A 144,179-nucleotide genomic window follows, 5' to 3' on the forward strand; every position below is an offset into this window, starting at 1 on the left:
TATTTATTTTTAAAATATTATTTTAGTCACTGTAATTTACAATATTTTTAATGGTAAGACCATTTCAGTACCATGCTTTTCTCCAGTTTCTATTTCTCTCCATCACTGTCCCAGTGTTCTCCTCTGTTTCCGCTCCTTTACCCCAGCTTTCTACTAATCACTGATTTCTTCTTTTTATTAGCTTTAGACTTGTGTTATTTTCTTACTATTTTACATCATATCTCACACATGAAAAAAGTCATTCTCCATCTGTGACTTTCTTCTGTTTTCCTCAGTATGAAGATCTTTAATCTACTTTGAATTTACTTTTGTGTATGGCATGAGATTAGTTTTTTTTAATGTGCCTGAACTGTTTTCACAGCGTCATTTGTTGAAGAGGGAAAGTATCTTCTTGACTAAATTCACATACTTTTTGGCTCTTAGAAAACACAAAATCATGTCATTTGCTGCAGTGTGGATTTACATGATTTTGTGTTTTCTAAGAGCCAAAAAGTATTACATGGCGCGTAAATATCCTAGCTTCCTTATCCAGTGACCTATTTTTGGACATTTGTGTTATGATCAGATTTTGGGGACTATGAATAGTGCTATGAACATAGGAGCACTATTGTGCTTTCTGAATGAAATTTTGGGAGCCCTGGAGGTAGGTGGCAAGAATTCGAATTTCTGTGTTATCTAGTTATCAATTCCCAGTTTTTTAAGACTCCCAAGATTCTTTCCTTTTCTTTTTTAAATATAATTTTTATTTTAATTATAGTGGCTTACATATCGTTCACAGTAATATTGCAGGTACATATTTACATTGAATCAGGGGAATTCCCACCACCGAATTGTCCTCCCACAACCGTTCCCATCCTGCCTTCCATATCATCTACTCTCTCCCCAGGGGCTGCTAGAATGCATGGTTCCTTCTGTGTCTAGTTTATTACTTAGTGGTCTTATAAGTGTTTGGCCTTGGTGCCTCCATTACTGCCCCCTCTAATTGGGAGGCGGGACTAGAAAGTTCAAGTTATGTGGTTTTTTTGAGGAAGAGAAAGGTAATATAATGGGGTAAAAATCGACTATGCCAACTATGAGCAGAGTCATTCTAGAGGCTCTCATCCTTGGTTTGGAGGACGAAGGGGAAAAGAAGAAGGTGAAACACCACAACAGTTCAAAAAGAGAAGTCAAATAAGATATCCAGTGAGCACTGCAGCAATAAAAGTATGCACTACATAGTTGCCATGGTCAAATAGGAAATATGACAAGGCGCAAAGAGGAAGAAGAGAAAAGAAGAAAAAAAACAAAAAAGTAAATATATGATCAACTTCTTCAACATTTTTTACTATACATATGTGAGCAAATATATATTTTTATTTCTATTTTTATGTTTTTTGGATGTGTGACTTGTTTCTCTGTTCTTTTTATCCCCAAATGCACATGCAATATAATAAAGCACCATTTCTTCCTGCAAAGGCACACTAAAAAAGGGGAAATCCCATGTATATAAACAAGCTCTTATCTACTAGGGATGAGAACTCATACTTATTTATAATACAGGGGAATCTCCCACCTTGAAAATATGTCATGTAGATCCATCTTAGACGCCAGAAGATTATACACTGACTGTCCAGACTTGAATCCTGAACCCCAGACATAGAATCGACACAGTTCTTCACAATAGCTACAGGGACCAAAGCCCATCTGGAACATACTGAATACTACTCAATCTCCAACATGAGCCAGTTCTAATATGATATCCTGACAAAGAGGAAATTGGGAAAAATGGACATAAAAACAGGTTATCCTACACTACCAACTAATGATAAAACAAAATCAGAAGACTTACCACACTATGGGCTGTGCAAAAGCAAAGAACGTGATCTACAGATGACCGGCTGATAGAACCATGACCAGGCAGTATGTATTTTGGTGCCAACAAGAAAGCCCTAGTCTAGGATTTGGTCTACGTCCTGCATAACAATCATGACCTCCAATTCCAGAGTCCTGATTGAGGCAATTGCAACTGAACGGGTCTTCTGGAAACATAACGAAAGACGATATCCCAGGCTCCATCTGAGTTTCAGCGCAAGGGCCAAGACCACTAACCACAGAAGACAGATTAAAATGACATCGAGGAAACAGAACTTCTAAAATCACAAAGAAAGTCTTCATCATAAGTTCCACTCCTTGACTTGTGCAGACTGAGACCTCTAGATTTAGAGGTCTGTTTTTATCATCAATTCCCAGGTTTTTTTTTGAAAAAGTATTCATATAGTTTTACAAAACTGTTGGTCTAGTCAACATTCTTTTTTGGGCCACACCCAGTGACTCTAAGGATTTTCTCCTGGCTTTGTGCTTAGAAATCACTCCCGGCTCTGAGGACCATATGGGATGTGGAGGATCAAACTCAGGTCTATCCTGGGTCAGCTATGTGCAAAACAAATGCCCTATCACTGTGCTATCACTCCTGCCCCTTTAGTCAAATTCTAACTAGCACTTCCTTTTTTCCTCTTAACCACTTTAACACTGGTAATATTGGTGATTGTTGTTTTTCTTGAATATGTATACCAATCTCAATAGTTTCGGATGATATCTCATTTTTCTGATTTGCAATTTCTCTAATAATAGTGATGCAGAGCACTTTTTCTATATCTGTTAGCCATCTATATGCCTTATTTTGGGAAGTTTACTGTTAATCTCTTTCCCTCAATTTTTAATGAAGTTGTTAAACATATTTAGATATCTCAGATATTAATCTTTTTTTTCAGATGAGTATGGGTAAAACAGCTCCCTCCCTATGGTACATTATTTTATTCTAGTCATCATTTTTTGTAGAGGAGAAGGTTCTTGATTTGATGCAGTCCTATTTATTTTTCTTTTCTTACCTTTGCTTGGCCATTGGAATTGAAACATGAAAGATATCTTTAAAGTTAATATCTTGAGTTTCTCTGTCTTCTATTGTACTCAATATAATTTTTGGAATAAGTATGATATGAAGATATTTAATCTAAATTTAATGTACTTTGTGTATAGCATGAGAGTTTTTTTTAATGTGCCCGAACTGTTTTCACAGCATCTTTGGTTGAAGAGGCAACAACTTACTACACTCTCAATAACTTGCTCCCTTATCAAATATTATCTGTGTGTATATATATATCTATGTATATATATATAGGCTCTCAATTATATATATAGGCTTTCAATTTTATTCCTATACTTCAGAGATGATACCTCTTACTGTTCTCTATTATCTTCCATTTTATACTTCTCTTTTATTTTGTTGCTTTATTATTATTGATGACTTCTCTTTTGTCATCAATTTCATTGATATGGCTCTCAGAATTCAGAATTCTGTTGCTTGGCTCACGACTGTATTCTTAAGAACCATCAATTTCACTTAATTAGATTCTTTCATACTGTGAATTAATTATTCTCTAACTTAGTTGAATTTTTTCCAGTGATTGTTTAATTTTTATACAATTGCATAAGGTGTTTATTTGTGGCCCTCCTCAAACTTGCTGAGAATTTTTATGCATTAGAGGTCTTGCCTTGATTATATGCTATTTTGCTGAAGTAATTAAATTCTTTGTTTTTCCATTGTTTTTAGAGTATTGTGGGTTCCAAGAGTGGAACTTTAGATTTCTAAATATCTATATCTGAGTACTGGCCTGTTATTGTTGCTTTACACTAATTGACTGCAGCTTATGCTTCTTGTTGTTCTTTCTCTATTTTCATGTCAAGATCCTTCAGCAGAAAAGATAGGGTGAATCTAGTTTGCACCATTTTAGTTGCAGGGGATTTATCGGGGTATTTTGGCACTGTAAGTTCTTACCCTGTAGTTTCTAAACAGTCACTAGAGTAGGTAAAATTGATGAAATATAGTTGTCTCACAGGCTTAGTAGGGGAAAGTTACCATAATTTCCAGGCACAATTGAATTCTGGTAAATTTCAAATTGGCAGCATATGGCAAATATTCTAAAGGCAGGGAAGCATGTGCAAGTGTTTAAGTTGTTAACAAAGCCACTGATGTAGGTGCTTGGAAATGAAAAATTTAATATAATGCACATAACTTATAAATACCACAAAAATGAGTAAGATTAGTAAAAGCTAAAATATATACAATCTGGGGAGAAATTAGTGTATAATTCAAAAAACTTCATGGTAGCAGCACTATTCATAATAGTCCAAATCTGGAAACAACTCCAATGTCTAGGAACAGATGACTGGATAAAGAAATGATGGTAGCTATATAAAATTGGACACTATTTTGACATAAGAAATGATAAAGTCATGCAACTTGCTGCTATGTGAATTGATATGGAAAGTATTATGTTGAATAAAATTAGTCAGAGGGAGAAAAACAAACTCAAAATGATCTATCTCATTTATGACATATAAAGAAACTTCCTAATATCAAAGGTCCAAAGGCAATAGAAATGAGGAGAACTAGTTTCAGTAAGAAGCCTGTCAATGGGGAGGTTTGGGAGGATAAATTAGGCAAGGTAACACTAGGAAAATGGTGGAGAGGAAAATGCTTGATCTACAGGTAGGCAGGAGGCAGGTGGGCAGAAAACTATGGTTATTGGTGGAGGGTAGTGGACTGTTACTGTTAGGTCAGGGCAAGTAGGAATAGGTGGCAGGAGCCACTAGTCTGGTAGTTTCTCCAGCAATTTGGCAGCAACCATCCACCAGGAATAATCAGGCAGTGATGACAGTGGCATAGTCTCCTTGCCTCTTCCAGAACTTTAACACAGGGCTTTATGTACCCTTGGGAACAACAGTCATCCTGTGGCAGTTACAAGATGCAGGCTCTGACAACTGATGATTTCACCCTTAGAGGGACAATCACATTCTCATAAATGACCAGGAGACATAAGTGTCTCAGTTTCCTTATAGTGGATACTGTTGAAGGGCTTTACAGTGGAACCACGTAGGGTTGTAACTCAATATCTTTGAAACTTTTTAATGCATTGCAATTCAATAAAAATAATTTTAAAAAGAATGAAAACAATTGTTAGAGGGCATAATAAAAAACAAAATAAGAAAAGTAAAATAAAAATTTATACACTAAATATAGAAGTGTGGAAAGCATAGTTCTATGAGGATGAAAAAGAGAATAAAATTAATATATTGTCTTTACAGTTTTATGTTAATCTTCAAAGATATGAGTATGTCAATCACTCATTTTAAATTATAAGTTTTAAGATGTTAGAGGCAATCTTTAGGTTATGAATCTAATAAATGCTTTTGAAAATGGTAGTGAGTGCTTTTCAAAAATTAAATATAATATTTATATTAAAGTATGAAACCTAATGTTAAGTCATATTTTGTGTATTCCTTCCCTGATAGCAGTATCTACTCATGAAACAATATGCAGATTGTTTTTGAGTAAAAGTACATATAAAGAGCCAAAGTGGTAACACAGTAGTAGGGTATATGACTTACATGCAGCAGACCCAGGATGGATGCCAGTTCGATCTCTGACCTTCCATATATTCCCCCAAGCCTGCCAGGGGTGATTTCTGAGCACAGAGCCAGGAGTAACACCTGAGCACCACCTGTATCCCCTGTAGCCCAAAACACCAAAAAATTATATACAAAAACATTGTCATTAAAATGAATAGAACTGAGTTCCACAAAATAGTAAAATAAAAATATTATGGTGAAATGTTTGTGATAAGATTAAGGGATATATGAAATAATGCATTCTTTCCATTGAACCTTCTTGTCAGGCAATACAATAGCTCACAATTTTAACATGTAATTTCTTTTAACAAGCAACAACTATGTTGATTCTTTGTCTTGATGCTGATTATGTAAGAATAGCAGTTAGCTCCATGACAGACTAGCATTAGGAACTAGAAGCATAAAATGCTTCCCATCACCTACCAAATATATTTCGTGAACCGTATAAGGTTTATGGTTTCTGTTATTTTTTTCTACTTTAAAAGGAAAATAGTAATACTCTTTTTCTCATTTACTAATGTCTATTTTCAGAGGTAGATCTCAGATTACTCTATCTTTAGGTGAAGATTTATAACCAACTGGTTAAAACTATCTTGATTTTTAAAATACTGACACTTTTTACCAGTTTATAAATCCTAGCTAATGATGGCTTTGTAGCATGCTTGATTACATGTATATTTGCATTTTTATATTTATAAGCTACAATAAATAAAGCATACATTCTAGCTTCTGAGCTGATAGAACAACTGTGGTAAAAATGAGAAACAATTTGGGCCGGAGAACTTTATAGTACTTACAACAATATGGGTCACTCTGATTTGATCATATAATATATTTTTACTTCTGTACATAATCATAGATAAACTTTAGAGGGTTTGGAAGTGAAAGGAGAGGTAAAAAGGAAGATCAACAAATGAAACTAAAATTTTCTGGACGGGCAACCATTAGAAGTAATAAGTAAAGTAGTGAAACATGTTAGAAAACTTCCCCATCTCGCCTCACCTCATACCTATACCTTGATTCTTTTAGATGTGTAGCAGTCAGGATACACTAGTTCATAGTGTGATTGCAATGCCATAATATCAGTTCCTTAACGCTAAACAAGTTTATGTATTGTGTATGCAAATTATGTTGCAAGTCCTAATGACTTCAGAACTTATATTCTCTATGTAGTGATTAAGTATTCAAGGCTACTTATTATGGTACATTCATTTCAGCATGTGTCAGGATCCATTTTATCAGGTAAAGAGAGCATGACATGAGCTCTTAAGTGAGCTATCTCTGAAGTGATGCATATTATCACCAGTCACAATCCATTAACCAGAATTAGTTGTGTGGCTGGGAAATGTAGTCTTTTATACTTCAAGAAAGCCAAACAGAAAAGGAAATAATCGCAAGCATTAGTAATACTAATCTAGAAGGGAAGATATGTAGTCAGGGATAGCATAGGAATAAGGTGTTTTCTGGGCTCTAGGCTAATCTCAATTCAATCCCAACACTCCATATGACCTACCAAATACTACCAGTAGTGATCCCTGAGCACAGGGCTTGTAGTATTGCCCAGGCACTGAAAAATGGGTTTCTAAAACAAAGAAAATGTTAAAAAAAAGAATGGAAGGAATTTAAGAACTTGAGAGAAATAAGAAAATCACTTTACATTTCCACTCCACCAAAACAATAAATGAAAATACAAAACTTTGCAAGAAGACTAAACTGTGGAGTGAAACTTTAATATTTTAATCAATACATTCATAACCTAAACTTTTCTGAGAACAACTATGACTTTGTATTTTCAGTCACCAATAATGTCACATTTGTTTAAATTGAACATGCTTAATAGTTTAAATGAGCATAGTTCAGTTAGTTAACTAAATACTTTTTTTGTTCTATATCTATTTTTTCGGTGAAGACTCATACTGGTGGTGCTCACAGTTTATTCCTTGCTCTGTGTTCAGTAACCATTTCTGGCAGTGTTTCAGGAAACTTATCTGTTGTCAGGACTGAATCTTGGTGTGATAGCAATATCCTTACTTGCTATGCTAAATCACTGACCACAAAGTGATTTTAATTTGGTATTGGGGCTGAAACTAGTAGTGATCAAAGGCCACTACTAGCTCTGTCCACAGTGGCCATATCAAAGGTACTTAGGAGACTAAAGTGTTTGACAAATCCAACCAGGGCAACAGCTTTAACTTTTAAACTACATTTCCTGTCTTAAGTTTTTAAATGACAAGAGATATTTTACAGTTTTAATGTATTATAGGTTATATTTCTAGTACAATTACACTAAAATTTTTTTATCATTGCATGATCGTTATAGCTTATTAAACTGGAGTAAAGAATCTCAGATAAATTCTGTAACAATCAACAAATATCAACAAAGTGAACTTAAACATGCTGCTCCTTTGTGTCTTAATATTTGTCTGCATTTTAAAAATCAAATAATTATGTCAATATCTTTAAATATACTTTCAAATGCCAAGTAAATATACATGGAAGAGTATATTTGCAGAGTATTTTAGCCAGCAAAATAAATGTCATTAAACTACATATGTTTAATTAAAAAGCAAAGGATCTATAGACCAAAAGAAAAATATTTACTTTATTAAATATATTTTAGTTGAAAAAATATATATATATATTAAATTTGGAGCTTTCTGATTGTCCACCCAACAATTTCAATGGAAACAAATTTTCTCAATAAGTCAAGTAACTGAACTGTAAAAGACAAGAAAATTGGTGCTAAGATTTTTGAAAATGTGCTTTCTTCATACAATTTAATAAACATATTTTTGGGGAGATAAGGCAGTACTCCAAGACTTTGTGGCTCACTCTTGGAACTGTTGAAGGCTCTTATAGTACTGGGGTTAAGAAATCAGGAGTTTCATATATTTAGGAAATTAGCCCCTTATCTGATGGCTACTGAGTAAATAGTTTCTCCCACTAAGTGGGTGGCGCTTGTATCCTGGGCACTATTTCTTTGAAGTGCAGAAGCTTCTCAGCTTAATATAGTTCCATCTGTTTATCTCTGCTTCCACTTGTTTGGAGAGTGCTGTTTCCTTCTTAAAGATACCTTTAGTCTCAATGCCATGTACTCAAGGCACTGACAGAACTTTACAGAAAAAAAGCATCTGATCCCATAATGAAATGGGGAGAAGAAATGAACATTTTTGTCAAAGAAGAAATACAAATGGCCAAAAGGCACAAAAAATGCTCCACATCACTAATCATCACAGAGATGCAAATCAAAACAAGTATAAGTACCATCTCACGCCACAGAGATTGGTGCACATTACAAAGAACAAGAACAAGCAGTGCTGGTGGGGATGTGGAGAGAAAGGAATTCTTATTCACTGCTGGTGGGAATGCTGTCTAGTCCAATCTTTATGGAAAGTGATATGGATATTACTCCAAAAACTGGAAATTGAGCTCCCATACGAACCAGCTATACCATTTCTAGGGATATATCTTAGGAACAGAAAACTACAATACAAAAATCCCATCCTCACATAGCCAGAGTTTGGAAACCACCAAGATGCCCTTCAAAGATGAATGGTTAAAGAAACTGTGGTACATATACACAATGGAATATTATGCAGCTGTCAGGAGAGATGGAGTCATGAAATTTTCCTATACATGGATGTACATGGAATCTATTAATTTGAGTGAAATAAGTAAGAGGGAGAGAAATAGACACAGAATAGTCTCACTCATCTATGGGTTTTAAGAAAAATAAAAGACATGTTTGCAATAATTCTCAGAGACAAAAGAGAGGAGGGCTGGAAAGTTCAGTTCGTGACATGAAGCTCACTACAGAGTGATGAGTTCAGTTAGAGAAATAACTACATTGAGAACTATCATAATAATGTGAATGAATGATGGAAGTAGAAAGCCTGTCTGGAGTACAGGTCGGGGTGGGCTGAGGAGCAGAAATATTTGGGATATTGGTGATGAGAATGTTGTACTCGTGAAGGGGGATGTTTTTACATGACTGAAACCCAACTACAATCCTATTTGTAATCAAGGTGTTTAAATATAGATATTAATAATAATAATAATAATAAATTAGGAGTTTCATAAGAAAAGAATTCACTCAAACCCTTCCATCAATCTCACCAGTTCCATCATAGTGTAGTATTTAATGTTGTATCCACAAAGGTACAGGTTTTTTCCAATCAGGACCTTATAAATCTCGAAAAACAAGATTTATTGGTAAGAAAAGAGCTGGTAGGAAGATGACATACTTTGCTCCTCAAATTAATCTGCTTGTTTGCATGGTCACAAGATTAGTCCTATAGAAAAGAAAAGGTAAATCAGTTTTGGATAGATAGACTGCAGATTGATGGTCATCAGTATGATATATAAAGGTCTTGCTATTTAGTTTCTTGAGCACACTACAGTTTATTTGCAAATATAATCCACAGGCTTCAAGCTTTCTACCAGTGTTCTTCTTAGATTTTAGGGAGGACAAAATAAGACTAAATTCTCATGCCCAATATGCCTGCTTATTATCTAAAACTTTGGAATTTTCTCTTAATTTGGAAGATATTTATTTCAGTTATATCTAAATGTGACAGAGCAGTGAACATTACAATAAATTCAAATTATTTTAACCTTTTCTTTTTTTTATTTAAACACCTTGATTACATACATGATTGTGTTTGGGTTTCAGTCATAAAAGGAACACCACCCATCACCAGTGCAACATTCCCATCACCCAAGTCCCAAATCTCCCTCCTCCCCACCCAACCCCCGCCTGTACTCTAAACAGGCTCTACATTTCCCTCATACATTCTCAATATTAGGACAGTTCAAAATGTAGTTATTTCTCTAACTAAACTCATCACTCTTTGTGGTGAGCTTCCTGAGGTGAGCTGGAACTTCCAGCTATTTTCTCTTTTGTGTCTGAAAATTATTATTGCAAGAATGTCTTTCATTTTTCTTAAAACTCATAGATGAGTGAGACCATTCTGCGTTTTTCTCTCTCTCTCTCTGACTTATTTCACTCAGCATAATAGATTCTGTGTACATCAATGTATAGGAAAATTTCATGACTTTATCCCTCCTGACAGCTGCATAATATTCCATTGTGTATATGTACCATAGTTTCTTTAGCCATTCGTCTGTTGAAGGGCATCTTGGTTGTTTCCAGAGTCTTGCTATGGTAAATAGTGCTGCAATGAATATAGGTGTAAGCAAGGGATTTTTGTATTGTATTTTTTTTATTATAATATAATTTTATTTTGATCATAGTGGCTTACATATTGGTGTCAATAATATTTTAGGTACATATTCACATAAAATCAGGAGGGATTCCCATCCATCACCAAATTGTTCTCCCTACCCGTCCGTTTTTGTCTTCCCTCCCATTTCTTCTTCCCTCACCCCCAGGGTGGCTAGAATATGTGGTCCCCTCTGTATCTAACCTATTACTTAGTAGTCTTGCACCTGTTTGGTTTTGAGGCCTCCCTTATTTCCCCCTCTAACTGGAGGCAAGACCAGCTATTTCAAGTTACGTGGTTTTGCCTGAAAAAGAAAAAAGTAATAAATTGGGGTAAGAGTCTAATACCCCGAAAATGGGCGGAATCCTTCTAGTGGCTCTCATCATCGATTTGGGAGGTGAAAAGAAAGAGAAGGTGAAACACTCCACCAGTATCAAAAGAAGTGTTAAATATCCATTGAGGACTCCAGCTTTATCGATAAGCACCACAAAAAACAAACAAAAAAACAAAACAACACAAACAAAAAAACAACAAAAACAAGCACACAAACAAAAAAACACACCATGGTCTTGAAATAAGAAACATGGCATAGCACATAACGAAAGAAAAGAGAGGAAGAGAAAAAATAAGTATAACTGGGGACAACAATTTCAATAATCACACCCAAAGAGAGAAATCGACCAAAATAGATAGGTAAATGAAAATAATAATAATAATAAATGAAGGTAAAAAAAAATATATATATAAATAACCAAGGTTTTGTGCTTTTTGTATTTTTGTTTTTTTCCCTCCTGCCCTGGCACAGTAAATATTGGGGTCATTTGAAAAGAAATTCACATGGCCTAAGAAAATATGGGGTTTCTCCGTCCTTGGAGTATACTGTCATGGGGATCAACTCTAGATTTTGCTCAGGATCATTTACTCTCCCGGTGGCGTTTTTGTGGTTGGTAGACTTCTGCTCTGTCCAGGGTGATACAATCAGAGCTCTGTGTTTAGATCTGCACAGATCCTGAGATGGGATTTGTGATGAAGTCAGTCTTCGTGATTCTAGAGGTTCTGTTACCTCAGTGTCATTTTAATCCATCTTCTGTGGTTGGTGGTCTTGGGCTTTGCACTGAGCCTAGGATGGCACCTAGGTTAGCGTCTTTCTTTGTGCTTCCAGAAGCTCCATTCCGTTACAATTGTCTCTGCAGGACCTTTGGGACTGGGGATCATGCTTATTGTGTAGGTCATAGTTCAAACCCTAAACTAGGGCTTTTTTATTGGTCCCAAGATGTGTACAGTCTGGCCGTGGTTCTATCAGCCAGTCATCTGTAAATCGCGATCTTGGCTTTTGGACCTACCAAAGGGTGCCAAGTCTTCTGGTTTTGTCTTGTCGTTAGCTGGTAAGGTAGGCTAATCAGCTCTAAGGTCAAGTTGTTCACATTTTCCTCGTTGTCAGGATATCATGTTAGAGCTGGCCCTTGTTGTTGACCCCGCAGTATTAAGGCTGTCCTGGATGGGATTTGTTTCCTGCAGCTGTGTGAAGAGCTGTGCCGTTTCTATGTCTGGGATCCAGGGTTCAAGGCTGGATGAATGGTATCTAATCACCTGAGGTCTAAGTTAATTCCACATGACATATTTTCCAGGTAGGAGATATCCCTGTATTATTAACAACTGTGAGTTCCTATCTCTATTAGATAAGAGCTCTTTTCTCTATGTAAGATTTCCCCTTTATTTAGTGTGCCTTTGCAGGGAGAAATGGTGCTACATTATATTGTCGGTGTATTTGGGGGTGGACAGAGGGGATAACAGAAACAGGTCACATCCCCAAAAACGATAAAAAATAAAAAAAAGAATAAAAAATGAAATAAAATAAAATAAAATAAAATAAATTAAAAAAAGGGAATGACAATGTATATGCTCACAAATGTATATGTAGGACAGGCATTTGAAAAAATAAATTAAAAAAATAAATAAATAAAAGAAAAAGAAATAAAATGAATTAGCGAAGCTTTTAAAGGACCAAAGTGGTGCAAAAAACTACCTTACATTTGGGGGAAAGCCGGTAAAGATGTGGTGTATTACAGGTCTTATGCCTATGTTGGAAGTACAGTTTTTCCCATTGCCTTTTGGGTTTTTCTTGTGGTGTGTGGGTTCCCAGGCATCTTTCTATCCCACCCCCTGGCCTTCTTCAGTTTGGTAAAAATTTGTGGTAGGGAGGTCTTGGAAGAATTCTTGTATTGGGGATACTTTTGGACCTAGGCCCGGTTTCAAGAAACAGTCCACGTTAGTGGGAGTTGGTAGGGAGGGCCGCGCAGCATGAGTCCACAGGGGAGTTGGCTGTCTTTTCTTGCAGGAGACTAGGTGTGGGTTTGACTGGGTGTCCCCTCGCCTGGGTGCTGGGTACTGGTTCGTTGGGTAGGAGGTCGATCTTGATGCCTAATAGATTAAGGACTGAGGGTGAAGAGTTTTAATATGGTGGGAGATCTGGATGGGATTGAGGGGTGAAGGGATAGTTAGATTTCCGGAGGGGAGAAAGGGGAAGGTATATGAGAGGGGTATGAAGGGAGAGAAAAGAAGAAATACCTTATAAAGAAAGGGAGAAGAGAATGGGAAAAAAGTAAAGAGAAGAATAGAAAAGAGAAAAATTAAGAAAGAAAAAAAAGAAAAGAAAAAAGAAAAAAAAAAGAAGAAAGTAGTGAGAAGAGAAGAGAAAATAGCAAGGGAATGCTGGATTGGTTGATTGTGTTCGATGAATAGAGCCTGTAGTTTAAGTCCGTACGTCGCAGTTACTGCCTCGGTGATCTGGCTGGTCACGTGCTTCAATTCCTAAAAGAAGGTATAACCTAGAGATAAAGTGTATGTTAAAGATTTTTCTCGCAGCTATCTCGTAGTGCAAACAAGGTATGGTATCTCATGAAGTATCCTGAGTTGCCACCTTAGTTTGTCCGCCCTTTGTATCCAAGGGTGCCTGTGGACAGAAAAGCTGAGAGGTTATTTAAAATATAGTAAGATAAAGGCATTAAAACATAGTGTTAAGGTATGTTTCCATTGCAGTCAGTGATTTCCCGTGGTGTTCTATACTTGTGTTCTTGTATGCGATCTCTAAGGGATTATTGTGGGCCTTTGTTGTAGAAGTCTGATTACATACCTGTTCTCTCTATGCTGCTGTCTCTGTTGTTGCTGTTTTCTTTGTGGTATACTGTGTAGTCAAGAGTTTGCGTTGTTCCTTTTTCATGTATTTTGGACACTGCTCCCAAGTATATGTTGACTATTACAGTGCTCAGAGTTTCTACCCTGTTAAACCCTGTTGTTTGATTGTTAGGTATTAGTTGTGTATAAAATATACGTTCTAGGTGCTTCAGAATAGTGCTACCATTCTGTGTTTATCTTTTGTCTTCTGACTTACTTCGTTTAACATAACATGATCTAGGTCCATCCACGTTGCTGCAAAGTCTGTGATTGTATCATTTCTGACTGCCATGTAATATTCCATTGTGTATATGTACCACATCTTAATGATCCATTCATCTGTTGTTGGACATCGAGGTTGGTTCCAAGATTTGGCTATTATACTGATTGCTGCGATAAATAGTGGGGTGCATATGTATTTTGGGATGAATATCCTTCCAACTTGGGGGTATATGCCTAGGAGGGCAATTGCTGGGTCAAATGGCAGCTCAATTCTGAGTTCTTTGAGCACTCTCCAGACTTTTCTCCATAGATGTTGGACTAGGGGGCATTCCCACCAGCAGTGGATGAGAGTTCCTTTCATACCGCATCCCCGCCAACAAAGGTTGTTTCCATTATTTTTGATGTGAGCCATCCTCACTGGTGTAAGGTGGTATCTCATTGTTGTCTTGATTTGGATCTCCCTGATGATGAGTGAAGGTGAGCATGTTTTCATGTGTTTGTTGGCCATCCTTCTGTCTTCCTCAGAGAAGTGTCTATTCATTTCATCTTCCCATTTTTTTATGGCTTTATTTGGTTTTGGGGGGCTCAGCTTTCTGAGTGCTTTGTATGTTCTAGATATCAGCCCTTTATCTGATATGTCGAGTGAAAAGATTTTTTCCCATTCTGTTAACTGTCTTCTTGCATTAAGTAGGGTTTCTTTCGCCATGCAGAAGCTTTTTAGCTTGATGTAGTCCCATTTGTTTATATTTGCTGTTAACGTTCTTGCCATTGGTGCTCCCTTCTCAAAGACCTTTTTGATATATAGGTCTTCGAGTGTTCTGCCTAATTTATTCTCGATAAACTTTATAGATTCGGGTCTGATTTCAAGGTCTTTGATCCATTTTGAGTTGACTTTTGTATAAGGGGTGAGGTATGGGTCAATCTTCATTTTCGTACATGTGGTTTTCCAATTGTACCAACACCATTTGTTGAATAGACTTCCTTTGTTCCATTTCAGGTTCTTGCCTCTTTTATCAAATATTAGTTGGCTGTATATCTTGGGGTTTATGTCTGGGAATTCTGTTCTGACCCACTGGTCTGAAGTCCTGTCTCTGTTCCAGTACCATGCTGTTTTGATTACTATGGCTCTATAGTATAGTTTCAAGTTAGGTAAGGAGATGCCTCCCAGCTTTTTGTTTTTCAGTATATGTTTGGCTATCCTGGGTCTTTTGTGGTTCCAGATAAATTTCGTGATTGATTTTTCTATTTCATTAAAGAATGGTGTCTGGATTTGGATAGGGATTGCATTAAATCTATATAGTAGTTTGGGTAGGATAGTCATTTTGACTATGTTAATTCTACCTATCCATGAGCATGGGATGTTCTTCCATTTCTTTAGGTCATCTTCAATTTCTTTCTGAAGCGTTTTGAAGTTTCCCTGGTATAGGTCTTTCACTTCCCTCGTAAGGTTGATTCCTAGGTACCTGATATTTTTTGATACTATTTTAAATGGTATTGTATTTTTAATCTCTCTCTCCTCAACTTCGTTGTTTGTATATAGAAACGCTACTGTCTTTTGTGTATTGACTTTGTATCCAGCCACTTTGCTGTAGTGGTTAATTGTTTCTAGGAGTTTTACTGTGGACTCTTTAGGATTTTCGATGTATATCATCATATCATCTGCAAATAGAGATAGTTTGTGTTCCTCTTTCCCAATTTGGATTCCTTTGATTCCCTTCTCTTGTCGGATTGCTCTTGCTAGGACTTCTAAGGTTATATTGAATAAGAGTGGAGAGAGTGGACAGCCTTGCCTAGTTCCTGACCTTAGTGGGAATGCTTCTAGTTTCTCGCCATTAAGTATAATGTTGGCTGTAGGCTTTTCATAGATAGCTGTAAATATCTTGAGGAAGGTTCCTTCTAACCCTATTTTGCTGAGTGTCTTTAACATGAAAGGATGTTGGATTTTGTCAAACGCCTTCTCTGCATCGATTGATATGATCATGTGGTTTTTGTTTTTCTTGTTGTTGATGTGATGTATAATGTTGATTGATTTGCGTATGTTGAACCAACCTTGCATTCCTGGTATAAAACCCACTTGGTCATGATGTATGATCTTTTTGATGAAGTGCTGGATTCGGTTTGCTAAGATTTTGTTGAGTATCTTTGCATCTATGTTCATTAGTGAGATTGGTCTGTAGTTTTCTTTCTTGGTGGTGTCTTTGCCTTCTTTGGGAATGAGTGTGATATTTGCCTCATAGAAGGAGTTAGGGAGGATTCCTGTTTTTTCTATGGTTTGGAAGAGCCTATGGAAAAGTGGCAGTAAGTCTTCTCGGAATGTTTGGTAGAATTCACCTGTAAATCCATCTGGTCCTGGGCTTTTGTTCTAGGGAGTTTTTTAATTACGTCTTCAATTTCTTCTGAGGTGATTGGTCTGTTTAGGCTTTCTAGGTCTTCCTTGTCCAGTCTCGGAAGAGGGTTTTTCTCCAAGAATCTGTCGATTTCTCCTGGGTTCTCTATCCTAGCTGACTATAGTTGTTCATAATATGATCTTATGATATGTTGTATTTCTTGGGGTTCTGTTGTAATATCTCCCCTTTCATTTGTGATCCTATTGATTTGGGTGTTTTCCCTCTTTTTTTTGGTGAGTTTTGCTAGGGGTTTGTCTATCTTGTTTATTTTTTCAAAAAACCAACTCCTGGTCTCATTGATTTTTTGTATTGTTTTCTTGGTTTCTATGTTGTTTATTTCTGCTCTGGTTTTTATTATTTCTTGCCTACTGGTTGTGGTTGGGTTTCTCTGTTGCTGCTCTTCCAATTCTTTGAGGTGATCTTTTAAACTGTTGGTTTTGTTATTTTCCTGTTTCTTGATATAGGCCTGTATTGCTATGAGTTTCCCCCTAATTACTGCTTTTGCTGTGTCCCACAAATTTTGACATGTTGTCTCTTCATTATCATTTGTCTCAAGGAATCTTTTTATTTCTTCCTTGAGTTGTTCTTTGATCCAGCTGTTGTTGAGCAGCATGTTGTTTAATCTCCAGGTATTAGTTTTTCTCCATTGCTTCTTCTTGATGTCAATTTTGATCTCTGTTGCATAGTGATCTGAAAGGGTACTTCTAATGATCCTTACCTTTGTGGTCTTATATAGGTTGGCTTTGTATCCTAGGACATGGTCTATTCTGGAGAAGGTTCCATGTGGGCTTGAGAAGAATGTGTATTCTGCTTTTTGGGGATAGAGGGCTCTATATAAGTCTATTAGCCCCAAATCTTCTAATTTTTCATTTAGAGCTCTTATTTCTTTGCTATTTTTCTGTTTGGTGGACCTGTCCAATGGTGAAAGTGGAGTATTGAGGTCCCCTACTATTATCACATTTCTCTTCATGTGTTTCTCCAGGTTTACGAGCAGTTGCCTCACATATTTTGCTGACTCTAGATTAGGTGCATAGATATTGACCAGGGTTAGTGTTTCTTGGTCCAATGTTCCCCTGATCAGTAAGTAGTGTCCCTCTTTGTCTCTGATCACTTTCTTGAGGTTGAATGCAATTTGTTCTGATATAAGAATGGCTGTCCCTGCTCTTTTTTGTTTTCCATTGGCCTGAATAATTACTTTCCATCCTTTTATTCTAAGCCTATGCTTATCCTGTAGCTGTAGGTGTGTTTCTTGCAGACAGCAGAAGTCCGGTTTATTTTTCCTAATCCAGTTCTCTACTATGCGTCATTTAATTGGAGAGTTTAGGCCATTAACATTTAGGGAGATTATTGAGAGAGAGGACTGTTGTGCAGTTGTGTTGTGTAGGGTGGCTTTTGTTACAATCGGGGGTTTGGATTGTGTAATTCATCTCTGAGTAGGTCGTTTAGGATCGGTTTTGTTTGCACAAATAGCTCTAGTTCGGTCTTGTTTGAAAATGTTTTTAGTCTGTTCTCCCATATGAATGATAGTTTTGCTGGATATTGGACTCTAGTTTGGAAGTTTCTTTCATTCAGTCGTTTAAATATGTCATTCCACTGTCTTCTAGCTTGAATTATTTCGACTGGCAGATCTGGTTTGATTCTTATGTCCCTACCTTTGTACTTGAGGTGTTTTTTCTCTCTTATTGCCTTAAGAAGTTCCTCTTTCTCTTTATTTTTAGCCATTTGGATTACTATATGTCTTGGTGTTGGTTTATTGGGGTCTATTTTATTAGGGATCCTCTTGATTTCCTGGATTTGCCCTGAAGTTTCATTCCAGAGGGTGGGAAAGTTCTCTGCTATTATCTCTCTGACTACTTGTTCTTCCCCTTTCCCTATTTCCTCCCCTTCTGGTATACCCACGATTCTTAGATTGTTTCTTTTGTCCTTGTTCATTAGGTACTGGACTTTTCCTTCCAGTGCTTTGCCTTTTATTTCTTTGTTGGTTTCTTGGTCATTTTTTGTTTGCAGTTTTCCTTCGAGTTCTTCAATGTGTTTCTCCAACTCTGTGTTTCTGCTAGTAAGGATTGTTATTTTGTCTGTTAATTCCTTCACTTCTTTTTGTATGGACTCTCTCATACTCTATAATATTTCTTCTTTAATTTGGCTAATTTGTTCCTCGATAGATATCTTATACTCGGTAGCTAAGGTTTCTCTCATTGCTTTTATTGATTCTTGCATTTCCTTCCACATTGCTGCTTTTAGATCATCTTCCCACGAATCTGTACATTTTGGCGGGCTTGGAAACTTTTTAGGGTTTGTCTCCGTATCTTCAGAACTTAGGGTTCTCTTTGATTTACCCATATTTCTTTGTGTTTAATGGTGTGCTTTGTAGTACTGTTCCTTCCAATTTCAGCCTGTTTTGATCCCCTGTGGTGTGGGAATGGGTCCCCTCCCTGAGGGTGGATCTAGGGGTACTGTTGGGTGGGTTTGCTGCGGTTTGGCTACTCCTGTGCTCTTTCTGTGGCCTAACCCGACGGGGGATGGGGCGTGGAGGGTGTTTGAGCCCTTCCCGGAGCAAGAGAGACCCAGCTGGAGCCGGCGGCCGTTCGCACGCTCAGCGTGGGTGGGCGGGGCTTCCCTACCTTTCCTGGGGGCAAGTGAAACCCAGCCGGACTGGCTGCAGTTCGCGCAGCCCTTCCCGGAGCAAGAGAGCTGTATTGTATTTTTGTGTTCTTAGGGTATATTCCTAGGAGTGGTATAGCTGGATCGTATGGGAGCTCGATTTCCAGTTTTTGGAGGAATCTCCATATTGCTTTCCATAAAGGTTGAACTAGACGGCATTCCCACCAGCAGTGGATAAGGGTTCCTTTCTCTCCACATCCCCGCCAGCACTGTTTGTTCTCATTCTTTGTGATGTGTGCCATTCTCTGTGGTGTGAGGTGGTATCTCATTGTTGTTTTGATTTGCATCTCCCTGATGATTAGTGATGTGGAGCATTTCTTCATGTGTCTTTTGGCCATTTGTATTTCTTCTTTGTCAAAGTGTCGTTCATTTCTTCTCCCCATTTTTTGATGGGATTAGATGTTTTTTTCTTGTAAATTTCTGTCAGTGCCTTGTATATTTTGGAGATTAGCCCCTTGTCTGATGGGTATTGGGTGAATAGATTCTCCCACTCAGTGGGTGGCTCTTGTATCCTGGGCATTATGTACTTTGAGGTGCAGAAGCTTCTCAACTTAATATATTCCCATCTGTTAATCTCTGTTTTCACTTGCTTGGAGAGTGCAGTTTCCTCCTTGAAGATGCCTGAAGTCTCAATGTCCTGGAGAGTTTTTCCTATGTGTTTTTGTATATATCTTATGGTTTGGGGTCGGATATCGAGGTCTTTAATCCATTTGGATTTTACCTTTGTACATGATGTTAGCTGGGGGTCTAAGTTCAATTTTTTGCAAGTGGCTAGCCAGTTGTGCCAACACCACTTGTTGAAGAGGCTTTCCTTGCTCCATTTAGGATTTCCTGCTCCTTTATCAAAAATTAGGTGATTGTATGTCTGGGGAACATTTTCTGAGTATTCAAGCCTATTCCACTGATTTGAGGGTCTGTCCTTATTCCAATACCATGCTGTTTTGATAACTATTGCTTTGTAGTAAAGTTTAAAGTTGGGGAAAGTAATTCCTCCCATATTCTTTTTCCCAATGATTGCTTTAGCTATTCTAGGGTGTTTATTGTTCCAAACAAATTTCAAAAGTGCCTGATCTACCTCTTTGAAGAATGTCATAGGTATCTTTAGAGGGATAGCGTTGAATCTGTATAACGCCTTGGGGAGTATTGCCATTTTGATGATGTTAATCCTGCCAATCCATGAGCAGGGTATGTGTTTCCATTTCTGCGTGTCCTCTCTTATTTCTTGGAGCAGACTTTTATAGTTTTCTTTGTATAGGTCTTTCACATTTTTAGTCAAGTTGATTCCAAGATATTTGAGTTTGTGTGGCACTATTGTGAATGGGGTTGTTTTCTTAATGTCCATTTCTTCCTTATTACTATTGGTGTATAGAAAGGCCATTGATTTTTGTGTGTTAATTTTGTAGCCTGCCACCTTGCTATATGAGTCTATTGTTTCTAGAAGCTTTTTGGTAGAGTCTTTAGGGTTTTCTAATTAGAGCATCATGTCATCTGCAAACAGTGAGAGCTTGACTTCTTCCTTTCCTATCTGGATTCCCTTGATATCTTTTTCTTGCCTAATCGCTATAGCAAGTACTTCCAGTACTATGTTGAATAGGAGTGGTGAGAGAGGACAGCCTTGTCTTGTGCCAGAATTTAGAGGGAAGGCTTTAAGTTTTTCTCCATTGAGGATAATATTTGCCACTGGCTTGTGGTAGATGGCCTTAACTATATTGAGAAAGGTTCCTTCCATTCCCATCTTGCTGAGAGTTTTGATCAAGAATGGGTGTTGGACCTTGTCAAATGCTTTCTCTGCATCTATTGATATAATCATGTGGTTTTTATTTTTCTTGTTGTTGATGTTGTGTATTATGTTGATAGACTTACGGATGTTAAACCATCCTGGCATTCCTGGGATGAAACCTACTTGATCGTAGTGGATGATCTTCTTAATGAGGTATTGAATCCTATTTGCCAGGATTTTGTGGAGGATCTTTGCATCTGCATTCATCAGCGATATTGGTCTGTAATTTTCTTTTTTCGTAACATCTCTGTCTGATTTAGGTATCAAGGTGATGTTGGCTTCATAAAAGGTATTTGGGAGTGTTTCCACTTGTTCAATTTCATGAAAGAGTCTTGCCAGGATTGGTAATAGTTCCTCTTGGAAAGTTTGATAGAATTCATTAGTGAATCCATCTGGGCCTGGGCTTTTGTTTTTGGGCAGACTTTTGATTACCATTTTTATTTCATCAATGGTGATGGGGGTGTTTAGATATGCTACATCCTCTTCTTTCAACCGTGGAAGATTATAAGAGTCCAAGAATTTATCCATTTCTTCCAGGTTCTCATTTTTAGTGGAATAGAGTTTTTCAAAGTAGTTTCTGATTACCCTTTGAATCTCTGTCATATCAGTAGTGATCTCTCCTTTTTCATTCCTAATACGAGTTATCAAGTTTCTCTCTCTCTCTTTCTTTGTTAGGTTTGCCAGTGGTCTATCAATCTTGTTTATTTTTTTGAAGAACCAACTTCTGCTTTCGTTGATCTTTCGGATTGTTTTTTGGGTTTCCACTTCGTTGATTTCTGCTCTCAGCTTTGTTATTTCCTTCTGTCTTCCGATTTTTGGGTCCTTTTGTTGAGTACTTTCTAGTTCTATTAGCTGTGTCATTAAGCTACTCAGGTAAGCTCCTTCTTCCTTCCTGATGTGTGCTTGTAAAGCTATAAATTTTCCTCTCAGTACTGCTTTTGCTGTGTCCCATAAGTTCTGATAGTTTGTGTCTTTATTGTCATTTGTTTTCAGGAACCTTTTGATTTCCTTCTTGATTTCATCTCGAACCCACTGGTTATTGAGTATGAGGCTGTTTAACTTCCAGGTGTTAAAGTTTTTCTTCTGAGTCCCTTTTGAATTCACAAATAATTTCAGAGCCTTGTGGTCAGCGAAGGTAGTGTGCAAAATTTCTATCCTCTTGATATTATGGAGATATGTTTTATGTGCCAGCATGTAGTCTATCCTGGAGAATGTCCCATGTACATTGGAGAAGAATGTGTAACCAGGTTTCTGGGGATGGAGTGTCTTATATATATCCACTAGGCCTCTTTCTTCCATTTCTCTCCTCAGGTCTAGTATATTCTTGTTGGGTTTCAGTCTGGTTGACCTATCCAGTGTTGACAAAGCAGTGTTGAGGTCCCCCACAATTATTGTGTTGTTATTGATATTGTTTTTCAGATTTGTCAACAGTTGTATTAAATATTTTGCTGGCCCCTTATTTGGTGCATATATGTTTAGGAGAGTTATTTCTTCCTGCTCTACATACCATTTGATTAATAGAAAATGTCCATCTTTGTCCCTTACAACCTTCCTGAGTATAAAGTTTGCATTATCTGATATTAGTATGGCCACTCCAGCTTTTTCATGGGTGTTGTTTGCTTGGATAACTTTTCTCCAGCCTTTTATTTTGAGTCTATGTTTGTTCTTACTATTCAGGTGCGTTTCTTCTAGGCAGCAGAAGGTTGGATTGAGTTTTTTGATCCATTTAGCCACTCTGTGTCTCTTAACTGGTGCATTTAGTCCATTGACGTTGAGAGAAAGAATTGTCCAGGGATTTAATGCCATCTTTATATCGGAATTTGGTGTGTCTTTTGGTCAGTCTTGTCTTAGATTAGGTCTTTCAGTTTTTCTCTTAAGACTGGTTTTGAGTCTGTAAAGCTTCTGAGCTGTTTTTTGTCTGTGAAACTATGTATTCTTCCGTCAAACCGGAAATTGAGTTTTGCTGGGTACAGTATTCTAGGTGAAGCATTCATTTCATTCAGTCTTGTCACAATATCCCACCACTGCTTTCTGGCATTTAGTGTTTCTGGTGAAAGGTCTGCTGTAAATCTCAAGGATGCTTGCTTGAATGTAATTTCCCCTTTTGATCTTGCTGTTTTCAGAATTCTGTCTCTATCTGTGGGATTTGTCATTGTGACTAGGTTGTGTCTTGGGGTGGTTTTTCTTGGGTCTCTTTTGTTTGGTACTCTTCGAGCATGCAGGATTTGATCACATATATTCTTTAGCTCTGGGAGTTTCTCTTAATGATGTTCTTGACCGTTTATTCTTCCTGGAAATTTTCTTCCTGGGTCTCTGGGACTCCAATGATTCTTAAGTTGTTTCTGTTGATCTTATCATAGACCTCTATTTTCATCTGTTCCCATTCTTTGACTAATTTTTCCATTGTCTGTTCATTTGTTTTAAGTTTTTTTTTCCAATCTCTCCTGTTGTATGGAATTGTTATGTATCTCATCTTCCACAGCACCAAGTCTATTCTCAGCTTCTGATACGCTGTCCCAGAGCTTATTCATTTTGTCATTCACTTCATTTACTGATTTTTTCAGGCCTGTTAGTTGACATGTTATTTCAGTTTGGATTTTTGTGATTTCTGTCTTCATATTTTCTTGATTCTTATTAGTGTTCTGTTCTATTCTATTCATGGTTTATTTGAGTTCTTTGAGTATATTCCATATTGCTACTCTAAAGTCCTTATCTGAGAGATTGATTAGTTGGTTGGTCGTTAACTGGTCATCAGAATTGTCATCTTCATTCTTTATGTCTGATGCTGGCCTGCATTGTTTCCCCATTGTCACACTTGTATTGTGGGTTTTTCTACGTGTTGTGTTGGTATTCATTGGTTATATGATGCAGGCAACACACTTCTCTGGCTCCGCCCTTTCTGGATGGGCCGACTTGCCTCCAAGGTAGGGGAGTCCTCCATGGATGAAGCCTCACACAGGATCAAATCTTAGGCCCAATCACGCAGCAGAGAAGACAGTCTGGAGAGAAATTCTTGCTTCTGTGATCCAGCACAGTTCTTAGTGTGGTTTTTTTTCTTCTTGTGATGGTGTTATTTTTTTTAGAAACAGCGCACCGCTGCGTAGTGAAGTGGAGCTAAGTGCCTTCTGGAGCCTCTTTTCAGCCCACTCTCAGGAGGTTCACGCAACAGGATAGCAGAGAGACACACATAGGCAGCACTCACAGTTTTTCACAGTCGGGCCCCACTGGTCAGGCGTAGTTTTCACTCACTCGCTGGGCAGCTTCAGAATGCTGTATTTTTGGGGTTCACTTCCCAGGACTCTGAGGAGAGTCACTGGCTCGCTGGGTAGCTTCCGAATGTAGTTTCTTTGGGGTTTGCTTCCCAGGGCTCTGAGGAGAGCTTCCAGAGTTCAGGAAAGACAGAGAAGAGTAGGCCAGGGCTTCCTTCATGTGCTCAGTTTCTGGCTCGCTGGGTAGCTTCCAAATGTAGTTTCTTTGGGGTTCGCTTCCCAGGGCTCTGAGGAGAGCTTCCAGAGTTCAGGAAAGACAGAGAAGGGTAGGACAGGGCTCCCTTCCAGTGCTCAGTTTCCTCAGAAGAAGCACAGCCGGGTGGAGACTCTGCAGGTAGAGCAATCAGCACTCTGCCTGGAAACCCCCACATCCAGCCATTTCTTACTCACTCACTGTCTCGCTGGGTAGCTCCCGAATGTAGTTTCTTTGGGGTTCGCTTCCCAGGGCTCTGAGGAGAGCTTCCAGAGTTCAGGAAAAACAGAGAAGAGTAGGACAGGGCTCCCTTCCGGTGTTCAGTTTCCTCAGAAGAAGCACAGCCGGGTGGAGACTCTGCAGGTAGAGCAATCAGCACTCTGCCTGGAAAGCCCCACATCCAGCCATTTCTTACTCACTCCCTGGCTCCTATTTTAACCTTTTCTATATAATTTCATATGTGTTTAATATTCTCAATCTTTCTCACTTTTCTTTGTACAAAACAGCACATTGCATCATCAAGCCACATGGATGATTTTTAAATTTTTGTTGCAAAAATGGTTTAGTGGGTAGTTCAATTGAAATCATAGTGAATGTTAACTACGTCAAGACAATAATACAAAATATGAATCTAAATAGAGAAAAGGTGTTTAAATAAAAACAATAAATACAATTAGTATCAGAAAAATGTTAATTGATCTGATAATATTTATGTCAAGTGATGTAATTTGCTTGCATCTTGGGCCATACAACATTGGTATAAAATGTTTACTTACAGTTCTGTGCTCAGTGGTCATACCTTCTGGTCTCATGGAACAATGTGATGCCAGAATCAAATAAGGTTACCATCTGAAAGACAAGCAATTTATCCTCTGTAGTACATCAGTGACATCAAAATTAACAATGATTAAACCATAATAAAGAGTATCCATAAACATAGAGAGGCATGGACACAACCACAAAACAGGAATAATCAAGAATCGAAACATCAAGAATCCATCTCCTTGGGGTCTGGAGGGATAGCTTAAAGAGATGGAGTGCATATTTCAAATATAGAAGGCCTTTAATCTTTGTCCATCTAGCACCATCAGGAGTGACACTCAAGCACTGTATCAGAAGTAGCCACTTACTATCATCAGATGTGAATCCCTCTAAACCAAAACAAAATATCAAAGTAAACAAGGAATGAATTCTAAAATTATAAAGAGGGTGAAGAAGCCAACTATATATACTATATAATTTGAACCAATTTATTGCCAAAGGACTTCTGATCATTCTAAGCATATATTGATTTAAAGTTCGGTGGCTGAAAGTTCATGGTGTTTGTGAAATATAAAAATGGAATGTGGAACTCCAGCTATTTTCTAGACATAGGAAAAAAAGAATCATCATTTCAGAAATTGTAAACAACGTATAAAAATGTTGGACTCTGGGCACACTCAGTTATAGTAAATCCAGTAAAACTCTGAGATATGACTGAAGGACATTTATATATTTTAATCTGAGTACATTGACTACTCCCATAAAGAACAATTATGGGAGACAATGTATGTCATTAATGCTAAGCCTCCAAAGCAATCAAGATTTAACTTACAAATCACACCATGTGATTTATTATTTAATTATCATGAAGGGATTGAGTAGCAGTTGCATATATGTATAATAGTTTTTCCAATGTGGGTGATAATAACCTTGATTGGCACTGAGATAATATATAACATAAATTAGAATATTATTATATATTATGGGTCTGGGAAGGTGGCGCTAGAGGTAAGGTGTCTGCCTTGCAAGAGCTAGCGTAGGACGGACCATGGTTCGATCCCCCGGCATCCCATATGGTCCCCCAAGCCAGGAGAGATTTCTGAGCTCATAGCCAGGAGTAACCCCTGAGCGTCAAATGGGTATGGCCCAAAAACAAACAAAAAAAATCATTATATTTTTCAATATATAGTATATACCAAATATCTATGAACTTATTTCTCCTTCCTTAAAAATAGCATGCCTCTAGTTATTGATTTTCTTAAATTAACAGAAGTTGAACTTTAAATGATCAAAAAGTAAACTCCAACCTAAACCAGAGGCTACTACAACACTCTGGAACATTCTAATGTCACCAAGGGGATCAGTATGCACCACTGTAAAAAAAAACACTGGATTATACACTAGTGTAAAATGCAATGACATATTCATAACTCCTAAAGAGAAATACCATCTGCAAACTTATCTTAAATATTATGTATACTTAATATCAAATGTGAGGCGTAGAGAAATATTACAGTAGGAAGGAGGTTTGTCTTGTTCAATAAAGCTTGTCTATTTAATGCATAGCATCCCATATTTTCCAGGCTTGATCCTTAAGCTCAGAGTCAGGAGTAATCCGGAGCACTGCTTGGTGTGGTACAAAACAAATACAATGATCAAATTTGGTAAATGTAAATAGAACTTAACTGGAGTACACTAAAAGACATATTGCAAGATTTTTTAATATCAAAAGAAAATGAAGCTTTAAATTTAGTAAAAAATAAAGAATCAAGATTAAAAATACAATAGGAGAACATCAAAATACATTAAATAGGACATAAGATGTTTTGTCTGCATACTACTTCATTGAAATCTGCACAAGTCTATCTTAAATACAGATAAAGTCATATCCACAAAACAATAATTTGGAGCAGAAATATAAAGTAAAGGAATTGAGAAAATCACCAGGGAAAATGATCCAAAGGGAAAGGCAGGCAAAAACTCATTTAAAAAGATATACTCAACCTATAATGTGACAAAGCAAAAGATAGACATGTTTGTAATCATGGTGCTTAAATAAAGATATTAAAAATAAGAATAGCGATAAGGAAGTTTTATACATCTGTTATCTCCCTTCACGTAAAGTGTTTGAATCACCAATCTAATGATACAGAGTGAAAACCTAGATTTTGGAGAGAAGATTGCAGCTATATTGTGCATATAAAAACTCTTATCATATATTCAAACAAACAGGTTTATGGCAAAATATTGGAGCATGGCATAAAAAGCCAATAACACATTAATAAGCATAAAATTCTGTACTGGATAAAGAATTTTGGGTATACTTAAGCTCAATAGAATACTAATGACCAACAATTAAAATAATTATGCCTTGACTATTGAGATAATATAAATAGAGCTTGAAGGAAATATTAACTGAGCTAACTCCTAAAGTGGAACACAATTAATATATAATTTATTAATAATGAAACATAAAAATAAATCAAGCACATGGTGGTTACCAGAACAAAAAAGGAGAATGAGGCAGATGAAATGAGAATTTATATATATTTTTGATTGTGTATTGTTACCATAAAATTGTTCTCAAGTTTGTTGATAATTATACACATGTAGAGGCATAAAGCTTTACTCTGCAAATCTTGTAGTTTCAAAAGCCAATAATAAAACAATAAACTTAGATATTGCAAAAACTTAAATAAAATTAAGTAAAATATAAATAAAATAAAATTTATTTATTGAATAAATATCAAATCAATGAAAACAATTTAAATTAAAATAATAAAATAAAAATGAAATAAAATTTTAATTTATATAATTACATAAAAATTAAAGATAAAAGGAGCATAGAAAATGCCTTCAGTGACTTTCAGGATTATGTTAAAACATATGTAATTGAAGTTTTAGGAGTGTATACACAACAGGAAAAACAAACAGAACAAGTAATTTTCAAATTTCTTTTTTCTAAATCTGATTAAAATGTCAAATCACAAATATCCTCATTTCTTGACAGTCTCCCAGTAATACTTAGATCAAAAGTGCTGCACCTGTTTGTTAAGTTTCTGATATAATTTATTGTTGTGCTACTTAGTTCTAGTAGTCAAGTGAGTCATCAACACCAGCCTACACTAGGCCCATGCCTATCAATATTGAAGGATCACCTGGGCCACCTCCAGTGTTGTTGAATACCAAGAATCAAAATTAGGTCCTTATGTATGGAATATATGTGTGTTCCACTATTTTATTCTTCTTTCCAACATTCTCTAAAAAACTTTTTTGACATGATCCAGCAGTGTTCAGGGCTTACTCTTGAATTTGAACTCAGAGATTATTCCTGGCAGACTAAACAGACAATATGGGATTCCTGGGATGGTGCACAGGTTGGCCTCATGAAAGGAAAAATGCCTTACCTGCTGCAATATCACTCAGCCATTCCTCTAAAATTCTTTTTTTATGGTAACTAAAGATTTTTTTATTTAAACACCTTGATTACATACATGATTGTGTTTGGGTTTCAGTCATGTAAAGAACACCACCCATCACCAGTGCAACATTCCCATCACCCAATGTCCCAAGTCTCCCTCCTCCCCACCCGACCCCCGCATGTACTCTAAACAGGCTCTCCATTTCCCTCATACATTATCATTTTTAGGAAAGTTCACAATGTAGTTATTTCTCTAACTAAACTCATCACTCTTTGTGGTGAGCTTCCTGAGGTGAGCTGGAACTTCCAGCTCTTTTCTCTTTTGTGTCTGAAAATTATTATTGCAAGAATGTCTTTCATTCTTCTTAAAACCCATAGATGAGAGAGACAATTCTGTGTTTTTCTCTCTCTCTCTGACATTTCACTCAGCATAATAGATTCCGTGTACATCCATGTATAGGAAAATTTTATGACTTCATCTCTCCTGACAGCTGCATAATATTCCATTGTGTATATGTAACAGTTTCTTTAGCCATTCGTCTGTTGAAGGGCATCTTGGTTGTTTCAAGAGTCTTGCTATGGTAAATAGTGCTGCAATGAATATAGTTGTAAAGAAGGGGTTTTTGTAATGTATTTTTGTGTCCCAACGGTATATTCCTAGGAGTGGTATAGCTGGATCATATGGGAGCTCGATATCCAGTTTTTCGAGGAATCTCCATATCGCTTTCCATAAAGGTTGAACTAGACGGCATTCCCACCAGCAATGGATAAGAGTTCCTTTCTCTCCACATCCCAGCCAACACTGTTTGTTCTCATTCGTTGTGATGTGTGCCATTCTGTGGTGTGAGGTAGTATCTCATCGTTGTTTTGATTTGCATCTCCCTGATGATTAGTGATGTGGAGCATTTTTTCATGTGTCTTTTGGCCATTTGTATTTCTTCTTTGTTCATTTCTTCTCCCCATTTTTTGATGGGGTTAGATGTTTTTTTCTTGTAAAGTTCTGTCAGTGCCTTGTATATTTTGGAGATTAGCCCCTTATCTGATGGGTATTCGGTGAATAGTTTCTCCCACTCAGTGGGTAGCTCTTGTATCCTGGGCACTATTTCCTTAGAAGCTTCTCAGCTTAATATATTCCCATCTGTTAATATCTGCTTTCACTTGCTTGGAGAGTGCAGTTTCCTCCTTGAAGATGCCTGTAATGTCCTGGAGTGTTTTGCCTATGTGTTGTTCTATATATCTTATGGTTTTGGGTCTGATATTGAGGTCTTTAATCCATTTGGATTTTACCTTTGTACATGATGTTAGCTGAGGGTCTAAGTTCAATTTTTTGCAAGTGGCTATCCAGTAGTGCCAACACCACTTGTTGAAGAGGATTTCTTTGCTCTTCTTAGGATTTCCTGCTCCTTTATCAAAAATTAGGTGATTGTATGTCAGGGCAACATTTTCTGAGTATTCAAGCCTATTCCACTGATCTGAGGGACTGTCCTTATTCCAATACCATGCTGTTTTGATAACTATTGCTTTGTAGTACAGTTTAAAGTTGGGGCAAGTAATTCCTCCCATATTCTTTTTCCCAATGATTGCTTTAGCTATTCGATGGTGTTTATTGTTCCAAACGAATTTCAAATGTGCCTGATCCACTTCTTTGAAGAATGACATAGGTATCTTTAGAGGGATCGCATTAAATCTGTATAATGCCTGGGGAGTATTGCCATTTTGATGATGTTAATCCTGCCAATCCATGAGCAGGGTATGCATTTCCATTTTCATGTGTCCTCTCTTATTTCTTGGAGCAGAGTTTTATAGTTTTCTTTGTAAAGATCCTTCACATTTTTAGTCAAGTTGATTCCAAGATATTTGAGTTTGTGTGGCACTATTGTGAATGGGGTTGTTTTCTTAATGTCCATTTCATCCTTATTACTATTGGTGTATAGAAAGGCCATTGATTTTTGTATGTTAATTTTGTAGCCTGCCACCTTGCTATATGAGTCTATTCTTTCTAGGAGCTTTTTGGTAGAGTCTTTAGGGTTTTCGAAGTAGAGTGTCATGTCATCTGCAAACAGTGAGAGCTTGACTTCTTCCTTTCCTATCTGGATTCCCTTGATATCTTTCTCTTGCCTAATCGAGATAGCTAGTACTTCCAGTGCTATGTTGAATAGGAAGGTGAGAGAGGACAGCCTTGTCCTGTGCCAGAATTTAGAGGGAAGGCTTTAAGTTTTTCTCCATTGAGGATGATATTTGCCACTGGCTTATTGTAGATGGCCTTAACTATATTGAGAAAGGTTCCTTCCATTCCCATCTTTCTGAGAGTTTTGAACAAGAATGGGTGTTGGACCTTATCAAATACTTTCTCTGCATCTATTTATATGATCATGTGGTTTTTATTTTTCTTGTTATTGATGTTGTGTATTATGTTGATAGGTTTATGGATGTTAAACCATTCTTGCATTCCTGGGATGATACCTACTTGATCGTAGTGGATGATCTTCTTAATGAGGCATTGAATCCTATTTGCCAGGATTTTGTTGAGGAACTTTGCATCTGCATTCATCAGCGATATTGGTCTGTAATTTTCTTTTTTGTAGCATCTTTGTCTGGTTTAGGTGTCAAGGTGATATTGGCTTCATAAAAGGTATTTGGGAGTGTTTCCACTTGTTCAATTTCATGAAAGAGTCTTGCCAAGATTGGTAGTAGTTCCTCTTGGAAAGTTTGAAAGAATTCATTAGTGAATCCATCTGGCCTGGCTTTTTTATTGGCAGATATTTGATTACCGGTTTAATTTCATCAATGGTGATGGGGGTGTTTAGATATGCTACATCCACTTCCTTCAACCGTGGAAGATTATAAGAGTCCAAGAATTCATCCATTTCTTCCAGGTTCTCATTTTAGTGGCGTAGAGTTTCTCAAAGTAGTTTCTGATTACCCTTAGAATCTCTGTCATATCAGTAGTGATCTCTCCTTTTTCATTCCTAATATGAGTTATCAAGTTTCTCTCTCTCTCTTTGTTAGGTTTGCCAGTGGTCTATCAATCTTGTTTATTTTTCCAAGAACCAACTTCTGTTTTGTTGATCTTTTGGATTGTTTTTTGGGTTTCCACTTCGTTGATTTCTACTCTCGGCTTTGTTATTTCCTTCTGTCTTCCTATTTTTGGGTCCTCTTGTTGAGCACTTTCTAGTTCTATTAGCTGTGTCATTAAGCTACTCAGTAAGCTCCTTCTTCCTTCCTGATGTGTGCTTGTAAAGCTATAAATTTTCCTCTCAGTACTGCTTTTGCTGTGTCCCATAAGTTCTGATAGTTTGTGTCTTTATTGTCATTTGTTTCCAGGAACCTTTTGATTTCCTCCTTGATTTCATCTCGGACCCACTGGTTATTCAGTATGAGGCTGTTTAACTTCCAGGTGTTAAAGTTTTTCTTATTTTCAGAGCCTTGTGGTCAGCGAAGGTAGTGTGCAAAATTTCTATCCTCTTGATATTATGGAGGTATGTTTTATGTGCCAGCATGTAGTCTATCCTGGAGAATGTCCCATGTACATTGGAGAAGAATGTGTCTCAAGGTTTCTGGGGATGGAATGTCCTATATATATCCACTAGGCCACTTTCTTCCATTTCTCTCCTCAGGTCTAGTATATTCTTGTTGGGTTTCAGTCTCGTTGACCTATCCAGTGTTGACAAAGCAGTGTTGAGGTCCCCCACAATTATTGTGTTGTTATTGATATTATTTTTCATATTTGTCAACAGTTGTATTAAATATTTTGCTGGCCCATCATTCGGTGCATATATGTTTAGGAGAGTTATTTCTTCCTGCTCTACATACCATTTGATTAATAGAAAATGTCCATCTTTGTCCCTTACAACCTTCCTGAGTATAAAGTTTGCATTATCTGATATTAGTATGGCCACTCCAGCTTTTTCATGGGTGTTGTTTGCTTGCATAATTTTCCTCCAGCCTTTTATTTTGACTCTATATTTGTTTTGACTATTCAGGTGCATTTCTTGTAGGCAGCAGAAGGTTGGATTGAGTTTTTTTGATCCATTTAGCCACTCTGTGTCTCTTAACTGGTGTATTTAGTCCACTGACGTTGAGAGAAAGAATTTTCCTGGGATTTAATGCCATCTTTATATCAAAATTTGGTGTGTCTTTTGGTTAGTCTTGTCTTAAATTAGGTCTTTCAGTTTTTCTCTTAAGACTGGTTTTGAGTCTGTAAAGTTTCTGAGCTGCTTTTTGTCTGTGAAACCATGTATTCTTCCGTCAAACCAGAAACTGAGTTTTGCTGGGTATAGTATTCTAGGTGAATCATTCATTTCATTCAGTCTTGTCACAATATCCCACCACTGCTTTCTGGCATTGAGTGTTTCTGGTGACAGGTCTGCTGTAAATCTCAAGGATGCTTGTTTGAACGTAATTTCCCCTTTTGATCTTGCTGTTTTCAGAATTCTGTCTCTATCTGTGGGATTTGTCATTGTGACTATGATGTGTCTTGGGGTAGTTTTTCTGGGGTCTCTTTTGGTTGGTACTCTTCGAGCATGCAGGATTTGATCACATATATTCTTTAGCTCTGGAAGTTTCTCTTTAATGATGTTCTTGACCGTTGATTCTTCCTGGAAATTTTCTTCCTGGGTCTCTGGGACTCCAATGATTCTTAAGTTGTTTCTGTTGATCTTATCATAGACTTCTATTTTCATCTGTTCCCATTATTTGACTAATTTTTCCATTGTCTGTTCATTTGCTTTAATTTTTTTTCCAATCTCTCCTGCTGTATGGAATTGTTATGTATCTCATCTTCCATAGCTCCAAGTCTATTCTCAGCTTCTGATACCCTGTCTCAGAGCCTATCCATTTTGTCGTTCACTTCGTTTACTGACTTTTTCAGTCCTGTTAGTTGACATGTTATTTCATTTTGGAATTTTGTGATTTCTGTCTTCATATTTTCTTAGTTCTTATTAGTGTTCTGTTCAACTCGATCCATGGTTTCTTTGAGTTTGTTGAGCATCTTCCATATTGCTAGTCTAAAGTCCTTATCTGAAAGGTTGATTAGTTGGTTGGTCATTATCTGGTCATCAGAATTGTCATCTTCATTCTCTGTGTCTGATGTTGGCCTGCGTTTTTTTCCCCATTGTCACACTTATATTGTGGGATTTTCTACGTGTTGTGGTGGTATTCATTGGCTATATGATGCCGGCAGCACACTCTTCTGGCTCTGCCCTTTCTGGATGGGTTGACTTGCCTCTAAGGGAGGGAGTCCTCCATGGATGAAGCTGCACACTGGGTCAAATCTTAGGCCCAAGCATGCAACAGAGAAGACAGTCCGGAGATAAATGCTTGCTTCTGAGATCCAGCACAGTTCTTAATGTGATTTTTCTTCTTGTTGCAATGGTGTTCTTTTCTTAGAAAGAGTGCATGGCCACGAAGCGAAGTGAAGCGGCCGTGCTCTGCTGGACCCTCTTTTCGGCCCACTCCCGAGAGGTTCACACAAGAGGACAGTAGACAGACATACAGAGGTAGAACTCACAGTTTTTCACAGTCGGGCCCCACTGGGCAGGCGTAGTTTCTTGGATTTTCCCTGCCTGATGTCACAAACCTCCTCTAAAATTCTTAATGAGAAAATTCACAAACTAAATATTGGAGTATAATAATACCAGTATATATTATGATTATTTCATTAAACACATGTTGAAGTTGAAATATTAAAGACATATAATAAAGATGACATTACAGGAAGAAATCATTAGCAGAATATTAACAAAATTCTCACCAAAAATAGAACCTAAGATCTGGAAAGAGATTAAATTTCTGCACAGCTCAAACAATTCCAATACAGGTGCCAAATATAGGCTGCCTATTACTTCCAGGAGTGGTTCTGAGTATAGAAGCAGCACTAAGCTATGAGCACAGCTAATGAGGCTCCATGTTACACCTCAAAAAGGTTTTGTAAATAAAGAAATAATAATTCTTTTTGAACTCAGGTTAGTGTACTCAGAAAAATAAGTATGGTTGTGAGACAAAATGACTGGCCATGGTGTTGTCAGTGGTGGCTGGCAGCTTTTGGAATTTAAAGAGCCATTTAGAACTCAGATAAGTGTATCCAGAGAAGAGTGAATCCATTCAACTCATTCCACAGCAATACATTTCTTCAAATCAAGGAACACCAAAGCAACACATAAAAAAACACAAACATACTGCAAATGGGTAAGCAGCACAAAAACACATCACATTTAGGGATTAAAAATGGTAGTTCTAAAAATTCAAAGTTCTAAAGACTTCAGCCTCTCTGAAAAGGACATTAGAGTGTAAGTATTGAGGATGTTTACTGAACTCAATGAAACCATGGGATAAACAGACAATATGATTCAAGAGAATAAGAAAGTAGAAATGACAATACTTCAGACAGAAATAACAAGACTAAAAACCTAGTTGGCAAAATGAAAAACTAATGGGAAGCCCTAACCGGAAGAATGACAACAGCATCCGGGGATGAAATCAGTGAGCTAGAAACTGAGCTGTGTAACATCTCTCGACAAAAGAAGTTGAAAAAATATTAAAATAAGTTACCTAAGTCAATGTAAGTTAAAAGACTAAAAATAAAATAAAATAATTGGAATAAAGCTCAAAATAAATGAAGAAACATTAATAGACCTCAGGATTATATTCAAGAGAAAAAAACTTAAGAATCATTGGAGTCCCACAGAGCTAGGAAGTATCTATGTAAGTTCAAAATTAAACATCATTTGAAGAAGTTCTCAGAGTTAGAGTGCTTGAATCTACATTGTAGATGCCTGAAGATTGCCAGCTAAAAGAGCCCCAATGAAAGCATCCTAAGGCACATTCTAGTTATAATGATGAAAACCATTGATTGAGATAGAATATTGAAATAAGCAAGATCATAAAGAAAAAATTATATACAACAAAAGCAAACAAAGTATTTAGAGCACACTTATCATAACCAACCCTCCAGCCCAAAAAGCAGAGGTGGGATATATTGATAAAATGCAATGAAATGTACTCTTCACCAAGAATACTTCACCCAGCCAAAAATTCCTTTAGGTTGAAAGAATGGTACACAGCTTTACACATAATTAGAAACTTTACAGACTAAAAACCAACCATAAAATAACTGAAGTGTCTAATTTAAGACCATACAGATATACCAAACTTCTACAAAAAGATGAAATAAAATTCCATGACAATAATCCTTTCATTGTCAATGGATGAAATGCACCAATTAAGAGACAAAGTGGCAAAATGGATCAAATAATTGATTTTTAACACATTTCTGCCTGCAAGAAACCAATTTGAATAGTCAGAACAAACACAAGCTTAAAGACAAAAGTTAGAAAAAAAATCTTCAGGCAAACAATTTATTTAAAGGGCTTGGATGGTGAAACTAATATGAGACGACAGGTTTAAAATGATTATATCAGACAAGGTGGGTCATTTCTTAATAACCAAGGGGTATGGAAATGAGGAAGTAATCACACTCCAATGCACCAAATGAGGGCCCAACAAAATACTTAAAACAACTCCTAAAAGATTTTAAGACATCAATAGAAAAGCAAGAGTAGTGGAAGATTTCAAGATTGCTCTGTTATCTCATAATAAATCAACCAGGTTAAAATTCAACAAAACATTGAAGAAAAGTAGAACATGTATATTTTACATTCAAATATATAGGGCTTTTCATACCCCAAAAGAAAAATACACATTGTGCTTTAATGCACATGGGACATTCTCCAAGATAAATCACATGCTGGGCTATAAAACACAACTTTATAAAATTCAAAGGATAGGGGGCCAGAGAGATAACAAGGAGGTAAGGCGTTTGTCTTGCATGCAGAAGGATAGTGGTTCAAATCCTGGCATCCCATATGGTCACCTTAGCCTGCCAAGAGTGACTTCTGAGCATAGAGCCAGGAGTAACCCATGAGCGCTGCTGGGTGTGACCCAAAAACAAACAAACAAAAAAATTAAAAGGATAGGAATTTTTTCAACTGTCTTCTTAGACCAAGATGTACTGAAAATAGAATTACAGACACAGAGAAATAATTTTAACACCTGGAAACTAAACAGCCAATTACTGAATAACTGGAGGTCAAAGAGGAAATTAAAGAGAAAATCAAGTTTTCAGGAAACAAAAGAGAATTAAGACACAGACCATTCTAATTTTCAGAACACACAAAAGTTTTATTAAGAGGAAAATTTATAGTTTTTCAAGCATCAATCAGGAAGAAAGAAAGGGCCTACATAAATAATTTAATGGCACAGGTTAGGAAATTTGTAAATGACCATGAAAATTAAGTGAAAGCAGGCAGGAGGAATAGAAAGGATAAAATTTAGTGCAGAAATCAATGAACTAGACACCTAAAAATATATATAAAAGATCAATGAAATCAAAGAAAGAGAAACTTAATCAACTAAATCAAACATGTGAGGGCGTATATCACTACAGATACTAAAGTAATTCTAAGGGAAATCAGAGATTACTTTGAAAATGTTAATACCATAAGAAGAGAGACTCCAAGAAATTGATACATTTTAGATAGCTTTCACTTCCCATGTTTGATCCAAGATGATTTTACTACATGAACATACCTATCATTAATAAAAAAATTAAAATGTTGATAAAAAGGCTTCCTCAAATCAAAATACCAGGCCCATTCTCCAGTGATTTCTCTCATACCTTTAAAGAGAACCCACTGTCAATCTTTTTCAGGCTCTTTCAGGAAGCTGAAGTGTCAGAAATATTCCCAAACAGTTTCTAGAAAGCTAATATCACTCTCAAACCAAAAACAGAGACATCACAAAAAGAATCACAAAAAGGATGATACCATTGAAGTCCACAGATGCAACTATCTTCAACTAAATACTAGCAAATATAATTGAACAATTTTTCAAGAAGGTCATACACCATGACCAAGTACTATTTATAACAGAGATGCAAATATGGTTTAACATACATTAGTCAATCAATACAATACACCACATCAATGAAAGAAATTATGTAATTCATAGTATCATAGAATTAGATGCAAAGAAAGCATTACAAGGCCATGATAAAAACTCAACAAAATTGGAAATGATGGAAATTTCCTCAATATAAACATTTACCACAAAGCCATTTACCACATGACAAACATTATACTCAATAGGGAAATTGCAAAAGCCTTTCATCTGAAATCGTACAATATAATGTTACCTCCTCTTACTATTTATATTCAGTATAGATTTGGAAATACTTGCCATTGCAATTAGGCAAGAAAAAGCTATCAAGGAAATCCAGATAGAAAAGAAAATAATCAAGTTCTCCATGTTTCATAATGACATACTATATCTAGAAAATTCTAAAGACTCTAAAATAAGGTCCTAGAAACAATATACTTGTATATTAAATTGGCAGGTTAAAATTATATGCAAAATTCACAGCTTTTCTATATATAAATAATGAAAGAAAAGAAATACATAAAAATCCCATTCACAATTGTGACTCTGAAAATCAAGTATATTGAAATCAATTTAACTAAAAATGTGAAATACCTATACAAAAAAAAACTAAAAAAAACTCACCATTTTAGTAAATAGAAGAGGACACAAGATAATGGAAGCACATCCTCTCCTTGGATTGGGAGGACTAACAATTTAAATAACAACAATTCTCAATGCACTGTGAAGATTTATTGAAATGCATAGAAATGTAATGATACCCATGACATTTTTTAAGAAATAGATCAAACACACCTGAATTATTGTTTTATATGGAACAATAAATATCCACAAATAGCTAAAGCAATCCTTGGGAAACAGAAGACAAGTGTTATAACTTTCTCCATCTTCTATCTATACAAGAAAGCAATAGGCATTAAAACAGCATGATTACTGAATATATACAAACAACTAAAACATTTATATAGATTTGAGTAATTTTGAGACTGGCCTTCTGGTATATGATCAATAAATATTTGATAAAGGGCCATGAAATACAAAGTGGAACAAGAAAACTCACTTAAAGAAGTGCTATTCAGAAAACTGGTCAACTACATGCAAAATAAGTCTTCTATTTTATACCATGCACCAAATTCAAATAAAAATGAAATAAAAGGGCCGGAGAGATAGCATGGAAGTAAGGTGTTTGCCTTTCATGCAGAAGGATGGTGGTTTGAATCCTGGCATCCCATATGGTCCTCCCAACCTGTCAAGAGCGATTTCTGAGCGTGGAGCCAGGAGGAACCCCTGAGCACTGCCAGGTGTGACCGAAAAACAAAACACCTAAAAAAAATGAAATAAAGACCTTAATTTCAGACCTAAAAACAAAAGGCACATAAAGGAATATGTAGGTAGAATACACCATGACATTGAAGCTAAAGGTATCTTCAAGGATGAAATACCATTGAACAAATAAGTAAAAGCAAATACAAACAAATGGGACTATATACAACTAAATGTGTCTGCACGACAAAAGAAATGGTGACTATGATACATATACTCCTAATGGAATGGGAGAAAATATTTGCTCAGTACCCATTTGATAAGGGGTTAATATCCAAGATATTCAAGGCAATAGTTGAGAATAAAAAGTAAAAGCATCTAGGACCATCCAAAAATGGGGAGTAGAAATAAATAGACAAATCCTCAAATAAATACATACGGCCAAAAGACACATGAGAAAAAGCTCCAAATCATTAATCATCAGGAATATGCAAATGAGAACAATGAGAAAAATATCTCATATTCTGAGATGGGCTCACATCACAATGCTCATAAAGAACCAGTGCTTGTGTGAATGAGGGAAGAAAGGAACTCCCATTCACTTCTGATGGGAATGCCATCTGGTCCAGTCTTTTTGGAAAACAATATGGATATTATCAGATAAAAATAGAAATAGAAATTTTATATGACCCAGGGATACCACTCCAAGGAATATATGTAAGAAAGACAAAAACAAAATTTAGAAAAGGCCACTGCATTCTTATGTTCATTGCAGAACTATTTACAATATGCAATCTCAAAACCATGTTCCCAAATAGAAAAGAAATTTTGGAAGACAGTGGAATACTCTGAAACTTTTAGGAAATTAAGTCATGAAATTTGCTTATACACAAATGGACATGGGAACTTTTATGCTGAGCAAAATTATCAGAGAGAGAGATAGACCTAGAATTATCACAATTACTTGTGGTATAAAATAAATATAGTATGGTAAAAATAACCATATTTAATAGAAATGAGGGCCTGGAATATCAGTCCATATTAGGAATCTTGCCACAAATAGAAGGAGAATGCAATGATGGCAGAGAAGATACTACTATGACTATATTGGTTGGAATTGATTATTCTGGACAAAAATTGAATGCTGAAAGGAGACAAAATCATAAGCATGATACCCTTCAGTAATACTATTGAATATCAAATTGACTAAATGAAACAGAGAGAGAAGAAAAAGAGACAGAGGTTAATATGTCTGCCTCAGAGGCAGATAGGGAGAAGGCCAAGAGAGACACTGGGGACACTGGTGATGGGAGTTGCTCAATTGTGAAGGTGTTGTACATTTTATGACTGCAACTCAATTATAAAAAATTTTGTGTCTGAAAATATAACCAACAGTATTATGGACAACCTTGTAACTATGATGTTTGAAAAAATAATTTTATTTTTATTTATTTTATTTATTGATTGATTAGCTAGTTTTGGGGCCATACCTAGCAGTATTCAGGGGTTATTCCTGGCTCTGCACTCAGAAATTGCCCCTGGCAGGCGATTGCCGGGAATCAAACCAGGTTCCTCCCAGGTCAGCTACATGCGAGGCAAATGCCCTACCGCTGTGATATCTCTCTGGCCCCTAAATAAAATAATTTTAAAATAAATTAAAGAAAATAGGAAATAAAAATGCTTAAAATACTGAAGAAAAATTTAACCCCAGTCTACACATCTATCTGAAATATATGTATACCTATGTATATATGCATATATAAATATTGGTTTTGGGGCCACACCACGGTGATGCTCAGTAACCCAGTGACAGGTTACACCTGGCTATGTGCTCAGAAATCACTGCTGGCTCGGGGGACAAAATGGGAAACTAGGGGATCGAACCATGGTCCATCCTAGGTTAGTGCATGTAGGCAAATGCCCTACCACTTACGCCACCGCTCCAGCCCCTATCTGAAATTTATATTAACAGTATAAAGTAGAAATACTGACTTTGAGAATGAAAACTAGCATTATTAGATTGCCACTAAAATAATTATTTTTCGAGATGCAGGACCAAGATTGCTAAATTGAGAGAACTGATTTTTATCTTCTCCTAAATTCACAACACATTTATTCTAAAACCTAGATAAATCTACTCAATGACCAGCCTGAAATAATTAAACTATTTCATAATAAAAGTAAAGAAAATGATACCCAAGACAGGAGAGAGTGAGTAAGAGACAGAGATAAAAGGAGATAGAGGCGTGTGTGCGTGAGTGTGTGTGTGTGAGTGTGAGTGTAGAGAAATAATGAAAGACAGAGAGACTTAGATAAATACACAGATCAAAAAGTCAATCCTACCATATTGCAATAAACTGACATTAGATTTCTGAAAGCTTACCCCATAAAACAGGAATTACCAATGACCTAATGACCAATATTCTGAACTCAAGATAGCATACTTATAGAAATAAAACAGGAGCCAAGAAACTATAGGATATCAACAATGATGGAAACCTGAGCCAGTGCTATTCTGTCAACCCAAAACAACCAAACTAATATTAGTATAGGTAGATTCTATATTAGCTCTTATCACCATAGCAACACATTATAAGGACAAATCTCTGAGGATATTCCAATATATCCCTAGAAAATACCTGAGGTAACAAAAGTCAGAGAAACATTTATCAAACCTATTTGCTTGTGACAAACAAATCTAGCCTATGCCAACCTACATATGACACAAGCAAGCAGACTGCTTACCTAAACTAATAAATTCCTGTGAACCTGTAAAAGCATACTGTTTAAAACGGTTTTTTTGTTCATTTTATATAAAGTCTTTAGCATTTTTAATTAGAGCCTGGGATTTATAATATTCTTAAATATGCTTTTCTGGTTTATTTTTTCCCATCCACCATACTCATCTCCAGAGTACTCACTTTCCTTGTCTGTGTTCCAAGAACTCCACACAGTCAAAGCTCACTACTATGGATAAAATATCCAATTTATTCCCTTAATGTGATTATTTTTATCCCACATTTGAAAACTTCTTTTAATGTAATGTGTAAGTGGTAACATCTATGCATATATAAATGAATAAAGTTAAATTTCCAAAATCCCAAAAAATTGTAAATAAATTATATGCTGAGCTGTAATCACTCCCACACAAACAGTTGTCATGTTCAGGTCCATAGATTTACTCTTTTCTAAATGAGATGTAAACTAAGCCATGCAAGATTATGGTTACACAGGCCCACATAGCACAAAGCTGGCCATCTTGGGAGGAAAGGGTGATCAAGACCCTGACCTGACAAAATCATGCCAGGTGCCTCCATAACCCACAATAACTGTTTCCAGGATGGCCCTGCCTCATTCCTGACCCTCTACTATTCCTTTTGGGTACACTAATTTGACAACACGAGTTTTGGGGCTGTTATCACTAGGGTTATTTTGAGTGAATGCGAGTGCAGGTACCTTCTTTTCATATTTTCCTTCTTCCAGGAGGCCTGGAAGCTGAGTATATGCCCCTAAAATTTGTAGTATCAGTAATAGTGCTTTGAATCTGGACAAACTTATATGTTTGATGCTGTCATCCTTAAAGAGGAGGGAGATTTGGGACATTGGTGATGGATATGCTGCACTGGTGAAGGGGGGTGTTCTTTACATGACTTAAACCCAACTACCATCATATTTGTTATCAAGGTATTTAAATAAAGTTATATATATAAATAAAAGAAAAAAGAAACACCCAATTTAACAGAAGAGACAGCTAACAAAAGCTTGTTAAACCTTCTGCTACTGTATTAAAGGTCTCATTTGATATACATAATTTTAAAAACTGTGCTTGCTACTGTACATTTTCTTTCTTTTTCTTATCTATTTCATTTTTATTTATATTTTTCATAACTTTGTTTTTATTTATCTGGAAACAAATGTATTATGATCAACTATATCAACTATGTGATGAATTTTCTTGAAATAAATTAAAAAAGAAAATTATATGTTGATAAATAAAACTTAATATTTCAAAATATATATATCTTTCCATTTTAATAGATTTAGAATACTGTTACTCGGAGGCATTCAATGCTTATCATTTAAATGTTTTCTTTCTTGCTTTGTCTCTGCCTCCACCAACTCTCACCTCTAGGACCAATCTTCTAACTGAAGTCCAATTCTCATGTTCTTTATTTCTCCTACATTTGGGAATTTGTTATTTCTTTACTATATTTCTTTATATCCTGCAAATGAGAAAGCTCAATTTTTGTTAGTTCTTCTACCTTTGACTAATTTTATTCAGCATGGCACTTTTCAGGTCATTCACGCTATTATAAAAATTATATATTATTATATATTATTTATTTTAGGAAGAGTCACATCTATCAATAGTCAGTGCTTCTTTCCTGTGCTCAGGCATCACTACTAATAGGTTTAGTGGGCAATTAGGATTGTCAAGGATTGAGCCGGGGTCAACAAAGCCAGAACCCTACCAGATATTCAATGACTCTTGCCTAATACATTTTAATTAGCATACATTAGGTAAATCATACATGTGTACAATTTAGAGTGCTACAAATATGAATGAGGAGAGAATTAAGAAACACTTAAGTGGTATATGAATTGGCCTGTAAAGGATTGTGTTTGTATTCTCCTAAAAGGGGACTTTTGGCTTTCTGTTAAAAATATAGATAGTACTTAAGTTTCTCCATTAATAAGTAATATTTTGTAATATAATATATAGGTGTAACAAAGTGCTCTGGATAAACATAGAACATTCAATATAAAAGAAACGTCAAATTATTATGGAAAATCATGTAAAATTCTCTAGCAAGCTAGGACTAAACTAAAGAGACTCTTCTTAATCTACTCCAGGGCAACTATGAATGCTATACTCCATGGCAAAGTGCTTAGAAGTTTGTCTTGTCTTTTAAAGAAGCTCCCTTAATGCTTTTTACAAAACTGGTTCCAAAGCTATAAAATCCCTAAGCTGTTGCCTGTGCCTGTACATGAAGCTCTGTATTGTTCCTTCAAATCTGAATAATAATCTAGCTGAATAGAATAAATATTCGTGGTCAGGTCGCATTATTTTTTGAGCTTTTTTTTTCTGCAGTAAGTCATTATTTTCTTTTGGTTCATAGAGTCTTATTGAATAGATAGATCATCTTGTAAACATATTTTTATGTACAAAAGTTCCTTTTTTTGCTCTTCCTGCTTTTAATATTATGGCTCTATCATAAGCTTTTGTAATTGTAATGATAATGTGTCTTGGAAATTTTTCTATTTGTTTCTATTTTTGCTGGAACACTGTGCTTCTTGAATCTCAATGCCTGCACTTCTCAGCTCTGGAAAAATCATGATCTACAATTTTTCAACAAAGTGTTTTTCATAAAATTTGCCTATCTGTTCTTCAGAGACCCCAATGATTCTTATATTGGTCTTCACTCATCTCTTAGATCTATGGTGTACTATTCATTTTCATGCAAACCTTTTTCCAACTCCGCTGTATTCTGGAAGATTCTGCTTCTCCTTTGGAGTGCCTCTATATTTCCTTCAGGTACTTTTATTCTTCTGCTAAGATGTATTACTATGTTTTTATATCACCTACCATATTCTTCATTTCATTCCTGATGGAAGTTTTCCTATTTCTGATCACATTGTTCACATTGTTTCTTGTGGGATTTTTTTTGCTGATTATATATATCATTGTTTCTTTGTTGGTACAAATATGAAGTAATATTATGAGATATGTGAATTGTGATGAGTAGAGCTGTCAGAGGATGAAAATGGACCTGCTAAAATGGTAGTGGACTGGTGTGAAGACTGCTACAGTCCAGTGTGACGTGAAGCAGAATTGCTTATGGTTGAAATAACAACCTGGAACCTGGAATGTCTACCAGGAAGTTAAACTCATCTGGGTTTGTGGAAAAAACAGTAGAACAGGATGTCTGCAGTTTGGCCTCGCTGAAATGGTGGGAACCAGGCATGGAGGTTAACAAGATCCAGGAAAAGTAAGTAGAAAAAAAAATGTTTTATTGTTGATGCAACTCTCAGCTAGCTCACAACATTCAATCACTAAACTCAGCCATCTTTAGGTATAAATGCTTACTAAGACTACAAATTTCTATTTAACAAGCTCATGCTGTGAAGTCTTCTGCTATTAACCAGATATTTTTAAGCACACTAGACTAATAATTATTGAATACTCTCTATATATAAAATCCAAATTACTGATTCAACACATAGCTGGTACTGTATATCTGTGAGTACATTTCTAGACTGTTTGGTGACATGGTCTTTTTGAGAAAAAAGTGGATATTTAATGCTGATGAATACTTATATCCAAGTAACTCTGTGATGATGAAATCATGCACACTTGATTCTTATTACTGCACCTCAGTAAAGTTCTTGTGTATTAGTAGTCATTTCTGATCTAGAAAATTCCAATTTATGAACCTGGAAGATAGTCACTGTAAGACACCCAAGAGATAAACACTTAGATCTGCACTGACATGCTTTAGATTAACAAAGTTGCCACAGGTTCTTCCCAAGTTATTATTGACAGTGAACACATGGATATTTCTAGAACAGATTTGTTCTCTGGTTGCCATACAGTCGCATAGACTCTGTCTCCAGAAAATTGTTGAGTGTGTGTTCCACTGCAAATAGGAATCTTAGCCTCTGCTCAAAAGCAATCTGAGCATAAGCTCCCCAATAGCCATCCAAGTCTTTGAAATTAGGACATATTTGCAACAGCCAGATGTTCATGACTACAAGCATTTTTATAACTCTTGGAGGCCTGCTTGATTTTAGAAACTCATTAGGTATTAGCTATTCACAAAATGACAAAGTCTCACTTATTATCCACACCCAACACATTTTGGCATGACAAGATGTGACCAGTACACACAATCAAATCTACTTGTCACTATCATTCTCCTCAAATATGGTTCTATTATTGGTGTCAATAATTTTTTTGGGTTTTGTTTTTGGGCCACACCTGGTGATGCTCAGTGGTTACTTATGGCTATGCGCTCAGAAATTGCTCCTGTCTTGGGGGACCACATAGGACGCTGGGCATCGAAGCATGGTCCATCCTAGGTTAACATGTGCAAGGCAGATGCCCTACAGCCTGTGCCACTGCTGTGGCCTCATGGTGTCAATAATTTTGAAGTTACTGGTAACACAACAAAAATTGATTTTATGCAATTTTAAGGCCATTGTGAAGTACTTATAAATTTAGTGCCAAAGGTAGGTTCAGGCATTCATGACAGTAGTCATGGTTTATAATCAGTTATTAAACCCCACGCATGCTCAATCACATCAACAGAAGTACTCAACGTGTGAGAATTTAACCATGGAAAATTCTACCCTAAGACAAGTTCCTAAAATAAGCAAATCTATATGGATCTCCAGATGATGGATGTAAAGAGGAAACCACACACATCAAAGAATCAAGAAAACAGCCTTTAAAATAATTCCCAACATAACTGAGGTATGCAAGCTACTTGATGATGCTCACTGAACAGAGTACATTTTGGGATGGAACGTCAACAAAAATAACATATAAGGAAACTTAAGAGATAACTTGAGGCATACATAGAGAAAAAGTATTCAAATACTAAACAAAAAATAAAACAGAGTGGCTCAACAGCAGAAAAAAATCAAAACGGGTATGCCAACTATAGGAACACAGTGAACTCAAAGGTAAGATAAGAGAACTATATCCAAAAGGAGAACAATAAGAAGAAAAAATAGAACCTCCTTGCTCTCCTTGGACTCATTTCATATTCTCATAACATCCCATACTGCTCACAATTGTACTTTTTGTCACTGGGTGCATATTGCAAGGGAAGGAGAAGTTACAACTTCCATTTTAATCCCTCAGACATAAGTAGGGTTAGCCACAAATATGAATATTGAACAGCAGTAGTAAAAACAATGAGTAAAAACATATAAGCCCAGCATTTGTGAGTATAGTAGCAATGTGTGAAAAGAGTAACACAGATGTCTCAACCAGTTCCATATATTTTTATAAAATTGCTTTAGTGAAACCACATTGAGAATGTTTAATGTGCTTAAAAAACTTGATAATCAAAAAAGTACAAAAATTATAAAAGCCAAAATGAGAAAACCATAAGTCAGAAATGATAATGATAGGCTATATAGATATAAAATACTCAGTAGAAAGTCTGAGTAGCAGAATAACAGCAACTAATAAGCAACTAATTAAGGAGCTCTAAGAAAAGATGCAGTATGTGTTTAGAAAAAAAACAGAAAATAGAAAAATTTGTAAAAACAGACTTGTGTCTTTGTACATGCAAAGTATGTGTCCCGGACAAGTATTATCTCCATTTCCCTCTAGTTACTACTTTAAGAAAGTAAAAGTACATTTTATTGTACATTTTTATATTTACATGCTATTTTTATTTTAAATTAGTTATTAAGAGAAACTGTGAGTGCTCCCTGTGTGTGTTTGTCTCCTCTCCTGTCTCCTAAACCTCTTGGGAGTGGGCCAAAAAGGCCCAGAAAATTTACTCTCCCAGAGGTTCCAGAAGAGCACATAACTCGGCTTCGCTATGTGGCTGTGTGTTCTTTCTAAGGAAAGAACGCCACTGCAACAAGAAGAAAAAAATCACACTAAGACCTGAGCTGAACCACTGAAGTCCAGCATCTCTGCCTGGACTGTCTTTTCTTCTGCATGTTCAGGCCTAAGAGTAGATCCTGTGTGAGGCCTCATGCATGCAGGGCTCCCCTTCCTTGGAGGCAAGTCGGCCCACCCAGAAAGGGTGAAGCCAGAGAAGCGTGGCCTTGAACATCATTTAGCCAATGAAAACCACCACAACATGTAGAAAACCCACAATACAAGTGTGACAATGGGAAAACAACGCAGGCCAGCATCAGACATAGAGAATGAAGATGACAATTCTGATGACCAGAAAATGGCCAACCAACTAATCAATCTCTCAGATAAGGAGTTTAGACAAGAAATATGAAAGATGCTGAAAGAACTCAAAGAAACCATAGATCGAGTTGAATAGAACACTAATAAGAACCAAAAATATGAAGACAGAAATCACAAAACTCAAAAATGAAATAACAGCTTAAATAACAGGCCTGAAAAACTCAGTAAATGAATTGAATGGCAAAATGGATATGGTCTCCAACAGGCTAATAAAAGCTGAGAATAGAATTGGTGCTGTGGAAGATGAGATAAATAACAACTCCATACAGCAGGAGAGATTGAAAAAAAACTTAAAGAAAATTAACAGACAATGGAAAAATTAGTCAAAGAATGGGAACAGATGAAAATAGAAGTCAATGATAAGCTCAACAGAAACAACTTAAGAATAATTGGAATCCAGAGATTGAGGAAGAAAATTTCCAGGAAGAACATCATTAAAGAGAAACTTCCAGAGCTAAAGAATATATGCGATCAAATCCTGCATGCCCAAAGAGTACCAAACAAAAGAGACCCCAGAAAAAATACCACAAGACACATCCTAGTCACAACGATGAATCCCACAGATAGAGACAGAATTCTGAAAGCAGCAAGATCAAAAATGGAAATTATATTAAAGGGAACATCCTTGAGATTTACAGCAGACCTGTCACCAGAAACACTCAAGGCCAGAAAGCAGTGGTAGGACATAGTAACAAAAATCAATAAAATAAATGCTTTGCCTAGAATACTCTACCCAGCAAAACTCACATTCAGGTTTGACGGAAAAATACATGGTTTCACAGACAAACAACAGCTCAGAAACTTTACAAACTCAAAACCATTCTTAAGAGAAAAACTGAAAGACCTAACTTAAAATAAGACTGACCAAAAGACACACCAAATTTTGATATAAAGATGGCATTAAGTCCCAGGAAAATTCTTTCTCTCAATGTCAATGGACTAAATTCACCAGTTAAGAGACACAGAGTGGTTAAATGGATCAAAAAAAAACCTCAATCCAACCTTCTGCTCCCTACAAGAAACGCACCTGAATAGTCAGAACAAACATAGACTCAAAATAAAGGCTGGAGAAAAATTATGCAAGCAAACAACACCCATAAAAAAGCTGGAGTGGCCATACTAATATCAGATAATGCAAACTTTATACTCAGGAAGGTGGTAAGGGACAAAGATGGACATTTTATATTAATCAAGGGGTATGTAGAGCAGGAAGAAATAACTCTCCTATACATATATGCAAAGAATAAGGGGCCAGCAAAAATATTTAATAAAATTGTTGACAAATATGAAAAATAATATCAATAACAACACAACAATTGTGCGAGACCTCAACACGGCTTTGTCAACACTGGATAGGTCAACCAGACTGAAACCCAACAAGAATATACTAGACCTGAGAAGAGAAATGGAAGAAAGAGGCCTACTATAGATAGATAGATAGATAGATAGATAGATAGATAGATAGATAGATAGATAATTCACTACGATCAAGTAGGTTTCATCCCAGGAATGCAAGGATGGTTTAACATCTGTAAATCTATCAACATCATACACAACATCAACAACAAGATAAATAAATATCAATGATCATATCAATAGATGCAGAAATATCATTTGGTATGGTTCAACACCCATTCTTGATCAAAACTCTCAGCAAGATAGGAATGAAAGGAACCTTTCTCAATACAGTTAAGGCCATCTACCACAAGCCGGTGGCAAATATTATTCTCAATGGAGAAAAAATAAGAGCCTTCCCTCTAAATTCTGGCACAGGACAAGGCTGTCCTCTCTACCACTCCTATTCAACATAGCACTGGAAGTACTAGCTATAGCAATTAGACAAGAAAAAGATATCAAGGGAATCCAGATAGGAAACAAAGAAGTCAAGCTCTTGCTGTTTGCAGATGATATGATACTACACTTAGAAAACCCTAAAGACTCTACAAAAAAGCTTCTAGAAACAATAGACTCATATAGCAAGGTGGCAGGCTATAAAATTAACACACAAGTATCAATGGCCTTTCAATACACCAATAGTAATAAGGAAGAAATGGACATTAAGAAAACAACCCCATTCACAATAGTGCCACACAAACTCAAATAACTTGGAATCAACTTGACTAATATGTGAAGAACCTATTTAAAGAAAACTATAAAGCTCTGCTCCAAGAAATAAGAGAGGACACGCGAAATGAAAATAGATACCTGCTCATGGATTGACAGGATTAATACCATCAAAATGGCAATACTCCCCAAAGCATTGTACAAATTTAATGCGATCCCTCTAAAGATACACATGACATTCTTCAAAGAAGTGGATCAGGCACTTTAGAAATTTGTTTGGAACAATAAACACCCTAGAATAGCTAAAGCAATCATTGGGAAAAATAATATGGGAGGAATTACTTTCTCCAACTTTAAACTGTGCTACAAAGCAATATTTATCAAAACAGACTGGCCCTCAGATCAGTGGGATAGACTTGAATACTCAGAGAATGTTCCCTAGACATGCGGTCACCTAATTTTTGATAAAGGAGCAAGAAATCCTAAGTAGAGCAAAGAAATCCTCTTCAACAAGTGGTGTTGGCACAACTGGCTAGCCACTTGAAAAAAATTGAACTTAGAACCCCAGTTAACATAATGTACTAAGGTAAAATCCAAATGTATTAAAGACCTAGATATCAGACTGAAACCATAAGATATATAGAACAACATGTAGGCAAAACACTCCAGGACATTGAGACTAAAGGCATATTCAAGGAGGAAACTGCACTCTCCAAGCAAGTGAAAGCAGAGATTAACAGATGGGAATATATTAAGCTGAGAAGCTTCTGCACCTCAAAGAAAATAATGCCTAGGTTACAGGAGCCACCCACTGAGTGGGAGAAACTATTCACCTAATACCCATCAGATAAGGGGCTAATCTCCAAAATATACAAGGCACTGACAGAACTTTATAAGAAAAACATCTATTCCGATCAAAAATGGGGAGAAAAAATGGACAGACACTTTGACAAAGAAGAAATACAAAGGGCCAAAAGACACATGAAAAAATGCTCCACATCACTAATCATCAGGGAGATGCAAATCAAAACAACTATGAGGTACCCCTTCACACCCCAGAGATTGACACACATCACAAAGAATGAGAACAAGCAGTGTTGGCGGGGATGTGGAGGGAAAGAAACTCTTATCCACTGCTGGTGGGAATGCCGCCTAGTTCAACTTTATGGAAAGTGATATGGAGATTCCTCCAAAAACTGGAAATCAGGCTCTCATATGATCCAGCTATACCACTCCTAGGAATATACCCTAGGAACACAAAAATGCAATACAAAAACCCCTTCCTTACACCTATGTTCAATGCAGCACTATTTACCATAGCAAAACTCTGGAAACAGCCAAGATACCCTTCAACAGATGAATGGCTAAAGAAACTGTGGTACATGTGCACAATGGATTATTATGCAGCTGTCAGGAGAGATGAAGTCATGAAATTTTCCTATACATGGATGCACACGGATTCTATTATGCTGAGTGAAGTAAGTCAGAGAGAGAGAGAAAAATGCAGAGTCGTCTCACTCATCTATGGGTGTTAAGAAAAATGAAAGACATTCTTGAAATAATAACTTTCAGACACAAAAGAGAAAAGAGCTGGAAGTTACAGCTCACCTCAGGAAGCTCACCGCAAACAGGGATGAGTTTAGTTAGAGAAATAACTACATTTTGAACTGTCCTAATAATGAGAATGCATGAGTACACGCGGGGGTCGGGTGGGGAGGAGGGAGATTTGGCACATTGGTGATGAGAACGTTGCACTGGTGATGGGTTATGGGTGGTCTTCTTTACATGACTGAAAATCAAGCACAATCATGTATGTAATCAAGGTGTTTAAATAAAATGTATAAAAATAATAAAAGAAACATAAAAATTACTTTTTAAAAAATTAAAATAATGAATTTTCCATTAGATCTATATGGAAGAATTCCAATAGAAGCAAGTTTACTATCAGAAAACTCTCTGAAGATGAAAGAAGGGTGAAAAATTTCACAACAAAAAGTAGCTTTGTACCTTGCAAAACTCAGACAAATTAACCAGATATAGGATGCTAACAAAATAAAGCAAAACAGATTTATATTAGACACATTAAATTGTAAATAATAACTTTTATTAATAAAGGCAACAACAAAGAAAATAGCAAAAAATGTGGCCACAAAATTCTTATAATATCAAAAGTTTTCTTGCAATTATAGAGGACAGATGGGAGTGACATGCCATATACTGTTTAGAATTGAAAAGATCTCCAACCTAGTCTATCAACCTTAGTGTTCATTCAGATTTGAAGAAAGAATAAGGGAATTATAAAATAAGTAATAGTTAAAGGTAAACTTGTCATTCAAAAGCCACTTAGAGTTTTTCTATAAAATAAAAAGTACAACTTGAAACTTAAAAATATGATAGAGAATAAAAATTGAGAATTTTTTAGTTCCCTCATTATTTTAATAATTCCTATTTAATATAGAAAATATAATTTGAATATTAGCTGCAAGTATCATTGTAACATAAAAATAAAAAATTATAATAAATTAATAAGACTAGAAAAATATAGTCAAATATATACAAATATGACAGAAACACACATTAGGAAAGACAACTGCAAAAAAACCAAAACTACAATAAAATGTAAATTTAAATAATATTAGTAATAAATTCATTCATGTAATGTTCATTAAATGTTAATGACCATATATCATCAATGAATAAGTGCAGAAGGATAGAATAAGTCAAAAAAAAACCCTATCTTCTACCGTCTAAATGAGACACAGTTAAATTTCAAATATCAATATTTGCCCAAAGTAAAAGGTTAAAAAACAATAACAGAAAAATAGTGGACAATAATAAAGAGTAAATGTGTTTTCATGAGATAAACTACAGTTCAAAATATAAAATTTAACTAGACATAGAACAAAAGTTACAAAATAACCAAGGGTTTGATTAATCCAGGAAAAAATTAAAATATCATATATTTTTTTCCAATCTTTTTTCAGAAAAACTAAAACAACAACAACAAAATAGCTCAGCAACTGAAATGTACCTCTTTGAAGCAAATAAACCAAAAGTCATCTTCAATTTTACGTAAAGAAACTTGAAATTACCACCATTCTGGATCCCTCTAGCACCAGAAAGAGTATAATATTAGCAGTTTGGGATACACTGATTTGCAGGACCTAATCTCATTAATATATAGACACCAAAAAAAAAAGGCTCATAATGTAGATAAAGAAATTACCAATGAACATGTTGAAGACATAGTCAGCAACACAACTGGAGTTGAGTAATTTAACGTGTCAATGTCATCAAATGATCACAGAGAAAATCTATAAGGAATCAATAGACTTAAAATGAGGAGTTGCACAAAATGATCTTAGTAGAGATTTACAGTGCCACCCACTTCACAAAGTTAGATACACATTATTTACTAGTGAAAATGTAATATTTTGAAGGATAGGCCACAATTCCAGATACAATACCAATGTCAATAATCTGTGAAAATTGAAATTCACATATGAACTCCTTTTTAATAGTGCTATAAAAATTGCTATAAATCTAGTTCTAAAATCAAACACATCACAGAAAATGGGAAATAAGAAATCATACCACTGATGTACACTGAGGCAAAGATCCTCAAGGAATGCTTAGTGAAATAAATTTAATAATATAATAGGATTAAATTTCAAGACAAATATGATTTATTACAGGAATGCAAATTTGGCTTACTAATTCAGATAAATTAATGTAGCATACCAAATTTATAAAGGACAGACATTGATCATATATATTCATATTAGTATATGTAAAACATTTTCAAAAATGTAATAGCTGTTTGATTCACTTTGAAGAATGTCATAGGTATCCTTAGACAAATTGCACTAAACCTCTACAATGCTTTAGGGAGATATTGCCATTTTAATGATGTTATAGTTCCCAGTCCATGAAAAAGGTATAAATCTCCACTTATTTGTGTCCTCTTTTATGTCTTGAAGCAGGATTTTGTAGTTTACTTTGTATAGGTCCCTCACCTCATTAATTATGTTGACTCCAAGCTATTTGAGTTTCTGTGGCACTATTGTAAATGGTATTGTCCATTTAATGCCCATTTCTTCTCTATCATTATTTGTGTAAAGGAAGGCCATCGATTTTTGTGTGTTAATTTTCTAGCTTGCCACTTTGTTATATAAATCTATTGTTTCTATAAGTTTTTTGATAGAATCTTTAGGATTTTCTAAATAAAGTAACGTGTCATATTCAGACAGTGAGTGCTTGACTTCTTCCTTTCCTATCTGGATGTTCTTGGTATGTTTTTCTTGTCTAATTGCTATGGCAAGTATTTCCAGTACTATGTTAAATAGGATTGGTGAGAGAGGGCAGCCTTGTCTTGTACCAGATTTAAGAGGAAAGGTTTTTAGTTCTTAGCTTTTAGTTTTTAGTTCTTTACATCAAATAAAATAGTGACCAGGGTATAAAGGCTAATCACAGAACGGGAGAAACTAATCATCCAGTATTCTAAATAAGGGGCTATATTTAATATAGGACAGAACTTAACAAGAATGCATCTAATCCTATCAAGAAATGGGGAAAAGAAATGAACAGACACTTATTTAAGGAAGAAATACATATGGCCAAAAGGCACATGAAAAAATGTTCCATGTCACTAATCATTAGGGAAATGCAAATCAAAACAAGAATGAGATACCATCTCATGCCACAGAGACTTGCACACATCACAAAGAACAAGAACAATCCGTGCTAGTGGGATGTGGAGAGAAAGGAACTTTCATTCACTGCTGGTGAGAATGCAGTTTAGTTTAGCCTCACTGGAAAACAATATAGATATTCCTCAAAAACTGGAAATTGATTTCCCTTATGATTCAGAAATACCACTCCTAAGGATACACCTAGGAACACAAAAATATAATAAAAAATGCCCTTTGCATGCCTGTGTTCATTGCAGCTCTATTTGTAATAGCCCAAATCCGGAAACAACCCAGATGCCTGACAACAGATGAGTGGCTAAAGCAACTGGTACATATACACAATGAAATACCATGCAGCAACCAGGAAAAATAAAGTCATGAAATTTTCTATACATGGGTGTATATTGAGACAATTATGCTGAGTGAAATGAGTCAGAGGACGAGAGATAGACACAAAACACACTTACTAATCTGTGGGATTTAAGGAAAATAAAAGACAGTATGGTAATAATACCTAGGGACGAGGCCGGTGAGATGGCGCTAGAAGTAAGGTATCTGCCTTGCAAGCACTAGCCAAGGAAGGACTGTGGTTCGATCCCCCGGCGTCCCATATGGTCCCCCCAAGCCACGGGCAATTTCTGAGCGCTTAGCCAGGAGTAACCCCTGAGCATCAAACGGGTGTGGCCCGAAAAACCAAAAAAATTATACCAAGGACAATAGAGGTGAAGGCTGGAAGAACCAGCCCATGATATGAAGCTTATCACAAAGAGTGGTGAGTGCAGTTAGAGAAATAACTACACTAACAACTATCATGACAATGGTCGTGAGTGAGAGAAATAGAGTGCCTGTCTCGAATACAGGCAGGGCATTGGGGAGGAGGGAGATGAGGGGCAATCACTGGAAAGAATATTCCACTGGTGTAGGCAGCAAACTTTTTATGACTGAAACCCAACTACAGACATGTTTCTAATCATGGTGCTTAAATAAAGATATTATAAAAATAATAATGAAACGTTACCTCACACTAATGAAAATACCCTATAAAAAGAATCCATTATCAACAAAATAATACACAAAAACTGAATGTAATGAAGCAACTCATGATGGGTGTGTCATGAAAAATATTCACTAGAGAGATGAGCCATTAACTTAGTGAGACACGGCTCTGTGGAGGATGGATGAACTCTGGACCTTCAGAGATAAGGATTATCATTGAGTGAGTGCTTATACTCCAAAGAGAGCAGCAGAGAGGAAAAGAAAATAGGATGTCAAATTTAACAAGACAAGGTAGTATTTTACAGAAAATGTCAACTTGGGGCCAAACTGGTGTAAAGACTTTACAGAATATAGGTTCATACTAGACCTCTTTAAATTGTAAATAGACGGGGTTAGATGTTTTTTTCTTGTAAAGTTCTGTCAGTGCCTTGTATATTTTGGAGATTAGCCCCTTATCTGATGGGTATTGGGTGAATAGTTTCTCCCACTCAGTGGGTGCTCTTGTATCCTGGGCACTATTTCCTTTGAGGTCCAGAAGCTTCTCAGCTTAATATATTCCCATCTGTTAATCTCTGCTTTCACTTGCTTGGAGAGTGCAGTTTCCTCCTTGAAGATGCCTGTAATGTCCTGGAGTGTTTTGCCTATGTGCTGTTCTATATATCTTATGGTTTTGGGTCTGATATCGAGGTCTTTAATCCATTTGGATTTTACCTTTGTACATGATGTTAGCTGGGGGTCTAAGTTCAATTTTTTGCAAGTGGCTATCCAATTGTGCCAACACCACTTGTTGAAGAGGCTTTCCCTGCTCCACTTGGGATTTCCTGCTCCTTTATCAAAAATTAGGTGGTTGTATTTCTGGGGAACATTTTCTGAGTATTCAAGCCTATTCCACTGATCTGAGGACCTGTCCTTATTCCAATACCATGCTGTTTTGATAACTGTTGCTTTGTAGTACAGTTTAAAGTTGGGGAAAGTAATTCCTCCCATATTCTTTTTCCCAATGACTGCTTTAGCTATTCGAGGGTGTTTATTGTTCCAAATGAATTTCAAGTGTCTGAGAAGAAATGAACAGACACTTTGACAAAGAAGAAATACACATGGCCAAAAGACACATGAAAAAATGTTCCACATCACTAATCATCAGGGAGATGCAAATCAAAACAATGATGAGATACCACCTCACACCCCAGAGAATGGCACACATCACAAAGAATGAGAATAAACAATGTTGGCGGGGATGTGGAGAGAAAGGAACTCTTATCCACTGTTGGTGGGAATGCCGTCTAGTTCAACCTTTATGGAAAGCGATATGGAGATTCCTCCAAAAACTGGAAATCGAGCTCCCATACGATCCAGCTATACCACTCCTAGGAATATACCCTAGGAACACAAAAATACAATACAAAAACCCCTTCCTTACACCTATATTCATTGCAGCACTATTTACCATAGCAAGACTCTGGAAACAACCAAGATGCCCTTCAACAGACGAATGGCTAAAGAAACTGTGGTACATATACACAATGGAATATTATGCAGCTGTCAGGAGAGATGAAGTCATGAAATTTTCCTATACATGGATGTACACGGAATCTATTATGCTGAGTGAAATAAGTCAGAGAGAGAGAAAAACGCAGAATGGTCTCACTCATCTATGGGTTTTAAGAAAAATGAAAGACACCCTTGTAATAATAATTTTCAGACACAAAAGAGAAAAGAGCTGGAAGTTCCAGCTCACCTCAGGAAGCTCACCACAAAGAGTGATGAGTTTAGTTAGGGAAATAACTACATTTTGAACTGTCCTAATAACGAGACTGTATGAGGAAAATGGAGAGCCTGTCTAGAGTACAGGCGGGGGTCGGGTGGGGCGAAGGGAGACTTGGGACATTGGTGATGGGAATGTTGCACTGGTGATGGGTGGTGTTCTTTACATGGCTGAAACCCAAACACAATCATGTATGTAATTAAGGTGTTTAAATAAATTTTAAAAAAATTGTAAATAGACTCAGTTCTCTGAAACAGGACACAGTAGGTGTCTGCTTCTGGTATGAATATGGAGCAAAAACCTCCTAGGTGAGTCATAGTCAATAGGAGTGTGGTCTTGGTTCTACCCCAACAGCTCTTTCTTGATCTTAAACACCTTATCCCAAGCCCTTCTAGACATATGACGGCTTAGCACTAGATTTTTCATAGAATTTATTTATTTTTTGTCTTTCACTTAATTCTCCAGACTTCTTAAATCCATTAAAAGACACACTAGACCCAGGCTGGCTATAGCCATTTTGAAGATGAGCACCATGTAACAAGTTGCATGATTGAGGACCAAAAAACATGGTGCTCCAGCCACAAGTCCATCATAACAGGTTCATAATATCAGACCCAATGTGATAAGCTCCGATCTCCTCTTTCCTCATAAGCCTTCCTGTATAGGTTCCAGTGTTTCACACTGTAATAAACATGTAGTGGCACTCACCTTAAAAGAAAACTACTCTGAATTGAACATACCAGATTAATATCTAACCTGTCAAAAAATCTTTAGCACAAAGAATCTCAAAAGGTTCACTCACTGTGCAGGCAAGAGACAAGTGACTCAATCCATATAAAAGACAGTTTTCCCCATCTATAGATGGGAGCAGTTATTACTGAGAAAGCAACTAGAAACTGCCATCCCAGAGACATGAAAGTATCCAGGAGGTGAGCCCCAACTGAGAGTCTTGGTCTAGAAAGTCATTAAATATGTTACTAACAGATGCACACACACAGACTTACTGAACTTGTTTCAGAGCTGTACTTATGTTCACATGTCCACAGATGCACACACACAGACTTACTGAACTTGTTTCACAGCTGTACTTATGTTCACATGTCCACAATCCTCAGTCACTGGCCAAGTCAATCAGACTGTGATGCTTCCACAGTCAAATCAGCCCTCTTCTGGTCCAAGAGGAAACAACACCACTGGGTATGAGAAATATAGTGAAAGATTTGTTTTCCAGGTGCAATGACCAAACACACAAGTGAAAATAAATATCTTGAGCTAACTCAGAGAAGATAATATTTATTCAGAATTTTCTATATAGTATAGGAAATTAGTCACACTTACATGTGTTTATTGGAGACTGAAATGTGGACAAATCCTTAGAATTCTATGGCTACATAAAGTGAATAATGAGTGAACTATACAATTATAAAGAAATAGAAACAAAAATCAAAACCCTACCCCAAAACAAAATCATAAGCAGGGTCAAATTGTTGTATTAGTGAGTTTAAGCAAGTATCCAAAGTTTCAATAGATATGCTTTTCAGCCCTTTCCAAAATATTGAACAGAAGTGAATTATTAAAATTTTTATGATTTTAACATTGATATAATTTCAAAAATAAGTAAGTATTTGACAAAAATGTGCCATAGATTTTTCCATTATTAACATTAATTCATTCAGAGTATTTTATTTACTTAGTATTGGTGTTGAAATTTTCAATTATTTGATTATATGCTTTGATAATTGTATGATTTATATTCTCAATTATTTTAATTTGGAAAATTAAATTTTGATTTAAATCATATAAAATTTTAAACTTCAACCTGGAATACCTTGATTAAATTCCAAAGAGTGAAGAAGTATTAATCATTATCTATAGTGGGGATTCAATTTGTTAAATTTTGAGTAATTTCAAATTTGCTTAATAGGGATACTGTTTGTAGCTTTTTTTTTTGCAATTCATTTAGTAAATTTCATATTAGATTGTTAGTAATTTAGCTAAATGAGTTGTTACGTTTTTCCTCTGTGTTCTCTTTAAGATTTTGTACTACTTCCTTAAAAGTTTGATAAATCGGGGGCCGGGCGGTGGCGCTGGAGATAAGGTGCCTGCCTTGCCTGCGCTAGCCTAGGACGGACCGCGGTTCGATCCCCCGGCGTCCCATATGGTCCCCCAAGAAGCCAGGAGTAACTTCTGAGCGCATAGCCAGGAGTAACCCCTGAGCGTCACAGGGTGTGGCCCAAAAACAAAACAAAACAAAAGTTTGATAAATCATAGTATAGTTTAATGTACCTAAGATATAACTTGTGGAAACTATTTTTATGTTAAAAACTGTTTATTATGAATGTAAACATATTCATATTATCAGATTGTCAAAATTTTTCTGAAGAAATTTGTCTGTTTCATATAAATTGTTGAATATATTGCTATAAATGTTTCTTTATATTTTCTAGTTTTCCTTCCAATTTTCATTCTATGAATTTGATATATGCTCTTTCAAACAGAATTGATTTGTATTTTTTTCTTCTTCATTATTCTGAATAGACGTATGCCATATCTATTTGTAAATATATCTTTTAAATAAATGAGCATTTTTCTTTTTTCCCAATAATTTTTATTGTGAACAAAGTGAATTACAGATCTTTCACATTATATTTTAGGTACATAGTGACATTGAATCAGGGGAATTCCCACCATCAGTATTGTTCTTCTTTCACCCCTGTTCCCAGAATGCATCCCATATCCTCCTCCTGTGTCCCCCGGGCTGCTAATATAAGTGGTCCCCTCTGTGTAGTTTGTTGTTGATTGGGTATCAATTCTGTTGTCGTTGGCTTTAGTTTTGGTGTTTAAATATAATCATTTTTTTATTTTGACTCAATGTTGATAGGACTGTTTGGTCTTGGTACCATCCATTTTTTCCCCTCAATTTATGAGGCAGAACAAGAGGATTCAGGTTATATGGTTCTGTTTGAAAAGAAAAAAGAAAAAGAAAAAGAAGGAAAAAGAAAGGAAAGATTTACTTAATCATATATACATCTTTTATTTTTCTTATTTCCATTTATTATATTCTCTTTAATTTGCATCATATATATTGATTTGCCTTTATTTTATTAAATCTTGAGGATAAAATCATTGGTAATATCTTCACTCTTATCTAATGTATTTGGGTAATGCTATAACTTTATCTCTGATTATAACATCACCTTATTTTTTATAAGCTATTCTTTCAATTTCATCCTATATGGACCAGAGAGATAATACAGCTGATAAGGTGCTTGCTCTGCACATGGTTGACTTGTTTTTGATCTCCAGACATCTGATATGGTCCCTTAAGTTCCACCAGGATTGTGTTCTTAGCACAGAAGCAGGAATTATTGATCCCTAGACACCTCTAGGTTTGGCCTAAAAACAGAAGAAGATAATATTGTCCAGTTCAAATTATTTACTAATGTTCAGGATTATTCCACGTTGTCTTACATGTTGCATAAACAAATAATTCCATTTTAAATGTTTATAAACTTTATATTCATGTTTTCTTTAATAGATTGTGGTTAGATAATATTCTATATAATTTTATTTTTATTGTAATTTAACAATACTTTTAAACGGTTTTTGTTTGTGGCCACTCTTATGTATTCAGGAATCACTCCTGATAATTGACAGATAATATAAAATGAACAGGATTTAGTCTGGACAACCCTAATGCAATGTAAGAGTTTTACTCATTATATTATCCTTCTATCCCCTCTTTTATATGTATTGAACTTTTTTAGTGTTATAAAACATTGTCTATGCTACAAGCAAACCTATTTGCATTCAAAAATATTGTGAATTTTGCTCTAACTGAATGAAATAGTCTATAGCAATTATATTCATTTTGTGACCATTAATTATAGTTTTTATTTTCTAATTATCTATTTTTCTATAAAATATTTAAAAGGACATAAAATATATTCCAAAATTGAAAGCATTTTATATATGCTAGTATTGTTTTCATATATTTTGAGGCCATATAGGAACATGTGCATATTATTTATATTGATAGGTACTTACAGTTTTTATTACATTATAACTATTATTTTTTCCTGCTTGGAAAAAACTTCTAATTCACTTATTTACATATTTGTTTATATTATTTTTATTGACATTTTAACTTACATTATTGTGCTTTTAAGGGTACACTTTCATGGTTCTTTGTAGTAAGTTTCTACACCATAACCAAAACAAAAGTGCTAAAATACATCCATGATATTTTTTATGGATTCCTTTGCCTCTTTTGATCCCTTCGCCACCTATGGTTTGAGTCTATTGGTTTGATTACTTTATATTTCTATTCCGTAGTCTGCTTCTCTATATGTGACATCTGACATAATCCAATATTTGTCTTATTCCTTATAATTTCTTTGATTTAGTTCATTACCATCCATTTCTCTCAATGTTTTCAGAAAAAGAAAGATTTCATTTTTGATCACTATAGATTTATGGAATGCTTTATAGTCAGGAAATGAGACACCACCCAAGTTCATTTTTTCTCATAATGGATTTGGCTATTTGTAGAGGTTTATGATTCCACATAAATTTTAATAGAGTTTGTTCAAAGTCCTTAAAGAATGTAAATTGAGTTTTGATGAGAATTGCATTAAATCTGTGTAATACTTTAGGTGGAATGATCATTTGACCATGTTAATTTTTGCAAGTCATGTACATGAATATTTTCTCATTTCCTAGTGTCCTCTTATATTGCTTTCAATAGTCACTTTAAATTTTGATATATGATTTTTACATCCTCTGTTAAGCAGACTTGTAGGTGTTCCATGTTTTGGGACACTATTTTAAATAGGGTTCTCTATTATATTTCTTCAGTTTATTATTTGCATATAAGAGTGCAACATATTATTTTGGGAGATTTAGGGTACTTTTGATATGTTTAGAGGTCATTCTTTGTGGTGCTCAGTGGATCATATATCTGCCAGACATACAACCTGGGTCAATTGCATGCAAAGATAATGTTTTACCTACTGTACTATTACTCACACCCTGCAACAATTTTTATGTATTAATATTATAACCATATAATATATGAGTGAGATTTAAAGTTTCAACTTTTCCAATTGATAAATTCGACTTAATTTTGATGCCTTGTTGCTGTCATAAAGAATTCAAAAGCTGCAATGAATATTAATAGAAAAATATTAATAGAAAAAGTGGAATATTTGTCTTGTACTTGATCTTAGAGGGAATATTTAGTTTTTCTTCATTCATATTATGTTAATTATGAGTTTGTTTTAAATGTCCATGACTAAATTAATATAAGTTTCTAATATCCATACTTTATTGAATTTTTTTAATCATGAATGGATGTTGATCTTCTCAAAAGCCTTCTAGGATCACTTCATATGATCAAATGATTTTAACCTCTCATTTGTTGATATAGTTTATATTATATTAATTGTTCTTTATATATTGAACCATCACTTCATCTCAGGAATGGGTAACACTTGATCATAGCGTCTAATCCTATAAATATATTGTAGAATTGACATTGCTTAGATTTTATTGATAGTGCTTATATTGATAGTTATCAGGGGTAGCTGTCTGTAATATTTTTCTTTAATAATGTCTCTGCATACTTTGAGAAGGATTCCTTTTTTGTACTTTAGATAAGCTTGATGAGTATAAGTAGTAATCTTTTAAAAATATTTGGTGGAACTTACTAGTAAATATGTCTGGAGCAGGACTTTTGTTCTCAGATAAATATAACTATTAATTTTCTTATTCATGCTTTGTATGTTCAGGTTTTGTACATCCTCCTGATTAAATCTTGGAAGAATTTATGATCCTAAGAATACTTCCATTTTCTCCAAGTTATCTAACTTAGTGGCATAGTTATTCTAAAAACCTCTTATGATTTTTTATATTTGAGTTTTCTAATTTATATCTCCTCTTTATCTCTAATTTTATTTACTTATGTTTTCTCTTTTTTCTTTAATGAGCTGAATTAAGTAATTTTTCTGCAAAATAAGCTCCTAGTTTTATTGAGCCTTCTGATATTTTTATTTTCAATTATTGATTTCTGATCCAATTTTTATTAGCTATTTTTCTTTTTTCCTTCTTTCTTTGGAATACATTTGTTATTATATTTCCAATTTCATAAACTGTGTGGTTAGGTTATTATTTTGTATTATTTCCTGTTTCCAGGTATAAATCCCAACTATGAACTTCCAACTTAAAACTTGTTTTTCTATGCCTATATGTTTGCATAATCTGTGTCCTCTTTCTCAATTGCTATAACGTATTTGTAATTTTCTTCAACTTTATTTTTTATCCAACAGTAAAATAATTGCATTTTATTAAGTTTCTAAATGTTGGTGCTCTCCTTACTTTATTTTAATGAATTATGTCAATAGTGGTGGCATTTTATTTAAACTTCTATTTTCTGTAATTTCATTTTCCAAAATAATATATGCTCAACTTTTGCCCCAATATGTTTTCTATTCTGGATAATTTCTAACATGTACTGGAAATAATGCACATTAGATTCTGGGGTTGGAAAGCCTTAAATTTATCTTTTATTCCCATTCCTTCAAATTTGTCAGTTAGGGCTATCGTTTCTGTATTAATGCTCTGTCCAATTGACCTTTCCAATGAAGAAAGTGGGGTCTTAAATTGTTCACTACTGTTGTGTCACTGTTAATGTAGCTTTATAAGTCTAATGCCAACTTACTGCTCCTTCATTAGATATGTTTAAAATAATTAAGCCATCTTGATCTCTTAATAAGTTTTTGATATATATTCATATCTCTTATTGCTTGCATTAACTTGAACATTATTTGGCATAATACAAGAATGACTCTCTTGGCTTTATCTATCCTTAGCCTTAATGATTGATTTCCTTCATTTTTCTTTGAACTTGTAATTATTATCAAAATTCAAGCATATATCTTGCAGGCAGCAGAAATTTGGGTTATTTTTCCTAATCTATCTATTCACTCTGTGTCCATTGGTATTTAGAGACATTTCAGGGGTCTCAAACTCAATTTACCAGGGGGCCGCAGGAGGCAAAGTCGGATTGATCCTTGAGTGCAAAGTCAGTAGTAAGCCTTGAACATTGGGGGGTTTGACCCAAACAACTAAAACAAAACAAAACAAAAAATGATTCCTCTAGGGCAGGGCCATAAAATGTTGTTCAGAGGTCCACAAACGGCCCGCGGGCCATGAGTTTGAGACCCCTGATCTAATATGAAGGAATTCATACTTATTTATCTTGAAGATATTATTCATTTTTATATTTGACTTTTGCTTCTTTGAACATATAAAAGTCTATTTTGGATTCCTTGAAAAGATTAGTGAGATTAAACTAATATCTTCAACTATTTGAGAACATTGTTATCATTCCCTAAAATGAGTGAAGATCTCTTTTTCTGATTTAAGGAATATATCCATTTCTTTTACTCTGGTCATATTTGTCTTCCTTTTATTTTCAGTCATAAAATACCCAACACCAATCCTTTCAGATTCTGGTAATTTTCATAAAAATTTATCTCTGTTTATTTTAGTTTATTTAGCTTGGAGCTCTTTAGACCTCTTTGATCTATGCACACAACTCGTTCAACCAACTGAGGGATTCATAACTATTACATCTTTCACCATTCATTTTAATCATTTTTCCTTTCTTTTGATTGTTTCATGATTGTAAGTTGTATCTCTAATATAGCATATTTAATAATTTTAATTTTATTAATTTAAAAATATCATATTTGAGCCAGAGAGATAGCACAGTGGTAGGGCTTTTGCCTTGCATGCTGCCAACCTGAGACAGAACCAGGTTTGATCCCTGGCATCCCATCTGGTCACCCAAACCTGTCAGAAGCTATTTCTGAGTGAAAAGCCAGGAGAAACTCCTAACACCACCAGGCATGGCCAGAAAAAAAAAATCATATCATTCACTTTCTTATTTATGTTGCTGTTTGTCTTGGTTTCTGGTTATTGAATTAAATTTCGGCATTTTCCATTCTGCTGAGAAGTCATATAATTGCATTCTTTAACTCCTTTTATAATATTTTAGTGAGTTATTCTCACCAGAATTTAATTAGGATAAGTCTTTTCAAAATTTTTTCTATAACTTTTGTTTGTTTTGTTGGTTGCTTTTTGTCATATGTGCCAATCTCATTTATGTGAGATAACATTATATTATCGATTTCATTCGCATTTTCCTGATGATCGGTGATGTAGAGTATTTTTCATATGTCTTATGGACATCTGTGTGTATTATTGAGGAAGCTTCTGCTTTTCTCTTTCCCCATTTTCTGATTTTTTTTTGTACTTAACAGAGCTCCTTAAAGAGAACCAAAAGTTACGATGGCCTTTGACATTCTGGGCTTTGTCATACATAAATGCTGGGAAATTCTTTCATTTTTTCCCCTGGTGATGCAATTGTGCTGCACATTGGTTGAGTGCTACATTTTTAATATTAAACTAGTTCCTGTAATGCAACTGATATTTGGCAGCCATTAATGCCTGTGAGGGTTTCTTAAACATTTGCATGATTACCTTGAGTCTCTGGTTTGATATATGGCAATATGAAAAGGGAAATATTTTAAAATACACTTCTTCAATTAGATAATGTAATTTCTAATAATTTTCTATTATTAATATTGTTGTTTCTGTTGTCCTCATTGTTTAAAGAAGGGTTTATGGTCGAACAACTAAAACATAATATTATGGGAACACTAAAAACATCAAAATATCATCTAAAGATATATTTTATTTACAACTGAGTTCACAAAATATAGAACATGTTTCTTTTTTTTTTTTTTTTTTTTTTTTTTTGGTTTTTGGGCCACACCCTGTGACGCTCAGGGGTTACTCCTGGCTATGCACTCAGAAGTTGCTCCTGGCTTCTTGGGGGACTATATGGGACGCCGGGGGATCGAACCACGGTCCGTCCTAGGCTAGCGCAGGCAAGGCAGGCACCTTACCTCCAGCGCCACCGCCCGGCCCCTAGAACATGTTTCTTATAGGAATAACAGCAAGCTTCCTTTCCTTCCCTATATAAACTTATAGAGATGACTTGTATACATTTCCAGAGACTTATAAGAGTCCAAGCCATGAAATTACTATCAAAGGACCAAAGGAAGAAATTACTTGACAATTTTGAAAATTAGGACAATAGCATGAAGGGGAAATGCCTGAGAAAGGTACTCTGGTGATTGTTTCAACTAGTTCTGTAGTAGCTATTCTGTCTTTATTTGAATATTTCAGACTCATCATTGAAACTATGTGTCCTAAAAACATCCATTGAGATTGGCCAAAGTTTATTACACCAACAAATCTGATAAATCGTGCCATGAATCTTAAGATCCAGCTACCAATATCAAAAACTTCTAGGATAGTACTTCTCCTTGTTTAAAAAACTTGAGGATGGCAGCCACCTTCATTTACTCTAAAATTATCTTTTGAGCCCACCCAAGCAGACACTGCCTTCAAAACCAAGGCAGTTCCAAATAGCTTTCAGTACTGAACAGATAGCCAGTATGTTGGGACATGCTAGTGTCCATGCAGAACTAATATTCTTTCAATTCCTCTAACTTTAGGGGTAGTAGATAAATGGAATCTATTTTTTCCAGCAAATTCAGAGAGAAAATGACTATCATTCATTGCTGGTGGGAATGTCGAATGGCCCAGAATTTTTGGAAAACAATACAGATATTTCTCAAAAATCCTTAGAAATGGAGCTAGTCATCATCCAGCAATATCACTACTAAGGATATGCCTAAACACACACACACACAAACATGCAGAAAAGCCCTCTACATTCCTATATTTGTTGCAACATTATATAAAATAGTCAGAATCTGGAAACAACTCAAGTGCCGCAGAACAGATGAGTGAATAAAGAACCTGTGATACATCCACACAATGGATTACCATGCAATACTTAGGAAAAATGAAGTCATAAATTTGTTTATACAGATACAGAGATTATTATGCTGAGTTAAAGGGGTCAGAGGGAGAGGGTTAGACATAGAATAAAATCACTTATTTATGCTATATAAGATATATAAAGGATAGTATGGTAATAATATCCAGAGACAATATCCCTGAGAGTCAGTAGGAACAGTCCATATTAGGAAGCTTTTCACAAATAGAAAAGGAGTGTAGTTATGACAGAGAATGATCCACTATGTCAATATTATTTGGAAATCATCATTCTGGATAATAATTGGGTGCATAAATGAGATAAAGTGACATGTATATGATATATATGATATGACACATAATATATATGATATATATGATACACTTTGAGAAATATTGTAAAAAGGGAAAAAGAAAAAAAGAAAAAAGGAGGAGAGAGAAGTAGAGAGATGTCTGTCCTAGAGACAGGCAGGGTGAGTTGAAGAGGGTAATTGGGGACTACTGTGAATGGATGAAGGGTGTTGTGTATTGAATGATTGAAACTCAACCATGAACAACTTTCTAATGGTTAAAAAAACTCAACTGTATTATGAACAACCTTGTAACCATGTTTTTTTGTTTTTGTTTTTATTTTGTTTTGTTTTTTTGTTTGTCTTTTGGGCCACACCCGGTGACGCTCAGGGGTTACTCCTGGCTATGTTCTCAGAAATCGCCCCTGGCTTGGCGGACCATATGGGATGCTGGGAGATCAAACCACTGGCCCATCCTAGGTTAGCACATGCAAGGCAAATGCCCTACCGCCTGTGCCACGCTCTGGCCCCATAACCTTGGTTTTTAAATAAAGCAATTAAATAAAAATCAGTACTCATACCAAAAACCTCGAAAATACTTAGTAATCAAAACTGTTAAAAACAAAATGTAGAAAGAATATTTAAAGCATAAAGAGAGAAGAATCACCTCAGATACAAAAGAGTTGCATAAAAATCACAGTAAATCTTCCATATAAAATGAGATAAATAAGACCAGATGACATATTCACAATAATGATAACAATAATAATAACCTAGATTAATAATTAATAATTAATAATTAATAAATAAATTAATAATTAATAATAATAACCTAGATTCAATTAATGTCCCTACAAATCTGCGATTTAGATTTGAAAGAGGTTTAAATATTTTTCCAGACAAGTAGGCACTAGCAACATTTGCAAAAACTAAACTAATCCTCCAAGAATTACAGTCTTCAATTTTTCAAATGGCAACTTACAAAATAACTAAAGCTCTCATGTAATACAATAAACCCAATATAAATCTTTATTATCAGTACTCCTGAATGACAATGGATTAAGCTCTTCTATCAAAAAGCATAGAGTAGCTGGATTGAACAAGAAAGAAAATGTGACTATTTTCTCTTTACAAGGAACAAATCTAAATTCAGGATAAATACAGGATTAGAGTTAAATGATGTAAAACAATCATACCAGTCATGGAAGACAGAAAACAGTTGGGAAAACTATCCTTAGAACAGATACCATTCAACCTAAATTAATCAAAGACAAAGGAGTGAAATCATATTAGAACCTTCTGTAATTTATGATACTATGAGAGGTTACTAGAAACAATATTATGACGTTAAACTGGGGAACCTAGAAGCAATAGAGGTATTATCAGAATTATATACTCATTAACGAGGAACAAGGAAAGAGCTAAAGTGCTGTGCATGTTAAACACAAGCAAGGAAACTCTAAGAATGATTAAGTATCACCCCAATAGCAAAATTGGTGCAGATAAGTTTATTGGTAAGTTCTAAGAAATAGAGAAGACTTGCTACCAGTACTCTGTTAATGCTACCAAAAAATTGAAGGAACAGTTGGGGCCAGAGTGGTGGTGCAGAGCGGTAAGGTGTCTGCCTTGCCTGCGCTAGCCTAGGACGGACCTGAGTTAGATCCCTCTGGTCCTATATGGTCCCCCTAGCCAGGAGTGATTTCTGAGCGCATAGCCAGCAGTAACCCTTAAGCAGCACTGGGTGTTGCCCCCCCAAAAAAAACAACAAAAAAATTGAAGGAACAGGAATTGTTCTGAATATCTTCTATAAAGCAAATATTATACAAATTCTTAAAGCAGGTATAGATATTTAGTGAAAATAAAATTTCAGACTAATTTCCCTAAAGAAGATTGTTGCAAAAATCCTCAACAAAGTTTACCAAATCAAATGCAATAGCATGTAAACTAAACCAAATGTGGCAGTCAAGTGAAATGCACCCCAAAGATACAAGTATTGTTTCACATATAAATAAATGAACATTATATACCATATCAGTAAAATGAAATATAAAACCATAATATATTGACTATTTCAGAGAAAGCTTTCAACAAGATGCATTATCTATTAGAATGCTATCAAAAAGTCTATATTTTTAAAATAGTGTCCAAATTCATAATTACTAAAACTCTCAATGGAATAGGGGTGGGGAAATTTCCTCAAAATGCTAACCTACATTTATAAAAATTTCACAAACAATACTTTAAATGGTGAATAAAATAAAAGCATTCTCTTTGAGATTAGTTGCAAGGCAAGTATGACCACTGTCTCTACTTTTATAGATATTATATATTATATTTATATAATATTATATATTATATTAAATAAGAAAAGAATCAGGTAAGAAAAATAAACCAAAGTAATTCATAATGAAAAAAGTAAAAATTAACACTATTTCCATATGCCATAACTTACATACAAGACTTGACTAAGTCCTCAAAGGGCCTATGAAAAATATGGAAATACAACAAAGTTTTCAGCTACAATGCCCAATACAAAAATTAGTTACATTTTTATATAAATTAAATAAGAATGCTATAAAAATCTATACTATTCAAAATAATTCCCTTTTAACCAAATAGAGCTAGTTTATGTTCTCATTTCAATTAGTGAGGTTTTCCTAGTAAATCTTGGTTGTATGTTAGTATTCTTCAGTGCTATGCTATATATAGATTCAACATCTTTTTATCTACATTCTCTGTCATAAGTTTTGTTTAAAATTAAACTATGTTTTCCCTTTACTACTACATAACTGAAGGGTATAGCCAATAAAGAAAACACTTAATTTGAAAATAATCATTCACTGTATTACTTTGCTTTCCTAAAAATGCCAATCTGGCTGGTTGCACACATACTCACATAGATAACAAAGTAATTTATCCAAATAAGAAAATTTTATCACTAATGATCTGTTTGGTGGATGAAATAAATGCCTTAAATTTTTTTTCAAAAACAACTTTTCCATAGAAAATATTACTTTCTGTGGGAGAAGAAATAATATTAACAAGTCACAAGTTTTGACTGACAACTGTTGTCTTTTTGATATTCTCATATAGATAAAAAAAAGTATCTGAACAAAGAAAGTCACTTTCTTTCCATGTTATAAAATTAGACTTAATCAGAAACCTCAGCAAACCACAATCTAATTTAAAGCCTATATCATGTGGAGGGTTCTGTGAATTAAGAAGTATAGTACATGAATAACATGCAAAGTTGTGAGTTTAATTCTCAGCACCTCACGTTGCAGCCTTAGCATTTTCCGTTGTAGTACTGATACTTGGAAGTATGGTATGGCCCTAATAAAGTAACTCTCTTTTATTTTATTATATTATTATATTGAAGGTGAACTATAGTACTTAAGGTAAAATTAGTAACATTTTATATTACAAATTAGACAGGTTCAATCCCCGGCATCCCATATGGTCCCCTGAACCCACCAGGAGCAATTTCTGAGTGTAGAGCCAGGAGTAATACCTGTGTGCTGCCAGTGTGGCCCCAACTCCCCCCAAAATAATTTCATTGACCCTTGCTCCAATTTAAAGTAAATTAAAGCATAAGTATAAAAAATTAGAACAAAATATATCATATATAAGTAGGAAGAAACAATAGGACCAACAGAGGCTCTTAGTATTCTTATATCCTCACATAAAAATATGAAGAAGATAAAGTAGGTTACAAAACAAAATACCTTTCGAGAACATCTACTAAAAATATACGTCATACAAACTATTTTATAAAGACTTATATGGTATTTCTGGAGAACATTTACTAAAAACTATAAGTAAGTTATACAAATAATTTCATAAAGACTCATGTGGTATCTGTCTATATCAGTTTTGGTGCTACAGCAGCAATATATAGTGCACAGTTACCACAAATCCTGTTTTTATACAGGTGACATATATAAAAGCCACAGCTATGTGATTGATCTTGCAAACATTTAACAAATTCTCATAAAGTAACAAAGGATAGCAGAAAGCAGTATGGTCTAAGAAAGTATCAAATGGAAGCACCAGATTCTATGTGATAATCTCTTCAGGTAGAGTGTTCACATGAATTCTCATTTCATTGAGATTTTATACTATCTTCCTTCAATTTCTTCTGGCTTGGAGAGTCATTTGGTGGATCTGCTTTTGAATCTAATGGGATTTCCTTTGTATGCGATTTCATATTTTTTTCTTTAGGATTAGCATTAGGGTTAGCACTAGGGTTAGAGTTAAAATTAAGGATAGGGTTAGGGTAAAGTTTAGATTAGGGTTAGGGTTAGGACCTGGTTCAATGCCTGGGTCAGGGTCAATGTTTGGGTCAGAGTTTGGGTCATGATCAGGGTCAGCGATAGGTTTAGTGTTAGGGTACTGTACGGTTAGGCTATTGTTAGGACTAAGGTCAGGGTCAATGTTATGGTTAAGTTTAGGGTTAGGTTTATTTTATTATTTTTTAAATTTTCAAACTATTCATACTTTTTTATTTAATCACTGTATTTACAAAATTTTTCATACTAGGATTTCAGTCATAGACTGTATACCGCCTTTCACCACCATTGTTCCCCTATTTCCCTTCCTCACCCCAAAGTTCTGTGTTACTCAGACTGCCTGGCATTCAGCAACTCTCCCTCACTATCATCATGATTGTAGATTCCATTGTGGTTAGTACTCCAGCTGCAATCACCATTCTTTGTGGCAAGCTTCATGTCATGTGCTGGTCCTTCTGGTGTTCAGCTATATTGTCTCTGGATATTGATATCCTATTGTCTTTTATTTTTCATATATCATGAAGATGAGTAACACTATTTTATGTCTGTTTCTCTTCCTCTGACGCATTTCACTCAGCATAATAGTCTCCATGTCCATCCATGTATAGGAAAATTTTATGATTTCATTTTTTGAACAGATGCATAGTATTTCATTGTGAAGAGGCCTTATTGCTTCTTAAGCCAATCATCTATTATTGGGTATCAGGATTGTTTCCATACACTGGATATTGTAAATATTACTGCAATATATATAGGGTGCAGGGGGAATTTTTGTATTGTGCTTTTATGTTCCTAGGCTATATCACTAGAATTGATAATTGCTAGATCATATGGCAGCTCAATTTCTGGCTTTTTGAAGAATATCCATATTGTTTTCCAGAAAGGCTGGACTAACCTGCATTCCCACCAGAGGTGAATGAGAGTTCCTTTTTCACCGCATCCACACCAGCACTGCCAGGAGCAATTCCCGAGTGTAGAGCCAGGAATAAACCCTGATCAGTGCTGGGTTTGGCTCAAAAACAAAGAAACAATTAAATAAAATTAAAAAATTAGAATACAATTTGATGAGGATGGGAGAAAATGAAGGTAAACTAGTGGTGACATAAGTATTGCATCGGAGGATCTTGTGTACTTTGATGGTGATGGAGTGCAATAACTTTGAACATCACCTCTACAAACATTAATACTATTGGAACCATTACCTCTAAAATATAGTAAAATAATTATAAAAAATAAAATCATTAACTCAGAAAAAATGAGATTTAACTTATAATTTAAAGTAAAATTAAAAAAAAAATTTTAAATTAAAACATGGGCCCAGAGAGATAGCATGGAGGTAGGACATTTGCCTTGCATGCAGAAGGACACGGGTTCGAATCCCAGCCTCTCATATGGTCCCCCGAGCCTGCCAGGAGCAATTTCTGAGCATAGAGCGAGGAGTAACCCCTTAGTGCTGCTAGATGTGATTCCCCCCAAAAACACACAAATAATTAAATCATAATCAAAAGAAACACAAGAGTTTAATGAACAAAACAGTTAATTCTAAAAATCTGCTCAATCTTGTCTATTGCAGCTTCAATCACAGTAGCCAAATTATAGAAGTAATCTAGGTATATATCAATAGATGAATACATCTGTAAATATATATAGATGTCTACATATATAAATAGTTTTTAATATATTATATATTTACAAAAATATGTTATTTACTCTAAACACACATTATATACCATGAGAAATAATTAAATTCTCACACTCCCGAAAGCATCAGTGAATTTAAATGACATTATGCTAGTGACATGAGAAAAATAAGTAAAAGTTCCATTTGTTCTCACATGTAGACTAGAAAACACGTGTGTGTTTTATAATAGAGGATCAATAGTAGTTATTAGGTTTAGAATGAGACAGAATTGGGGATATTTATATATATGGGTCCAGGTACACAGTATATACACTGGATATATATTCTCTGGATCACTAAACCAAATCAATGATTAGAAGCAATGCTTACTGTGAATTTCAATGTCGCTAAGAGACATTACAGACTAATGTCAACACACAAAAAGATGATAAATATGCAACTTGTACGAATGTTAGCTGAAGCAATACAGCAATTATACTGAAATGTTTAAATGCAGTAAACAAGCATATTATTCTCTCTATACACATTTAAAAAGTGATAGTTTAATAAAACTTCTTAAACAATTTTCATTTTACTGTTTTTAATAAATTGACTTTATTATATAGCTAAGTATATATTACTGTATATTTTATAATAGCATGTATATGAGTATATAGTATATGCATTTAGTTTCTGGTGTACAATATTATTCTTTTATATTTGTAAGCAGTACATTTTGATTCTCACCAAAGCTAATTTCTTTTATTTTTGTTTGTTTGTTTTATTTAGGGGGCACACTCATTTGATTCTCAAGGGTTACTCATGACTAAGTGCTCAGAAGTCACCCCTGGCTTGGGGGGACCATGTGGGATGCCAGGGATCGAAACGCGGTCCATCGTAGACTAGCTCTTGCAAGGCAGACACCTTACCTCTAGCGCCAGCTCCCCATCCCCTCACCAAAGCTAATTTCCATTAATATAAAATTCACATCATTTTTGGGGAGTGGAGCATACCTACTCTACTAAGGACTTACATGCTGCATTCAGGGTTTACACATGGTAGGATTCAAGGACCAAATGGAATGTTTATGTTGGGGATATAACAGGTTTGCTTACATGCAAAGTAAGCATTCTAGCCACCTTATTATGACGCAGCTCCTAAAATTGATATTTTTTATTTGTTTTATCTATCCATGTCCAAACCCATTTGTTTCTTCATTACCTATTTTTTCACACTACAAATTTGTTTTGGTATTGGTTTTAATTGAAACATAGAAGGAAAATATTGGAAAAAAATTTAACTAAAGTTAAAAATAATCAAACATGAGTTGGAGCAATACTATAGTAAAGTTACTTTCCTTGCACATGGCCAAACTAAATTTGCTCCTTGGTATCAAGACCTCCATATCCCTTTAGAAGTTATCCTTAGGTGAAGAGCCAAGAATGATTATCCTGAGGATAGTCATCCCTCATATTTAAATAAATTATATATACATACTAGATGTATTTGATAAACAAATCAAATTAGTGAAGAACCGAATCTCAGCAACCAAGTTCAAGAAAATATTCATGAAAATATTTGAAACTGTAAAATGAAACAGCTCATCAAGCTCATCATTTATTTTAGCAAGAAATTTACAAACCGCATGAATTCTGTAATAATTATAGATTTAAAAGATAGTGTTTCATATATTCATTGATCTCCTCAGGTTGATACTCCTCATTTTGTTATTATGTTATTATGTTATCTAAGCATTCTTTGATCCTTCTTCTTTGCTTTTCTGATTTTCTATTCCTTAATTTATTTTTTGATGGGTTGGGAGCAACTTATGTCAGTGCTCAGTGCTTATGCCTGGCTTGTGTTCAGGAAAAAATACAGGTGGGTTCAGGAGACTTCATGAAAGCTAGGGGACTGAACTCAGACAAGACAATCACCTTATTATTTCTCTTAACAGATCTTTCAAAGTTGATTAGTTGTTGAAATGCCATTTGCCACTACGATGAACCAGGGATTCTTCAATAAATCACTGATTTGAGGTTTGAAACAGACATACATATATTTTATATACATGAAATAAAGAATATAGATGGTATTTGTATACTCTTTCCTATATTTTCACACATATATGTGCATATAGGTATATTGCACAAACATATACACAAAATAAACTGAGATTATTGCAACAACTAAGTTGTATAAATAAAGAAAATTAAAATGGATTTGGGAGGTAGATACCAAGAGGTAAATATTTGGCAGGTAAAGATACCAAGAAGTGTTATCATTATATTGAATGAAAGATTCATTTCTACTTTCTAAAGGAGCTCTTTGTGGCTTTCAAAGAGGTTGTACCAAATAACATCCCCACAAATAGTGAATGAAGGTTCTTTCTCACCACAGCCCTGGCCACACTAGTTATTTCCAGAAAATTTTAGATAGGTCATTCTCACTGGTATGAGTCATATTATTATGTTTTGATTTGTATTTACCCAATCAAAAGTACATTTTAATATTACTGATAACCTGTATGTTATGTTTGGGGAAGTGTCTACTCATCTATTCTCCTTATTTTAGCTGGGGTTAGTACATAGTTTTTTTTATGTTGATTTTTGTGAGATATTGGATATGAGCCCTTAATCAGGTGCAATGTTTGTAAATACATTCTCTCATTCCAGAGGATATATATTTTTTTGGTTCTTGGGTCACACCCAGTGCCTCTCAGGAGTTACTCCAGAGAATGTATTTTTATCTTAAAATTTTTTATTCAGATTATGGACTGTAAATGATGGCTTTTCATACACATAATTACAACATCACACTGTAGTGTGTCTAGTTTAAGAGTTTGTGCCTTGCAGAATTTTATATAGATTTTTTTTGTTTCTTTTTGCTGTTTTTACCTTTGTGATAATCTCATTGAAGGTATCGCTGAAATACATTTAAGCACATTTTTAAAAAGTGGGAGGTATTGCATTTCCCAAATTTGAATGAAAATATTGAATAATAAAGATGATCATATTTAGAAAAATTTTAGTGGGAAGTAGAAGAGAAAGAAGCTCACCAGTTGTTGAAGAACTTAGTATAGGGCAAAGATAAGTATGACTCATTTTGTGTGTATGTTTGTGTGTTTGAAAATTGGGTCTTTAAATTATGTAGTATTCATACAGAGGATTCCCACTTATTCGCTAAAGATGTCTTCTAAATTTAAGTTTATACAGTAATAACATTTGTGTTTTTACAGAAAGTTAAAATCTTGCATTCCCAATTAGGTTGGTGTACACTATATATTTATTGAAGACATTTTAGGTTATATATTTAATCATAAACCCAGATATTGTTTCATACCTCTTCATCTGTAGTGATCACAAGATTTGGGATAAAATTGATGGTTTTGTGCAAGTTACAATGTAAGTCACAGAAAGAGCCAATGAATTTGAATAAATATTTAAATACATAGAGAGGACAGTTAATATGAATCTGCTTGCAACAGATGACAATAGAAAAGTTTCTCATTTAATATTATGCCACAAAAATATCAATAAGTTTATGAATAGAAATTAATAAAGTGCATATTTGATGTCCACAAAGCTATAAAACTAGCAATAAATAATAGAAGGGGGTATAACATTGACAAATACTTAAAATTTGTAATTAATCTTTAGTAACTAATGAATCAACAAATAAGTCAAAAGTAAAATTTCAAGTCTTATTCTTATTATTATTAGTTTTGGGGTCACACCCGGCAGTGCTTAGGGGTTACTCCTGGCTCTGCACTCAGAAATCATCCGTGGAAGACTCAGGAATCATATGGGATGCTGGAATTTGCACCACCGTTGGTCTTGGCATGGCTGCATGCAAGGCAAATGCCCTACCACTGTGTATCTCGCTGGCCCCTTCAAATATTTTTAAATAAAAGTAATTAAAGGAAATCAAGGCAAAATTAAAGAATTCAGCAGAAGCAGTATTAAGATGGTGGCCCAAAGAATTTAGGAAAAGAAAACTCTGGCAGACAAATGTATTTCTCTTTGACTTACTATTATCTACAAATAACTAAAGAATGTCTTCTTATTTTTGCTTATCCCATAAACCTAAACCTTACATTCTTTTGTCACCCACATGTCTACAACCACTATTTGTGAAACTATATCTGTTCTATTTTTTCTGTATAAAAATAGCTCTTGCAAACAGGTATATGTGCTTGCTTCAAGAAGAACGACATGCATCAGTCATCTTCCACCCTGCCAACTTGATGCCAATACAGCAATTTCTTTAACTTTCAGTGTCTTTCATTTGATTGGCTCTCAAGTGGCAGTGAAACTCAGTACTCTTGGATTCTGTAGAAGTTTCTGAAAGAATTGCATGCAATCTCAGATGTCTAACAATTTAAAATTTAATTTACAGTTCTCAAGGAGTTTCAGTTCCTCCTCAATGTTCAAATCTCTCCCTCTATCCACATATAATATCACTTGCCCTGTACTTAATGTCCAGTTTAGTGTACAGTATTTAATCCTTCATTATACTATGATTTTATTTTGTCCCTATACTGTTCTATATCCAGTATACACTTTCCTGATCTAAAATCTGAAACTGGAGTTGACCACTTGCATTCCCTTCCTTGGCTTACTGGACTTCATTAGGACTGTTCCCAAGCAGTCAAGTTTCAAGTCTCTAATCTTTCTTTAGTCTCTGGCCATGAATCTGAACTCATGGGTGAGATCTCTGCTGTCCCACTATCTGTCTACGTGTAAGTAAGGGGCCAAAGAGAGCATTGTCTGGTTGGGGTTTACTTTCATCTTCTGTTTCTCACATTTCTAACCATCCCATAATCTATTTTGATTGGATATTTTTTCTTTGGGTGAGATTGAAAAATACCTACTGGATTAATTAGTTCATCTCTTGCCACATCCTTTTACTTCTACTGTAGTAGAACCACATCATTACAACTAGCAGGCATTTATTATCATATATATATATATATAAAGAAAAAGCTAACAAGAGTATTACTATTAAAAAGAAGGCTAGCTGCTAAAATAGTTATCTTACTCTTAATGTAACTAGAAAAAATCCAAATTAAGCCCAATGTTTGCAAACGAAGGAAAGTAATAAATATTAGTATGTAAACAAATAAGCGATCAGAATATCAACTTAAAATAGGCAAAATTTAAGTAGTTTACTTAAAATGTAAACAATATGAAACATCTTTGAATTGTTTAAACCAAGATATAGAATAATACCCAGGCACATAAAAATAAGAGATGAGTTCTTCCTCTTTCTCTCTTCCCTCTCTCTTCTCTTTCTCTCTCTCCTTTCTCTTTCCCCTCTTTCCTCTTTCTACTCTCTCCTTTCGCTCCCCTCTCTCTTCTCTTTCTCTCTCCTCACTTTCTCTCTCCTATTTTCCTTTCTCTCTCCTCTCTCTCATCTCCTAAAAAAAGAGAGAGAAAAAGAGATGTGAATAAGACCTTAACATTGATGTATATGTTGCAGAAAGATAGCTATGTAATGAGGAGCTTAGTAGTTAATATTTTAGGAAACAATGAAATAAATATAATTGCCTAGCCCTGAGGTATCTTAAGAACACCCCTTTGAAACTCAAATAGATAACTGAGATTTTTGGAGTTGAACAAAGTGAGGCTCTACCTAGAAGAATCTGTGACACTTCACAGAGAAGGGCGGATTCGCTGAAAAAAGCAGCTTCAAGATAATATAATGTTATAAATAAGAAAGGGGAGGAGTGAAATGGGGGACATTGGTGTCAGGAAATTTACACTGGTTTACGGGGGGTTATTTTATGTATGAAACCCAACTACAAACATGTTTGTAACCATGGTGCTTAAAGAAATTATTTTATTTTATTTTTTGGTTTTTGGGTCACACCCGGTAGCACTCAGGGGTCACTCCTGGCTATATTCTCAGAAATCGCCACTGGCAGGCTCAGGGGACCATATGGGATGCTGGGATTTGAACCACTGACCTTCTGCATGCAAGGTAAACACCTTACCTCCATGCTATCTCTCCGGCCCCTATTTTATTAAACAATTTAATTATTATTTAAAATAAAATAAAGAACTGACAAAAAGGAAAGATAAGGGCTTGTATAAAATTAATAGATTTATTAATTCAAAGCATGAATACACAGATATCAAATGGAACTACCATGTTTATTCCACATTTGGAGAGAATCACTGATCAAAAAAGATTGTAAGAGCATAAAGACTCTAAATTTCTAATGTAGCATATTTCTTTTGCTACATTACATTTACTACTCCATTTATTTTGTATGCCACAGATGTAAAATACTCCTGTGTTGTCTTTCTTCTTCTGGATTACCCTTCCCTTCAGAGTTTAGGGAGGGAGAAGGACAGAGATGGAAGAAGTCAAAGTTGAAAGAAAGAAAATGGTTAACATGAGTCAGGGTTTATATTATATTGGTGATATAGATGAGTGGTATAGATATAAATCCATAACCCAGATTCAACACTGAAAACATGAGATTTAAGTTGCATTTACAGAACATTATAATGTGTATATCAAAGTGGCATGCAGAGGTGGGGGTTTGAAGGTAGAGGTATGGTATGATGGAGTATGGGAACACTTGTGACGGGAGTTGACATTGGTGGCGTGATTGGTGTTGCTATATTACATGCCAAAAACTCAACTATCAATAACTTTGCAAATCAGTTCTTTAAATTAAACAATGTTTTATAAAACAGTCCAAGGATCATCCCCTTGACAATACTTTAGCAGTGCACTCTCACCGTAGTATAGGAAGTTTGGGAGAAGCCCTACATAAAATCTACCTTACAAATGCATGTGGGCTCATTCTCCAAATTGAAGCTTGGCCTACCTGTTGATAAGCAATGTATCCCTTGAGACTTTTCCTCTAAATGATGATCACATGTAATAACTCTTTAATTCTTTCTCTCTTTTCATAACAAACAAATTTAATACTTTTAAATAAACTTATTTTATTTTACTTGACTCTTTTATATCCTCCTGAAAGTCTCTTCTGAAAGGGAAGGTGAAGTTCCTGGGAAATCTGGGCAGTGGTGAGGACTGACATTATTTTTTCCTTCAAAATCAATTCCTTACTCCAGCCTGAGTCCTTGGTTGCATGAGAACTCACACACTATGGATAACTACACACAGCAGTCAGATCAAGTGGATTTTAGACAGCTTGACAGCTTGTTGATTACCTTATGGGGCTGATGGGACACTGGCATCCATTATGTTCAGGTGCTCAGAGCAGACATAGTACTGGATATAATGCACCTAATGGATTTATCCAGATGATGTAGGTGGGTGGAGCAGAGAGGTGGCACAACTTATTTCTCATCTCCTTCACTGCTTACTTTCACCCAAGTCATCTGCAGGTTCTTGGTGAGATAAGGGACCTGAAACACAAATAGAAAGGAAAAGAAAATATTACTATGAATAATTAATGTCACAAATTGAACATATTAGAAAAATAATATATTCTAAAATAATCATTTTACTGTAGGTGCACACAAATGCATTAACCTCAAATATTTATTTGCTATTTACACATATGCATAAATATATTACAATATAAATATTTTACATTATAAAGAAGACTAGGTTTTGCCATATATTAAAGAATAGTTGCATGTGGGTCTGTAGAGACAGCATGGAGGTAGTGTGTTTTCTTTTCATGCAAAAGGTCATTGGTTCAAATCCCGGCATCCCATATGATCCCCTGAGCCTACCAGGAGCGATTTCTGAGCTAGAGTCAGGAGGAACCCCTGAGCGCTGCTACGTGTGACCCAAAAACCAAAAAAAAATTTATAGTTGCATGTAAAGAGGAATGTTCCTATATCATCCTATCTTTTTGAATCCTTAATGGAGACAATTTAGATCTGCAAAAATGGCTATGACCTTGTTGGTTATGATTTTATTGGCCACCTCCCAATACTGAATGCTATCTCCCCAAACTTTTTTGATTTAATGGAGATATTTAAAATACAGTGACAGAAGCTAAGTACCAATCTACTGCATTTTTCCCATCTATATAGAAGATATGGCTATTATTATTATGTTATTATGTTAATAGCATTTTGTTTTTCTTTTGTAAGGATAGCTGTTTTTAGTTAAATATTTGCACACTTAGAAAATCCCAATGTAGTATGGAAAAATTTCTTCTGTATCTTACCATAATAAATGAAGAAATAAAAAATATAAGTAAATAGGTAACAAGATAGGAAATGGGTTCCATAATGTTTTTAATCCCAACAGAGAAAATTACAGAAGCAGATGGTTGCCCTAGTGAATTCTATGAAATAGTAAAAGAAATTTAATCTCATATAATAGAGGTCTTTCAAAATTTGAAGACAAATGAATATTTACAAATTCATTTTACAAGGTATATACTATCAGATTAAAGCCAATTATCAAGAGAAAAGTGTATATCAACATATTTTATGAATATATATATATATAAATTCTCAGTAAAATATTATAAAGCAAAGTCCAAAAACATATACATGTTGATCCATCCATGGGATACCATAATATTGTAAAATAAAGAAAATGAAGAAATGTAATCCACTTATTAATAGGTTGAAACAGGCACTGTGATCGGTGTTGCTTGCCATCTGGCTGCTACATTAATATTGCCCTGCTATAACAGAAAACACCATGCCAAGTGTAATGTGAAATTTTTGTCAACAATAACCATTTTTCTTGCTAGAATTGCTGTTATTTATTGAATGATAGAATAAACTTATTATATGATTATATGGGACATAAACTTCCCATTTTTATTTGAAAGAAAAGGTAAAATTTTTCAATTATATCAGTTAAAGGGGTTCAGATATTATGTACCTTTGTTATAGTCAGTGAGCTCTATGTTTGAAATGCATTAAAAATTATAAAAGTATGTGGGGCTGGAGAGATAGCATGGAGGTAAGGCGTTTGCCTTTCATGCAGGAGGTCATTGGTTTGAATCCCGGCGTCCCATATGGTCCCCCGTGCCTGCCAGGAGCAATTTCTGAGCCTGGAGCCAGGAATAACCCCTGAGCACTGCCGGGTGTGACCCAAAAACCCCCCAAAATATTACAAAAGTATGGTTCCGGGGCAGTAGCACAGCATTAGGGTGTTTGCCTTGCACGTGGCTGACATACAATGGAGCACGGTTCAATCCTCGGCATCCCTTTTAGTCCCCCAAGCCAGGAGCGATTTCTGAACGTAGCCATGAGTAAACTTGAGCATCACCAGGTGTGACCCCAAAATAAAAAACATTACAAAAGTACAAGTAAACAAGTAAATACCGTCCAAAACAATGGCTTCAATATAATAAAATAGCTCAGACCATGATGGAGAGAAGTAGGTACAGGGGCCGAAGCAGTGGCCCAAGTGGTTGGGCTTTTCCTTGAACAGGATAACCTTGGATAGACTGCAGTTTGATCCGCTGGTGTCCCATATGGTCCCCCAAGCCAGGAGCAATTTCTGAGCACATAATCAGGAGTAACCCCTGAGTGTCAACAGGTGTGGCCAAAAAAACAAACAAAAAAATAGGATCTGCTCTGCTGGAACTCAGATGTCAGCACCCCTATCTGCCTGTCTTCTGTGCTGTGCTCCATTTTTGGCCTGATTTCATCCTGTGTGTGGCTCATCTTCGGATGGCTCACCTTCCCTGGAGCCTTCCCTGGATGTGAGTTTACAAGCCCAGAAAGGGTGGAGCTTCACAGCCGTGCACATCATTTAGCCAATGAATACAACCACAACACAAGAAAAACCGACAATACAAGTGTGACAATGGGGAAACAACGCAGGTCAGCGCCAGGCATAGAGAATGACGATGGCAACTCTGATGACTTGAAAATGACCCAACAACTATTCAGTCTCTCAGATAAGGAGTTTAGAGTCGCAATATGGAAGATGTTCAAAGAACTCAAAGAAAGTATAGAAGAGAACACTAATAAGAAACAAGAGAATATGAAGATAGAAATCAGAAAACTCCAAACAAAAAGTTCAGGTCAAATATCAGGTCTGAAAAACTCAGTAGATGAATTAAAGAAAAACATGGTTGAGATTTCTATGGGTTAACAGCAGCTGAGGATAAAATTAGTACAAGGGAAGATGAGATGAATAACAATTCCATACAGCAGAAGAAATTGGGGGAAAAAAGCCTTAAAGCAAATGATCAAACAATGGAAAAATTACTCAAAGAATGGAAACAGATGAAAATAGAAGTCTATGATAAGCTCAACAGAAACAACTTAAGAATCATTGGAGTCCCAGAGACCCAGGAAGAAAATCTCCAGAAAGAATCAAAGGTCAAGAACATCATTAAAGAGAAACTACCAGAGCTAATGAATACATGTGATCAAATCCTGCATGCCTGAAGAGTACCAACTAAAAGAGACCTCAGGAAAAAAACACCCCAAGACAAATCCCAGAGATAGAGATAGGATTCTGAAAGCAGAAAGATTGAAAAGAGAAATTACATTCAAGGGAACATCCTTGAGATTTACTGCAGACCTGTCACCGGAAACATTCAAGGCCAGAAGGCACTGGTGGAACATAGTGACAAAACTCAATGAAATAAATGCTTCACCTAGAATACTGCACCCAGAAAAATTCACTTTCAGGTTTGAAGGAACAATACATGATTTCACAGACAAACAACAGCTCAGAAACTTAACAGACACAAAACCATTCTTAAAAAAAAAAACGGAACGGCCTAATTTAAGAAAAGACTGACCAACAGACACACCAAACTTTGATACAAAGATGGCACTAACTCTCAGGACAATTCTTTCTCTCAAAGTCAATGGACTAAATGCACACTTAAGAGACACAGAGTGGCTAAATGGATCAAAAAACTCAATCCAACTTTCTGCTGCTTACAAGGAATGCACCTGAATAGTCAGAACAAACATAGACTCAAAATAAAAGGCTCGATGATAATCATCCAAGCAAACAACACCCATAAAAAGCTGGAGTGGCCATACTAATATCAGACGATGCAAACTTTATACTTAGAAAAGGTGTAAGGGATTGGGCCGGCGAGGTGGCGCTAGAGGTAAGGTGTCTGCCTTACAAGCGCTAGCCAAGGAAAGGACCACGGTTCAATCCCCCAGTGTCCCATATGGTCCCCCCCAAGCCAGGGGCAATTTCTGAGTGCATAGCCAGGAGTAACCCCTGAGCATCTAACGGGTGTGGCCCTCCCCAAAAAAAACCAAAAAAAAAAAAAAAGAAAAGGTGTAAGGGACAAAGATAGATATTTTGTATTAATCAAGGGATATGTACAGCGGGAAAAAAATCACTCTCCTAAACATATATGCACCAAATGAGAGGCCAGAAAATATTTAATACAATTGTTGACAAATCTGAAAAATAATATCAATAACAACACAATAATTGTGGGAGACCTCAACACAGCATCATCAACACTTGACAGGTCAACCAGACTGAAACGCAACAAGAATATACTAGACCTGAAAAGAGAAATGGAAGAAAGAGGCCTAGTAGATATATACAGGACACTCCACCCCCAGAAGCCTGGATAAACATTCTTCTCCAATGTACATGGGACAGTCTCCAGGATAGACTACATGTTAGCACATAAAACATACCTCCATAATATCAAGAGGATAGAAATTTTTCAGGCTACCTTCGTTGACCACAAGGCCCTTAAATTATATGTGAACTACAAAGGGACACAGAAGAAAAACTTTAATACCTGGAAATTAAACAGCCTAATACTGAATAACCAGTGGGTCCGAGATGAAATCGAAGAGAAAATCAAAACCTTCCTAGAAACAAATGACAAAACTATCAGAACCTATGGGACACAGCAAAAGCGATACTGAGAGGAAAATTTATAGCTTTGCAAGCACACATCATGAAAGAAGAAGGGGCATACCTGAAAAGCTTAATGACACAGCTCATAGAATTAGAAAGTACTCAACAAAAGGACCCAAAAATAGGGAGACAGAAGGAAATAACAAATCTGAGAGCAGAAATCAATGAATTGGAAACCCAAAAAACAATCCGAAAGATCAACAAAAGCAGAAGTTGGTTCTTTGAAAAAAATAAACAAGATTGATATACCACTGGCAAAACTAACAAAGAAAGACAAAGAGAAACTTCATAACTCGTATTAGAAATGAAAAAGGAGAGATCACTACTGATATGGTAGAGATCCAAAGGGTAATCAGAAACAGCTTTGAGAAACTCTATGCCACTAAAAATGAAAACCTGGAAGAAATGGATAAATTTTTGGACTCCTATAATCTTCCAAGGTTGAATGAATAGGAAGTAGCATATCTAAACACAACCATCACTATTGAGGAAATTAAGGCAGTAATCAAATGTCTGCCCAAAAACAAAAGTCCAGGCCCAGATGGATTCACTAATGAATTCCTTCAAACCTTTCAAGAGGAATTTATAACAGTCCTGGCAAGACTCTTTCATGAAATCAAAAAAACAAGAACACTTCCAAATAGTTTTTATGAAGCCAACATCACCTTGATACCTAAACCAGACAGAGATGCTACCAAAAAAGAAAATTACAGACCAATATCGCTGATGAATACAGATGCAAAGATCCTGAACAAAATTCTGGCAAATAGGATTCAATGCCTCATTAAGAAGATCATCCACTACGATCAAGTAGGTTTCATCCCAGGAATGTAAGGCTGGTTTAACATCCATAAATCTATAACATAATATACAACATCAATAACAAGAAAAATAAAAATCACATGATCATATCAATAGATGCAGAGGAAGCATTTGATAAGGTATAACACCCATTCTTGTTCAAACCTCTCAGCAAGATGGGAATGGAAGGAACCTTTCTCAATATAGTTAAGGCCATCTACCACAAGCCAGAAGCAAATATTGTCCTCAATGGAGAAAAACTGAAAGCCTTTCCTCTAAATTCTGGCACAAGACAAGGCTGTCCTCTCTCACCACTCATATTCAACATAGCAATTAAAGTACTCGCTATAGCGATTAGGCAAGAAAAAAATATCAAGGAAATCCAGATATTAAAGGAAAAAGTCAAGCTCTTCCTGTTTGCAGATGAAATGATACTCTACCTAGAAAACCCTAAAGTCTCTACGGAAAAGCTTCTAGAAACAGTAGACTCATATAGCAAGGTGGCAGGCTAAAAAATTAACACACAAAAATCAATGGCCTTTCAATACACCAATAGTAATAAGGAAGAAATTGACATTAAGAAAACAATCCCATTCACAATAGTGCCACACAAACACAAATATCTTGGAATCAACTTGACTAAAAATGTGAAGGACCTATACAAAGAAAACTATAAAACTCTGCTCCAGGAAATAAGAGAGGACATATGGAAATGGAAGCACATACCCTGCTCATGGATTGACAGGATTAACATCATTAAAATGGCAATACTCCCCAAAGCATTGTACAGATTTAATGTGATCCCTCAAAAGATACCCATGACATTCTTCAAAGAAGTGGATCAGGCACTTTTGAAATTCATTTGGAACAATAAACAATCTATAATAGCTAAAGCAATCATCGGGAAAAAAATATGGGAGGAATTATTTTCCCCAACTTTAAACTGTACTACAAAGCAAGTTATCAAAACAGCATGGAATTCGAATAAAGATCAGTGGAATAGGCTTGAATACTCAGAGAATGTTCCCCAGACATACAGTCACCTAATTTTTGATAAAGGAGGAAGAAATCCTAAATGGAGCAAAGAAAGCCTCTTCAACAAGTGGTGTTGGCACAATTGGCTAGCCACTTGCAAAATAATGAACTTAGACCCCCAGCTAACATCACGTACGAAGGTTAAATCCAAATGGATTAAAGACCTCGATATCAGACCCTAAACCATAAAATATATAGAACAACACATAGGTATATCACTCCAGGATATTAAGACTAAAGGCATCTTCAAAGAGAAAACTGCACTCTCCAAGCAATTAAAAGTAGAGATTAACAGATGGGAATATATTACACTGAGAAGCTTCTGCACCTCAAAAGAAATAGCGCCCAGGATACAAGATCTCCCCATTGAGTGGGAGAAACTATTCACCCAATACCCATCAGACAAGGGGCTAATCTCCAAAATATACAAGGCACTGACAGAAATGTTTTTTTTTGTGTGTGTGTGGTTTTTTTTTGGGGGGGGGGTCACACCTGGCAGTGCTTAGGGATTATTCCTGGCTCCAGGCTCAGAAATTTCTCCTGGCAAGCATGGGTGACCATATGGGACGCAGGGATTCAAACCAATGACCTTATGCATGAAAGGCAAATGCCTTATCTCCATGCTATCTCTCCGGCACAGGCACTGAAAGAAATTTACAAAAAAAAATCTAATCCCATCAAAAAATGGGGAGAAGAAATGGACAGACACTTTGACAAAGAAGAAATACAAATGGCCAAAAGACACATAAAAAATGCTACACATCACTAATCATCAGGGAGATGCAAATTAAAACAACTATGAAGTACCACCTAACATCACAGAGATTGGCACACATCACAAAGAATGAGGACAAGCAGTGTTGGCGGGGATGTGGAGAGAAAGGAACTCTTATCCACTGCTGGTGGGAATGCCGTCTAGTTCAACCTTTATGGAAAGCAAAATGGAGATTCCTCCAAAAACTGGAAATCGAGCTCCCATACGACCCAGCTACCACTCCTAGAAATATACCCTAGGATCACAAAAATACAATACAAAAATTCCTTCCTTACACCTATATTCATTGCAGCACTATTTACCATCGCAAGACTCTGGAAGCTCCCAAGATACCCTTCAACAGATGAATGGCTAAAGAAACTGTGGCACATATACACAATAAAATATTTTGCAGCTGTCAGGAGAGATGAAGTCATGAAATTTTCCTATACATGGATGCACACGGAATCTATTATGCTGAGTGAAATAAGTCAGAGAGAGAGAGATAGAAAGAGAGAGAGAGAAAGAGAGAGAGAGAGAGAGAAACGCAGAATGGTCTCACTCATCTATGGGTTTTAAGAAAAACGAAAGACATTCTTGCAATAATAACTTTCAGACACGAAAGAGAAAAGAGCTGCAAGTTACATCTCACCTCATGAAGCTCACCACAAACAGGAATGAGTTTAGTTAGAGAAATAACTACATTTTGAACTATCCTAATCATGAGAATGTACAAGGGAAATAGAAAGCCTGTCTAGAGTACAGACGGGGGTTGTGTGTGGAGGATGGAGATTTGGGACATTGGTGATGAGAATTTTGCATTGGTGATGGGTGGTGTTCTTTATATGACTGAAACCCAAACACAATCATGTAAGTAATAAAGTTGTTTAAATAAAAAATTTTAAAAATTAGGATCTGGGTGTGGTCCTTCCAAAGTAATAAAAAAAGAAGAGTAATAGATAAATGGTGGAGGAGTTGTGTTATACTATTTTATGCATGACACTCTACCATTAATAATACTATAAATTATGGAGACACAAATAAATGTTTAATATATTTCCAAATAACATTTGAAAAATTATAAACAGCCAATGAGGCTCTTTCAATTCTGGTGTCTATTTAAGTGACCGCATAGTTATATACAAATAAAGTTTTGAACAAATAATATCTTACTTAAATATACATGTATAATTATTTAATTAAAATTAAATCATAAATTATTTTAATAAAATAAATTGTTGAAATTTTGAAACTTTTAAAAATGAATACTAGTAAGAAGAGAACACCTGAATGGGGTCCAGTCTGGAGTGGGGGGATCTCTGTCCCCTGAACTAAGTGGTCAGCCCAGGGGGGGCTATGGCTAGCTGTCCTGCCCAGAGCCTCCAACATACCAGCTAAAGAGAAACAGAAGAATTGGCATGTGGAGTCTTCTGGGTGCAACCCCTGCCCCTGTAGTTTGTGGATGCATAGGGGAGGAATTTCTCTCCCCCACCATCCCCCCAGGGCCCGATTAACCAGGCGTGGCCCTGAAGACCCGTCTGGTGTGGGTGGACAAAAGTAATTTTTGAAGAGTTAGGACTACATCAAACTAAGGTTGTAGGACAAAAAAAATGAGTAGTCAAAAAGTAAAAGTGGAAGCTCAATTTGAAGTTTGTGAAGGAATCTCCATATCACTTTCCATAAAGGTTGTACTAGATGGCATTCCCACCAGCAGTGAAAAAGAGTTCCTTTCTCTCCACATCCCCGCCAGCACTGCTTGTTTTCCTTTTTTGTGATGTGTGCCAATCTCAGTGGCGTGAGGTGGTACCTCATAGTAGTTTTGATTTGCAGCTCCCTGACGATTAGTGATGTTGAGCATCTTTTCATGTGCCTTTTGGCCATTTGCCTTTCTTCTTTTTCAAAGTGTCTGTTCATTTCTTCTCCCAATTTTTGATGGGGTTAGTTGCTTTTTTCTTGTATAGTTCTGTCAGTACCTTGTAAAATTTCGATATTAGTCCTTTATCTGATGAGTATTGTCAGGAGAGATGAAGTCATAAAATTTTCCTATACATGGATGTACGTGGAATCTATTATGCTGAGTGAAGTTAGTCAGAGGAAGACAGAAAGATGCAGAATGGTTTCACTCATCTATGGGTTTTAAGAAAAATGAAAGACATTTCTAACAGTATCTCAGAGACAAGAGATGAGGGCTGGTAGGTGCAGCTCATGACACAAAGCTCATCACATAGAGTGATGAGTGCAGTTGGAGAGATGACTACACTGAAAACTATCATAACAATGTGAATGAATGAGGGAAGTAGAAAGCCTGTCTCGAGTACAGGTGTGGGGGGGTGGGGAGGAGGGAGATCTGGGAAATTGGTGGTGGGAATGTTGCACTGGTGAAGGGGGGTGTTCTTTACATGACTGGAATCATACAACTATAATCATACTTGTAATCATGGTGTTTAAATAAAGATAATTATTTAAAAAGTAAAAAAATAAGTAAAAGTGAATTTCTAAGTTGGGGAAAAATATTGTCAACCATATATCTGATAAAGAGTTAAAACCCATATATAAAACATTTACATAAAATTCGTTAAATTCACAGTTCAATAATAAAATAATAAACATTGTTTTTATTTGAATATTTTAAATGTAATTTAAAAGTAAAAGATCTGAACAGACTTTTCTTAAAAATAAGATAACAGGTTATTACAATATACTCGATCACTAATCATCATGTAAATACAAATTAAAACTACAGGTATGGCAACAGTTCATACTGTTATACTGTATGTTGTAAACATTTTTCAGGCTTTTTGTTCCATAAAAATAATATAGTCATAACATTGTGTTGTTCTATTGTACTCTTATTCTGTATTCCCTGTGGTGAACCAGTTTAGAATAAGTTTCTTATTTTGATTGCTTGACTGTGCCTGGTAAAATTTGTATATGCCTGGGCCACATTTTGAGCCACGTCTAAACCTTTTTAGATGCCCAAATTTAAGTGACTTCAATAGGTTAAGATTTATTGTCATCTGTCTTAATTAATTTTGTTCTCCAATCATTTTAGTGCCTTTAAAAACAATACATTCTATATTAATATTTCTCATGTGTTCAACATAGTTATCTAAGTGAGTATTTTCTGATTTAAATAATTATTTCTGGTGTTACATAAAACACAAAGTACAAATAAATGCATTATCTAATGAAGTATTCATCTGGATATATAGAAGGTAAGAAGAGATCTTGATTTTTGAACAAGCTACAATTATTTTAAGAATTTATAATGTGAAAATAAAAACTGTTCTATGTAAATGGCACATAGGCTACCTCAAAAGTATTAATTATTTTAAGTTTGCAAGAATTAAGAACACAGATGCCAAATTGCTATCAGGTGCTTCAAACTATCTGTCATGCTACTTACAAAAGAGCTATTTTTATTATATGTAATTTTTTTGTTTCTGTAAAATTGTACCATTCAATACAGGGAAGAATAAAACTTTCATAACTTTTATAGCTAATATCGAAACTGTGAGGAGCAACCTTGTACTTATTATCTGTCATTTTCAGTAATTAGACAAAGCTGGTAACCTTTCTTGGCTTGCTGCATTTTCTGTATCTTGTCTGAGGAAGACACAGAACATTGTTTAACTTCTATATATTGCATCTAACAGTTCTCCAGATTTTTATGCTATACAGTCTTTACTCATCAAATACTACATTTATTTTATACATTTATTAAGTGTGAATATACTATCTGTTAATAGGTGAAAGTTTAAAATAAGAATGATTATCTCTTGCTTGATATTTGTCCTTATTAACTTACAACTATTCTTAGATTTTAGTTCTTGAATTCTTGAATTTTAATTACAATTTTGCAACCTATTCATTCATTTTAATTTCACATTTTCACTTGGTGTTATCCAATATATTACATAATTGGAGATTTTTTATTTTTATATTATTTCAAATATTTTAACTTTCATTTTCACTGGATTTCAAATTTTCGGTTTAAGTATGTTTCTGAAGTCAATCTTCTTATATCCAGTTGTTTTAAATTTCTCATTGTATGTTATTTAAGGTTCTATTATATTTTATTACAGATTATTCATTTTATTTACATATATCATGATATAATATTATAAACTAATGCAAAGGAAGGATATAAAATGGAATCTGGAGATCCTTACCATTTAAATATTTCTTTCCTTTTTAGCACCCTAAAAAGTCTTCACCTGGATATCAATATTAATAGACTAGACATTTAAGATTAAATATAAAAAAAACTGGCTACCTTATGACATTTATGATTCACTATAAACATTTTTGTGGGCATTCTAAGTTTTTTTAAGAATTTAATCAGAATTTTGATGATGACTTCATTGAATCTATTTAAAAATTTAGCATGGATTGTTATTTGGACAATATTAATGTATCCACTATGGAGAAGAGAACTTTTTTTCCATTCCCTGAAGTTGTCTTTAATTTTTCTATCCTTTTCATGGCATAAGTTTTGAATCATTTGTGAAGTTGATTGCTAAAGGTTTTAGCAATCTATCTTAAATAGAATAGTATTTTGGTCTCTTTCTAATAAATTTCATTATGTACATAAAGTAACATGACAAATTTTTGTGTATTGAGTTAGTAGCCAGTTATATTGCTGAGCTAGTTTATTGTTTCTAGGAGGCTATTATTAGTGAACTGTATCATTTCTTCTGTATTTTATCATCTGCAAATGGTGATATTTTTCTTTCTTATTTTTTCAATTTTAATATTTTTAATTATTTTTCTTACCTAATATCTGTTACTAGTAATTCTATCAATATATTAAATAGTACATGAGACAGGGGAAAGCTTGTCTTGTACTTGATCTCAAAGGGACTGCTTTAAATTTTTTACTATTGAGACTGATACTAGCTGTGGTTTAGTTATAGATAGAAATTACAGTCGTTAGGAATGTCTCTTCTAATCCTATTTAGTCTGAAGAATTTTATCATGAATGTATTATGAATTTTCTAGAAAGCATTATCTGCATAATTGATATGGTGATATAATTTTTATATTTACTTTTATGTATTATATTACATGAATTTATTAGCATATGTTAACCATCCTTGCATCCCTGTGATGAAGCTCACTTAATTATTTATGCATGATTTATTTGATGAATTGTTGGAATCAATTTGCTAGGGCTTTGTTGATGTTTTAGGTCAAAATTTATAAGTGAAATTAGTATAAATTGTAGTAATATTTATCCTTCTTGTATTAATATAATCCTGAACTATTAGAAAAATAAACTTGGAGATATTTCATTACCTGACTTGAAACTATATACTATAAATATATTACAATAAAAATAGCACAATTCTGTTATAAGAATAGATTCTCTGACCAACAAGTTAAAATCAAGAGCCAAAAACAAACCCACATATATATGGTAAAGTATTTTTTGACAAAGGAACTGGGCACATGAAGTAAAGATAGCTTGAACAATTTCTTAAGGAAATTGTTAGAAAAATGAGCTCAAAAATTAAGACACACTCTTTATCTCAGCTGTAATTAAAACACAGTTGTAAGTTCATCAAAGACCTTGATATTAGGCGTAAATGCAATGATGAAAACATTGTACACACCAAAATTTGGATGTCAAATGTAATTTAAGTGACATTACTCCATTATCGAAGAGAACAGAAACAAATGAGAATATATTAAATTAAAGAACTTCTGCAAGGTAAAATAAATATGGGATAAGCATCAAAAAAGTACATACTGAATGAGCGAAAATATTTTTTACTCAACAAAGGTTTAATAATAAATATATAAAAAGTTCTCACAATTATCAAATAGAAAAATAAAAGTTCTATAAAAAACTTTAGAACAATCAGATACTTCTCTAAAGAAAGCATTTTTTGTCCAATAGACATAAGGAAAATGTACAGCATCACTGATTTTCAGGTCAATACAAAAGTGAGATATCGACTTACACACCAGCAGAAATAGCGCATATGGAATGGAAGCAACCTACTTTGACATGTGATATGAACTTTCATCCACAGCTGGCAATAATGTTAAACTATTCAAACCCTATTTAAAATGTAGAGTATTATCTCAAAATATGAGAATAGAACTTCATAGAACAACCCAGCATCACTGATTTTTAAATCACTACTGGTTTTCCTTGGACAGTATTCCAGCACCATATCTACTACCAGTGTAACAACCTCCTTCATCCAAGAGCTTTCACCATCTCCTATATATCCTTCACCAACTTAATTGCTTGAATAAGTTTTTCCACTATATTGCTTTTGTACCTTTGTTTCTACTTTGCCGTGTAAGTACCACATGTGAGAGAGATCATTCTCTATTTGTCCCTTTTATTCTGAGTGACTTCTTTTTTCCTATTGTTTATCTATTTTATTTTTTATAATATTTTTTGTTTAAACACCTTGGTTACAAACATGATTGTGGTTGTGTTTCAGTCATATAAGAGGACACGCATCTTCAATCAACACAATACCTTCTAGTGCCATATGTATTGCTGCAACTGACAGGATCTTGTTCTCTCTTAAAGCTTAATAATAGTCTGATTTGTATATTTATATATAACAATTTCTTAATCCATTTTTCTATATCTGAGCAGATGACTGTTTTTCATATATTGGCTATTATACATGGGTAGCAATAATCAAGGGTTTTTATATCCCTTCAAATTAAGTTTTTATATTTTGGGTATAGACACCAAAATCTGTATTAATGGTTTGTAGGAAAGTTCTACTACTTTTTGGAGAAATTTCATTACTGCTCCTCAAAAAATTTCAGAAGATGTCATTCCCTTCAGCAGTAAATGAGGATCCCTTTTCACCACAACCCTAACAACACTAGCTATTCGCAATTTTTTTCATATGCACTATTTTTGCAAATGTGAATATCACCTTGTTGTTTTAATTTTTTATTTTTTTCTAATAAGGAGTGACAATGAGCACTTTTTTCATATGCTGTTGGCCATCCATACTTCTTTTTTGTTTGTTTTTCTATTTTATTTGGGGAGATCACACCAGTTGACACTCAGGGGTTACTCCTAGCTATGTGCTCAGAAATCACTCCTAGATTGGAGGAACATAAGGGATGCAGGGGATAGAACCAAGGTCTGCCTTGGGTCAACCTCATGCAAGGCAAACACCCTACCACTGCTCTATCGCTCTGGCCCCAAATCCATCCATACTTCTTAACAGAAGACATTAAAAAAAAACCTCATTCTAAAGGTCATATGCATTCTTTTGATTGTTAGAACACATAGCACTACAGCAAGGGTATATAATTAACTCATATAGCTGAGTACATATAGTATTGTGTCATATGTGCATAATAAAATACATGTAGCTGCAAGCAATGAAAAAATCATTTAACTTGGGTATAACTGGAGGATATCATGCTAAGTAAATCAGAGATAAAGGTCAAATGCCGAATATTTTTACTTAACTGTGGTATAGAAAATAATGCAACAAGAGAATGTAAGGAGTCAAAAGTATCTTTGGCCCTGGGTTATAGTACAAAAAATATGGACTAAGAAATGTAACAGGAGATTAATAAAAGTTTGATGGTATGTAATAGTAGCAAGGTGAGGAGAACATATTAGTGTTGTAAAAATATGTTATACAAATTTATTTAAACAACAGAACAAATAGTACAATATGTTTGAGCCCAATCCACAATAATAAAATTTTTAAATGTTATTTTTTGGAAGTCTGGGGGGGAAGGTAGGGAGAAGATAATGGAAGATGGGAGCATTGGTAATGGAAATTGGCAATGGTGGTGGGATTGTTGTTGAAATTTTATATGCCTAAATCTCAACTATCAATAGAATTCCCCTGATTCAATGTAAATATGTACCTGGAATATTACTGTGAACTATATGTAAGCCACTATAAGTAAAATAAAAATTATATAAAAATAATGTTCTGAATAATGGTTCTTCACATATATTTAAAATATAAATTAAAATCTATTAAAATGTTACTTTTAGGAGGTTTGCTGGAGGTTGGGGAGAACCTGGCAAAATGGTGAAAAGAAATTGGCACTGGTGATAGAATTTGATTGGAAATATTCTGTCTGAAACTCTATTTTGGGCACATTTGCATGTTACAATAACAAACTTTAAGGGATGATTTTTAAATACATTGTGAAACAGTATATATATAATATACTTATAAGTATATATAAGTATAATTATTACTTATAAAATTATCTAATATGGGGGTTGGAGTGGTAGCGCAAGTTGTAGAGCGTTTGCTTTGCATGTGCTAACCTAAGATGGATTGCGGTTTGAACCCCAGGATCTCTTATGGTCCCCCAATCCAGAAGCTATTTCTGAGCACATAGCCAGGAGTAACCCCTGAGCTTCATCAGGTGTAGCCCAAAAAGAAAAAAAAAAGATCTAATGTGACTATAAATACCCATAGATTAACCATATAAAAATAATTAATTTACTGCATGCAGATAACAATTAAATAATATCACTTCTTAAAATTTCAAACCATACAGGCTTTGTATAATGAACATATTGCCATGATCTCCATTGTTTAATTGTTTGAACTCATGTCTGTTTCTTTTTTTCTTATTGGAAATCATGTTGAATGACAAATAATAATTTATGAAGCATAGTAGTAAATACATCTGCCTGCTGCTAATATCTTTCAATCTTGTCTAATTCTCATAATCAACATAAAAATTGTGATATTCAAAAATTTAACAAGTAATATATCACGAGCCTCAATAAATCTGTCTAGCACACTAGTCTATCCAGTTGTTCCTAGATTAAACTTTTTATATACTTTTACTAATGTGTGCTAGATCTCCTAGAGTAGACTTAGTATTCTTCTAGTGAATTAAATGAAAAATAGACCTATATCATGAGAGGATTGATTGCAAATGTGCATCTTCTAAAATATCTGTTAATATATAAATTTTGTTCCTAGATAACCTGAGTTCATTTAGTTCAATATTACAATTTTTGGTGTGAGTGGTGAATATTAATGTGGTAATTATATGATTTTTAAATATGTAAATCAAAGGTTAGATTCTATAAGATGTCAAAATAGCAGTTTTCAGGTGACATAAATACCTTATAAATTATCTAATTCAACTATTCTAATTTTAATTGTATAAAAATTATGCCTTATGTTTATCCTTACAAAATACCATTGTCCATCTATAGTCTTCTAATGAATACACCTATTGTCTTATCTAAAACATAGATATATTCTAGAGTTCGACTTTATATCTCTTAATTTCTTCAGAAACTCTTTATATTTTCTTCACACTCCAGAAATTTTCGAACCTTTACAAATTATAATTTGAATATGTATATAATACTGTACATATGAGAAAGAGTGATATTAATGTTGAGTTAATACAGAGACGTTTGTGCATAGGATTATAGAAATGGCTTAATGCTATTTGCCATAAATTTTTGTCAACTATAGATATAAACTTTTCTTTAAGAAAACCAAATGTCTCTGATATATATTTTATTAGTCTTTACTAATCTTTGAAAATATACATATTGATATTTTTTCTATTCAAGGCTCGGATTTGATTTTATTTTAGTTTTAGTTTTTTAATTTTTTATTCCACAACAGACCCAGACATTTCCAACATAATCATATTATTCAGTTTTACTGCCAACATAAATTAAAATGAATATTTATTAACTTTTAGCATTATAAAGTTCTATTTTGGAAATACAGTAAGTCCAGAATAAACATTTTTAATTTTATGCAATCATGTGGCAAAATAAACTTTATTATAAGTCTTGCTGTGCGGAGAATTTTTGGATGGAATTAGCCTTCAAACAAGTAGATTTTGTGCAAAGCAGATTGCCCTCCAGACGTGGTCAGCTTTTTCTAATAAATTCAAGACATTGAAGAAAGATTGAGGGTCACAGAAGAGTAATGACTTCTGCCTCTAGGTTGCCTTTTAAGTCAAACTTGCAAAATTTAGAGGAATTTTTAACTCAGCTCATTGACCTGACCTGTGAAGTTCACTCTAATGCATGAATGAAACTTTATTCATCAATACTATGGATTATTTTATAAACATTTTAATTCCCATTGTATTATTAATTCACCTTTGTGTATTTTTCAATTTAATTATTATCTTATCATTTCTGAAAACCATTGCATCATTCTATACTTATTTGTGAATATTAAAATTCAACACCTGCAAATATTTCATTACTTTCACTACTAAAAGTATGGTTCTACACTCCACCATACAATTGACATTTTTAAATATAATTTAGGTTAACATTCTTCTCCTTTTCTAATAATCACAAAATAGCACTTGAAGTATGTTATAAAGACACATGTGCTGATATAAAATAAGTAATTTTTAGTTTTTTAAATAATATATTAGTTGAAATGCAGCAGTCTAAGGTTTGATCTCTGTGCCACATAAAGGTCCCAAGCCCAACAGGAGTGATGTTGAGCACAGAGTAAGGAATAATTATGGAGCAATGGCAGGGGCTCACCCCAATAATATAAAATACTTGAAGTAGAAATAACATTGAAACAAACCTTCCAGTAACGATTAATCAGATAATAAAATAATTAAAATGGTTCTAGATGGCTAGCTGTATATGTTTAAATTCATATTTCTGAGTGTTGGAAAGTTTAGAGAATACTAACTACACAATAATAATAAATATAAATTATGCTTCTACTACTATTCTTAGGTTATATAATACAGAGTTCCAAGTTTTGTGATTATATATTTTTTGGTTTGCTTTGTGGGCCACACCACTTCATTCTCAGAGATTAATCCTGATTTGTGAGCTCAGGTATCACTCCTGGTATTGCTGAGGCTCATTTGAGGAACTGAGAATGAAATCTAGGACAAGTATGTGCAAGGCAAGTGCCCCGCCTGCTCTACTATCCCTCTAGCCCTACATTGTTGATATACATTGAAAATATCACAGTATCAGAAATAATATCTTGTATTATGATAAACTCCTTATCCCATTCACAGAATTTCCTCTACTTAGTCTCAACTACTATGTGAGAGAGAAAAATAAAATCAATGAACTTTCAAAAGCTCCATTTATAAATCTTTGTTTTTATTTGACATAGTTGGTATTTCCCTCAATGATTAATTTTGAAAAGACTATTCTTTTTTTTGAAGACTACTCTTATTTGACATCTTCCTGTTAACTAATATTAAAGACCCCTTCATATACATTTTCTAAAAACAATTATAAAATTGTTTTAATTCTATTCTTGAGATTTTGGTCGATAGTTGAGCAAACAACATATCAATTATTTTCCAAGAAAATATAGGCAAAGGGATGAATTCATAAAATATTGCAACATGTTTTTGGTATCTAAATGAAATGCATGCTAAGAGATGTTCACAGGTACTTTGAAACAAATGCAACATATTCTGGGGTATCTAGGTGGCATATATGCCCATGATCATAAAAATTGCTAGGGTTATTTATGCATATACATACTAAAAAATTCCTGAGAAAGACCAGAAGTATTTATTCTGGATTATAGTAGAGGAACATGCTAGCATGAGTTGGCAGCTAAGTAACAATTATCAAATAACTGACAAATTGTTGAAAATACTCAGCGAAATGCACACACGGATTCATAGCAAATGTGGGGAAACATCTTGGTCCTAGTTATTTAAAATTTTTCCCATCAAGGCATTAACTAATCACAAAGTTAAATGAGTAACAAATTTTGTCTCATACCACAATAATAGTTTTCACAATTTTTCAAAATTTAGAATTGTCAACAAAAGAACAACTTTCATAGTTACAAAAGACAACATCAGTAAACTCTTTAATTCCAGAATGTCTACATATAATAAGATATGATCTTAGATGTTCTATAATAAAAATAAAGCTTGCAAATAAATACAAAGTTCTAAACATTTCATATAGGAAAATCATATTCACTGTAAATTATTCCTGAGGAATTCCAAAATTTGGTGGTTTTTTTTTTTTTTTTGGTTTTTGGGCCACACCCGGTAACGCTCAGGAGTTGCTCCTGGCTATGTGCTCAGAAGTTGCTCCTGGCTTGGGGGACTATATGGGACACCGGGGGATCGAACCGCGGTTCGTCCAAGTCTAGCGCAGGCAAGGCAGGCACCTTACCTTTAGCGCCACCGCCCGGCCCCGGAATTCCAAAATTTATACTTAGTAGATAGAGATTATATTAATGATTTGAAATATATTCTAAAACTAAATAAAATAATATCTAAATAATGGAAACAAAGTTTCAGGGATTCTGTTTACCTGAAAAAGAACATCAGTATAATAAAATTAAAAACAAATATACATTCTGAAACTATAATTTATAACATCAAAAATTGCTAGGTAGCTGTTTGGGGGATGGAGGAAAAATTTCATTTCCATTTGATTTTTCTTGGGTAAATGAGTAATCAAAACTCAGTCTGGTTAGCAAGAGAAATATTTATTTAATATAGTTGGAGAACATATATGGCCATTATTTATAAAGAAATATTAGGCATAACAGAAAATTGTGCTGTGTTAAGTAACCTTGGATGTCAAAGGGAGGGGTATATTTCATATAATAAAGAGGAAATCTTATTCTATATTTTTATTTTTATTTTTTTGATTTTTGGGTCACACCCGGCAGTGCTCAAGGGTTACTCCTTGCTCTATGCTCAGAAATTGCTCCTGACAGGCTCGGAGGACCATATGGGATGCCGGGATTCGAACCACTGTCCTTCTGCATGCAAAGCAAATATCTTACCTTCATGCTCTCTTTTTGGCCCCAAGATCTTATTCTATTTAGAGTCAAATATTCTTAGCTAGAAAGGAACATGTTCTCTGAGAAAGATATACCTGGGTGATATTTAGAAACTAGACTATTTTAGAAAATATGCAAATGCATAATATTTTCTTAAATTCTATAGTCTTTAATTATCTTAATTTAAAGATATTATGCACTCATAAATAATAGTAATAGTTTCTACCAAGACAAGCGACAATTAGTTTCCCATACCAAGGTAACACTTATTAGAAGATACCTATACTTGGCTTTCTGAGAGACGAGAAGGAATGTGAGCAAAATTTATTATCTTTATCAGGTAACTCATCCCACAACAGCCTCATTTTGGTCATTCTATAAGATTATGGCATCGAAAGAGACCACATTGCATAAACCTTGCACATGCCCAACCCAGTTTGAAGCCTTGCATCTCATATTGTGCCTTAAGCACACCAGAAGTAATTCCTGAGTAAATCCAGATGTAATACAAAACTTAAAAAGAGCTGTTTTATTTACTGAACTTAAAAACAAATAACTGTAGTAGAATACAGGCAGGGATTGGGAATGGGGGAGGTACTGGGAGGGGAGAATGTTATACTGATGAAGGGGGTTGTTCTGTTTGTGACTATAACACAACTATAATCATGTTACCTAAAATATATATATTTTTAAAAAGCTGTTTTGAGGAGCACAGAGGATAGGATATTGGCCTTGCATGTGGCCCACGTGGATTTGATGGTCATCCCCTATTGCCTTAAGCCTGTAAGAAGTTATTTCTGAGCATAGAGTCAGAAGTAATACTTTGAGGGGCTGGAGAGGTGGTTCAAGCAGTAAGGCATTTGTCTTGCACATGCTGACCTAGGACGGACCAGTGTCCCATATGGTCCATAAACCAGGAGCGATTTCTGAGTGCATAGCCAGGAGTAACCCCTGAGTGTCACTGAGTATGGCCCAAAAACCAAAAACAAAGCAACAAAAAAATGAAATAAAGCTTTGAGCTGTGGATATGGCCCAAAAATAAACACAAGAATTGTTTCATATCAGTTTATTTGTCTTTAGTTAATTGAGTTACACATTTTTCCAATTCATGAAATAGGTATATTTCTTAAGTTGATTTTATGATGTCATTAATAATAAAAGTGATTTCTATAGAAACAGAAGAAAATATAGTTAATAATAAACATTGATCAAAATAATCAATTTGTGAGTTCTTAGTAGACATTTCAAGTTGATAAATGAAAAATATTTTCAGTTATTTTCCCTAGTATCTGTTCCTCTGACATCAACAGATTTTCATAAACTAATAATTAGTTTTTGAAAATGATTTACCCTGTACTTCCATAGTGATATTTCTGAAGTTTACATAGGTTTTCTATTTCTAGTTCATATGATTTATGAAAAGGGTGGTCTTAGTTCTTAATGCAAGGAAAATATATCGGAGAAAAACTGGAAATGTTAGTTTTCAAAGAAAATGTCATAGAATTAAATTGTAGAAGTACAGTACAGTTCAAAAGAAAGAAAAAATGTCAAAAATGATTAAAAAGACTAGAATTTGAAGTCCCCCAAAAAGGTTGCTACAGAAACATTTTCTTTCCAACCTTCACCTCAAATTTTCCAAATAATCACAGTAAAATCAATTCAATTGCACAGTAAATAAGTTGCAATAAACTTGGCACTTCGGTTGCAATAGCACTGTATAAGTAGAGATAATAATCATGTAGATCTTTTTATACTGTTTTGCTAGAACTTTTCCTAGGGAGTTTAATCTCCAGAGTCATGCCAAGGTCTCATTATTAAACTTTACTGTTAACACCTTTTTAATTTTGTAGTTAATTCACTATTTTCTCTTTTATTCCTTATCTTTTCCAGATAAGCTAGACTTTATTTGCAACTGCTTTAAATTTGCAATAATGGTTTTGTGAAGTCCTTGTCTTAAAAAAGTTCCATCTGTGAATGTCAAAATTTTAACCACAGGGTTGTTATAAAAAAGAATACTTTCAACATATCTTGTCAAGTTTTACTCAAAATGAACAGAATATATTTTCAGAAATGTTAGAAAATATCTCAGAATCATCTCACAAATAACTAAGAAAAGATTTGGATAATTTCCCTTGAGGGCTGGGAATAGTAAAGTTCTATTTCCTATTTAGTCATAATTTGTGGCCACGTCCAATTCTCCAAATGGTAAGGGACTGAAAGATGGTGGTGCTACAAAAAAAGAAAGCATATAGACTGATACATTTTATATTTTTAGTTATTTATTGACCATAATAATTTACTCAACTTCTGTGAAGTTTTGGTATTTTATATTTTTTTGTTTGTTTTGTTTTGGGTCACACCTGGCAGCGCACAGGGGTTACTTCTGGCTCTGTGCTCAGAAATCACTTCTGGCAGTTTCAGGGATGCCAGGATTCGAACCACTTTCCATCCTGAATTGGCTGCATGCAAGGCAAATACCTTACCTCTGTGCTATCTCTCCAGCCTCCGTTTTTAATATTTTAATCCATTTCAGAAGCTCAAGTCACCTACTGGCCACTAAAACCTTAAAGACACCTATCTTTAGTATTTCAACACACGTTATTATCATGATTATTAATATTTTTAAGCAAGGTTAGGCCACATTTGGCTGTGTTCAGGGCTTACTCTTACTTCTATGCTCCAGGAACCATATGCAGTAGTAGGGAATCAACGTAGGGTTGGTTGCATGACAGACAAGAGACTTAATTCCTGTACTTTCAGCCTGAACAATTTGTTTTTATATTTTTATCTACTTAATTTTTTGTTTTATCTTATAGAATTTAGGAAGTCACAATACTGTTATAATATATGGTATTTGTATACAAATACTTCCCAATGTCAAGGTGTCTATGGCCCTCCACCACTATGTCTATGTCTTTTCTAATCTCCTCCAATCCCTCTCCCCTCATTAGTTGATAATTGTTTCTGCATTCCAATATAAAAGATTCATGACCCAAATTATTAATAAAAAATTACAAAAATAGGCCTTAACATTTAAAGATGTGATCTGAAAAAAACCCTGAAAATACTATTTATATTATTATAAGATATTCTCTAAGCAAAACAAAATAATTTTTCAATATTTCCTTTTCAGCTGAAAATATTTTAATAAGACAGTTAATTTGATAACTAATTCTTTATAGGACCAATAACCAAACTAGAGGCTTTTTAATTCACTAGCAACTCAACCCAGCAATAATAAGCTTCTTATTTATTTATTCAAATGATTCATAGATATTTTCTCCCAGAATAACTCATGACAAAAGTAAAATATCAACACACATTAACAATTTTCACTAAGATGCTCCTCTTGGAGACAAGTGGAAACCATGTCCACTAAAATTTGTAGGTTTTAGTAATTTCAATATTTTTCTTTGCAATGGATTTTTTCAGTAGTATTGTTATAATAACAATACAGAGTATAGCATCTAAAAATACATGAATCTCAGGACTGGGAAAATATGGGTAAAGTGTAAGAGCATGAGACATGTTATCCAAACTTCTAGCACTGTAAATAGAATAGCTCTCAAGTAAAAAATCCCAAGTTGGAAATCTTTAACCTATATTACAAAGGAAACATGGTACTATCATAAGTCAAAGCTCTGGGGGAAAAATACATTTAGGAACTAAAATTTGTAAACCAACTCCTTAAACCTAGAATGTTACACAAGAAGTTGACTTCACCAATATCTAAATCTCTCTGTCTCCAAACACTTGAGAAAAATATATCCTGTATTACTCAATCATGAACCCCCTTTAAAAAAGATTTGAAAATATTGTGTTACAAAAAGAAAATATTGTGTTAAGGGAAAAATAGAAAGGATGAAAAAATGTAGTCAGGTATAAAAGGCAATTGGGGAGGTAATAAAACCCAGATTGGATTTAAAGAAGCTCTTCTATCACTAAACCTAAGGTAGCCAAATGCATTATGACCCTGTGCTCTTCATGGAAACTAGAGTCAAGTTGTTGTAAGTCATTTAATTGGCATAAATATGGGCCCAGCGAATCATGATCCCCTACTTTAAAGGGTGGTGATAAAAACAAGAAAGTGTAGCACAGAAAATTTCATAACAAAGTTGGCTTGGTGGTACCATAACATAATAGACTTCTAGTGACATAAAAGTCCCAATTGGAAGCAGTTTCTTAGAAAACCTTTAAAACCAACTGTGAAAAGCAAGTAGGATATTTCCCATTCATAGGGCTTACATCTCCACTTCAAGAATGTGATCACGTTCTCTCTCTCTCTCTCTCTCTCTCTCTCTCTCTCTCTCTCTCTCTCTCTCTCTCTCTCTCTCTCTCTCTCTCTCTCTCTCTCTCTCTCTCTCTCTCTCTCTCTCTCTTTGGAAAAACCTATATTCTCCCCTAGACACATTATTCTCTCACTCACCTTCTTCATACTTTTCAAATAAAAAAGTTTTCTTATTCCTGAAACTCATTTCTGTAAGATAAGGCAACATTATTGGAAAACTTGGGTAGAAGTAATTTAGGACTAATCTTCCTTTTCTCAAAAGAGAAACTCAACTCTCCATTCTTACTTCCACACCTCCCCAAGAAATAATTTATATTCCAGGTCAATGGTAAAAGTAACTGTGGAAGGTCACCAGCATCCCATTTATCTTTACTACACTATTCCAAGATGACATTTTTGTGGAGCAGGCCTCTTCTAGAAACACAGAGAAAATCCTATTCCTTTTTCAGGGTTAGTAGCAGTCTCTGAGCAGTGCTGGGTGTGGCTCAAAAACTAAAATGCAAACAAATGAATCACCCACAAAAGTGTGCACTTTAAAAAAGAAAATGAACAGTAATTTCAATAAAGTGTATTTTACTTTTGTATAATTTTACTGGAGGCGACAATAAAGGTGATGTGCTGTGACAGAAAATGATGCTTGCAATATTGTGATATTGCTTGCAATATATTGAATGTATATTTCCACAAAATATTTGAAATTTATGATTAAATCATTGGGAGCAACAGAAGACCATTTTAAAGGTACAAATAACATCTAATTTTGAATAAAAATGTATAATTTTTATTAGTCCATAAAGAAAACAATAACAACAGAAACGGCAGCATAGAGAGAACAGGTAGGTAATCAGACTTCTACAACAAAGGCCCACAATTATCCCTTGGAGTTCGTATACAGGAACACAAGTATAGAACACCAAGGGAAATCACGGACTGCAATGGCAACATACCATAACACTACCTTTTAATGCCTTTATCTTACTATATTTTAAATAACCTCTCAGCTTTTCTGTCCACAGGCGCCCTTGGATACAAAGGGTGGACAAACTAAGGTGGCAATTCGGGATACCACACGGGATACCATACCTTGCATGCACTACGAGATGGCCACGGGAAAACTCTTTAACATACACTTTATCTCTAGGTAATACCTCCATTTAGGAATTGAAGCACGTGATCACTCAGATCATCGAAGCATTACCTGAGACGTACAGACTTAAACCACAGGCTTGATTCTTCGAACACTTTTAATTAAACCAGCATTCCCTTGCTAGTCTCTCCTCTCTTCTTACTACTTTTCTTTTCTTTTCTTTTCTTTTTTCTCTCTATTCTGCTTATTACTTTTTTCTCTTTCTCTTCCCCTTTTCTCTCTAAGGTATTTTCTTTTTTCTCTTCCTTCATACCCTTCCCATATACCTTCCCCTTTCTCCCCTCCGGAAATCCAACTATCCCTTTACCCCTCAATCCCATCCAGATCTTCCACCATATTAAAATTTTTCACCCTCAGTCCTTATTCTATTAGGCATCAAGATCGACCTCCTACTCAACGAACCAGTACCCTGCACCCAGGCGAGGGGACACCCAGATAAACCCACACCTCGTCTCCTGAAAGAAAAGACAGCCAACTCCCCTGTGGACTCATGCTGCGAGGCCCTCCCTACTAACTCTCCCTAACGCGGACTGTTCCTTGAAACTGGGCCTAGCTCCAAAAATATCCCCATTGCAAGAACTCTTCCAAGACCTCCCTGCCGCAAATTTTAATAATCTGAAAAAATTGTAATCAAATTCTTGTCGTTGATTTCTCCTTTCAGTTCATGATTGCCCCCAATTTAACGTTTTTTTGCCTGTTTCACTAGTTTATCTCCCCCATTGTTTTACATTTGTTTCTTTAGTCCTAGTACCACTGTGTTTTGGTTGTTTTAATGCCTAAATTGACTGTTAGATCAAAAATTCCCTTATTACCACTTAAATATAATCTTGTGTCTCTCCCCGCTGCAGTACAAAAATCAAACACTGCCATCACCCTAGCCTTATTAAAAGGCCTAGGTGTTATTGGTGTAAGCACAAATATTTATTCATTGGTTCATACCCTAGAATCTGCTAATGCCTTATAACTTTGGCTAAAAATGTTTACAAACTTAAAGAAGTTTACACTACTGTTGATTTCCTAGCAAAGAGTGCAGAATAACTGCCGTGGTTCAAAATTAACATTTTTTGAGGGAGGGGGGAATTTGTGTCATCCTTAGAGTAAAATGTTGCTTTTTAAAATAAATTCGGCTTAGCTAGAGATAGCATTCAACACATAGAGGATAATTTATAAATAGACAAAAAAATATAGAGCAGAGTGAGAGCTGGTACAAAAATTGGTTTTCTACCACTCCATGGATAACAACAGTGCTCCCAGCCTTTTTGGGGCCCTTCATTGGCTTTATGTTGCTAGTTTCCTTTGGTCCTTGGGCTTTTCGCAAACTCACCACCTTCATAAAGAATCAAGTGGATGAAGCAACCAGAAAGGACTCAAAGGTTCTGTACCAACAACTATGCACCTCAGAAGACCAGCTGACACCTGACATCTCCCCTCCTGCCAACTCTCCGCCACTTAAGTTTGAAGTTATCGAGGAGCTGGCGCATAGACCTCAATCTGTGCCTTGCCAAGCTTTGGAAACGACTGAATCAAGGGTAGCAGATGCGGTGACTGGAAGCCCCACACTTCTTCACCCAGTGTGGCCAGTCCACCGAGGCACGTCTGTCCCTTCTATATTGTATACTAAACAGGGGGAGATGTGGGAGATCGAGCACCCCACATATCAAAGGAACTCTGAATGAATTTTCCACCGCCTGTCTGATTCAAGCCACAAAAGTTTGCATAGCCCCGAACCAACAGAAAACTCTGCAAATAAATTTAGCTCAGCACAAAGAATCTGGCTTAACCAGATGCCTTAACCTTTCCATGGAACCTGTTTTTGTAACTGCTCTCAAGCATGTAGTTATTGATATGTTTTTGTAAAGTTTAAATTATGATCCTTATTGCTTGCACAAAAGATAGATCTAAATGGAAAATAGGCTAAACAAATAATTGTATTTGCATAAATATCATTTAGCTATTTGTTTAAGAATTTGCTTCCCCTCCCCCCATCCTGCCAGGTTCCTTTTTATCCTTCCCGCCATCAAAATGTGTTTATGCTCCCATTGGTTAAAATTGTTGTACTTGTACAAATCTGATTGGTTTATGTTTCAATCCTATGTTACTAAAATAGGCCCTGGATTGAGCTATTATGAAAGGGGCCCTTGGGCTACTGTGAAGGTTAGAAGCACTCAGGCCATGGGGGTACTGTTGGAAAGATGTGTGCAGAAATAATGTTAACCGTATATTAACTTCTGATCTTCAATAAAAATAAGCTATTATAAAAAATATATATATACTTCATCCATGACCAAAAAAAAAGAAAAACAAAAATGTATAATTTCTTTATGTTAATTATAGCAGAACCCTTCATATATGGTGATGCATTACCAAGGAGGTGTTAAACTGAAACAAGTATTTTAAAACAAATAACAAAATTACATCAAAAGCTTGTGTTATATAAATGATAAAAACATGTTCATAAGCATATAAAACAGAATTTAAAATATTCTAATATATATTTTAAATGAAATTAATGTCACTCAATACTCTTTCATATTTTATTCTAAACTATTTTATAATTTATTATAAACTACAAATATTAGAAGTTTAAGAGCAGTGTAAGTTATCTATACTCATCTTTAATAGAAAAGTTTATTAGTTTGTGCTTATAGTCTTAGCCTCATATGATTAGTCTTAAATATATTTATATATAATGTTCTCTTTATAAAGTAATATAAAATTTCATATATCCTCTGTACATTGCGTCTAAAATAAATTCTGACACTTCATGTTAAGCAGTATCAGAATGTTGGTGCAAGCACTAAGGCATCTGCCTTGTGTGAGCTAATCTAAGACAAAGGAGGTTTGATCCCCCTGTGTCCCATATGATCCCTCAAGCCAGGAGTGATTTCTGAGCGCATAGCCTGGAGTAACCACTGAGCATCACCGGGTGTGGCCCAAGAAACAAAAAAAAAAAAAAGAGAGAATAAAAGTATACAACTTTGAAGCTGAAGAGATAGCACAGCTTGCATGCGGCTGACCCAGGAGGGACTCAGTTCGATTCCTGGCATCCATATAGTCCCTCAGCCTGCCTGGGGCAGTTTCTAAGTGCAGAACCAGTAGTGACCTCTGAGTCTCCACTGGATGTTGTCCAGAAACCAATCAATCAATCAATCAATCAATCAAGTAAAACAAAGTATATAGTTTGGCTACAGGAGAGAAAGCTCAATGGCTGAGTGCACTGTAACCAGCCATGCATCATTTCTTGAGTACAGAGCAGGTGTAGACACTGAGCATCATTAACTGTGTTCTTAAAATAAAACAAACAACGAAGTGTCTCTCTTTAGTAGTGTATCCTTTTGCTTATTTGCTTCAGATATTATTTACATGGGAACAGTTTTACAATTTGTGAAAAAAAACTTATGTAATGGAGTTGTCTAGAATAAAATGAATAGCAAGTGATGTAACAAATAGAAAATATTAGCTATTAATAGTTTATTAACAGTTATTAATACCCAGTTTTAGAATCAATTACAGATCCGCTCCCATGATTGCCAAAGTGATAGTCTGATTCAGAAAGGCAAGTTTGACCTATATTTGACCTATTTTTTAATCTCCTTAAAAATGGACAATCTCTCGGGCCCGGAGAGATAGCACAGCGGCGTTTGCCTTGCAAGCAGCCAATCCAGGACCAAAGGTGGTTGGTTCGAATCCCGGTGTCCCATATGGTCCCCCGTGCCTGCCAGGAGCTACTTCTGAGCAGACAGCCAGGAGTAACCCCTGAGCACCACCAGGTGTGGCCCAAAACCAAAAAAAAAAAAAAAATGGACAATCTCTTTGTATTGTTATTTTTTCTAGTGATGGATTACATGAAGTCAGAAAATAGAGAGCTGTCAGACCCAGACAGGAAATTTTCAGCTTTCTCTCTCTCTACAAAGAATGGTAAGCTCAGATAAAGAACTGCACTAACAACTACCATGACAATGACAGTGAGAGAGAAAAATAGAATGCCAATCTTGAAGACAAGCAGGGGTTGGGGGAGGAGACAAATGGGGAACATCGGTGGTGAACGTTTTACACTGGTGAAGGGTGGTGTATATTCAAAGACTGAAACCCAACCAGGAACATTTTTGTAACCATGGTGGGTGAATAAATTAATTATAAAAAGCTATATCTAAAATTTTTAAGAAAAATGACCAAATGTTTATGCAGTTTTTTAAATTTCAATTGTATTTCAAACTTATTTTAGATGAATGAATAGTTGAAATTCCAATAATTTGAAGAAAAATTCTTTGTTGTAGTAAAAACTTTGGGGGCATTTCTAAATATCTGAGGGCAATCTGAATCTTTATATATGTATACATATGTATATACATATATGTGTGTGTTTGTGTGTGTGTTATGCTTAGGTTTCAGAATTTTATTTTATTTTTTTATTCCCACCCCCAATTCTATCATCTTCTTTTTCCCCCCTCCCCCTGCCTGTACTCAAGACAGGCATTCTATTTCTTTCACTCACTATCATTGTCATAATAATTGTCAATGTAGTTATTTCTCTAGCTGAACTCACCACTCTTTATATTGTGGGCTGGTCCTTCCAGCTCTCATCTCTATTACCTTTGGGTATTATTACAATACTGTCTTATTTTCTTTAATCCCATAGATGAGTGAGACTATTCTGTGTTTATATCTCTCTCTGACTCATTTCACTCAGAATAATTGTCTCCATATCCATTCACATATAGGAAAATTTTATGACTTCATTTTTCCTGACAGCTGCATAGTATTCCATTGTATATAACTACTACAGTTTCTTCAGTCACTCATCTGTCGTAGGACATCTGGATTGTTTCCACATTCTGGCTATTGTAAATAGAGCTGCAATGAATATTGGAGTGCAGAGGGAATTTTTGTATTGTATTTTTGTGTTTCTAGGGTATTTTACATTGCTTGGAGTGAGTTCTCAGCATATTTGAATAAATCATTATTTATAGTAACATAACTTGATTAAAAATAATTTCCTTAGAATTATTCAAAATTTAGCAAGACAAACACAAATATCTTTTCTGGTACTCTTATTTTGACTTTTCTGATAATAAATATCTATCTCCATTGACATTTTTCTCTATTGAATAAAATTAACACTAAGAACCATGAATTGGTTAGAAAATGAAAGATAATCTCATCTGAAGAACAACTACCTGTTAGGGTATTGTAATATACTTGACTTAGACTATTTTTAATTTGATTACAAATCTGATATCTGATGTAACACGTTTCAAAGAAATAAGCAAAAATGCAGAAACAAAGAAACTTGTTTGTTCTTCCTATGATAGAACATCCATTTCTCATAAAAATTGTCTTATTGCCTAATTTCAACACAACTTTGAGGAATAAATGTCCTTTAATACTTCAAGATGATCACAATGCTCTATAAAGACATGTTTAAATAAGAATTAACACTTAAATATGTCATTTTCCTAGAAGAGATAGTACACCTAGTCATTTCTTCATATTGAATAACTAAAAATTATCTATGTAGTTGAGTAAATTGTTTAATATTTATAGATTTTTCTACCACATATAAATACAAGGTAATGTCAAAAATGTTTAAGAAATGTTGTATTATTATTCCACCTTATTTCTATTGCATCTGTCACTAACCACGATTTGTTTCCCAAGAGTTAAGATGACTTTATAGGATCCTTTATAGCACAATATTCAAGTAGCAATCACTAAATATTTAGAAGTGATCACTGATGGGAAACTCATTTTATCCCAGAAGTAAAATAATATCAGGAGAAAACATATTCTGTTTTTAAAAAATATTGATCCTATGTCAAACAATGTAAAATATTTATCATTTTTCCATATGTTAGCAGACTTTCTCTCTGAAGGGGCTCAGAAATTTATTTGATGACAAGGTCATAAGGCTATATTCTGTTTATAACTGAAACCCAACTACAAACATACTTGTAATCATGGTGCTTAAAGATTAATATTAAAAAGGATACCATAGAGATAAGCATTACTAAATCACTTTATATGCTAATGCTTCAAAGATGAAATTTTTTATGTATTCACCTAATTTTTATATGACTGAGTTCATTCTTGCTGGAAAATTAACTTAGTTAAGTGCTTAGTATTTTAGAGTCTGTACATCCTTATTCAACGTGATAAACTCTGAATATCTAAAATATTATATACTTTTCATAAGAATCATATAATTATTTCAAGTGTCACCTGTGAATTATTTTGTTGTTGTTGTTGTTTTAAACTTTAAGCTTTTATTTTTTTATTGTAAGAATTTATTCAAGAGACAAAATTGATTAACATAATGAGGTAAACTAACATAACATAATATAGTGACATAAACATATAATATAATTGATATAATAATAATACATGTAAGTCAAAGAAAGTTTCTAGTTAAAAACACATTTTTTTCCATAATGGCTTACATATCTTTCACAGTAGTATTATTTTAGGTACATATTAACATTGAGTCAGGGGAATACCCATCACTAACTATGTCCTCCCCCCATTCCAGTTCCCTTTGTACAGCCCATATACCCCATCCTCACCCCCCAGGCTGCTAGAGTAGGTGGACCCCTCATTGTCTGGCTTACTATTAGTGATCACATATCTGTTTGGTCCTGGAACCCTCCCTTGTTTCCCCTTCTATTTAAGAGGCAGAGCTAGAAAAATCGAGGTATGTGGTTTTGTTTGAAGGCAAGAAAAGCAATAGAATGGGGTACAAAATAAGAGGAAAAAAAAGTCAAAAGTCAAATATGTTGAAAATGGGCTGAGTCCCTCTAGAGGCTTCCAACCTCAGTTTGAGAGAGGATGTGAAAAAGGTAATTGAAATACCACCACAATACAGAAAAAAATATCGAATTAAATAACTGGTAAAGACAGGCACTACACAATAGTCTCTGTTCTGAAATCAAATCATGCTCAAGTGTAAAAAGAAAGAGAAAGACAAGACAAAATAAAATAAAATAATATTGGAGACATCAACCGTAATCTCAGTTCATTCTTGCTGGATAATTAACTTAGTTAAGTGCTTAGTATTTTAGAGTCTGTACATCCTTATTCAACGTGATAAACTCTGAATATCTAAAATATTATATACTTTTCATAAGAATCATATAATTATTTCAAGTGTCACCTGTGAATTATTAATAGATAACAGTACTTTCTATATTCTGGGTTGGTAGAGACCAGGGTAAAATGAAACAGATTTGTTCATTCGGATCAATGTGCTGAAACCTACCCTTAAAACTCATGCTTTCACCCTACATATATCCAACTTCAATGTCAATATATTTAAAATATATTATTAATTTTAGAATACCACAAAAATACCACAAATCTTGTGATAAACAAAATAAACCTAAACATTTTCCTTTTGTAAATAGCAGGGTTTGAATTTCCCACTTTTACACTCAATGTATTTAAAACATATTCATTTCAGAATACTACAAAAATACCAGAAATTTAGTGACTAAAACAAAATAAACTTATTTTTTTCTGAGAGCTGGAAAGGTTTAGCTTAATAAGCAAGCTGATTTGGCTCCAGAAGAAAGCTTTCTTCCTTGCTTGCAGAAAGCCACCTTCTTATTGCGTTCACTAATGACATTCTTTGTTCCAATAAAGAGGAGAGGGAATAAGAAAAGATTATTCTCTTCTTATAAGGCCACAAGTCACATAATTAGGTCTTTGCTATCATGATCTCAATTAACCTTAATTAACTCCTATGTACTCCATCTCCAAATACAAATACTTTTGAGGGTCAGGGTTTCAACACATTATTTTGGGAAATAGCAGAATTCAGCTCATAAAACCTAATATAATTTTAAAAAAAGGTGCCCACCACCTGATGGCTTCGATTTTCAGCACGTATACATAAGTATCTCTAGGGACAATGTATCTTCCGAGTACCAGAAACACACTATATAACTTTGAATTGGAATCAAATAGAAAGAAATTGAGTATAGGTACACTTCTTATTTACGAATATATCTCAATTACTGCTTGCTATTGTCTTCAGAATTTTCTGAATTGTTCTACTTTATATCAAATATGCTCAATTCTACTTTCTTCAATGCCTCAGTCAGAGAAAAAAAGTTGCAGATTTTAGACCTACTCAATATCATATATTTCTTTTCCTTATTATGTGAAGTCGGTTTTGGACTCACATAGTAATGATCAGGAATCACTCATGACTTTGCTCATTGGACAACATACATGGTTTAGAATCAGAACTGGCTTCATATAAAAAATGTCTTAACCCTTTACTATTACTTTTTAATCCCAATTTCATGATTACACTTACTGAAAAATTATGAGATATTTGTCTACCAATAAATAAAATTATCTAGAGAGATATTGTAATATTCTGTAGAAATATTTACTATCCAAAATATTTTATCCTACATTTATCCAGGGATAAATTAGAATTCACTCACTATTCAATTTTTTTCTATGAAAGTGTAAGAAATTTAAAGGTAATTATAATTATCCCTTTGATTTAAAAACAATAAAATTGATGTAGAGACATGAGAATTACAATAATGTTTTATAGGAACTGCAACTGCTGGTTCTCAGGAGATGCAGGGCCACTTGCAGTGATGCTCAGTTTATATTTACAGATATAACAGTTCGTTGCTCCAGGCAGAATGTAGGTGGGGACAATCCACCTACACCCAACAGTGCTCTAAAAGTTATGCAATGTCATAGATTTCTCTTAACTTTTCTTTAGTTTAGGGTTCATTCCTTACTTTGCACTCAGAGACCATTCCTTGTCAGCTCAGGAGACTGTGTAGAGCTCCAGGGATCAAAACTGGTTCAGTGGCTTGCAAGATAAACACTACCTGTTGTACTATTACTCTGGCCCCAAGCAGGGATTAATTTAGAGCCTTCTGAATGGTAATCATGTTCTCCCCAGGTAAGCTATCTCTACTGACCTAAATAATTGTGTATAGTATGTTAATATCTTACAAAACATGTTAATATTAAATCAAAGATAGATACTATGAAAATGTTTGCCTCTAATTTGTTATTAAAATTAACCTATACTCTTAACAAAAGACTCTATCCCAGGCTTCATCCTAGGAGCAGCATAATGACCAAGATCACCAACTACAGAAGATGGATTAAAACAACAATGAAGAAGCAGAACTGCTAGAACCACAAAGAAAGAATTCATCATAAGCTCCATTCCTTGAGCTGTATAGAAACTAAGATCTCTAGATACAGAGGTCTGATTTTGCCATACATGATGAAGCAGAAATCTCCCATACACCACAAATTCACCGAGGATCATGCAAGGAGTCTATAGTTAATCCCATGACAGTATACTTTAGGGGTGGAGAAACCCTGTATCTCCTAGGCCAAAGGAATTCCCTCTATAATATCCCCAATAGTTACTGTGCCTATGCAGTTGGAAAAAGAAAAAAAAAGCACAAAATAATCATTTATCCACATATATATTTATTTATTGAGTGATTTTTTTGACTTCTCTATTTTGGTGTAGATATTGAAGTTGATGTCTCCAATTTTATTTTATTTTTTTAATTATAATTTTATTTTAATCATAGTGGCTTACATATCATCCACAGCAATATTTTAGGTACATATTAACATTGAATCAGGGGAATTCCCACCACCAAATTGTCCTCCCTCCACCTCTGTTCCCATCCTGCCTCCCATAGCCTCCACTCTCACCCCCGGGGCTGCTAGAATGAGTGGTCCCCTCTGTGCCTGGCTTACTACTTAGTGATCTTTCAACTGTTTGGTCATGGTAACTCCATTATATCCCCCTCTAATTGGGAGGCGGGACTAGATAATTAAAATTATGGGGTTTTGTTTGAAGAAGAGAAAAGTAATAAAATGGGGTAAAAATCAAATATGCCAAAAATGGGCGGAGTCCTTCTAGAGGCTCTCATCCTCGGTTTGGGAGATGAAGGGGAAAAAGAAGGTGGAACACCACATCAGTATAAAAAGAAGTATCGAATAAAATATCCAGTGAGCACTACAGCAATGACACATATCAAAAATACTGGGGACAATCTTTGTTGGCATGGATGTGGTTATAAAGGAATTATCCTTCATTGCTGGTGGGAATGCCTCATGACACAGTCCCTATGGAAAAGAGTATGGAGGGTTCTCACTCAAAATTGATATTCCATATTGGATTCATATGGAAACTGACTCTCTGTTATCTACCCCCAGAACAGAAAAACATTCATTGCAACCCTCAGTACAATAGCTAAGACTTGGAATCAACCTAGATGTCTAACAACAGATGAATGGATCATGAAGGTATGGTACATATAATTCAATGGAATACTACATAGTTGTAAGGAATGATGCCATCATGCAGTTTGCAGCATCATTGATGGAATTTGAAGATATTATGCTAAATAAAGTAATCCAGAAAAAGAAGAATAAATACAGAATGATATCATTTATATGTAGTATTTAGAATAAACACACGAAACAACACAATGTTCTAAATGAAAGTTGTCTCGAACACCTTGAGCCCTAGAATATAGCAAGGAGAAGAGAAGGAACTGAGTGGAAGGGGAGAAACATAAAATCTCTTATTCTTTTCGATGCCTCAAAGTGAATTTCCTACAATCTGGGGGCTCGAGGGACAAAGTAAATGTACATGTTAAAATAAATAAAAAAAGAAAAACATGGTCATCTAAAAATCTATAAACAATTGCTTTGTTTTACTTATAGTAGTTAGCTCTGTATTTAATGTATTACTATCTAAATGAATTTGGATGAATATGTACTACAGAATATTATGCAATAATAAAAGTAATAGAATACTACAAAAATAGTTATTTCCACAGGAAAAGCACATTTAGGGAAAGACTACTATTAAAAGGTTTTGAAACAGGATTTAAAGAAATATTAACAGTAGACTGTGAAACTCTTATATGGCTACACAATTTGGGAATAAATTTCTATTCAAATTTCAAAAAAAAAAAAAGAGAACTTCAGCAAGTATATAGCTGTTTAGACTGAGCAGGTGTCCAATCAACTGATCTTTATAGATGTCTTAAATAATGTTCTTTTTTTTTTTTTTTTTTTTTGGTTTTTGGGCCACACCCGGTAACGCTCAGGGGTTACTCCTGGCTATGTGCTCAGAAGTTGCTCCTGGCTTGGGGGACCATATGGGACACCGGGGGATCGAACCACGGTCCGCCCAAGGCTAGAGCAGGCAAGGCAGGCACCTTACCTTTAGCGCCACTGCCCAGCCCCTTGAATAATGTTCTAATGCTTTTATCCACAGAAACAGGTACAGAACGCATTTGGAATCCATGACTCTCACTACAGTCTTCACTATGAGATGTTTTAGTGTCTCAGTTTTAATGTCTATAATAACTCCTTGATCTTTTTGTCTACAGAAGTACTTGGAGATATAGGTTGTTCACCCTAATTTCATATTGCAATGTTAAATTATATTAGACTCAAAAGACAGTGCTCATTAAGTGTTCCTTGAGGCTGGAGCTGTGGTGCAAGCGGTAGGGCAATATATTGCCTTGAAAGCAGCTAACCCAGATTGACTGTGGTTTGATCCCTGATGTCCCATAAGGTCCCCCAAGCCAGGAGCAATTTCTGAGTGCAAAGCCAGGAGTAACCCCTGAACATCACTGGGTGTGGACCCAAAAACAAAACAATAAAAAAGATAACGTCTTGATAAATATTCTATTCTACTCTATTCGTTTTCCATTTGATTATTCCTGCTAATATGATCTAATGTTTATGTCCACAGAGAAACATGGCATATGCAACTGCATGACAAACTCCTGCTACGGTGCTAATTCATTGAGTATGTTATTACAATTTATTTTCAGTTTTAGATAATTTAATATAATTCCATCATGCTTATGATTACAATTTGCTTTCAGGAAAGAAACCTGGGTGTTCCAGACCCTCAAGTATCCTCATGATATTTCATGGTACAGACTCCTCTTACAAGTACTCATTAATATGTCACTTAGTTTTTTAGATTATGATTGTTTTTAAAATTCTCTATACACCATCTAACCCAGGAAGTCTTTTTTCAGTAAAGTTTACCTTCACCAATTACAATTTGCCTAGAAAATGGAAACCTTTATATCTGACTTGCCAGCTTTCTATTTTCTAAGCGTTCTGACACATACCACCAGCGTCACCTTTTCAGATGTAACCCATGGAGCTATTCTCAGTACCTATCTATGTGTGTTCATAGGTGTAAGTGTTGGACCTCAATGTCTGACAAATGTCCATCTGTAATATACAGAATGTCTGTCTATATTGTATATTGTCCTTACCTCTGTGATATATAACTCCCGACCCCTTATTACCACTTTACAAATCCTTTTCTAGCTCTTCACTCTCTCACCCCTGTTCTGTTATTTTCCCCCCATTTAAACCTTTTTACCCTGAGCTCTTATCTCCTCAGGAACTGGAATGTTCCCCTCCACCCCAGCCAGCTGCCAACCCGCTCCCAAAGTGAAAGACTGATTCCCAGCCCGCCTTGCTTTAGTCTGAGAAGCTGATACCTCTGCTTCTGCTGATTTGCTCTCTGTGACCACTTTTCTCTTGCTTCCTTTCACTGTGGACTGTTGCTACCAGATTCAGTTTTTGAGAAACCCCCAGCTCGAGGACATTTCCTGATATGTGACTGCTGGGAGCTGTTTTTAGACTCCACAAGACCTAAAGGCTCCACAAGACCTAAAGCTGTGCTCTGGATTTTCTCCATCCCCAAACTATTTCAAAAGATTTAAAGGGGATACTTATATCTTCTTTGTCTATCTGAAATTCAACTATTAAGGACTTTGTAGATCACAATGGTTTCAATAAAATAAAAATAATAAAATTAGAAAACGATTAACCTATGCTATAAATTTTATTAAATATTTCCTAGCCATGAAACTTGCACACATTTTCTTACTTTCAGTGTTCACCAGAAGTCATGCTCATTTGTGGTGCTAACACACTCCTGTGGTGGAGTTGGAAATCACATGCAGAGATCACAAAAACAAAGCTGCCAAGCTCAAAAATCAAAGCTTTCAGGATCCCTTTCAACCTAAGTTGGGACACTGTGGAATGTGAACTCGAGATCAGACATTTGCAAAGAGGCCTTTATTGCTGTTTCTCTGAACCCTAGTTTGGCTTTTCTATTTTAGTCTGGGGAGGGCAACATCCAACCATACTCAGGGCTTATTCCTGGCTCTGAGGTCAGTGATCAATTCTTGTGGAGCTCAAGATACCTATCTACGTTTGCCCCAGGGGGTTGCTGGCGATGCTGGTGATGGTGGAGGTGGCGTCCTGTTTCCGGATGAAGTTAGGGTCTAGGGCATATTCCAGGTACCTCTGCAGGATGTCCACGTTGGTGCTGCAGGCCAGAGCAGCTCGGAGCTTGTCAGCCTCGCTCACCACGGTGGCATTCCGGAACTGGAAGAAGCTCTTTGAGGACTACGGTGGCGGCTCCTTCTCCTTCGCCAACCTCATACAGGCAGTTACAAGGCGCTTTAATACCGAGGATGATCTGAAACAGCTGGAGCAGTTTAAGAAGGACAATATGGACACAGGCTTCGGCTCCGGCACAAGGGCACTGGAGCAAGCCCTGGAGAAGACCAAAGCCAACATCAAGTGGGTGGCAGCCAACAAGAAACTCATCCAGGACTGGTTCACCCAGAACCAGTAATGCCTGGCAGTCCTGGGCCCTGCTGCGCCCGTCTCCGGAGACCCCCCACAAACACATCTCACTCCCAAGGCATAGTCTGGCCTCCTGAGCCTGCCATCTCTGCCCAGTGCTTGATCACTTCCTCCTGGTGACCCCGGTGACCCGCCCCACCTCACTGATCTCAGGGAACCCCACCTCCCCCCGGGTCTCCCCCTGGAGGATGAGTTCTTGGAGGAGATCCTGGAACTTGAGGGACCCTCCAGGACACCAGATCTGTATATTTTTTTTTCTAAGAGAAAATGTAAATAAAGATTTTCTAAAGGAGAAAAAAAAAAAAAAAAAAGATACCTATCTACCATATGTGGTGGCAGGGGTAGAACCCAGATTCAATGGTCACTTGTTAGACAAGTGCCTACTGCTATGCTATTGCTTCAGCCCCTACAAAATTTTATAGAAATAGATAAATAATTGTATATATTTATGTCTCATTTTACTCACCATAATGCCCTTGTTTTATTGATGTTGCAACTAGCAAGATTTTCTTTTTATAGATAAAATAAAACTCCATAATATTAATCATAAATATTATGTTTATTACAAATAAATAAATACAAAATATTAGTTTCATTTTATTGATGGTCTAATTTGCTGTAGTTAGTTTTTTAGCCAAAAGTTTTATTTCTGTTCAAATCATACATTACAGATTTTAACTTTCATACCTTCAGCTTTGTGTCTTTTGGGTTATGTCAAATATATTTAATCAAAGTAGATCTAGGCCGCATTATCTATTTTTATAATTGTCAATTTGGATCAAGAAGTTTCTTTCTTGAGACTTATTTTCCTGAGTGTAGTAGAGCAGAAGAGAGCACTGTATGACTGAATTTTAGGATAAATGGTAACCAGCTTCTGTCATCAAGCTTGCAGTAGCACTAAGAAATCATTTATTTCCCCTCAGTATTTGACATTCTTTCCTAATACTTCTACCTCCTTACTTGTTTTCCATCATATTAGCAGGTCTAGTGGGTGTAATAAATTACCTCCCTGTGAATAATCAAGCATACTGCTTAGGTCCCGATCCCTAGCTTGCTTTTCCTGATTATGGCACTGCCTCCTGTGTCGCAGGAAAGCCTGTAAAGCTAGTCTGACAAGTGTCTCAGCAAAGGTTGCTTTAATTTAGAACAAGTTTAATTAAGACTCTCAGTTGAGGAGCCCCATAGGCCTTCTTGGTACTTACTAATGTGCACTGCAATTATTGGAATATCATGGGAATCAAAAGCAAGCAAGTGGACAAATTTGTCTGTTCGCAAATTATAACATACCATATAACTAGTGACTACCCAAAATGGAATGAAATATTAGTAGAAAAGACTTACTGCTTAACCTAAAGTCTTTAGAAATGAAAGGGGGGAAGTGAATTTTAATTAATCTAAAGGCAGACTTGAAAGAATGAGTTCCAGCTATTTTTAAAGTGATAGAATTATATGAAATAAGTTTTTAATGTGTTAATACTGTGAATTGATGTTGTAGTTAATGTCTATTGATGGAGAGAAAGAAAACCTTACCAGGTTTTAGTTCTTTGATTCTCACTAGGAATGGGGAACTATACCATGGAAAAATATGTTCTTCAATATATGTGGTAGGTAGAGAAAGAGCCACCTTTCCAATGCTCACAGGAAATATTTTGATATGCAAACTTGATAAAAGATATCACTCATTGTTAGGAAATGAAGGCACAGATAACTTCATTTGAAGAATATTAAATTATTTTCTCCTACGTAACTTGTGTAGGCTTGTGTATTTGCTTCCTAATATATGAATCCATGTACTTATTTACACATAGAGAAAAGGACAAAGAAAACAATGCATTTGCACTTTTAAATAAATTATGAAAATATGTTAGCTAGTCATCTGAGAAGGTTTTAATCACTTTATTTTTCATACTAGTACCCATAAATTATTATACCTTATCTTCATTCAATTTGTGAGCCTTTCCTCCACATATTCACTTCTTTGAAAAACAGTGTTTGTATAAGCTGCTTGCCATATTTCTACAAAATCATAAGTAGCTCTTCCAGTCTATCTTTTGTAGTTGTTTGACCTTGCTGCTTTTTTGAAAAAAAAAAAAAAAAAACAAAAAAACAAAGAAAACAAAAGTCTTATTCTCTGCAAAACTATTGGTGATATGAAAGGTATCAGCACTATCACTCAATTTTACTGACACTACAAACACTTCAATGCACTACAAAGGTAAGAGTGTCATTCATAATAAATCTCATATTATGAGTTCTATTTTCAAATAATTGACTTAGGAACAATCATTATTTAGACCCATTTCTTGCCAGAAATATGAATCAAGGGTGAATATAATCCAGAATATCTATCTGAAATATTAGTGGTATCATAGACTGAGTTTTTATAAAACAACATAGAAAGGTACTAAAATATATTTTAGTGTTAGCATGGTCATAGCAGCTCAAGAAATATTCTTCCCTTCAATGAGATCTACTCCTATTGTTTATACCAGAAAACATATTTAACACTTTAAATGTTCAATATAGCTCACAATGCTGTGTACAAACATAAATTACATTCATTTTCAACACTTTATCAAATACGTGTTAGTTTTTTGAATACTGATTTAACAATTTTATTACAGTAATTTATAACTTAAAATATTTTTGTCTTATTCATCAGAGCAAACAGATGTTTTTTTCAATTGTTAGGTTTTCTACAGCAAAAGTATTACAAAAGTGTTACTAGTTTTCTATTAAGTCTAACATAAAATAGCTATAATTTCTAATAAGATAATTCAAGTAAACATCTTAACTCTTTATCTCTTACAATTTTATAATTTAAGCTTTTATTCTAATCAGTTGTCATAATAATAAAATAGTTACTTTTATTTTAGATGTGAAAGTTACTGAAGCAGCTAGAATGATGAAAAGTAGATGTGAATAGGTGTAATGTAAAAAGCGGATGTTAAAACAACAAAAAATAAACAAACCAAAGAGTTAGAGAAAGCAGATTAGATATTTTGAATATTTAAACATCAGCATGTTTTAAGCTTTATTAATATTCTATGGATATTTTAATTTCAGTCAATATTTGTAATTCTCACCTAGAAATATCTGTTCTCAATATCTGTAGAAGTTTGTTTGCTGAGTACATAATACTTCTTCAAAACTTCAAATGGAGTTTGTATAATAATTTTTACTTTATCCTTAATAGTTGGAAAATACTAAAAAGAGTTGTTTTATCTCATATCATATAAATGCATAAATATTCTTAAATAGATTAATCTAAGTTAGATCAACTATTTATATTCAAACATGAATAACTCCCTTTCTTTGCTCTCAGTTTCTTAACAGCTTTTGTTAATTTAAAGTACAAATGACATACTATAGCAATCACTTTATTATATGTTAGTATAAACCCTCCATAGAGAGAACTAAGTATTTTTATGATACAGAATATACAACATTTACTTAAGGCCAATGTATATTACTTTGCACTTATAAAAGAAGTTTCACAAATGAAGTATAATTTACATGTATATACTATTATTAAAATTACTAATATATACTAATATTAAAATCATTATTAGTATATACTGATATTAAAACATCTGCTTATGAATTACCTAGAAAATGTCTTGCTAGCCTATCCTTGCTGCAAAGAACATTATATCAAAATACTTCTCTGCCATTATTCTTCATGGTTTTAATGTTTTATCCACTTTTGTACTTCTAGTGTATTCCCTTTGTATTTTAAACAAAATATTGCTTATTTTAGGGCCAGGGAATTTATTAAAGTAGGTAGGGTGTTTGCCTTGAACTTCTCCAACCTAGGTTCAATTTCCAGCATCCCTTCTGGTCCCCTGAACATTGTTAGGAGTAATTCCTGAATATATAGCCAGGAATAACTCCTGTACACCCCTAGGCATAGACCACAAATCAAAACAGCACATATTTTAATGCACACATTCTATAATTTTTACTTTCAACCCCCAAATCCTATCTATTTTATTAGAATTTCTCTATTGAACACAACGATATGTTTGTTAGAAATAGTGAGTACAGTCTAATATTAATAATAATCACAATTTTGTTCACGTGCATTTTTTTTGTTTTTATTTGGGCCACACTCAGTGATGCTCAGGGGTTACACCTGGCTCTGCGCTCAGAAGTTGCTCCTGGTTTGGGGGACCATATGGGACAACAGGGATCAAACTCAAGCCTGTCCTGGGCCAGCTGTGTACAAGACAAAAGCCCTACTGCTGTGTTATCGCTCCTGCCCCTTCATGTGCATTTTTATATCTGTAGTATAAAATAATAGAATGTGAGCACAAGCAACCTATAAATAACTATATAAATTAAATATATTCACATTATAATCTCCATATCTATTAAGGAAGAAAGTCAGAGTAGATTTAATACAAGATCAATAAATTAATTAATGTAATATTGAATGCTATTTTGCTCCAGTTAGTAAAATAAAGTATCTTAAGTAATCATGCTTTGTAAGTCTATTAAAAAAATAGAAGTCATGCCTGTTTCAAAGGCATAAGTAACCTTGACACTCCTTCTGAAATGTGACTTGTGACCTTTGTATGCATTTACACAGTGTGAATAATAAAGAAATTTTTCTAGTGCTTAGAAAAACCTAGCTCATAAAAATTGATCTTGAATAACTTGCATTCAGTAATATTATGTATTTTCAACTACCAATTTCCTTTAACATACATTATTGATATTCTTATATACCATTTAATGTTATTAAATATATCTAGTATATTATCAAACACAGGCCAATATTCTCAATAAGTCTAATTTGAAATTATTAAGTATTATTTGTACAGTACACAGTTATGATATATAAAACTGGGGAGAAGAAATGAACAGATAATTTCTCAAAGAAGAAATACAAATGGCCAAAGGCAAATGAAAAAATGTTCCACATCACTAATTATCAGGCAGATGCAAATCAAAACAAAAATGAGGTACCATCTCACGACACAGAGACTATCACACATCATAAAAAACAAGAATAATCAGTGCTTTTGGATATGTGGGTAGAAAGGAACTCTCATTCACTGCTGATGGGAATGCCATATAGTCCAATCTTTATGGAAAACAATATAAAGATTCCTCCAAAAACTGGAAATTGAGCTCCCATACAATCCAGCTATACCACTCCTAGCAATATACCCTAGGAACACAAAAATACAATATAAAAATCTCTTCCTTACACCTATATTCATTGCAGCACTATTTACCACAGCAATACTCTGGAAACAGCCAAGATACCCTTCAACAGATGAATGGCTAAAGAAACTGGTACATATACACAATGGAATATTATGTAGCTGTCAGGAGAGATGAAGTCATGAAATTTTCCTATACATGGATGTACATGGAATCTATTATGCTGAGTGAAATAAGTCAGAGGGAGAAAGACTAAAATAGTCACACTCATCTATGGGCTTTAAGAAAAGTAAAATATATTATGTAATAATGCCCAGACATGATGACCAGTAGGACTGATTCACGATATGAAGTTCACCACAAAGAGTGGTGAGTACAGTTAGAGAAATAACTACAATAACAACTACCATGATGATGTTAATGAATTAGAGAAGTAAAAAGCCTTGAATACAGGCAGGAGATGGGGCGGAGGGGAATGAGGAACATTGGAGGTGGGAATGTTGCACTGGTGAAGGAGGGTGTTCTTTTTATGACTGAAAACCAACTACAATCATGTTTGTAATCATGGTGTTTAAATAAAGATATCAGTTAAAAAATAAAAACAAGACCTTCAAAAGAAATATATAAAATGTTCCCTAAACTGGAATACCGATACTGATTTTAAACAGGATATTTTAAAAGGTCAACATAATATGCAATAAACAAATTTATTTTTTTAAAAGCTGTTCTTTTTAATTTTCAGCAGAGAATTGATATAAGAAAATTTTATAAATTAAAAATGTATTGTATTGTAGATGATAAATTATGCAACAAAATCATAATTGTCAGCAGGGTTTCTTCAGCAGTCTTTCAAGGATTCTGAGTAATTTCATATAAAAGAAGACGGATTAAAATGACAGTGAGGGAGCAGAACTTCTAAAACCAAAAAGAAAGACTTCATCATAAGTTCCACCCCTTGACTTGTGTAGATACAGAGACCTTTAGATACAGAGGTCTGATTTTATCACCCAGGACGGAGCAGAAGTCTTCCAAACAGCACGAAAGCACCAAGGGGAGAGTAAATGAACCTGTATGGAGTCTATAGTTAATCCCATGACAATATACTCCAAAGGTGGAGAAAACCTGTAGCTCTTAGGCCAAGGGAATTCCTTTTCGAATGACCCCATTATTTACTGTGCCTATGCAGGAGGGGAAAAAAAGCACAAAACAAATTTTCTCCTTTTTTTTAATTTATCTATCTAGTTTTTGTCGATTTCTTTGTTTTGGTGTGGTTATTGAAGTTGTCTCCATTTATATTCATTTCTTTATTTTCTTCCTTTCTTTTCTTTCTTTATGTGCTCTGCCATGTTTTTATCTCAAGATCATGGCTTTTTTGTGGTGCTTACCTTTATTGTTGGAGTGCTCACTGGATATTTTATTTGACACTTCTTTTTGTACTGCTGGGGTGATTCACCTTTTTCCCCTTGGTCTCTCAAACCGAAGATGAGAGCCTCTAGAAGGACTCCGCCCATTTTCGGCGTATTTGATTTCTGTCCCAGTTTATTACTTTTCTCTTCTTCAAACACAACCATGTAACTTGATCTATCTAGTCCCGCCTCCCAGTTACAGGAGGAAATAAGGGAGCTACCAAGACCAAACAGTTGTAAGACCACTAAGTAGCAAGTTAGGCACAGAGGAGACCACGTATTCTTCACCCCAGGGGTGAGGGAGGAAGATATGGGAGGTAGGATGGGAACAGAGGTGTAGGGAGAACAATTCGGTGATGGGAATCCCCCTAATATTAAGTTAACATGTACCTAAAATATTATTGTCAACAATATGTAAGCCACTATGATCAAAAAAAATTATATTATTAAATAAACAAAAAAGAAAAAAAAAGAAAATTCCTCTACAATGGTAAGTGTGAAAACCTATTTATTTTGAAAAGCATATAAAGAAAGTAAAAATGACATAGATGGCTGCTATTTAAGAAAATATTGCTTGATTCTAAACTGGAATACAGGAGAAATTCTTGAAAATCAATTCATTATTTGTAAAGATTAATTCACAATTCTGCGACTGTCAAGATGTACCTCAATAATTTGCCTACAGCCTGCTTCAGTGTTCTCATCCACATTATTTGAAAAAATTAGTAATTGCCTTTCCTTTCAGTCATGCAAGTAACGTTTCTCTCTCTCTTTTTTAATCCATATAGTAACTTTCCACTTCCATTAAACACAGTTAATGAAAATTGATTTAGTGTAAGTTACATAGAAGAATCATGTACTTCCCCGCATCAGGTAAGTTATTGCTTAATATAACCTCACAGAGTTTTATCTAGAGGTTTTCATAGAATTACATTTAAATGCTTATGGATAGTTCACTACATTCACTCAAACTGAACAGGATACTCAAACAGCAACCCCCTTTAAACACAACTCAACTATATTCCTAGGGAGAGATAGATTAAGTGTATCCGGCTTTGGAATTTAAAAAAATAATTTCAACAAACCCAAGATGTGAGGAGAATAAGAATAAACAATGTCTAGCTGTTTTGACATCTCTGACATCGTGTTGTTCTTATTGTTTTGACATGTAAAAGCAGATCATATTTGTACTGTTCATTATTCCAATTAGCAGCAGATAATTTTGGTAACAGAATGTTTCTTGTTTTACATGGAGTAAAAAGGATTAAAACCTAATGTTCTAAGGCAAGTACTATGGGCACATTTTATTACAATTCCTTCTCATTGATTTTATCTACCAATAAGAAACCTCATGGGAATAGAGCATATTTGTTATCTATAGTCATAAAAAATAAAGTGTATTGAATATTTTATGTATGTTAATTATATTTTAGTAAATTATTTCTTAGAACATTAATTAAGATAGCTATTTTGTTTTTTTATTTATCTTTGTTTAGACTTTTAGGGTCACAGCACATGGTGCTCAGGGATTCCTCTTGTCTCTGTACTCAAGAATTACTCCTAGAGATCATACCACCATATTTGGTGCTGGAAATTGAACGCAAGTCGTTCAAGTGTGAAGAAATATCTTCACTCACTTTTCTCTTAAGTTCAGTAATATCTTTTCCTATGTTCCTATTGTATATAGTCTCAGTGTTTTCAACTATGACATTTAAGTTTTTCTAGCTATATATATGTGATATATATCACACATATATGTAAATATACATCACACATAGGTGTGAATATATCATACATAAATGTGAATATATCACACATATATGTAATTAAATATCACACATATGTGAATATATAATATATATGATATATAGCCTGACTATACTCAGGGTTTACCTTTGGCTCTACACAGTAATGTATTAATCCTGGAAGATCTACAAGGACCAATTGTGTTTTCTAGGGAAAAAACCTGGGTCAGTGGCCTGCTTTTCAAATTCCTTACATAATGTACTATATCCACTACCCTATAAGTGCTTTTGAAATAATAAATGCATATATATTAAAAATTGTTGCTTGAAATCAGTACCATTCAAGTGGTACATAGGTAATCATAAGAAACATCCTCCTTTCCACCCCAATCATTCATTCCAATTTCAAATATCAGAAAATGTCTTCCATTCCATATTGCTGATATATCACAATTCCTCTAGTACATTTTATTTAGTCTTGAATTTATACTATTATATGTTCCAATTCAAATTTAATTATCTTTATTCATTTAATATGCTGTAAAATTTAAGATTGTACCCCTTTCTTTTAAAAATTAGACATATATAGTAAAATATTTGGGAATTTTGCTGGTGGTAAGATGTAAACTTGCAGCCACAGCGGTGGCACTAGAGGTAAGACCAGGAGCGGTTTCTGAGCACATAGCCAGGTGCAACCCCTGAGCATCACTGGGTGTGGTCCAACCCTCCTCCCAAAAAAGATGTAATAACTTAACTTAACTTAACATAAACACTACTTCAGAAATGAAGCCTACCTTGAACACATTGAGTTTAATCCTTTGGACCACAGATATTGTCTCCTAGACACCACTAGAAATGATCTTTGCAGGCAGCCAATAGTAAGACTAGGCATATCTGGCTGTGGCCAAAACACAAAAATGTTACCAATATTATAATCAGTTTACATTAATTAAAATAATTATTAAAATAAATAACTAGAAATTTAGCCCAATACTCTATTCCTCTAGCCATTGTTCATTTCATCTTTCCTGTATATACTTGAAAAATGTCATTCTATATTTTTTGGGTTTTATTGGAAGGGAATAAATTTTATACATGTTTTGGTAGTTATTTGATCATAATTCATTGATCTTATATATTGTCAACTAAATAGGTCCTTAACAGATTTATTCTTCCTTGCATAAAACCCCCTTTAATTCTGCATATCAGGTGACACTCTAAATTCCTACCTGTTTACATTAATTCCCATTGTTTTGTTTATTTCTGGTAAATAAGTCACCATTTATTGCTGGTCTTTACCTATTTTCTTTCTTTCTTTTCAAGTCTTAACTTTCATGCTCAAAGCATGACAAGTGTTTAAGCATGTGAAAAAGTTTCCATAAAATAAATATGTATATATATACAAAATTTTCAGAAATTTTCTTAAAAAATAAATGTATATTTAGTCTTTTCCATTAAATATCTAACAATTATACATTTTTGGATTAGATAAAATGCAACTATTACTAGCACTTTTAATATTGCATATATATGAGCTTACTTTTCATATTTTAATATGCTTATAAAATACAAACCAGGTAAGGTTATAATATATAATATGTATATTATATTAATATATTTACATGTAAGTATTTTACCTAGGAATGTGAAGCTTTTCCAAATTAAATTTTGTATTTATTGTTTTAAAACTCTAAAGTATATAAATCTAAACTATATTTTCCTTAAATCATGAAATTGAGAATATTTTTAATATTGAATACATTCTATAGTTTATTCAATGAAAAGGCATATTTAAAAGTAATTGGGAAGGATAAAAAAGAAAGATATGAGTTACTTAACGCTCAATCAATTTACAATTTATTCTAATGCATTCTGTATTTTTAGAACTAATCTCTTTTATTGAATCATAAAATGGTGCTATTGCTCTTTACACATAAACTTCTTTCTGAATGATATATATTATGACATAAAAGTAATTTTATCAAGGTATATATGTATATTTTATATATAAAGAAATAAGTGTTATAAATACTTAGGGTGCATATGATATTATTAATCTCTGAAGTAAGGTAAAACGGTTACTCTAAAAGTATGCAAAAATCTATTATATTTTACTTCATACAGATGAACGAGTGTCAACAATATAATATGTCCTTATGTCAATGGTTAAATGGTTCATTAAAAAAAATTTAGGCTACTCCTTTATTTAACTACCATAAAATCACATATAGTAAATATGGAAAAGTCAATATGGCTTCTTAGATAAAAAATAGTTTCCCTGAACACTTCATTTCAGTCTTTTTTTTTACCATATTTTTTATCTTTCCTTGTTTGGGCATTATGCCCAGTGAAACTTAGGGTTTACTCATATTTAGTGCTCCAGATTACTCCTTGTAATATTCTGAGGAATATATGGGGTGCTGGAGATTTGACCAGGGTCAGTTACATGCAAGGCAAGAGCCTTATCCGATAACTCTATCTTCACCCCTTTGATTTTTGACTGTATTGCTGTCGCACCATTTCTGAATATTCCTAACAGATTATTAAATTTCAGCTCTTATGTTAATACCCTTTGCAGAATTTTAGTTTTTGAAGAAACTAATGATAAAAACAGGTCAGAATTTTTTTTGGTGGAACACTACTTCCAATTTCCTCATACATTAAAAAATATTGTTACTTTTCCCACAGTCCATATTTTGGTATACCTTGAACTTAGATTGAAATTATCATTGAGATCCATCAAGATTATTTTTATAGAGTGAAGGTGTTTGGAAGGCAGATCTTTTGCTGCTTAAAATACATAACTACATGCCCCAAATCATTATAAAAATAGGTTATTTGAGGGTGAGCAAACCTATAAACTAATAGGGGTAAAATGGTTTTATGATTTCCATCACCAGAATTCATGAAGCGATAAAAGTTTTAAATTGTAAACCTTTTAGTATTTATTTTTCTAAGATTTTCTTCAAATAAACAAAATAATATATTTGCCAATAAACATTTTCAGCGCACAGTGTAAACTATTTTTAAAGATTCTCTATTTCTACCATAATCTAATAATTCCAATTTTTCTTGCTTTCCAGGATCTCATATTTCATTTCAGTCAATAATCACATGCTTTTCCAGCATCAGTCTGTAAATTATACAGTAAAATTGAAATCTTTACCAATAATAACTACAGATATATATCATGATCATTATATTATGTATATATATATCATGTTCATTATAATCATGGGAAAACGTTATGGAAATTCTATCATTTGAAGTGAAGAATATTGGTCATGCTCCATAGATGCTATAACTGCAAATATGCTTATTCAACCATCCATATAGCAGAAGCTTAGGAATGTAGAATACATTAAACACTTAGGAAAATTGACCTAAGTGATTGAAATTTATTATGTCAAATCATTCCAAACCACCAAAGAAATTAAGACTTGATTATATTTCCATTTAATATTTTCTTTTGAGATACCTGGTCATGCTTATGAGTTTAAAATAATATTTCATAAAAATATTCTAAAACAGTCAAACAGTCTTTCATCTAAACTTTTCACCAATATGTTACCATTGGTGTTACATGGGATAAGTCAAGTATTATTGTTTCAGTATACATCAGAAGAGTGAGTTCAAAATTTTTGCCTCTAAGTAAAGGGAACAAATAATTCAAGGGTTTATTTATATTCAATATTTAGTCCTCATAGGCAGAATAAAGCCCATTGAAAATCTCTATAATTGATTAATCCAATTAAGTAAGTAGTTCCTTTTGGATAATAACTTCCTTCTTGAAGTTATTATGTCTATAAAGTGGTCATTAGATTATTAAAATTATTTTAAATAAAACTAAAAATTAGTATTAATTACAAACTCCTGATATTACTAAACTATTATTATATACTTTAAACATCTATTTCAAGCTGTTGAAGAGATAGCCTTGCACGTGGCTGACACAAGTTTAATCCCCAGCATTAGATATGGTCACACATAGAATGCTAGGAGTGACTTCCAAGTGCGGGCCCGGGCCAGGAGAATGGATGGGTGTAGCACAAATCTTATATAGATTTTATTTAATATATAAACATATACATTTTATATAACATATAAAATTATAATACAAAATATGTATAATATTATAAAATATATAAGATAAATCATATATGTATATATAAATCCTGTTATGTGGGGGCCAGAGTAATAGAACAGCATTTAGGGCATTTGTCTTGTATGTGGCCCATCCGGGTTCGATCCCCACCATCCCATTTGGTCTCTTGAGCCTGTCAGGATTTGTCTGTTCTATTAAATGTGTTGCTAGCTTTCCTAACAGTTATATAATTCTGTCTGCTTCTTTGTTCAAAGTTAAAATATTATTGCTCTGAACATGTTTCTTAAATGTTTAAATATAAAAATATTAAATATTCATATCTATTTAAATTTTCCTTAATATACAATTTTATGCACAAAGAAGACACATTTAACTTATAATTAACATAATTTAAATCATGAGCATGAAAATAAGTATTATCAGTTTTTTTCTACTATTGTCAGTTTTGATTAATCCATTGCTTATTGTTGGTAGCCTCACACTGTCTATGCTTTTTGAAGAAATAATGAAGCTTATAAAATGACCCAGTTCTCTAATTTGCATATCTCCTGCCCAGAACTCTTTCATGTTAATTCAGTGCCATCTAATAAATTGAAGTTCAATGTGCCTTCTTGCACATATACACACATTTTGACAAACATGCTTATTTTTCTTTGATAAAATATGTAAGTAGTACAAAAAACTCTGCATAAAATTCAGGAGAGAGGAAAAAAGGACAAGGAAAAGAAGCAAATAGTGCCCAAATGTGATTGTTTCTTTCATAATATTTTTCTAAATGCAGACTCTGAAGTTCAACTAATAATATTATAAATACATCTCCTTTAAGCTGTATAGAATTTTATAGAATACAGGATTCTATTTGAGCCCGAAGTATGCACTATAATATATTTTAAAGTAACCTTGAAAAATATTTGCATAACTTTAGATCAAGATAACATATGGTATTCTACCATTTGCTTTCTTTATATAGGGAAAATATTTTCTTATATAATTGGAGATTTCTAGCTCTAATGTGTCATGAGTTAATAACTTAACATAATAAAATTGTATTTTATTATAACAAATAATAATATTTAAACATTAAATAATAATAATAAAATATTGTATATTATTATGAATAATATAATAATATAAATAATATTGTAGGGATATTGCATTACTTATTTTATATTTTACTTTCATATATTTAATATTTTACTGTACTTTAAATGTATTATATATGTGTATTAGCATTAAGATAACTAGTATTATAAATTAGACATAAAATTAAACATTGTGGAATAAACAATACACACATTATTAAGTCAAATTTATTTAACTTGTCATTAAAATTTAGTAATGAGACATTAATAAAAACAAAAATATTCCTGTTTTCAAGTTGCTCTGCATTTTTCTATCTTCTATATTTGATTACGGGAATCATTTTTATTTTATTTTTCTGATAAATAATATATTATAAGCATGAAAACACTGTACACAGATGTTGGAATCAATGCTTTAAATCACAGAAAACTAGAAAGTAGTTGTTGCTTGGAGTAAGACAATCCTGTCTGAAGGAGGAAGAGATTATAAGATATTGAGGACTTTCATTTATCTCATATTCTCCTGCTCAGATAATCTTGGATTTCAAGCAAAAAGAATCATATAACAAAATTTCAGGGTAGATATATTTAAGAAATAAACCAAAGAACTTAGGGAGATAATTCTAAGTACTTTTATTCTAACATTCTACAATGTATATTATTATGCTCAGACATTATTATAGTTATAATTATTATATTTGTTAAACATAAATAAAATAGACTATAACTATAGTAAGATCTAAGAGAATAATATCAATACCTATATATATTTTGATACATTTTTATTTAAACAACTTTATTACATACATGATTGTGTATGGGTTTCAGTCATGTAAAGAACACCACCCATCACCAGTGCAACATTCCCATCACCAATGTCCCAAATCTCCCTACTCCTCACCCGACCCTGCCTGTACTCTAGACAGGCTTTCTATTTCCCTCGTACATTCTCATTATTAGGATATTAGGATAGTTCAAAACGTAGTTATTTCTCTAACTAAACTCATTCCTGTTTTTGGTGAGCTTCAAGAGGTGAGCTGTAACTTCCAGCTCTTTTCTCTTTTGTGTCTGAAAGTTATTATTGCAAGAATGTCTTTCATTTTTCTTAAAACCCATAGATGAGTAAGACCATTCTGTCTCTCTCTCTCTTTCTCTCTCTCTCTCTCTCTCTCTCTCTGACTTATTTCACTCAGCATAATTGATTCCATGTACATCCATATATAGGAAAATTTCATGACTTCATCTCTCCTGACACTGCAAAATATTCCACTGTGTATATACCACAGTTTCTTTAGCCATTCATCTGTTGAAGGGTATCTTGACTGTTTCCAGAGTCTTGCTATGGTAAATAGTGCTGCAAAGAATATAGGTGTAAGGAAGGAATTTTTGTATTGTATTTTTGTGTTCCTAGGGTATATTCCTAGGAGTGGTATAGCTGGGTCGTATGGGAACTCGATTTCCAAATTTTCGAGGAATCTCCATATTGCTTTCCATAAAGGTTGAAATAGACGGCATTCCCACCAGCAGTGGATAAGAGTTCCTTTCCCTCCACATCCCCGCCAACACTGATTGTTCTCTTTCTTTGTGATGTGTGCCAATCTCTGGGGTATGAGGTGGAACCTCATAGTTGTTTTGTGCCCATTTTTTGATGGGATTAGATTTTTTTCTTGTAAATTTGTCATTGCCTTGTATATTTTGGATTTAGCCCCTTATCTGATGGGTATTGAGTGAATAGTTTCTCCCACTCAGTGGGGGGCTCTTGTATCCTGGGTGCTATTTCTTTTGAGGTGCAGAAGCTTCTCAGTTTAATATATTCCCATCTGTTAATCTCTGCTTTCACTTGCTTGGAGAGTGCAGTTTCCTCCATGAAGATGCCTTTAGTCTCAATGTCCTAGAGTGTTTTACCTACATGTTATTCTATATATCTTATGGTTTTGGGTCAGATATAGAGGTCTTTTATCCATTTGGATTTAACCTTTGTACATGATGTTAGCTGGGGTTCTAAGTTCAATTTTTTGCAAGTGGCTATCCAGTTATGCCAACACCACTTGTTGAAGAGGCTTTCTTTGTTCCATTTAGGATTTCTTGCTCCTTTATCAAAAATTAGGTGATTGTATGTCTGGGGAACATTCTCTGAGAATTCAAGCCTATTCCACTAATCTGAGGGCCTGTCTTTATTCCAATACCATGCTATTTTGATAACTATTGCTTTGTAGTACAGTTTAAAGTTGGGGAAAGTAATTCCCCCCATATTCTTTTTCCAAATGATTACTTTAGCTATTCTAGGGTGTTTATTGTTCCAAATGCATTTCAAAAGTGCCTGATCCACTTCTTTGAAGAATGTCCTGGGTATCTTTTGAGGGATCACATTAAATCTGTACAATGCTTTGGGAGTATTGCATTTCAATGATGTTAATCCTGCCAATCCATGAGCATGGTATGTGCTTCCATTTCCTCGTGTCTTCTCTTATTTCTTGGAGCAGAGTTTTATAGTTTTCTTTGTATATGTCCTTCACATTTTTAGTCAAGTTGATTCCAAGATATTTGAGTTTGTGTGGCACTATTGTGAGTGGGGTTGTTTTCTTCATGTCCATTTCTTCCTTATTACTATTGTTGTATAGAAAGGCCATTTATTTTTTGATATGAGTATTGTTGCTAGAAGCTTTTTAGTAGAGACTTTAGGGTTTTCTAACTAGAGTATCATGTCATCTGCAAACAGCGAGAGTTTGACTTCTTCCTTTCCTATCTGGATTCCCTTGGTATCTTTTTCTTGCCTAATCGCTATAGCAAGTACTTCCAGTGCTATGTTGAATAGGAGTGGTGAGAGAGGAGAGCCTTGTCTTGTGCCAGAATTTAGAGGAAAGGCTTTCAGTTTTCTCCAATGAGGACAATATTTGCCTCTGGCTTGTGGTAGATGGCCTTAACTATATTGAAAATGGTTCCTTCCATTCCCATCTTGTTGAGAGTTTTGATCAAGAATGGGTGTTGGACCTTATCAAATACTTTCTCTGCGTCTATTGATCTGATCATGTGATTTTTGTTTTTCTTGTTGTTGATGATGTGTATTATGTTGATAGATTTACGGATGTTAAACCAGCCTTGCATTCCTGGGATGAAACCTATTTGATCATAGTGGATGATCTTCTTAATGAAGCATTGAATCCTATTTGCCATGATTTTGTTGAGGATCTTTGCATCTGTATTCATCAGCAATATTGGTCTGTAATTTTCTTTTTTGGTAGCTTCTCTGTCTGGTTTAGGTATCAAGTGATGTTGGCTTCATAAAAGCTATTTGGAAGTGTTCCTGTTTTCTTGATTTTATGAAAGTGTCTTGCCAGGATTGGTAGTAGTTCCTCTTGAAATATTTGAAAAAATTCATTAGTAATTACATCCATCTGGGCCTGGGCTTTTGTTTTTGGGCAGACATTTTACTACTATCTTAAAATCCTCGATACTGATGGGTGTGTTTAGATATGCTACATTCTCTTCATTCAACCGTGGAATATTATAAGAGTCCAAAAATTCATCCATTTCTTCCAGCTTTTCATTATTAGTGGCATAGAGTTTCTCAAAGTAGTTTCTGATTACCCTTTGAATCTCTGTCATATCAATAGTGATCTCTCCTTTTTTCATTCCTAATACAAGTTATCAAGTTTCTCTCTCTCTCTTTGTTAGTTTTGCCAGTGGTCTATCAATCTTATTTTTTCAAAGAACCAACTTCTGCTTTTGTTGATCTTTTGGATTTTTTTTCAGGTTTCAACTTCATTGATTTCTGCTCTAAGATTTGTTATTTCCTTCTGTCTTCCTATTTTTGGGTCCTTTTGTTGAGTACTTTCTAATTCTATGAGCTGCATCATTTAGCTATTCAGGTATGCCCCTTCTTTCCTGATGTGTGCTTGCAAATCTATAAATTTTCCTCTCAGTACCTCTTTTGCTGTGTCCCATAGGTTATGATTGTTTGTGTCTCCATTGTCATTTGTTTCTAGGAAGGTTTTGATTTCCTCTTTAATTTCATCTGGGACCCACTGGTTATTCAGTATTAGGCTGTTTAAATTCCAGGTATTAAATTTCTTTTTCTGTGTCCCTTTGTAGTTCACATATAATTTCAGGGCCTTGTGGTCAGTGAAGGTAGCCTGCAAAATTTCTATCCTCTTGATATTATGGAGGTATGTTTTATGTGCTAGCATGTAGTCTATCCTGGAGAATGTCCCATGTACATTGGAGAAGAATGTGTATCCAGGCTTCTGGGGGTGGAGTGTCCTGTATATATCTACTAGGCCTCTTTCTTCCATTTCTCTTTTCAGGTCTAGTTTATTCTTGTTGGGTTTCAGTTTGATTGACCTGTCAAGTGTTGATAATGCCGTGTTGAGGTTCCCACAATTATTGTGTTGTTATTTATATTATTTTTCAGATTTGTCAACAATTTTATTAAATATTTTGCTGGCCCCTTATTCGGTGCATATATGTTTAGGAGAGTGATTTCTTCCTGCTGTATGGATCCCTTGATTAATACAAAATGTCCATCTTTGGCCCTTACAATTTCCTAAGTATAAAGTTTGCATCATCTGATATTAGTATGGCCACTCCAGCTTTTTTATGGGTGTTCTTTGCTTGGATGATTTTCCTCCAGCCTTTTATTTTGAGTCTAAGTTTGTTCTGACTATTCAGGTGCGTTTCTTGTAGGCAATAGAAGGTTAGATTGAGATTTTTGATCCATTTAGCCACTCTGTGTCTCTTAACTGGTGCATTTAGTCCATTGACATTGAAAGAAAGAATTGTCCTGGGAATTAGTGCCAACTTTATATCGGAGTTTGGTGTGTCTCTTGGTCAGTCTTGTCTTAACGTAGGCCATTCAGTTTTTCTTTTAAGAATGGTTTTGAGTCTGTAAAGTTTCTGAGCTGTTGTTTGTCTGTTAAACCATGTATTGTTCCTTCAAACCTGAAAGTGAGTTTAGCTGGGTGCAGTATTCTATGCGATGCATTCAATTCATTGAGTTTTGTCACTTTGTCCTACCACTGCTTTCTGGCCTTGAGTGATTCCAGTGACAGGTCTGCAGTAAATCTCAAAGATGTTCCCTTAAATGTAATTTCTCTTTTCTATCTTGCTGCTTTCAGAATTCTGTCTCTATCTGTGTGATTCGTCATTGTCACTAGGATGTGTTTTGGGGTGTTTTTTCTGGGGTCTTTTTTAGTTTGCACTCTTCGCGCATGCAGGATTTGATCCATGTATTCATTAGCTCTGGTAGTTTCTCTTTAATGATGTTCTTGACTGTTGATTCTTCCTGGAGATTTTCTTACTAGGTCTCTGGAACTCCAATGATTCTTAAGTTGTTTCTGTTGAGTTTATCATAGACTTCTATTTTCATCTTTCCCCATTCTTTGAGTAATTTTTCTATTGATCATTTGCTTTAAGACTTTTTCCAATTTTTTCTGCTGTATGGAATTGTTATTCATCTCATATTCCAGTGTACTAATTCTATCCCCAGCTGCTGTTAACCCATGTGAAAGCTCAACCATGTTTTTCTTTAATTCATCTACTGAGTTTTTCAGACCTGATATTTGACCTGAAATTTCAGTTTGGAGTTTTCTGATTTCTATCTTCATATTCTCTTGATTCTTATTAGTGTTCTCTTCTATACTTCCTTTGAGTTCTTTGAACATCTTCCATATTGCGACTCTATACTCCTTATCTGAGAGACTGACTAGTTGCTTGGTCATGTTCAAGTCATCAGAGTTGCCATCGTCATTCTCTATGTCTGGTGTTGGCCTGTGTTTTTTCCCCATTGTCACACTTGTATTGTGGGTTTGTTCTACGTGTTGTGGTTGTGTTCATTGGCTAAATGAATTGCATGGCTGCGAAGCAAAGTGAAGTGTCGTGCTTCTCTGGCTCCTCTCTTTCTGGGCATGTAAATTCACCCCCAGGGGAGGCTCTAGGGAAGGCGAGCTATCTGCAGGTGAGCCACACACAGGATAAAAACAGGCCAAAAATGCAGCACAGCACAGAAGACAGGCAGATAGGTGTGCTGGCATCTGAGTTCCCAGAAATCCTTTAGAACTTTAATCCTAGTCTGAAATGAGTTATCCCCTCAGATGATTGGGGCTTCCCATCCTCTTAATGACAAAGGCGAAAGAGCTTGAAGCCTCCAAAACCTTTACTGTGGTCTCTAGGGTCACCCAGAAAATTGACATTCATCTCTGAAGCAGGCAGGATCACCGGCAGGAACGCTGATGAAATCCAGTCTCAGGCAGCTGAAAACAGCATGACCCAAGATGGCTTCTGCACCCCTCTGACTCCTGGCAGAAACCATCAGGAATCAGTGTGTGTATGTCCCGACCCACCTCTGAAGCAGGCAGGATCACCGGCAGGCACACAGATGAAATCCAGTCTCAGGCAGCTCTGAAGCAGGCAGGATCACCACAGGGATGCTGATGAAATCCAGTTTCAGGCAGCTCTTAATACTTATATTTTTATATTATCACATTTCTATATTACATCACACTTCAAATTATTCTAATTGCATATTTTAATATTTATATATTATATAATACCTCTAAGTCCCTTCCAAGACCCTGTAGTTTGTAAAATCTTTCCTTTCAATTAAATTAAATCTTGCTAGAATTCATTATTTATGAAAGCTGCATTAGTTTCTATCAGAAAGACACCATAGTTACCCATCTTTTGAGTTTTCCATAAAGAGGCTGAATCTCCCAGGCATTCTCAGGTTAAGAGCGATTTACATCTAGAATCATGACTTCAATTTGCATCTTTTTTGCCTAAATTTAATATATCACAGTGTCCATCCACATTTTCCAGTATTTTGCAAACTGCTGAATCATGTGGAGAAGTATCCCCCAAATAAAATCCCAAGGTTAGGAGAGTGCTTGGGGTAAAAAAAAAAAAGACTAGCTTAGTTTAGACAAAAAGGGCTGCATATATACCGTATTTTCCAGTGTATAAGATGGCCTTTGAAACAAAAATAAGTCAACCAAAAATCGGGATTCGTCTTATACGCCGAGTATATCCAAAAAATGTTTCAATATGCCGCTAAACAAAAATTGTCTGAATATTGCCACAAAACGAATTTTCCAACTTGATCCTTCACCAATCACTGTCAGGCTACTCGGAACACCTCTCTAACTCAGCCAATCCAAGCAGGCTTTTTATGCATGCAAATTATACAGTGTTCTGTACCCGAATCTACACTGTAAAAAGCCTGCTCAGGTTGACTAGAGTCAGCAAGGACGTCTATTATAGACCTTTGGACCTTTGCTTGTTGTGATTAGCTCACTGTGGACGATACAGTTGCAGCAAGGAACATTCTGTCTTCTACAGTAAATATAGGCCTAACCCTATGTTTTAACTGTAAAATTAGGGGGTCGTCTTATACGCCTGATAGTCTTATACACAGGAAAATCTGGTAAGTTCATATAAGAAACCTCTGGCTAAGATAAAATCAAACATTAGCTTGGGAGCCAGAGAGGTGGTGCAATGATACGACGTTTGTCTAGCATGTGGCTGACCTAGGACGGACCATGTTTTGATCCCCAGACATCTCATATGGTCCCCCAGGCCAGGAGCGATTTCTGAGAGCAGAGCCAGGAGTTATCCCTGAGGGTCACTGGGTGTGGCCCAAAAACAAAAATAAAAACTAGCTTGGCTCCAATGCTATATATCAAAGATATTTGCAGATGACTCTTAACACCTTGGCAACAAGTATGTAAATATACAATATGTTCTATAATGTGTAAGTTCTTAATTTTGTACTTAAGTTTTGATAAGAATAGTCCTTATGTAATCTGAAGTTGAAGGCAGAGTTCCCCATACTTGTTAGGTTTCAGCAGATTAGAGATAGAGCTCCTCCTACAGGCTATATCCCGAAAGTCTACATACACACAACTGGCATATAAATGGGCCCACACCACACCATTGATTCTGAGGCATGCGGTCACTTATGTGGCAGTGGGGCAGATCTACTCAATTACATACTTCTCACAGTCATATTATTCACAAATGACAGTGAGAATATTATACTCATAATTATTAAAAGAATATTATCATGATCACTGTCATTTGGTGAAAATGGGCAGTGATAAAAGGGAGTATGTACAACACAGTCCTTAAGCATCTTTTAGAAGGCCCAAGTACAGAGTCTAACAACCAGCACAGAAGGAGCACTAGAAAAATCAATAGGGAAAACATGTAGAAAGCAGCAACATATATGTACAAAAACTAAGTCACCAAGAATATAACAACAGTAAATCTTCATTGTCTCTTTGATATTATGATGAGAATGTTCAATGAATTCAAAGAAACAATAGCACTCCACAAAGCACAGCAACATATGAGAGTAAAAATGAAGGGCTGTAGTGATAGCACAGCAGTAAGGTATTTGTCTTGCACATGGCTGATCCAGGATGGACCAGTGTTCAATGCCCGGCATTTCATATGGTCCCTCTAGTCTGCCAGAAGTGATTTCTGAGTGCATAGCCAAGAATAATCCCTGAACTTTTTCAGGTGTGGTCCCAAAATCAACAACAACAAAAATAGGACTATTATTATCAGAAATGACAGAGATTAAGAACATTATATCTGTTATTAAAAAACTGAGTAGACGCTCATAATATCAGAAACTTTCAAGACATGCCAATATAAGAAAGAGGAAAGTGCTAGGAAACAGTAAATAGTGGAAATCATCTAAAAAAATTTACTGCAAACCACCGAACTTCTTGGATGAGTCCAAGAAGAACAATATATAGAAGCTCTGGGATTCCTCATAAAAGCAAATATAACGAAGGAATAATTGTTGAGCCAGCCTGCGGCCTCAGTTTATTCGCGGGTCGTGGAAAGGGCCTATACCTGTGAAGAGAATGGGAGAGAAAGAGGGACCACCAAGGCAAAAATTCTGATCAAGGTGGCATTTATTTTCAGAACTAACAAAGCTTATATAGTAAGAAATCACAAAGGGAGGGTCACGTGTGCAATGCTTTACACTCTTTCCAAACATTCCATGTTAGCCCGTACCTAATACAACCTTAACAGCTCCTGTGTTGAAGTTGTCCAGAACATCCCATTAGGGAGTACCTAGATGCTATCAGTGAATTTCTCAGGCTTGCAATTAGTGGTCTGCATCTGACATGTATTCAAGTTACAGTTCAACTAGAGGACAGGCTTGAAGCATAATGGCTGCTATAGTCTAAAAATGGCTGTGCTCATGTCAAGCTTCTGCAAGGAAGCACTGGCTCCCAACAAATTGTTAAAGAAATCACCTATAAAATCTTCCCAGATTTGAGGATTACAGGCACTGAAACTCAAGAGGCCTAAAGGGTCCCAGAGAAAATAAGGGGATCTAGGAATATTTCAAGGCATATTGTATTCTAAATGACAAAAGCCAAAGATAGAGACTAATACTGAGACCAACAAGATCACGAGATACTTACATATAAAGGAGATGCACTATAAGGTTATAGTACAAACTCAACTTAAAGTATAGAGCAATATTACATTGGGTTGTGTGCTTGCCTGGCATGCAGCCAACTCAAAACCAATCCCCGGCATCTGGTATGTTCCATCCCCTGAGCACTACAAAGAGTAATGCCCGAGTGTAAAGCTAGGAGTAACCCCTGAGCATCACTGAATTTGGAGAAAACAAAAATTCAACTATATGAACACATCCAGGGACCAGAGACTTAGTACAGCAGTAATGTACTGCCTTGAATCCGATCTTGCATTCAACCCTCAGAATTCCAGGTGGTCACTAGAGCCTGGCCAAGAGTCAATTTTGAGTGTAGAGAATAACATGAGCAAGGCTGAGTTGCTTCATGTACAAAAAATTTCTATCTAGCTAGCTAGATTATCATTCAGATTTGAACAAGCTGAGCTTTATAGTGGGGCAGTATCTTAAGGAATTAATATCCTTGTAATCAGTTTCATTGAAAGAGCTTCTCTAGAGGACAGAATTTTCAACATGTGGTCCTGACCTGAGTATGAAACTTATTAATTGTATATATGGTTGACCTCTACTAAATTACAAAAGGCATGCTTACGCCTAGCTTGTTATGGAATTTTATATGTTTCCAAATTATGAATAAGACAATAGTCTTATTTATATTAGTTAATATCACTTAGGAATCAATCATCACAATTGACTTTCACTTATATATTTTCTAATAATTCTATTTGACACTCCTTTTAGATTTTATGGAGCAAGTAATATGAAATAAATTTGTTATGTGCCTGCCAAGGGTAGACTTGAGTAGAAGAAAACCTAGAGATGTTATTGGACTAAAAGAAACTCTGATGAAGAGGAAATGGGAAGGGAAGAATAGGGAGGGGAGACAAGGGAAGGGAATGGAAAGGAAAAGAAAAGAGAAAGGAAGGAAAGATAAATAAAGGGAATGCAAGAGAAGGCAAGGGACTGGAAGAAGAGAAAAAAGAATGATGGCCCACTACATGTAGCTGGGGGAAAGGTGATAACAAACTCATTGGTGGTGGTAATGTTGCACTGGTGAAGGGAGGTGTTCTCTTTATGACTGAAACCCAACTTCAAACATGATTGTAATCATGGTACATATATAAATATACTATTAAAAAATAAAGCTCAAAGCTCCCTTGCAAAGAACCATTTAGAGTAGCTCATCATCTGAACATGGTCCAATTATTTTTAATACTAATTTTTATTTAAACACCATAGTTACAAAAATGTTCATAGTTGGGTTTGAGTCATATAATATACACTGTCCTTCACCAGTGCAACTTTCCAACCACCTTGTTTCTTATTTCCCTCCCGTCTCCACTCCGGCCTGTCTCTGGGACAGACAATCTTCTCTCTCTTTTCTTTCTGATATTGTGTTGTGCACTATGGTCAATGACGGGGACCATGCATATCACTTTATCCCCTTTCAGCACTCAGTTATTGCTCAGGGTAAAAAATCCAACTATCATTGTCATGGTAGTTGTCAGTACTGTTATTGCTCTACTTCACTTACCACATTTTATGACAAGCTTCATATCATGGGCTGGTTTTCCTGTTCCTCATCTCTATGATCTCTCTATATTATTACCAT

This window comes from Suncus etruscus, chromosome X (genome assembly GCF_024139225.1).
Source record: "Suncus etruscus isolate mSunEtr1 chromosome X, mSunEtr1.pri.cur, whole genome shotgun sequence".
Lineage (NCBI taxonomy): Eukaryota > Metazoa > Chordata > Mammalia > Eulipotyphla > Soricidae > Suncus > Suncus etruscus.